The sequence below is a fragment of the Dipteris shenzhenensis genome, chromosome 13 (assembly GCF_047967505.1).
Source record: "Dipteris shenzhenensis isolate YYH24624 ecotype China chromosome 13, Dip_SZ_1.0, whole genome shotgun sequence".
Classification (NCBI taxonomy): domain Eukaryota; kingdom Viridiplantae; phylum Streptophyta; class Polypodiopsida; order Gleicheniales; family Dipteridaceae; genus Dipteris; species Dipteris shenzhenensis.
This window is the reverse complement of record NC_141608.1, coordinates 53752153-53874048: the sequence shown is the minus strand read 5'-3', so window position 1 is coordinate 53874048 and position 121896 is coordinate 53752153. Positions and strand designations below refer to the sequence as shown.

At 42.9% G+C, this 121896-nt stretch overlaps 1 protein-coding gene across 1 annotated transcript; it reads left to right on the top strand.

The window, feature by feature from the left end:
• Positions 1 to 1112: 1112 nt before the first annotated feature.
• On the top strand, positions 1113 to 91676 carry SEH1H (Transducin/WD40 repeat-like superfamily protein). The gene is made up of 8 exons (XM_087383649.1): positions 1113 to 1400; positions 1613 to 1727; positions 1826 to 1926; positions 18953 to 19030; positions 25541 to 25696; positions 56119 to 56231; positions 72176 to 72302; positions 91162 to 91676. The coding sequence occupies exons 1-8, from the start codon at positions 1248 to 1250 to the stop codon at positions 91288 to 91290; spliced, it is 972 nt and encodes a 323-aa protein (XP_087239775.1). The 5' UTR covers positions 1113 to 1247; the 3' UTR covers positions 91291 to 91676.
• Positions 91677 to 121896: the final 30220 nt, after the last annotated feature.

Below are 121896 nucleotides of genomic sequence, written 5' to 3'. Positions count from 1 at the left end.
AAGGCGATGCATTTGTGGCTCCTTGTGCATGAGAATTGTCCAAGTGGGTAGCCATGAATCAAACCTGCCCTCTCTATGATGATATCCACACTACACAAAAGAGTCCTGAAGAATCTTCACACCATTTTGTAAAAGAAGTATAGCAAGCCTCGGTGAGGAATTTAGGGTTAATGTATAGGTTTTATATTAAGTCTAGATGGAGAATGATCCTAATGGGAGAGAATTGATATATGTGTGCGACAGTTGGGCTATCTGTTTGGAGAATGATCCTGATGGGAGAGACTTTGATATATGTGTGCGGCAGTTGGGTTGTTTTTTCTTGCATCTGGAATCAAAAGATGTTTGCGATATTGGGAAGTGGTGGATCGGTGCAGTGTGAAATAGTAGTTGGAGTGTGTATGTATTTGTAGGACTTTGGCACAATGATGAGGAGTGATGATCTAGTGGGTGCACATCTGAAGGATGTGGGAACCTTCCTCTTTAGGGGTAAAACCATGCATATGTATGTAGGCCCTAGGCAGTTGCCTGCCTTTGGGCCAAGTTTTGTTAGGGTTTGTACGGGGTCCTCGACCTGCTGGTTTTGCTTAAGTTAATAAAAACTGGCATTTTTTTTTTCTCTTAATGCATTATATAAGAGCATAGATATGCATGTATGTATGCACACAGGCATGAGTCTCTTGATGTTGGTGTCACACATAGCTATGCATGACTTTGTGCAAGAATTGTGTAAGCATACATTTACATTCATTATCAAGGATCTTGTATGTGTGTACTTGTCCTCATACATCTCCATAAGTAAGGTGTATCGATGACCCAAATTTAATAGTTTGATTGGGCCACATCCACAACAGAAATTTGTTAGCTTCAGATTTACCAGAGTCAGTGTTGCAACCTATCGATTGTTCGCTCGATCCTAGGAGCAATTTCCCCCCTTGAACGTGCTCTTGCTGACCATCTTCCAGGACCTAAGGTCTTAGACGGGTTTAGATTCAATGTAAGCCATTGAGCATGTCAAGTCAAATCTAGCATTGTGTTTACCAATAATCCGCGCTGCATAACTTGCACGAGGGAATGGATGGGAGTAGGACGCATTCCCAAACGCGTTAAGGTACCTCATTTAGAAATTTGCTTCAAAGTTGAAAGCCGAAAGCCGGAGCTCTCTCATTTCAACCAACGCAAATAGCATTTCCACTTTTAGTCCAAATCAGTGCTCGACACACCACCCTGTCGTTAGAAGCTTGGTCGCCATGGAAATGGCGCAGCTCGACGGCCGCATTACACAAACCTGCTGGAACTACTCGGGAGAAAGGATGGCTGCCGCTGCTGCCGATGGAACTGTTCAAATTTGGGACACCAAGGAAACAGGCTCAGGGAATCTAAGGCTCACGACGCAATGGAAGGTCCCATCCCTCTCCTTTACCTTGTGTAGCTTTAAGCCATGGGGAGTGGTTGAATATGTTCGATTAAGGTCTTTGTACGAGATACCAGCCTTATTTCTCGAGGCCCTTGCGGTGCTGGGTGCTCTGATATCAGTGTTTGATAGGTACAACTTCGACGTCGAGCCGTAGCTTCAGCGTCGAAATGCGGTATAAACTAAGAGCTGTTTATGCAGGCTGAAGCTTGTGGAGCTCTTTTGAAAGTCGTATGGGCTCCTCCAGAATATGGAGAGGTTATCGCTTCCTGTTCGGCACGTGGTTCCATTTCTTTGTGGGAGGAAGCTGCCGAGGGTGGGTAGATTTACTGCGTATCTTTCTTTTGCTACGACTCCGAAAAAAATATAGACGTTGCTTTGGCTTAAATTTGATTTTGTGAAACAATGTTTTAGGAGAAGAACAAAACACTTGGCGACTGTGTGCTTGCTTAGAAGATATCCATGCTCCTGTGTTAGATTTGCAGTTTGGAAATCCTCCTACGGGCTTGAAATTGGTGAGTCTTTACATTCACAACCTCTCATTATACTTTTAAGGGAATGGATCAGTGACTTCTCTGTTTTGAAATAATTCAGCACATGTGCGTGCATTTGTGCACACTTACAACTGTGCACACTTACAACCCCCACGTATGTGCACATGCAATTTGAATTTACTTTTTCTCAACATGTTCTCATGACCATGAATTTAGGGGCGGGGGGTTTGAATTTGCTAATCTGACCGCCTACTAATAATGCTCTAATTTTTGACGGATCCATCAAAGAGATTTGCGCAGTAGTATCCACAAAGAGAGTGTATTGTGAAACTCCATGTGAGTGATCATTAATATCTTTACTATCGTGCCTCTTAAAAAAGCGCTGTGAAGGAGAGTACACAGTCGAGCCTTTATACAAGCGGTTACCATTAATGTTTGTAGTATTGCTAAAAAGTGTTATGAAAGAGAATAATTACTATCGCGGGCTGTTATTACCGACCTTTCAAAAATAACGTTGAACAATGATGCACACCCTCTCTTTTTAAATTTTCACGTCAAAAATCTCTAGAAAATGGATTAAAAACCCAAAAATAAAATTTCCTAACGCCATGGCTTAGTTCTACCCTAAGGGGCAGGCCAAGAAGTCTTAAGACATAAAATTTGATGCAGTTGCCATTATCATGCTCAAATTTTAATGGCATCTTCAAGATTTTTGGACAGGCCAAAGCTTGTAACCTTTGAAGGCATGTTTTACTGAATCAAGAGGAATAGGATTGACGAGCAAGCATCCTCGATATTATACAAAAATGATGGTTCTATGAAAGCTTTCAGATTTCAGATTTTGCATCTTAGATTCGCATTTAGATTTGCTTGAACCTTAATATTCTCCTTGTGCACACTACAGATGACAAGAGATTTGGACCTTGTGGGAGAAAAAATGGACATGGTAGGCCTATCCATGCAGTAGCACACATTTTTCGTTCTCAATGCCAATCGGATGATGCTGAGTGGACTGTAAGGTGGACATGATTTCTTGAACGAGCTTATTAGGATGCAATAGTGCAAGGTTCTTTGGAGAACCAACTCCTCTTATTTAGGAACTCGTTTGGGGAGTTTGTCTTAGCTCGTGCATCTCTTCGTAAAGGTCAGTTGTGTTTCAGAAGCAGAAGCCTCTTCAGCCCCTTCTCTCCCTTCCTTCTTCTCTAGTTGAGTTTCTTCTTTCAACATCCCTAACGTTGGAGAGTTCGAGAAATTGGATGGGACTAATTATCCTATTTGGAAGGTGAAGATCCAGAATCATTTAGTGGCTCGAAAAGTGTGGAAATTGACAATGGGAGCGGAGGCGAAGCCAGAGGATATGATGGACAATAAGGGGAGGATACTTATACCGGTAGATGGAGAGGAACTCAAAGCATGGGAGGATAGAGATGCCCACGCCCTGGCATTGGTCATAGGGACTATGGCGGACATACCTAGATCAATCCATGAACATTCCCAAACTCATCCTCTAAAAACACAATACAGTGCAGTTTCAATCTCACGATAGTCTCTCATAAGATTGAAAACCATGGACTCCATCACGCATAGCAGGGACTAGTTGCTATGACATCCCCACTGACGTCATTAGCGCCCAACAGTGGGTGTAGACTATAGTATAAAAATATGCTCTCACACATACAAATCCACACATCCACACATACATGAGCATCCTTTTATACAAAGTCTTCGTACGGAGTTTCTGTCGGCACTCTAGAGGTGAAGGGTAGGCTCAGCCATGACGAAGGCTAGCACTAAAGGAGAAGGCTAATCAAAAAGTATTCCAAAAACTCTTCATTCAAGCTACAACTGCTTGTGAAGTCTAAACGATTTCATTTTAGTCTCTCCCAAACGAGCATTGGACTCTGTGATCGCTCACATCTAGATGACTGACACGTCAGTAGAGGCGTGGGCCATTGTGAACGATCTGTATGAGACAGATAATACATCCCGACATTTCTAACTCCCTATGAAGCATGGACTAGCCAGAAGCCCGTGATTTCCCACATGCGGGTGTTTGGGTCATTGGCATATGCACATGTTCCACCTCAGCTGAGGTGTAAGCTAAAGGATTAGGCCATCGAATGCATTTTCATTGGCTACAGCTCATAGAGCAAAGGATATCGGTTGCATCAAACTAGCATGGGGAAGGTTTATTATCAGCAGAGATGTTTTTATTGAGAATGTTTCTGCCCCTTGGCTGGACTGCAAAAAACAGCCATCTTTTGAAGCCTCTGATGTATTTGATGTTGGAATGGTCACCTCCCCATCTGTAAGCCCCCATATGAGGAGAGCACGGGGGGGGTGAACCTAGGCAGAAAAGATAAGGGAGGGGGCTGCCACATGGGCAGCACCTCACAGGGAAAGGCCAGACATAAGGGCGCTGTCATGTGGGCAGCACAGCAGCCTGTCAGAGGCGCTTCAAGGGCTGACTGTACGGGCTGGAACAGGCCCCGAATAGAGACGGACAGGTGGTGCAACTGTACGGAGTAGGGTACGATGCTGTACGGGGCTGGATAAGCCTGTTGGAGCAGCAAAGGAGGCTGCCATGAGGCAGGGACCTGCCTTTATATAGGCTGGGCCCTTGCCTTGATTGGAGGGCCAAGGCCCTAGAAGAGTGGGTCCAAGAGGCCCCGGTTTGTGAGCCCTAATAGGGCTGGACCAGCCACAGACTGGTCGGCCAGGTTGGGGCAGGCTGGTCGGTTTTTGCAGCCCCCTGGGGGGCTGCAAAAAGGAAAGGCATTTGGCCTCATAACACATCAATTGGAGCAGCAGTTGGGGAGCAGACAGCAGCAGCAGCAGGCCCACCCTTGGACCTACACACAGGAGGAGAAGGAGGCTGACATAGGGCTGCAGACTGAGCTCAAGGTGCTGTCCACCTAGGCTGGCGTCGGGACAGCAAGGTGGAAGGGATCTAGACAGGAGAACTTTCTGGTATTGTGTCCTGTCCTATTTTGTGGATGGACGGAAATATAAAGAGTTGTCCCCTGTCATTGTCTATTTACTGGCTTGGACATCTTTGCACATAAGTTAAGAAGTCTCTGATTCCACACCCCCCACTCACACTGTGTGAGCTCCTGGGCATTACTATCAGTCTTCCGCTGTGCGTACCCTCTGTTGGGTAATTTCGAACATGGTATCAGAGCCCAAGTAGGAGGTTCGCAGGTGTGGGACCCTGAAGGCATGAACCTTGCTGAAGGATGACCTTGATTCAGAAGCTCTTGGGAATCGACTTCCACGACTAGAGGATTGTGCCCTTGCGAGAAGGAGGGTGACTCAGGTTCAGTCAGGTGCGTTTGGAGTTTTGGTCTACTGAAAATTGAGTTCGGTTGACTTTGCTGTGTGGTATAACAGCAGAGATGTCGACCGCTATAGCCTCTTCAGCCCCTACTCTCCCTTCCTCCTCCCCCAGTTTTCTCTCATTCACTATCCCTAACTTCGGAGACTTTGGGAAACTGGATGGGACTAACTACCCGATTTGGAAAGTGAAGATCCGGAGTCATTTAGTGGCTCGGAAGTTGTGGAAGCTGAGAACGGGAGTGGAGGTAAAGCTGGAGGACAGGCAAGGGAAGATACTCATGGCAGTAGACAGAGAGGAGCTCAAAGCTTGGGAAGACAGAGATGCCCATGCCCTGGCATTAATCATAGAGACTACGGTGGACTCTGTTCTTTCACATATTCAGATGGCCAAGACGTTAGTAGAGGCGTGGGTCACGACTCACTCTGAAGGATTTATATGAGACGGACAACACCTCCCGGATTTTGCTTCTTCAGCATCAACTCCACAAACTTGATATGGAAGAAAGAGATACGGTACATAGCCACTTGACGAAGGTCAAGGTGGTGAGGGATCAACTGGCGGCACTTGGTCAGAAGACGGACTCATGCCATTTAGCCTTGATGGTACTGAGGAGGCTACCTCGTAGTTTCAAGAGCTTTGTTACGACCGTGAGATAGCAAGACAGAGGACCAATCCTTTGACGTTTGAGGAGGATCCATTATTGCTATAGGAGGAAGCTCGGGAGAAGCTCTACAACGATGACAAAGACGACAAGGCGATGTTGTGGAAGGATTATGTTGGCAAAGGAAAGGGCAAGCCGAACGGTAGCAAGTCCAAGAAAGACGACTCTGATGACGAGGAGACTTCCAAGAGGAAGCAGAAGAAGAAATGCTTCTACTATGATATGCCAAGACATTTTGCAAAGGACTGTAGAAAGAAAAAGGTGGATCAAAAAAACAAAAGGAAGGAGTCTTGACTCAGATTCAGAGTAAGAGGCCAAAGCAAATGTGGTAATCGAAGAGTTGTTCCTGGTGACATCACCGAGTGTTACTGAGGTCAGATATGTTGACCAAGAAACCATAGTAAGGATCTCTGACAGAGAGATGTGGGTCGACGAGGAGTCAGGGCTGTCGAAACTGACACGAGGGTGGATTCCATGGAGGGCCCTGGGATCTCATGGAGAGATGGATGGGAGAGATGGATGCTGTACTTCAGAAGGGGACAGTACAAGATTACACAGGCTTTTGGTGGGTGCCTCGATGAGGTACAGGGTTTGCTTTCAGAGCAAACACACAGGCAGTAAAACAGTTTGGTATGTACTTTATATTTTGCATTTGAGCCTTTAGAGCATGGTGTGGAGAGACTCTGCTCTTGATTTGTCTCAGGTGATATGAGATTGGAAGGAATCAGCCTTCTTTGAAGGTAGAAGGGGAAGTATTGGTGCTTCTTCAAATCTCGGACGCAGATTGCTAGAAGGTGACGGACAAAGAGTACTGAAGTCAGAAGAGAGTACCTGCTTAAGAACCCTTGCCAAAGGAAGGACGGGTTGAAACAAACTCTAAGAGCATGGTACTTGAAAGACTCCAGGTTGTTCACTCATTATGAGGGGGATAACAAGAAGATCGTGACGGTTGGATTGCTCGAGTTCGAAGGCAGGAACGTGACAGAAGATGGTGGTGCCAGGAGGTGCTACCAAAGATGGGCTTGTGTATCAGGATGGTGTGCAGAAGCGGAACTAGACCTGGTGGAGTAGGAGCCACTGGATGAAAAGCTAGGAAAAGATTTCAACATCGAAAAGTTCTAGAGGACTACGACCAGGGAGTTACTAGAGCATCATCATCGACGTGTTGGCATTGGGCCTGGATGTGTCGGTTAGAGGGGGTGTTGGAATGGTCACCTCCCCATTTGTAAGCCCCCATATGAGGAGAGCATGGGGTGGGTGAACCTAGGCAGAAAAGATAAGGGAGAGGGCTGCCACAGGGGCAGCGCATGAGCTGTCATGTGGGCAGCACAGCAGCCTGTCAGAGGCGCTTCAAGGGCTGTCTGTACGGGCTGGAACAGGCCCGGAATAGAGGTGGACAGGTGGCACAACTGTATGGAGACAGGTACGATGCTGTACAGGGCTGGATTAGGCCTGTTGGAGCAGCAAAGGAGGATGCCATGAGGCAGGGACTTGCCTTTGGGGCCGAGGCCCTAGAAGAGTGGGCCCAAGAGGCCCCGGTTTGTGAGCCCTAATAGGGCTGGACCAGCCACAGACTGGTCGGCCAGGTTGGGGCAGGCTGGTCGGTTTTTGCCAGCTCCCTTGGGGGCCTATAAAAGGAAAGGCATTTGGCCTCATAACACATCACTTGGAGCAGCAGTTGTGGAGCAGACAGCAGCAGCAGCAGCAGCAGCAAGCCCACCCTTGGACCTACACACAGGACGAGAAGGAGGCTGACATAGGGCTGCAGACTGAGCTCAAGGTGCTGCCCACCTAGGCTGGCTTCGGGACAGCAGGGTGGAAGGGATTTAGACAGAGAGTACATTTGCTCGAGGTGGAGCACGCGGGCTCAGAGATCTAGAAGTGCTTGACATCTAGTAGGAGAACCTTTTGGTATTGTATCCTGTCCTATTTTGTGGACGGACGGAAATATAAAGAGTTGCTTCTATATTTGTTTTTGAGCATTGTCTATTTACTGGCTTGGACATCTTTGCACATAAGTTAAGAAGTCTGTGATTCCACACCCCAAACTCACACTGTGCGAGCTCCTGGGCATTACTATCAGTCTTCTGCAGTGCGTACCCTCTGTTGGGTAATTTCTAACATTTGATGCCATACTGCCCTTCACTACTTCAGATGATGCTTTGCAAAATCCAGCTCTAAATGCTTGTAGCAGCTCACAGCCTCATCCTGTTGCCCATGTTCAGCCTGATTTGCAGCCACATGATGATCATGCTATTGAACAGGCCGTTACAGAGGAAAGGGCTGTCATTAGACAACAGACACGAGTTCCAAGGTGGCTCTTGGATACTCAACAAGATAGCAACCAAGCGAAGCCCTTGGCTGAAAAAACAAATGGATACCAATTTGCTTTATGTTACTATGGTAGCTACAGCCCGCAATGAGGAATCTCTTTGTTATAAGGATGCATTTGATAGCAGAGAATGGATGGATGCCATGAAAGCTGAACTTGATTCCATTCATTCAAAGGGCACATGGGAGTTATGTAACTTGCCACTAGGCCCCTAGCTGTTGTCTACTCCTTGCACTCCATTGCTCCCCGCACCCAACACTGACATCCTGTCACTAGATGTGACCATCGATATTGGAGATCCATCACCATACTGATGGTGGATAGTACTGTATTGAAGACGGCAACAATAAACCATGTTAATGATGGTAGATCACACTGAAGGTGATGAAGTCATGCTAAATGTGATGTGTCACATTGAAGGTGGCAAAAGCTCTGATATCTGATAGAGTCACACAGAAGGTGACATGTGCTATACTGAGCATGCATGGTGATCAGCCATGAAAGAGTACTCTAAACTATGGAGTCCTGCAACCAGAACTCTAAGAGAATAGTAATAATGTTCCAAAAATGTGGCAGCAGAAAAAGAGCCATGGTTACAAGAAGAGAGGGACACAGCTATTGTATTATTATAAAGAAAAAGTATCTATACAAGACCTCTTGGGTCTAAGGATCTTCACACCCAAATACTCTGTTAAGGACTCTTTTTCCATATTTCATTTACATATGCACAAATTGATGTTGAGATTGGTGCTTAACAAAAATTGCTGCTGGTTTTGTTGGGAAGATCTTGAGCAGGTTAAATAATAAATTAAAAAGGCTCAAATTTGATATGAAGACAAATCCAAGAAGAAGCATAGAGATGTGCGATTCCAAGCGAGAAATTGGTCCCTTTCAAAGATTCATAATCCCGGAATCTAATCAGTTCAAGGCACAGTAAACGTGTAAAATTAGTACTGAGATATTATAGAGTTTTGCAAGTGGGAGCAGTCATCTAATGAATACATGTGATGAATTATCTACCAATAGTCCTGACTGACTATAACTAGGCCTATAAGGGACATACCAAGGAATAAGTGGCACCTATGGATAGCCCATAGAATGGCCTACAGATATGGGGAGCTATTTTAGCTTTTTTCATAGCTATTTTAGTGCACACGGAAGTAAACCACTATTTTATTGGATCTATCTTATACAGCAAATAGAGGAGCTAATGAGAAGTGGGAAATAGCGGATTAGTAGTGGAGAAATAGTAGTCTACATGGAGATGAGGTTCTCTTTTATCCCTATGTCTAAGTATAATCATCTAGTAATTCCTAGTCAACATGTGCCATTAAATCAATTGGCATGTCCAAAAAATCATGTGGCCTTCAATCAATTGAAGTCAAGATGGCCCTTGACGGGTCCCCTTTAGGGGCAAGGACATAGATACAAAGACATACATGTCTCAGTGGCATCGTTCACCTACCAAACCACCATTGGTGACAAGTATTTCTAGGTAACCCATTGCGATAGGAGGAATAGAATTCAACTACTCTTTTATTCATACATCCAAATAATCATGATTTTCCTTCAATCAATCTAAATAATCATGAGTTGCCTTCAATTAATCTAAATTTGAGATGAATTAATCATGCATGCTAATCATGTGTCCAATGCGTACCAGCTAGCTGGGCCACCAAATTAAGTCTTGGTGGTGGCTTATTAGCTGCTCACTCTAATTACTATGCATACAAGCCCGATGGTTCATGCAAGCCCAATGGTTGTCATCATGGCTATAGTTTGAATCATCATTACACTCATAAATTGGCACAACCCTTGCACACTCAATTTGGGGACCTTGCATCTATTGCATGCCATCTAGGTGGCTCATTCCCAATTGCTGGGCCACTAAATTAAGTCTCGATCATAGTCACAAGAAACGTTTCGTCCATTTTGTCGTTTCGACAAGTTTCGTTTCGTTTCGTTTCAACTTTTCAGACGAAACGGATAGGTTTTGAATCAATCAATAGAGAGTATATTTAATCATGAAGCAAATTCCCTTGCCCATCATTTCTATAATGAGATGCGTAGTGACCTCCTTCCTAAAAGGAAAGTATTTGACCACCTTTTCGAAAATTAGGAGCACCTAAGGTAGAGGTTCAAAAGGAATTAATTCTAATCAAAAGAAAATTCATGATTTCTAAATTTGTATTTACCTTGCTCCATCCAGTCATGCGCGCCCTTTCGATGCCTCTCCAACCTTCTCTGTGAACTCATACATGAGTCCAATAGTGCATCCTTCTCTATCAACAAGTCAAAGGATACTGAACAGGGGCTGTACAATCCCCCAAAATCTCCTCAACTGCATGCCAACATTCACGATCTAGCACAATGTCCTCACATTCATATGTCTTTGGTTTGTTGGTCTTATTCCATCTTGACCATTCCTCACTAACTACCGTGCTTTGTATGTTAGGCTTCACCTTTATCAAGCGTGACAAGACAATAAAAAGATACGCAAAACAAATCTTTGGTGTCTTTCACCGTTGCACTGCAGGTGAATGCAATCAATGGGCCCTAGTAGCCATACTGTGTGTCATTGAAGCGGCACTAAACTATGTAGGAGTTGTCATAGATACTAGGCATACACTAAAGCTATAGCATAGGAGAACTCAACCTTCAGGACTCAAGAGCTACACATTGCAGTGAGCATGGACTCAAGGTACGCATCGTTGCCACCACTATTGCTATGCGGGCTAGTCTTGGCCTGCTTGATTCCTTATCTCTACATGGCTGTGTATATGGGCATGGCGTAGGGTGAGACCGATTTAAGATGTGGTTGGCACACATTAGACCTTCAAGCCAGAATTTGTGAGGCATATGTTTGCTTTTCAGCATACATCTGTCCATCTCCATAAGAGTTTTATTTTTCCTCTCAGGTTTGCCATTTTAATGAGGGGTCAGCCTCATTGTGAGCTGATGCACAATACCCTTTCCTTTTAGAAAAGCATCAAAATTTGCAAACAAGTATTCCCCACCTCTATCTGTGCGCAATGTCTGTATCTTGAGTCCAGATTCATTTTCAACCATGGCTGAAAAGTGTTTAAACACCATGAACACTTCTGATTTGCGCTTCAGCCCAAAGACCCAAGTGAAATTGGAGTAATCATCAATAAAAGTAACAAAGTAGAGATGACCACCCAATGATGGAGTCCTCATGGGACCACAGACATCACTGTGTATAAGCTGTAATTTTCGGACAGCTTTAACTAAACCATCCTTTTTGAAGGGGAATCTGTGCATCTTGCCTAAAATGCACCCTTCACAGGCATGTGGAGCAGGTATCTCAAGGGGTGGCAATGCATCAACCATAGAGTGCTTCTGAAGTGTCATCAAGGTGTGGTAATGCATGTGGCCATATCTGACATGCCATAACTCTGCATTCTGTATGGCAGAAACTGCAAGAGCATGGGCTGCTCTTTTCTCAAAAAGATCAAGCTGAAAGAGCCCACGCAGCAGAGTACCAGATAATCTCAAGGCATAATCATTTTCTCTGTCTCGGACAGCATATTTGTCATCCTCAAAGATGACCTGAAATCCAGCCCTGTTAAGAGTGGACACTGAAAGGAGATTCTTGGTGATACCAAGCACATACAAGACATCTGAAAGTCTGAAAACTGAGCCATCAATGGCGGTAAGCTCAACTTCTCCTGTACCACGTACTGAATATGACGAGTTGTTGGCACAAGTGACTTTCTTACCAACGGGAGGTGGATGCAAGGAAGTGAAGAGACACTTCCTAGAAGTGATATGCTTGTAGGCACCGCTGTCAAAATACCAAGTATTCAGTGTTTCATTGACACTGAAAGCTGATGCATCCGTGGAAGGATCATAACTGCAAGTCAAAAAGGCATATGTATCATGATTACAAGTGGCTGTACTATCCCGAGCATCTGGAGCAGCCAGCCTAGAATCTGAAATGCAAGATAAAAAGGCATAATCTTGTCCAACAAAGTTGGCTGCAGCATCCCCACTGTCAGATGCATGAGGAGCTGAATCTGAAACAGCCATACCGGAGCTGTTTTTCTTCTCTTTTGCAAGCCTTTTCTTGCATTCTGCAATGTGATGACCTGGCTTTTTGCAGCAATGACAAAAACCCTTCTTCTTGGGCTTACTTGCATCATTCTTAGCCTTTTGTGAAGGCTGTCCTGACCCACTGGAAGGCTGATTTACTGATGTCTTTGCCTGTCCCTTTCCTTTTGACTTGAACTTTGAGAGCATAGCTTGTTCACTTGCACGTGAAGCCAAGTTTTTCCTGGTCTGCTCTTCCTGAAGCAGAAGTGCTATCAACTCATGAAAAGTGAGAGGATTTGCACCCCCCCTCAATGATAAGTTCAGCGAGGTATGAAAGCTGAGATAAGTCTCAGGAAGAGAATTCAGAGTGGTGGTAATCATCTCTGAATCAGGAATAATCTCATCAATGTTCAATAATTGCTCTCTGAGATCCTGTAGCTTTGTGAGGTGGACTGACATGGAGTCACCTTGCTCCATATGTGTATTACTTAACTCGCTTTTCAAGAAAGATACCCTTGCATCATTTCGGGTTGCATACATGCTTTCTAAGATATCCCATTCTGCCTTCGAGGTCTTACACGATCGGATATGCGGAATGATAAATCTTTTCACTGAAAGAGAGATGCATGACAAAGCTAAGGCATCCCGTGAATCCCATCTCTTTTGTTCTGGAGTGGTGGCTACAGCTGCACCCACAACCTGTCCTGGAACTGCACCCTGTGTACGACCTCTTCCACCTCCTTGCTGGGGAGGGGTATTAGGTGCTATACCTGTTGGTCGGATCTCATTTCCATTCACATAATCCCACAAATTACGAGAAATCAGAATATTGCGTACCATAAAACTCCAGAGGGAGTAGTTGGTACCATCCAACTTGTCTTCCTGTGAAAGACCACCGAACTGGAAATCATTCTGATTTTGCTGGGCCATGTCTGAGAAAGAGATTACAGCAAATACAAAACTGAATTCCCTTGCTGGGAATGGATTGCGCAAATCCCAAAAAAAATACAACCAAACACTGGCTAAAAGTGCAACTCAAATCTTTGTAACGTCATTGTCAGAAATGTGCCAGAGCATCCAATCTCTCCCAAAACCTGCCAAAAGCGCTACAAAACACTTACAGAAAGGCAGTGTGAACTGAAATCTCCAAAATTGCTCTCCTAACACAAAAGCCCTAAAATAGGCCTGAAATTGCAACAAGAAAGGGGCAAATTGATCAAAAGCCCCAAATGTTGCAAGAATTGCGCTCTGTCTGCAAAAGCCCCAAATTTCACTGCGAAATTGCAGTGGAATCACAAAATCCCAAAATTTCTGCAAGAAATTGTACTGCAAAATTGAAAGCCCCAAATTTCTGGGCTAAACCTCTGAATCTGCCTGCAATGTCTGCTTCACAAGCAACTACGAACTTGAAAATACCCAAATGACTGCAAAAGACTGTAAATGTCTGCACAAATACCACCAGATCTGCAAATGTTGCAGAAGAACTGCAAGAATGCCTACCAAGGATCAGCGGTAGATGAAGGAACTTGCACAATAAACCCTGTACAGAATCCGTACACCTGCACTACAACTGTACGGAATGCAGTATGGCGGCTGATGCAGGTGTGCAGTACGGAACTTGCATGTACGGATGTACGGACGAGCATGTACAACACAGTACGAGTGTACAAAAGGTACGACAGATCTGCAGTATGTACGTACGGATCTGCAGGTGACGAATATGTACGGCACAGTACGGATGTGCAGATCGTGGAGCTCGAGCAGATCTGTACGGTCGAAACAACGTACGGAGCGTTGGTACGGACGGTGCTTCACGGACTGTGCTCTAGAAATATTTCGAGCTGTACGAAATGTACAGCGATCGTACAGACGACTACTGCGTAGGAATTGCAGTGCGGCGCAGGTACGTACGGCGCATGTGTATGGAGTTGTACGGCTGTAGGCTGTACGGCGACGAAGCAGATGTAGTACGTGCTGTACGGAAGTCAGTGCAGGTACATCGTCAATGGAGCTCTACGGAAGTTGAACAATTGGAGCTGGAGCTTATGGGCTGGAGCTCAACGAGGCTCTGATACCAAATGTGAGGATGGGAGAGAGAGAGCAAATGAGAGACCAGAAAACGGGAGAGAGAGAGAGCTGAAAGCTTAGTTACAAATAGATGAGAGTAAGAGAGATACAACTGAAGGAGTGAGATAAGGTTTTGTCCTAGTGACAAAACCTTAGTAGTCACTAACCATAGTTAGTGGACTAACTGCGGTTAGGGGGAAAAACCTCTTAAAGAGGGAAAAGTGCCCCTAACTAGCTTATTAAATTACATTGGTCACTGCTGAATTATATCTATAATTCTAACACTATTGTCTATTCAAAGATAGCTCCGGACTGTTATCTCAATTCCTCTCTTTCCCAGATTGGAGACGCTTGGCTGTGTGTATTCATGAGCCAGTCAGACTTCGTGAGCACCTACTTTGATCACAGAGACAGGAGGAGCATACCTTGGTAGACTCTTCTCAGAGCATGACCAGGGAGTTCTTCTAGTCGGATCACACAAACTCCCACTCTACTGTCTCTAGATGCGATCGGGGTCCATCACCAGTGACCCGACAGCTTAGGCAGAGGATTGACACATAGATTCTACGTGGTGACATTCCCTCCTTGTTCAGAGTGGGAGTGCGACCTACAGGGGTCACGGTTTCCCTTGTCAGACGTAGAGCTGTGACCAGGAGACAGCACAGGACCACACCCATAAGCAGCCGGCAGCATTCTATCTCTGGTTTTACGATCTCGCTTCCCCATCCTTGATGAGGGGGATAGAGTGGATCACAATTGTTACACTGGAGCATGTTTCATTTGACGGATCATGATGATATTGATGATGGAGATGACTAATACTTTGATTTGACTATGTAGCATGTATCTTTTGTTTTTCTGCATGGGTGTTGATGCTTGATAGTAGCTCCACCCTTTCAGCTTGCTTGTATCAGGTTTTCTCACAGTCTCATAGACTCATCGGTATTCCGAAGACTTATAATAAACTTTCTTTTCTTTTCTTTCTTTCTTTCTCAGGATTTTTGAGTTTTGGATTTTGAAGTTTCTTAGCATAGCACTCAGCAAGGGCCCTAGCGAGCCCTTGCATCAGCCCATTGTGGCTCATGTAAGATAGTATATTTCAGTGCACTTTCTCTCGTGAGGTCTCCAAAAGTCTCTCTCACACACACACACACACACACACACACACACACACACACACAAGCCCCTCCTCCTCCCTCCTAGGCTGGACTGAACTGTCACGAATCCTACTCGGTTGGGCTGGCTGGTCACGGTACCAAGAACTGATCTGTGCCTACCTCCACCAAGCTCCTACTTGCTCCAAACCTTGCTCCACAGTATCGCGAGGCTGCTCCAACACAAGAACCATCTGCTCTAGCCTAAGAGCCATCTGATGTGCCTCTGCTACGGGTTTGAATCGTCCTCCATAACACCCTGAATCACCCTCCATTGCTCCATCTATTGGTGCCCTAAGAGGCGGGCTTCCCTCTCGCATAGGATGGACGAGGTGATTTGATCCTTTTGAGGAGGGGACTCCACTATTGCATGCGGCTTCTCTCTAATCGACCCCTTCTTGTGCTAGGAATGTTGAAACATGGGGGATAATAGATGCATTGTGGCCAGAGGAGTGAGAACACAAAAGATGTAGCAATGGGTGTTCTATTGATTTGAGAGGGAAGTCCCTCTTTTATAGAAATGGAGAGAGGGTGTCCTAAATCAGTGGCACCTCTTCTACATCAATGGAGGTAACTCCTAAATCATAGGAACTCCACAATCATAGGCACCACCCCACGTGGGGGCCTTTGCATTACATCATCACCTGTGCCATGGTCTATGGGACTAAGTGTGCCTCTTCTACACATGTCACACACACACACAACCATATGACTGCTAGTGGATGCACACATGCACCTAGCAAGCCCTTGATCACACATATCCCAACATTACCCCCCCTCAAGGGTTTGCCTCTTGTTATGTCAAGGATTCATCTAGTCACATGGTTTCTCATGCCATCTCATGGTGGTCAAGGATAAATCTATGGCTAGGATCTCATGCTAGCAAAGGTTCTTCATTTGTTGATGGAGTTCTTCCTTCAGCAAGATTTTCTTTGTTGTTGATGCAACTCTTCTTCACAAGATATGCTTCATTCTCTTTGAGTTATAGTAGGAGCCATTGTTGAAACCTTAGTTGATGTAGTTCTTTTCCTTGTTCTCCTTGATCTTCTTCTTGTCTTCAAGCTCTTTCTCAATGTGACTAGTCTTTCCACAAAAGCATTCTAATATTTTGTGAATAAGTATCTTCATCTTTGAGTGCTTATCTTTGGCACCAAATATCATGCCAAGTGTCTTCCATGCATCATATGAAGTGTCCTTCCCATCAATGTGATGAATATAGTCATCAATAAGACCAAAAGCAATAATTTCTAGAGCCTTTGCATCTTTTACTATCCAAGATATTTCAGCTTTTCTTGTTGAAGGTTTCTTCTTCTTTCCACAAGCAATATTCCATAGACCTTTCTTCATGAGAATGAATTTGGTCTGCCAAGTATGGAAACAATGACTATCTATCTTACTCATGTTAGCCATTAGGAAGGTCTTACCTCTTACAAGGCAGTGTCTATTCCTTCACAAAATAGCATTCAAACATATTCTTTAAAATATATCATAAATTTATCATGAGTATTTACCAAAACTGTCAAATTGTAGGATAGTGCTCCAAAGATAAGTCTGAAAAATGCCTCAGATCACTTCCAATGGTCAAACATCCAAAAGACCAAAGATAACTGAGATAATAATGAAACTTTCTAGCACTTAACCATATTCACTGGTTCATATTAGAAGCAAATATCACTATTATCCCCAAATTGAATAGTCTGAAGTTGGAGGGTGCAATTGAAGCTGAAGATAAAAGCTTTGAGAGGGCTTTCAAAGGAAAATGGAAGCTCTTATTGAGGACTACTTCCAGGGGAGAGGAATGGCGAAATTTCGTGTTGTGTCATTGTGGAGAGATGCGCCTATCCCGACTGGTTTTTTCGTGTTTTCTCCTTACTCCAGCAAGCATTTGAGCTCAAATTTCATTAGTAACAAGCTCATAGTGTCGCCCACTAGTGGCTCAGAGGAATTGATGAATGGTTGTGTCTGTAGGCAAAATTGCATGAAAGTTCGGCGAGCAGAGAACGTGTCGGCACGGGCAGACGAAGCAAAATTCCAGAGAATGCTTGGTGTCAGAGGTGCATCTTAAGTAGAGGATACTTCAGCTTAGAGGGCTTTGGGAATGGTTGCTTAATGGAGGAGAATAGAGCTAAGCAAAATCTAGGGACAAAGAGGGCAGAAATGAAGAAGAAGGTGGAGGGTGGAGAAGAAGATGATGAGGTGGCATATTGAAGCTAGAATGGGCTAAGGACTCAAGGAGGCTCTGATACCAAATGTTGGAACTTGGGGAGAGAGGAGAGCTTCATCATGGAGGTGAGTGAGAACACATCAGATATTCAAATGGGTGTTCTATTCATTGTGAGAGGGAAGTCCCTCTTTTATAGAAATGGAGAGAGGGTGTCCTAAATCAGCACTACCTCTCCTACATCAATGGATGTAACTCCTAAATCATAGGCACCACCCCATGTGGGGGCCTTTGCATTAAATCATCACCTGTGTCATGGTCTATGGCACTAAGTGTGTCTCTTCTACACACACACACACAACCATATGACTGCGAGTGGATGCACATGCACCTAGCAAGCCCTTGATCACACATCCCCCAACAAGGAATTGGTTGAGGCGGCTGACCAGACCAGATGCCGTGGCCAATTGAATTGGCCGACTAGGGCCTGGTTGAGCTCTGCACAAGTCTCCATATCCCCAGCCATATAATGGGGTCTGTTGCAGCCTATCTGTGAAAGCCTTGAGCCCCACTTGCATGGCCCATAAGCAGCCCCGTTGAAGGGCAGAACCATGGCAATGCCAAGGACCGATCAGCCTTGCATATGGGCTCTAAATAAAACCAAGGAGGAACCTGCTATGCCGACTACATGGCAGCTAATGTGCTGCTCATGTGGCAGCCTGCTCATCCCCCTTCCCCTTTTATACCTACAGGTGTCACTCCCCTTCACGCTTCTCATTTGGGGCCTACATGTGGGCCCTGGGGAACATAGCCTGCATGTAAAGGAACTCTGCATTTTTTAGGAATGGCCTTTGAAAATGGTGGTACTTTGTACACTTTACTGGATGAAGCTTTATTATGATTTCCTTTATTAAAGTTAGCTTGAATTGTAACGTGGTGACTGGTGTGTGGATCTATTTTCAGAAAGAAAGAGGGGGAGAGGTTGGCTGCATTGTCATTTGTGTGTGCACGTGAGACATAGATTTGAACACAATTTCAAATTTGTATTGGAAGTAGGCATAGGCACGCATTAGATTATGGCATCTTTGCATGCAAGCACTTAAACTGCCATGCACATAATGAACCCACACGTCTCTATCTTGCCACACGTTACCGATTGCAGGCTTAAAAGAGGCTTATAAAAAGAAGTCAACAGGATGTGTTGTTTTTGGTGGATCAATTGAACTTTCATAATCGAGAAAACAGATTGGGGTTGAAGGACTCTCTATGGCATCTTTTGCAGGTTGCTGTTTTTGCAGATGGGTATGCAAGGGTTTATGAGACTTCTGATTTAATGAACTTAAAACTTTGGCAACTTCAGGTAAACTTTATGGTATTCTATCATTCTTCTGCATATGTCATTATTTAGCTGAGCATAGAAATATGTTGTTGCAATGGAGACATCCTTTAGTATCTACTTTTGGGACACTGACGCAATTTTCTGTGAGAATACGAGGCTTTGTCAAGGGTGTTGTTGCTTGGTTGCCACCATTGCAAGTAGGATAGCATCTTGGTGTTAGAAATGACCCAACAGAGGGTATGCACAGCAGAAGACTGATAGAATCGCCCAGGAGCTCACATAGTGGGTGTGGGGTGTGGAATCACAAACTTCTTAAACTTGTGCGCGTAGGATAGATGTGCAGACTCATCGATAGACCATGAACCAGCCAGATACAGAAGACACTAAAATAATATATTTTCTGTCCAAAGCTATGGACACAATACAAAAGAGAGAGATCGAGAGTCCCACCAATGATGTGGTCCTCTGATCTTACCACAAGGTACTTCTCCTATCTGCCGGCTATCTCTAGACTCAAGCCCACGTGCTCCAGCTCAAGCTTCTGTAGACTTTCTGTCCAGATCCAAACACCTTGCTGCCCTAGAAGATAGCCAAGGTCCAGGCCTAGTCTGCAGCAACTCTGCCTCCTAGATGTAGGCCTGAGGTGTGAGTATAGCTGCTCCTGCTGCTCCTCTGATGGCTGAGCTGTTGAATGATGAATGAGGCACAGGGCCTCTCCTTTTATAGGCCCAAGGCCTGCTGCAAAAACCGACCAGTGGAGGGGCAAAATAGCCGACTCAGTCAGCAAAACCGCCCCCTTGGGACCCTTAAAACCAGGACTTTTTGCCCTTATTTCTATGCAGGGGCCCAGCCCCTTATGCAGGCCGACTTGGCCAGTCTGACCAGCCCTAACGAGCCGACCTTCTGGTCAGCCTAGTTGGCTGGCTCTCCTGCCCTATATAAGGGATTTTGTGGTCCTCTTTGCAGGCGCCTTTGCCCTGCCATGCTGCACCATGTGCCAGCTCTTTTCCCGCCTCCTGTGCGCCTTTATCAGGGGCCTGTTCCAGCCCGCACATCCACGACATGCTGCGCCTCTGCCACGCTACTGTGTGCTGCCCACATGGCTGCCCTTCTGCCTTTTTTTTCTCTGAGGTGTTGCCCATGTGGCAGCCCCCTCTCGACCATGAGTCTTGTGCCCACATGACAGCCAAGATGCTGTCCATGTGGCAGGTCATTCCACCTCTCGTCCACCCCCTTGATGCACTCCTCATTTAGGGGCTCACAGATAGGAAGGTGACCATTCTACACCCCCTCTAACCAACACATCCAGGTCCAATGACCACGTCGATGAGGATGCGCTTGTAACTCCCTTGTCGTAGTCCTTTGGAACATTTCGATGTTGAAATCTGTTCCTGGCTTTTCATCTAGTGGCTCTTGCTCCATCAAGTCTGGTTTTGGTTCTGCTTTCGCACACCATCTTGGTACACAGGTCCATCTTTGGTAGCACCTCCTGGCACTACCACCTTCAGTCACGTTCCCGCCTTCGAACTTGAGCAGTCCAGCCGCCACGATATTCCAGTTTTCTCCCTCATAATGAGTGAACAATGTGGAGTCTTTCAGGCACCATGCTCTGAGGGTCTATCTCAACTCGTCCTTACTTTGGCATGGTCTGCAGCAAATGAATATCTCCATATAACCTGGACCACGAACTCTCGCTGAGCTCTCAAACAGGTACTCTTCTTTCAGTATACCTTGTCCATCACCTTCCAACAATTTGTGCCCGAGATATGAAGAGGCACCCATACTTCCCCTTCTGCCTTCAAAGAAGGCCAATTCCTTCCAATCTTGCATTACTTGAGACAAATGAAGAGTAGAGTCTCTCCATAGCATACTATAAAGGCTCAAATGAAGAACATCAAGTACATACTAGATTGTCGTACTGCCTGTGTGCTTGCTCTGAAAGCAAACCATGCATCTCATCGAGGCACATACCAATAGCCTGCATAATCCTGTACTGTCCCCTTTTGAAGTACATCATCCATATGAACATGAAATTCTTGGATTCCACCCTCGTGTCAGTATCAATAGCCACACATCTGGAAGATACCAAGCACTCCATGCTGCCCTTCACCTTCACAAAGGTATTTGACTCCTTGTCGACCCATATCTCAATGTCAGACATCATCACTGTGGTTTCTAGGTCAGCATATCTGACCTCAGTAACACACAAGGATGTCACCAAGAACAACTCTTCGATTACCACATTTGCTTTGGCCTTTGTGTCACCCTCTGAATCTGAGTTGGCGGACTCCTTTCTTGTGTTTTTTTGATCCGCCTTCTTCTTTTTGTAGTCCTTCGCAAAATGACCTGGTGTGTCACAATAGAAGCACTTCTTCTGCTTCCTCTTGGAAGTGTCCTCGTCATCAGAGTCGTCTTTCTTGGACTTGCTACCGTTAGGCTTGCCCTTCCTTTGCCAGCGTAATCCTTTGCCAGCAGTGCCTTGTCATCTTTGTGTCGTTATGGAGCTTCTCCCTAGCTTCTTCCTGTAGTAGTAATGGACCTCTTCTTGTCGCAGTATTGGACCCAACTCCTCAAAAGTCAGAGGTTTGGTCCTCTGTCCTGTTGTCATAGTCGTAACAAAGCTTTTGAAATTCCGAGGTAGCCTCCTTGGTACCATCAAGGCCAAATGGCAGGAGTCCACCTTCTGACCAATTGATGCCAGTTGATCCCTCACCACCTTGACCTTCGTCAAGTGGCCATGTATCGAATCTCCCTCATCCATATTAAGGCTATATAGCTGATGCTGAAGAAGCAAGATCCGGGATGTGTTGTCTGTCTTGTATAGATCCTTCAGAATGATCCACGCCTTGATTGACGTCTCGGCCATCTAGATGTGAGGAAGTACAGAGTCCGTTATAGTCCCAATGATCAGTGCCAAGCCATGGGCATCTCTGTCTTCCCAAGCTTCGAGCTCTTCTCCATCTATAGGCACGAGTATCTTTCCCTCCTTGTTCACCATATCCTACGGCTTTGCCTCCACTCCTGTTGTCAATCTCCACAGCTTCGGAGCCACTAAATGACTTTGGATCTTCACCTTGCAGATTGGGTAATTTGACCCATCCAGTTTCCTAGACTCTGCAAAGTTAGAGATGGTGAAAGAAAGAGATCAGGGGGAGGAGGAAGGGAGAGTAGGGGCTGAAGAGGATGAAGAGATCGACATCTTTGCTGCTAAACTACACAACAAAGTCGAACAAACTCAACCTTCAGTAGACCAGAACTCGGAACGCACCTGATTGAACGTGAGTGACCCTTCTTCTCGCAAGGGCACTGTCCTCCATAAGTGGAAGTTGATTCCCAAGAGCTTCTGAATTAGGGTCATCCTTCAGCAAGGTCCTAGCCTTCAAGCTCTTACACCTGTGAGCCTCCTACTTGGGCTCTGATACCATGTTAGAAATGACCCAACAGAGGGTACACACAGCGGAAGACTGATAGAATAGCCTAGGAGCTCACACAGTGTGGTGTGGGGTGTGGAATCGCAAACTTTTTAAACTTACGTGCATAGGATAGATGTGCAAACTCATGAATAGACAATGAACCAGCTAGACATAGAAGACACCAAAATAATATATTTCCGTCCAAAGCTATGGACACAATAAGTGGCGGAAGATGTACTATGGGACATTCCACCTTTGGAAGACCTCCCAGGCATAATTCTGCAGCTTGATCTACTAGAACAGCAACCTGTTTTAGGTGAGCAGCAAGTTGGACAGCAAGACCAATGGGTCCGAAGGTCCACTAGACAAATGAAACCGTCAGACAGATTTGTTCCAGGAGCAGATTTTATTATGCTTACAGATTGTGGAGAACCTTCTTGTTACAAGGAAGCCGTGCAAATGCATGACAAAAGGCTATGGGAACTAGCCATGAAGTCTGAAATGGACAGTCTCCATAAAAATGGTACTTGGGAATTGGTGCAGTTGCCTAAGGGCATGAAAGTACTGCCATGCAAGTGGGTGTATAGATTGAAAGTCACACCTGGAGCTAAGCCAAGGTATAAAGCCAGGTTGGTTGCCAAGGGCTTTAAGCAGGAGTATGGTGTTGATTTTGATGAGATCTTTTCTCCAGTGGTTAAGATGACCACACTCAGGATTGTACTTGCTTTGGTTGCATGTGAGAATTTGGAATTATGCCAAATGGATGTGAAGACAGCCTTTCTTCACGGTGATCTTCATGAGGAGATCTACATGCAGCAGCCAGAAGGATTTGCAGTCAAGGGCAAGGAGTGTATGCAAGCTTAAAAAGAGCCTTTACGGGCTGAAACAGGCACCAAGGGAATGGTATAAAAAATTTGATACCTTCATGAAGTCCCAAGGCTTCAGGAGAAGTGATGACGATCACTGCTTATATACTGAAAGGGCTGCAAATGGCAGCTTAATCATTCTCATTTTATATGTGGATGACATGCTTATTGCTGGTACAGCTCGTAAGGAGCTTAATGACCTTAAGAAAAGACTGCATGAGGCCTTTGATATGAAGGACCTTGGTGATGCAAATCACATACTGGGAATGCGGATACGGAGAGACAGGGGACAGCGTTTGTTGTATCTGTCTCAGACCGAATATATTGGGAAAGTATTGCACAGGTTTCATATGGAAAGGGGGAAAACCCTTAGTTCTCCATTGCCTCCGTATGTGAAACTCAGTGCAATGGACAGCCCACACTCAGATGCTGATAGGGCTGAAATGGCCAAGATTCGGTATTCTTCAGCTTGTGGCAGTCTCATGTATGCCATGGTTGCTACCAGACCTGATATTGCGTTTGCAGTGGGAGTAGTTAGCAGGTATATGGCAAATCTAGGCAAGAAGCATTGGAATGCAGTGAAAGGTATCATGAGATACCTGAAGGGCACACAGGAGTTGTGCATATGCTTTGGCAAGCGAGATGCAAAGGTGTATGGTTATGTGGATTCAGATTTTGCTGGTCATCCCGATAACCGGAAATCTACTACCGGTTATGTTTATACATTCAGTGGAGGTGCAGTGTCATGGATGTCAAGGATGCAGCAGTGCATAGCCTTGTCTACTACGGAAGCTGAATATATTGCAGCCACAGAGGCATGCAAAGAGGCCTTATGGTTATCTCGGCTAGTAAGAGATTTGGGCATTATAGGTGATATTCCATTGTTGCATTGTGATAGTCAGAGTGCTATTCAGTTGGCACACAATCCTGTCTTTCATGCAAAGACAAAGCACATTGATGTGAAGTATCACTTCATCAGGGAAGTGATAGATGATAAGCTGATTCAGCTTGTCAAGATTCACACAGATGATAATCCAGCAGATCTATTGACAAAAGGCTTGCCTGCAGAGCGGTTTGCACATTGCCGACAGTTGATGGGTATAGGTTGAGCCTCATTTATTTTTTTACTTGAGGGCATATTGCCTTTAAGTGGGAGGTTGTTGGGGTAAAGGCTCTATGGCCACCCAAGTACAGTTAAGTACACTTAGTACTTTATTTGTTAAGTACACTAAGTACACCGTACTTAGTGTTGTAACCTTATCCCTTTATATAAAAGCTTCACTGTGTGCTAGGGGAGGTACACACATACCTTTTATCCCCACACTTCTTGTTTGCTAATCCTGCTTGTGTGTGTGTGTGTGCTCTCACACTCTCCCTTCCACATGTATTTACTGACCTAACCAGGCCTATAAGGCACATACCAAGGAATAAGTGGCACCTATGGATAGCCCATAGAATGGCCTACAGGCGTGTACAGTACGAGAGGGTGAAGTGAGGCATTTGAAAGTTGGATATCCAGTGAACGAAAGCAGAACACTGTTGTGAGGGATCAATAGTTGCAGTTTACCCTCCTAAGAGAGAATGTGGAATGCTGGGCTTGTACAAGAGAAGAAATAATAATAATACTGATATTGTTTCTATATGCGACAAGCACCCTGCTTGTGGGCACTATGTTGTGACTCTGGAATCTACTAGCATTGTCTAAGGATTGGTTTCAAAGTCATCGTTTGAATTTTGAACATTTGGAAGTGCACCATATAAAACAATTTCAAAAGTCTGTTTTTGTTGTTAGTTTTGTAGATTTCTTAAAAATCTTCAATGCCATTTTCTGCTGTATTCAAAGGCTTGTGCATTTTGCTTCTATCTGCCATCTTTATCACAGCAAGGTTGCCAATGTCAACTGTCTTTGCTTGAAAGGGCTATGTTCTTTGTATTCCTTCCTTCAAATCCATTGACTTCTCAGCAATAGTGCTGAATAGGAGTCATGAACACGTTTCTAAAAGTTTCTACTTTGAAGGCTATGTTTCCTTAATATCAAATATGGAATTTCTCTATAAGAGATTTGAATTTGGCAGGATTGCCTAGTTCTTCAAAGGTTGCTAATCATGTTCATCTTGAACTGTGGGCATAGTAGTTTAGTTTCCGCCAACAGATTTTGTGAGAGGAGTTTTATCTTTTTAAATGCACAGCTTTCTATTTTGTCATGAGGCTGACCTTTGTATTGATAAAGTTGCAGATTACTATCTTTGCAGGCTGAGTTTCAAAATGTGAAGAGCTTAGCAGACAACATCAATAGCTGTACATTTTCTGCAGCATCTGTCTGCTGGAGGGGTCCCATTTATACAACTCAACAGCCTTCCTTTGTTTTGGGGCTCAAATCAAGCTCAGCTGTATTCAGTGTTGCCAAAGTGAGTGTGTCTTCTGGACATTGAATATCTATTTACTGTTGTTTCTGCTTGCCATTGAGACCCAACCTAAGCCTTGTCTCGATGGGAATAAGTCTACAAAATTTTGCTTGCCTTGCAAAGAGTGTATGCTTGCACAATGAGGGGGTGAGGGGGGAGGGACAACAAGATGAGGAGCAAATGAAGTCTTCTTGACACCTTGGATAGGCCGAATGCTATGAGATCTTGTTTGAGATATTGAGAACCGCTAGAGAGGAGAAAGCCTATGGCATTATTGCTCTTGGCTTAGGAGATGACTATATTCATCACATTTCTGATTTGGAGTCTCCTTTTGAAGCTTGGCAGAAGCTTGATATTATTTTTGGTGCTAGCTCTCACATCTCAAAATTGTCACTTAAGATTGCTTTCTTTGAATTGAAGATGGCTAGTGGCACTCCCTTGGCTGCCCATGTCAATCACATGCGGAGTCTCATGACTCAACTTGCTTCTATCAACTCTCCAATCACTACAGATGATGCAATGGCAGTATTGCTCAAAAGTATGCCTGAAGATTATGATCATGTTGTTACCACTTTGAAAAATCTTCCTAATCTCACTCTTGAAGGTCTTATTAGTGCTCTTCAAGAAGAAGAAAGGCACATGGAACTCCGGAGAGGCAATGACACAGCCTATGCCATAAAAACTCAAAAGGGCAAGTTTTCACCTTGCAGACATTGTGGGAAGACTAATCACCTCTCAAAAGATTGCTTCAAGATCAATCCTTGCAAACATTGTGGCAAAAACAATCACCATGAAACGTATTGTAAACCCAAAAAGGAAGCAACTACAAAGCCAGAAACTGCCTATCTACTTTTAGTTGATGTGCCTCCACAAGATGAGGCCGCCTATGAAGACTATGCTCTTTAAGCACTTCGTCTTTTGAATTTTTGTTTATCATCACTTGGTCAAATTTTGAGGTTCTCTGCCTGGAGTAGTACTCCAAAAAGAATATCCTATGTTATGTCTTTTGTAAATCACCTCTGGTCACCATATGATGTAGACCATGTGATATGTGTTTTGTCTATCCCATTTCTGTGAACCTCACACCCGTGGGAATCCTTGCTAGCATGAGATCCTAGCCATAGATTTATCTTTAACCACCATGAGATGGCATGAGAAACTATGAGACTAGATGTATCCTTGACACTGCAAGAGGGAAACCCTTGAGGGAGGGTATGTTGGGATAAGTATGATCAAGGGCTTGCTCTATGGTGCATGTGTGCATCTAGGGGAGTCACATGTGTGTTTGTGTGTGCACATCAAGTGCTATGATGTGTCTAGTGTGTGACCTAAGTGATGATGTAAGCCAAAACCCCACATGGGAGGTTCCTTTGATTTAGGCCAGTCCCACTGATGTAGGGACTGATTCCCACTGATGTAGGGGCTGATTGCCACTTATGTAGGGAAGGTGCTACCTTCTCCCGCTTTCTATAAGAGAGAGTCCTCTCTCTCACAATCAATAATAGAGAACTACATTTTGGTTTCATTGTGCTCACACACCTCTTTCAAGATGACGGGATTCTACATCCTGCTGGGTCGATGAAGCCCTCCGCTGAAATCCATAGGTAATAATCTCCGTAGAAGTTGAGCTTCACAGGGAGCTTACGAGATGCCAACCAAGTCCTGAATGTGTGTAACTGTAGTAGATCCTCTCGGATGACCTAGATATGTGAGTGGGATAGAGGGGGCCTCATGGTATACTGTAAGGGAGGTAGTCTGTCTATTTGGAGACCCAGACTCTCAAAGGATCTGTAAGTACGTGCATAGCAACTCCTCTAGTCACCCTTTGCTACTAGTGTCACGGAGGAGAATAAAGCCAACCAAGGAAGCCTATGTTGCCATGTGGTGCAAGATCCATACTACCTAATGCGGAAGAGATATGTCATGATGTGGAATGTTGCATCGAGCTGTAGTGGGGATGCCTCGAACTTAGCCAAAACTTCTAATGTGGGACAGACGGCTTATTGCGAATCATGTGTAAAAGCATGAGAACTTGAAGTCTCTAAACTCGAGCCCACTTTTTCTCTGATAGATCTGGCCCCCAACAAGGGCTGCCATACATGCCTGCTGGTCGAACCAAAGAGTCGAAGAGAAGAGTAAAAGAAGAGTAGAAGAGTCTTGGTTTGAGGGTCCTGGACGTGAGAATAAAAGCAATGTTGCTCGAGTTTGGCCTGCATGGCGTACCCCTTGCTTAGTCGAGCTTGTAACATTGGTCGCATAGTAAAGATTAGGTCGGAGAATAGGACCCCTATATATATGTAGCATTCAACTACCTCCACTGGCAACCCATCCAAGCTAAAGTGCTCTTTGTGCATGGCTGCCCGCGATGTGTTGAAGATCATCACTTTGGTTTTACCAAGGTTGACTTTCAAGTCGTGTGTCTCACAGAAGGTATGAAGTGCATCTAGGTGTCGCTGGAGTCCCTGTGCTGAGGAAGATAGGAGGACCACATCATCTATGTATAGAAGAATCTGAGCAAGGATCCGGCTAGAGAGTAGTGAGTCCCTCCTAGGATCCCCACAAAACTCTCAAGCTCATCTATGTAGAGGCAAAAAAAGGTAAGTGATAATGGACGACCTTGTTTGACCCCAATGCTGCTCTTAATCTCCTCTGACCACCATGTACCAATCTGCACGCTACTCGAGATTCTCTCATAGAGTGCCATGACTGCTCAGAGGATCTCCTGATCATATCCCAAGTCTTGTACGCGTCTGATGAGTCGAGCTCTCGGCAGTATGTGAAAAGCCTTGCGGAAGTCCACAAAGCAACAATACACCCTATGTCTCCGTGCCTTGGCCTCCTCGATTATACCCTTGAGTGTAAGTATATGATCGGTCCCCCTTGATCTATTTGGAAGTCTTCCAGTCCCATGGCTTTGAATCCTCGAAGCTCTGCAACCAAGCTAACCTCTGTGTTAAGTACCGATACATAGATCTAGGAATGTCCAAGATCTATGTATCGGTACTTAACACAGAGGTTAGCTTGGTTGCAGAGCTTCGATCCTATAATTTTTTGGGCTCATAGGATCTCCTGCCTTGTGTATGGCTGTGATGGTGTAAAGGGTCCAAAAATGTGGGAAGCCTATGCAAAGTGCTTTTCTAAGATGATCTGGGCTAGGGCATCTATCCCTTATGCAATTAATTCAGTGCGTAGGCCCTCATGTTCTTTTGCTCAGGGTCGATCGGGAATAGGTAAAGGTTGCAGCAATTCAGCCGGTTTCTGTCTGTCATATTTCACCTTCTGGCAGGTAAGGCATGTCCTGACATATTTCACCTTCTGGCAGGTAAGGCATGTCTCGACATCCTTCCTCAACAATGGCCAAAAGAAATAATGCTCCATAGCTTTGATGGTGGCATCAATGCCTCTGCGTCCTGCATAGGGTGGGGCATGACTTTCAGTCAACACTTTTGGTTTCAATTGTTTCGTGACACACAATATGCCATGCATCATCAGAAAACCCTCTTTGAGAGTATAGTGCTCATGTCTCTGTCCAGTGACTAACGGATCATATATCCATGCAAAATCAGCATCATCGGCATATTGATTCCTCATGGCATCAAGCTCATCATGATATGCAGTGGTCACGGCTGAAACTTGTGGCTTAACATACACTGCATCTGGGGTGGGCTTTCGTGAGAGTGCATCTATATCCGTGTAAGCATGCATGGTAAGTGAACCCTGATCACCATAGAAGAGGGCTGAATCCTGAGCGCCTCTAAGATATCTGAAGACTCTCTTCACTGCCTGCCAATGGTGTGAACTGGGCATGTGCATGAATCTGCTGAGCTGAGATACTGCATACTGCAAGTCAAGTCTGGTGTGACATAAATAAATAAGGCATCCAACAGCCTGCTGATAAAGAGTGATATCACATGGTGCGCTTCCATCATGAGCTGAGAATTTGAAGCCAGGGTCCACTGGAGTAGAGATTGGCTTGCAATCCTCAAACTGAAAACGATCAAGGAACTGTCCAATATACTTGGACTGAGACATCATGATACCCCCCTCAACATGAGCAAACTGAATGCCCAAATAATAATGGAGCTGTCCTATGTCTGACATATCAAAAATCTGCTGCAAATCAGCCTTGAAAGCTGCAATTTGCTGAGTATCTGGGCCCGTGATGAGCATATCATCCACATATAAAATTAGCACTAAAAAATCAGATCCACCCCCACAGAAATAAAGAGTGGGTTCTGTGGGACTATTCTGAAAACCAAGGGATAGTAAGTGTGCATGAATTTTGGCATACCATGCCCTGGGTGCCTGCTTCAAACCATAAAGGGCTTTTCTAAGCCGGCATACCTTATTTTCAGAATTAACAACCTCAAAGCCAGGAGGTTGTGTAACATGGACTTCTTCCTGTAGATCCCCATGAAGAAAAGCAGTCTTGATGTCAAGTTGGTGCACTTGCCAATGATGATGGGCTGCAATGGCAATGACACATCGAATGGTAGTAATCCTGGATGTGGGAGCAAATGTCTCCTCAAAGTCAATGCCTTGTTGTTGGGCATACCCTTTTGCAACAAGACGGGCTTTGTATCGATCTATGCTGCCATCAGATTTCCTTTTTAATTTGTAGACCCACCGCGTTCCAATGGCATGCTTGCCAGGTGGGAGATCTACTAATTCCCAAGTGTCATTTTTGGCAATAGATTGTAACTCAGCTTTCATTGCATCCATCCACTCTTTGCTGTCAAAAGCATCTTTATGGCACAAAGGCTCTTCATTGCAAGCTGTAGCAAGGAGTGCAAACTCAAGAAAGTGACCATGCTGTCTATTCCCTGATCTTGTCCGGGCAGCAAAAGGCTGATCTTGTTTGCTGTCCCTCAATGTATCTAGAAGCCATCTGGGAACTTGCCTTTGCTATCTATTAACAGCTCTTTCTTCAATGACTGCATCATGAGTGATCATTTTGTGCCGGAAGAGAAACCTGCAAATCAGCATGAGGTTTAGGCTGATTATTGCTTTGTGGAGGGCATGCAGGAGGTGCATGTTGCCACCACTCTACCATCTTGCATAAGTACCCTGCCTACGCTGTTACCACATGCATATGCTTGGACAGCAAAAGGCTTGCAAAGATCAGAACAGGATCGGAGCTGAGCTTCTCTTTCAAATTCTCAAAAGCTGCAATTTCTTTGGGACTCCATCTGAAAGTGACCCCTTTCTTCTGTAAGGCATGGAGTGGTGATGCAATCTCTGCAAAATACTGAATAAACCTTCTATAGTACGAGCGCAAGCCTAGAAAGCTACGTACTTCATGTATGTTCTTCAGGTGTGGCCAATTCCTGATGGCCTCTACCTTGGCAGGGTCCATCCTAATTCTATCCTTGGAAACAATGTGCCCGAGAAAATGGATGGAAACAATGTGCCCGAGGAAATGGATCTCATGCATGAAAAATTCACTTTTCTTGGCATTGACAAGCAACTTATGCTTCCAAAGCTCCTCAAAAATAAGTGCCAGGTGCTTCTTATGTTCAGTCTCGTCCTGAGAGAACACGATCCTATCATCAAAGAAGGTGCCAACAAAGGCTTGGTGTTCTCTAAAAGTCTTGTCCATCATTCTGTTGAAGGTGGCAGGTGCATTCGTTAACCCAAATGGCATGACAAGAAACTCATACAAACCAAATGTGGTACGAAATGCTGTTTTGTGCACATCCTCAGGTTGAATTCTGATCTGGTGATAACCACTCTTCAGATCAATGTGGCTGTAACATTCCATACCTCTGTAACCTATCCAAAATATCATCTATCCTGGGTATAGGGAATCTGTTCTTAATTGTAATTTTATTGAGGGCTCGATAGTCAATGCACATGTGCCAGGATCCATCCTTCTTTTGGACTAAAAGCACGGGTGAGCAGTAGGGTGAAGAGCTTGGCTGAATCAGCCCCTTCTCCAACAGGTCCTTGACCTGGCTCATAATTTCTTCTTGCTGGACTGCACTAACCCTGTAAGGAGGTTTGTTAGGTGGGCTGCTACCAGGAATTATGTCTATTGTATGGTCTTCTGGTCTTTCAGGGGGCAACTCCTGTGGAAGTGAGTTAGAAAAACACTCCTTAAACTGAAATATAAAATCTGTCCACTGCTTTTCCAGCTTAGAAAAATGAGACTCTGCTTCTACTGATTTCTTTTTCAGATGCAAACACTAAGTATGCTGAAAGGTGCTTTTTCATTACATTGCCAATGGCGAAGGCAAATACAACAGGGATGGATTCTCCCTTCAGCTTAGCATCAAGAACGTGGGTTTTGCCCGGTGAGTGATTGTGATTGTTTTATTCTTGATATCCAAAACAGCCCCAACACGGAAGTGCCAAGGTATTCCTAGTAACACATCACAACCATTCAATGGCATAATATAGAACTCTTCCGTGTCCACGTAGCTCTAAATATGCATCCTCAGCTTGCCTATCTCTGGAGTAACTGATTGGCTGAGCTCCAGGCAAGCCATATCTGCATCACACAAAGGACCCATCTCTTCTGCCCATATTCCCAACTTTCCAGCCAACTCTGGAGAAATAAAGTTGGCCTTGGCTCCCGGATAAAAAAACATCAAAGTTGTTTGGTCTCTTATCTTGTCCCATGCCCGACATAGCTCTGTAGCATCTTTATTCTGATTAGCCCCCATCAGGTCCGGCAAAAGACCAGCAGTGGACTTGGGCTTCTTGTTCTTCTGATCAGTCCTCTTCTTCTCCTTGTGCTCACCTTGCTCAGTCGGAGGGAAATTTCGCTTCTTATGTGGGCACTCAAAAGCCCTGTGGCCCTCCTCCTTGCAAATATAACACTTATTGGCATTTGTTTTTCCTCATTTGACATACGGGTGTGAGACGGTACTCTTCGTTTCTGTCGTGCAACAAACTTTGCCTTCATGGGCTGCGAGAACTTTTTGAACTTCTTAGAAGATTCCGTCTTGCTGCCCTTTGACTTTGATGTCTCCTGTTGGCTACCTCTGAAACCAAAAGCTTTCCCTTGCATGAGTGCATAAGCGGTAGTGGCGTTCTCAATCAAGTGGGACATATTGGAGACCCTTGTCTTTGTGCAGTAGTCTTGAATCTCCTTTGGCAACCCGTAGGAATCCCAATTGCCATATTCTGATTCCTGAGATAGCAAGCTCTTGAAATTGACTTGACCATATCTCTTGTGCCATTTTGCAGATAGTGGCATCTATTGCGGTTGAGCTGACATGGCATGTAAATCTGGTACTGTAGCTAGCATTCTGTACAAGCGTCCTTTCTTCATACATTTTCCTACTGGCTGAAATCTTCTAGATTTGTCTCCGATAGTGCATTCATCTCCGTGGAAGATGTCTTGGTAGTTGTGTTCCGTCATTCAGCCTACTGACAAGAGGTTCTTGCTGAGCTTCGGAACATAGAGTACATCTTTCACCAATCCTTTCGTACTAGTGAAATTGTTCATAGGGATAATGCCTGTCCCTTGAATTGGATTTCGATGTATTATCTGCCTATAGATGGCATTCTTCTGACTTTCTAATGGTTTCATCTCTGTGAACCATTCCTGATGATTTGTCATATGAGAGGATGCACCGCTCTCGATTCATGTGTTTCTTGGTTTAGCAAGATGCATAGTACAGTTGCCACTTGTTGGGTGTTGGAAGCAATGGAAGCTAAAAAATGGAAGCACAAAGGAGAAAAACGAGATGCTGTAATAGATTGCCACAAAATTGAAGTGTGGAGGCTCAAGGGAGAGCCAACATAAGAAAACCCTAGGGCTAACTGTCCTAATTGGACTAAGTGTCCTAATTGACCTTATATGGTACATAAACTAACTGTACCAATAGTCCTGACTGACTATAACTAGGCCTACAAGGCTCATACCAAGGTATAAGTGGCGTGTCATGGTTGCACATGTTTGTCCCGTAGGGATATACTAATCTATGACTGCACAGAGTACAACAGATCAAGTTACAAAAGGTACTAAGTTTAAAGCTTGCCGAAAAGCCTCAAACTTAGGTCGAGGTAGAGTCTTCGTAAAAAGATATGCCAAGTTGTCTTTAGTGGGAACATAAGACAACTCAATATCTCTTGGTGATAATCGCTCTCTAACATATGGATAGTGAACCTCAATGTGCTTTGTGCGAGCATGGAAAACTGGATTCCGTGCAACAGCCAAAGCACTCTGACTATCACTGAAGATGACAGTAGGAGCAGTGTGACATGCACAAAGATCTACAAGTAGCTTCTAAAGCCAAATACACTCCATTGTAGCTGTAAAAGCTGTGATGTTCTTAGCTTCACAGCTAGAAGTAGCAACTGTACTCTGCTTCTTGTTGAACCAAGAAACACATGAAGTACCAAGCATAAAACAGTTGCCACTATGTGACACACGAGTGTCAGAACAACACTATCAGTGAATCCATGCATGATAAGTGAAGTATCAGCCCCATAAAGAAGGCCTAAATGCTGAGTGCCTTTAAGATATCTGAAAACACGCTTCATGGCATGCCAATGGTGCATAGATGGGTTGTGAATATATCTGCTCAACTGTAAGACAACATATTGTAGATCAGGTCTCGTATGGCATAGGTAAATGAAACAACCAACTGCTTGCTGATAGAGAGTGACATCACATGTACCGCTGCCATCCTTAGAAGAGAAGTGAAAACCAGTCTCGAATGGTGTGGATACTGGCTTGCAATCCTCAAACTGAAAACGTTGCAAAAACTGTCTAATGTACATGGATTGTGACATCAAAATGCCCCCCTCATTGCTAGCAAATTGAATGCCCAGATAGTATGCAGAAGACCAAGATCAGACATAGCAAATGTTTGCTGCAAATTAATTTTAAAATCTGCAATTTGCTGAGCATGTGTCCTAGTTACAAGCATGCCATTCACATAAAGGACTAAAATCAACAAATCTGTCCCACGCTTGAAGGAAACATAGACCTCTTCCTCCAAATGCCCATGAAGGAAAGCTGTCTTAATATCAAGCTGATGTATCTGCCAATGAAAGTGGGCAGCAAAGGCAATAACAATGGTAGTGATCCTGGAAGTGGGAGCAAAAGTCTCCTCAAAGTCAATGCCATGCTGTTGAGCATAGCCCTTGGCAATAAGACGGGCTTTGTAACGGTCCACTAAACCATCAGCTTTCCGTTTGATCTTGTAGACCCACTTAGTTCCAATGGCATTCTTGCCATGAGGCAAATCACACAACTCCCAAGTGTCATTCTGATGGATAGAATCCAATTCAACTTGCATGGCCTTCATCCAACAATCATTCTGAAAGGCATCTTGATGACATAATGGCTCTTCATTGCATGCTGTAGCAACCAAAGCATAAGCAACAAAACTTGCATGCTCTTTCCGGACAGCTGCTCTCGTACGGGCTGACAGAGGAGTGTCTTGTTTGCTGTCTTTTAATGTGTCAAGGAGCCAACGGGGTACCTTTTTAGGCTCCTGAATTTCTGCTCTTTCTTGGTCAAGAGCCCTGTGCAAATGATCTTTATCAATGATAGGCATATCAGGCTGAATTTTTGCATGCGCATGTGGCTGCAAATGACCAACAGATGGAGGAGGGACAACCTCAGATGGAACATCATCCCGAGCATCGGATGGAAATAAAGGCATCAAGCTGTCAAATATGTCTGGGGCATCAACAACGGGCTGTTTTTGACAGTCTAGCAAAGGCATAGTGGAAGATTCATCAAACACAACATTCCGATTGACAAAACACTTGCCCGTGCGGGGCTGATATAGCTTATAGCTGTTGCTCGTTGAACTATATCCAAGAAAAATGCATTTAACAGCTTTTTCATCCAACTTAGGGCATCTTTGTGAAGGCACATGAGCATAAGCTAAGCATCCAAAAGTCCTCATGTGGGAAATGTGAGGCTTACGACCCGTCCAAGCCTCATAAGGTATGATACTCTGCAATGCCTTTGTAGGACATCTATTCAAGATGTAATTTGCACACATGACCGCATCCAACCACAACTTATTAGGCAAATGTTTGCCTTTCAACATGCATCTGGCTATTTCCATCACTGATCTATTCTTCCGCTCAGGCACGGGATTCTGTTGAGGAGTATAAGGCATCGTGCATCGATGATTGATGCCATGGGAAGCCAAAAAAACAGCAAACTCCTTCGAGATGCATTCACTCTCATTAATGTGAGCAATGTGCAGCCCACTCTCATTCTCAGCCAAGGCAATAAAGTGCTTGAAGCATGAAGAAACATTAGACTTGGATTTCAATGCAAAAATCCAAGTGTACCTGGTGAAATCATCAATAAAAGTAACAAAATAATAGAACCCCCCAAGAGCTGCAACCCGCATGGGTCCACAAACATCACTATGAACCAAATAAAGCTTGCGTGAAGCACCAACTCTCCCATCCTTGGGAAATGCAGCATGGTGCATCTTTCCAAGCAAGCATGGTTCACAAACATGTTTGGTAGGCATATGCATTTTGGGAAGATCCACAACCATATCTTCCTTATATAACTTCACCAGGGCTCCAAAATTGAGGTGTCCAAACCTCTCATGCCACAAATGAGTATCTGCGATTGTAGAATTAATAACAAAGGCATGTGCATTGGCAAGTGCAGCATCATCATCTGAACATATGTCATAAGTATCAAGTGTGTAAAGACCGCTAGACAATGTGCCAGTCAAAACCAGGATAAAGGCATGTGTAACATCATAACACTGCACACCTCACACCATAAAAAATAACCTTAAAGCCACATGTAGCAATGGCTGAAATAGAAATGAGGTTCTTACGAATGCGTGGAACATAAAGCACATGCTCTAGAGTGACAATACCACTAGAGACAGAAGTAAGAGCAACTTGCCCAATACCTTTCACGATATATGATGCATTATTGGCACATGTGACACTGCCCCCCTTAGATGTAAGCTCCACTGAGCTGAATAACTTCCTACAGGAAGTGATGTGCTTGCTAGCACCACTATCAAAGAACCTGGCATCACGAACATTCGAAACTGCCATACAAGCATCATGAACATTACGATTATACTGACTTGTAACCAAGAAAGCCCAATGGTGATCTTGTGCAAAATTGGCGGACTCATGTCGATCTTCTGCACTAGAAGAACCAGATACTGCAAGACTAGACTCTTTCTTTTTCTTTTCAGATGCTATGCGCTTCTTGCATTCAGAAATATCATGTCTAGGTTTCCTGCAATAGTTACATCTCTACTTCTTTTTGTTATCCCCTGAAGAAGAGGCACCATATGAATGATCAGCATGGGAATGAGAGGGCTTTCCAGCTGAAACCTTGCCTTTACCTTTTGTTTGTGATGGGCAGCAAATGCTTGATCACTAGCCACAGTAGCATTGCGATTCACACGACTTAGCTCCTCCTGAAGAAGAAGAGCAACAAGCTGGTCAAATGAGAAATGATTGGCATCACCCGTGCAACCAACCTCAATGTAGTAGGGAAGCCTTGATATGAATGAGGCAACCCATCAAGGGTACTAGAAACCAGTTGAGAATCAGGCATAATCTCATCAATGTTGGCCAACTGCTCTTTCAAATCCTTCACATTAGTGAGATAGGCATCCATGTTACCACCCTCATCAAGCTTTAAATCTTTCAACTGCCTGCGGAGATAGGCAACCCTCGCCTCATTCTGCACTCGATACAAAGATGCAAGCTCATCCCATGCTTGCTTAGCTGTCTTGCAAGACCGAATATGAGGGATAATAACCCATTTCACGGAAAGAGCAATCAAGGCATGTGCTTTGGCATCACGACCATCCCACTGAATTTGCTCTTGTGAAGGAGGCAAAGCACTTGGAGCAAGAGGTGCAGGAGTCCTGGCTGTAGCAGTAGAATCAGCAGCCACAGCCCCGTTCTCTCTCCTGCTGCAGTCTTTCTCTCTCTACTGCAAAATTTCTCTCTCTACTATTCCAGCCCCTTCCCTTGCAGAAATTTGCCTTTCTCTGCACCTCTGGAACAGCAGCAACTCCTCTCTTACATTCCTTCCCTTGGGATCAGCATTGGCACTCTCTCTCTACAGCTATCACTCCATAAAGGCTTTCTCTCTCCAGCCTACAGGCTTTTTTTTAAGCTGTTCTCATTCCAGCCCCATTTCCACACTCTCCTCACCCAAGGTAGCTTCAGAGGCATCAAGGACTTCATCTACAAAAGGGTCAAGTCATGAAGGGAGCATGTATTGTCAAGTTTATCTCATTTGCAGCACTATTTCATGTTGTTTCTACTATCTTTCTAGAAACTAGTGCTTGCCTCTAATGTTGGATGTAAGTGGTGATTGTTGCAGGCTTCTTCCTTGTGGATTGGGGCAAGCCAAGAGTTGAAACCTGAGCTTGGAGTCCTCCTTTTTGTTGTCTACCTTGTACATATGCTCTTGAGTCTTGTATCTAGGTCCTAGGCTTTCACTGAGTTCATCGGTTTGGAAGGTGCATTGCACCTTGGTCTTGTATCTCCATTTTCAAGAATAAAGTGAGCCTGGATAAGGGGGGGGGGCGTCTTGGCCCCTCAATCATATTGCAATTTCCAATGATGTCACTTTGTGTTTAAGCTGTATAAGTCTTAATTCCAGCTTAATTGCAAACTCTTAAGTTCAAGTATATGTGTTTGGCAACTCGCAATCATTTCATTCAAACGCCTTTGCAAAATCCGTTGTCTAAATTGATAGAAAGCACCGAGTAGTTTACAATATGCCATAGATTCTGGGAAACCAAAACATGTCCCATCATGTATGACCACATGGGGTAGTTGGTGTTAGCCCAAACAAATTGTCTTTGCCACTAGACATGGTGCTGAAATACAAGGCAAATGCACCAATTGGCGAAGCAAATGAGAGAGAGGCAACCTCTCATAATCAAGTGCCAAAAATCTGCCCAAGCTTCAAAGCTTATGCCTGCAAAGGACTCTGCGGTCCCAAGGTGTACCTGTTGCAAGAAAAATCCCCAAAGGCAACAACCCGAGGCCTTCCAAGGCAACACGAGGCCTTTCCAAAATGCAAATGAAGCAGAAATTGGAAAAAGCCAATGCAACAATGGCTTACCCAATGATGTACAGCAATGACAGGCTTTTAAAAGCGAGCAAATGAGGGCTGGAAATGAGAATGACAGCAAAAGAAGTGCTCCCACGAGGAGGAGAGCACGTAGAAATGGAGAGAAAGAGATCCAATGGAGAGAAACTCGCAGCCTGAGGCAAAGGGATGCCAATGAGGAGGGAAGGGCTCAAAGAGAAGTCTCCGGATCAATTCAGCACGCTCCAAATGGCTCCAAATGTCAGCACACAGCTCGAGGCAGCAAGAGAACACTTGCATGCTTCACGAAACAGCTTCAAAGTGCTGGAAAAGCTTCGATTTGGCTGGCATGCACCCCTAGACAGTTCCGTACAGCAGGAAACAGCACCAAAATGCAGGCACAAACTTCGAGGCTGGTTGAAATAGTCTTTTGGTGCATTAAATGCAGGCACAGCAGGTCCATACAGCCTGTACGGACTGTACGGATGGCCGTACAGTCACACGTGTGAAGTAAATGAGCTGTACAAACTGGACGGATTTCGTACAGCAGGTAGCCGCCACACGTGCGAGGTACAAACTGAGAAAAAAACAGCTCCAAACGCCTCAAAAAGCAGCTCCCTTCGTGGTGGTTGCTCCAAAATTGCGGTCTTCTCGCGTCAAGATCAGGGTTTTCGTGACTGAAGTGCTTGGAGAGGCTTCAAACACTCTCGGGTGTGTAGAAACCAGCAAAATCAGCAGGAATGAGGGCTTAGCAGGTTGCCATATAGCTTGGGGAAGCTGTCAGTGGTTGAGGGAATGGATTTTCGACTTGCTCTGGTACCACTGTTGGGTGTTGGAAGCAATGGAAGCTCAAAAATGGAAGCACAAAGGAGAAAAACGAGATGCTGTAATAGATTGCTGCAAAACTGAAGTGTGGAGGCTCAAGGGAGAGCCAACATAACAAAACCCTAAGGCTAACTGCCCTAACTGGACTGAGTGTCCTAATTGAGCTAGATGGTACATAAACTAACTGTACCAATAGTTCTAACTGACTATAACTAGGCCTACAAGGCTCATACCAAGGTATAAGTGGCATCTATCGATAGCCCATGAGATAGCCTACACTAATTCTAGGTATGAAGCTCAGTACAGAGCAGCCTTTACAGCTATAATGGAGTGTGTTTGGCTTTGGAAGCTACTTGCATATCTTTATGCATGTCAGACTGCTCCTACCATCATCTTCACTGATAGTTAGAGTGCTTTGGCTGTTGCACGGAATTCTGTTTCCATGCTCACACAAAGCATATTGAGGTTCACTATCACTATATCAGAGAGCGATTATCAATAGGTGATATTCAGTTGTCTTATGTTCCAACTGAAGACAACTTGGTAGATCTATTTACGAAGGCTCTACCTCGACCTAAGTTTGAGAATTTTCGGTAAGCTTTAAACTTAGTATCTTTTGTAACTTGATCCGTTGTACTCTGTACAATCATAGGTTGCTTTATCCCTACAGGATGAACATTTGCAACCATGACATTAGATATTCAGGTATCGTGAGCCATGTCTAGGATACTTCAGCCCATACCATGGAGGGGGTTTGTAGGCCATTCTATGGGCTATCCATAGGTGCCACTTATTCCTTGGTATGTGCCTCGTAGACTAAGTTATAGTGAGTTAGGACAATTGGTACAGTTAGTACATGTACCACCTAGGTCAATTACGACACTTAGTCTAGTTAGGGCATTTAGCCCTAGGGTTTTGTCATATTGGCTCCTCCTTGAGCCTCCACTTGTTGTTGCAGCATTTTCAATACATCAGCTCGTTTTTGGTCTTCTATCACTCATTTCTGAGTTTCCATTGCCTACCATAGCCAACACTGCATGCCATTGCGGGTTTCAAACTTTATTGCTGCCCCTCCCTCCTTGTAATCTTTCAACTTGCCATTAGGGGTGAGATTATCATAAACAGGGGGCTGTAAAAAGTGCGGAGTCATCATTGCTCCTGCATTTTGAGCCATTCCACCCGTACTCATGGTGTGGTTAAGCATTCCGGGTCCCACTCCGTGCGTCTGTGGCATATTCCAAGTATTGTTCATCGTCCCAGGCAATCATGTTTGCATCTCAGGTTGCATCCCAATGTTCGAGTACATCATATTGGCATTTGCAGGGGGCATTCTACCTATCATAGGTTGCTGGAAATTCTGAATTACAGGCTGCAGGCTGCCCATAAAGCTGCCTAGCAGTCTGGGCCCTTGTGTGGGCAGTCCCACCATTGCCTGAAAAACTGATCCCCCTCCGAAGTATCTTGGATGCATCATGGTTTGAGGGAGGATTTGCTGCCCTTGGTTGACCGAAGGAAAGCTATTGGCATTACCCGCTACATGGGTGACAGTGGGCATCTCTGATGGCTGTCCTTTGAAAGATGCATGCATGTGAGTCTTCTTATGCTTCATCTATTTCTTCTGAGCTGTCTTTTTGCTTCCAAGGGAAGCAACAACAGTAGGAGAAGCTTGCATAATCTCCGTGAAAGCTTGTTGCAAGTGTGATAGGGCTCCCGCTACACTTTGCATTCACAGCTGAAAAAGGGCATTGGGATCAAGCTCCTCTGCCTCATCTACCTCATCCTGTGAGTCCTCAGTGGCATGTTTAGGAGAAATAGGCTGTGCCCCAATGTCTTGCTCCTCCTCAAAACACTTTGGTACTTTGCCTTCCTCTTGCCCCTCCTGCTCGGAGATGGTCAATGACCTCTCACGGTGTGACATGCTTGCTGAAATTAATGGTTATAGCAAAAATTGCAATCAAGGTGTTCTGCACCCACGCTACCAGGGCACACCTCTATAGGAAGATGGTGACTATCTTGGCAATGGAACCATTGTAAGTGACCTTCAACAAACTAAAGGGCAGTAATCTTCGTCTACTCAATCATAAACCTCATAAGACCCACAATGCAAGCTTTAGTCACTTCATTCACTTAACAACACTTAGAAATAAACTTCAACAACAACAAAGGTGAGGCTAGAATGCCCCTGCTCAGTGAAAACAACACATAACACGCCCACTGGCCCCAAATGCCTTTGCGCCCCTTTCGGTATTTTTTCAATGCTTCTGAATGGAAATGCTTTACACCAGGGGTTCATCCCTACACTGTTCTTCTTTGCAAATCCTCTATTTTTCTTTTGGGCATCTAATCCAAGTGCAATAGCTGGAAGAGCATGCCCTACCTGCATGCATGACACTTGGCCCTTCATTAAAGCTGTAACCCACTTGACCAAGGACAACGTTGGTTGTCCTTGGTCACAACTTTTAGACCCCTCTCTAGAGCCTTTTCCTTGCCCTTAGGACCTAGTGGTGCACCTAGATTTTCCCCCTAGGGACTTCTAGGAAGTGTGCACTTCCTCTAGCCAATCCGTCACGGTCAAACCATTATTAGACTTAACCACGGTTAGCCTCGGGTTAAATGTGGGTTGAGTTACAAAGATACTTTACATCACTTTTCACGTCCCCGTGACATCTCCTTCCAGGCTTTTGTACTTTTACTCGAATCGCCATCGACTAAGTCTACAAATCCCCTCTATGGTATGGGTGAAGTACGTTGGAAACATCTTAAAGATATATGGAACTAATGCCATGGTTGCACATGTTCCATCATAGTTACGGCATAAGCTTTACAACAAGGCACTAAAATGCATCTTCATTGGTCACAGTTCAAAAAGCAAAGGCTATTAGTTGTGAAGAACCGGCCTTCTTAAGAATGCAAATGTGTGCAATGCATGCATAATTTGAATGCCGATTGGCCCTCCAATGGGGACCGGTGCCCTTGTGAGAGTACTTGTTTCTATTTTCACCTACATGCAAGGTATGTGTGAGATGGCGGATGAATGCAAATGTGAATGAAGAATGCTACGTGAGATTCACAATGAAAGGGTGATACCCTTTCATTAATGTCCCTTGAGATCACTCAAGTTCCATCTTTCCATTTACACCTACCCTTAGCCTATGACCCATGCATCTACCATTCAATGCACCTTAATGCACCCTTCTCTTCCTATTGCCCCTAGGACCTAGACACGTGTGTGCATATCTTTATTAATAAAATAAGTATCACATGTCCAAATTCGATGCCCTCTGAAGTAGTGGCTCCAACTCGACTAGTCCTATCTACTGAGATGATCCACCGCCATAACAAATCGGTCGGTGTCCATCATAAATACAAATACATGTTACACCATTGACGTATAATATATAATAATGTTTTAATGTCTACTAATCATAGATTAGTGATTTCTCTTGTCATGACACTCCCTCCTGCTTGAATGGGTAGAAGTCCTCTTCTGGATCCTCTCTTGTCTCTTTCTCTTGCGTACGCTTCTCTTTTACTTTTGCATTTGCATCTCCTCTTCATAATTTGCAAATATTCTTCTCTTGGCAGTACACGATCTCTTCTGAATCAGAACTTAAATCCCATTTTCAAGTTCTGATTCCTCTTGATGCTGAATATTCAAAATGCAGAAGTACCTCTGCAGTATCTCTTCATGCTGAGAATCTTCTTCTGAATACTTAGTTGCTGAAATCTCTTTATAGTAACCTGCTCAATAAGCTGAAACACATTCTTAACAAACTGGTCAGTATTAAAACGATTCTCTCACCCAAATGTTTCATTGAACTAGGTAGACCTTGGCTATGGATGATTTTGCGATGGAGAGCTACTTAGTCTATAGAAACTATAGACCTTGAATCTCTTTTTCCAACTCTTCTATTTCAGTCCTATTTATCCTATCTGATGCTCTACATGGAGGAGAAAAATATTTATTCTCTGTCCATACTCTACAATGAATATGCCTACTCTCTATTTAGTTCACACATCCATACACCAGTGTGTCAGTCATGGAAGGAAATGGTATCCATCCAGGACGTGATTGGCTGTTAACATTTTGTACAATAGCTTTCTTCTTTCCTTTGTTGAAGAGTTTACGAGGATTCAATTTCCTCTCAGCAATCTCAGCCAATTTAGTGAGGTCTTTCAAGGTGGTTGGGTTAAACATTTCAACCTCGTACCTCACTTTGGGGGTTAGGGCTGCTAAATACTTCTTTCTTTTATCATCCTCACTCTTCTCAGGTAACTCTAAAGAGAGTTTCCAAAACCTAGCTGTAAATTCAGCGTTACTCTCGTTTTCGAATTGCCTGAACCTTTCCCAGTGGAAGGTCAATTCTCCTTCATGCCTCGGAGGCATGAAAGTGGCCTTAAGCTGCTCTACAAATTTGGACCATTGAAGAATAGGCTCTTTTCCTGTTTGTAATAAGGACCACCACATCAAAGCATCCTTCTATAGATGCAGTGTGGCAAGAGTAAGCTTCTCGTGGTCGGTCTTATCTTGATGGGCAAAATATAGCTCAAAATGGCGAATCCAATTGAGGATTTTATCCGCCTCTCTTGCTCCATCATACTTTGGGAATTCTATTCTCTCTCGGGGTTGGAATTTAGCTCTCTTTGAGGGGGTACTTAAATCGTTATCCCCAAAATTCAGCACTCTCTTAGTTCCTAATTTTGTCATAACGGACTATTTAATCATATGGCTAAGCTGAGAAACCAACTTATCAATGGGAGAATCCTCTCTCCCTCTTGCACTTGGATTATAATCGATGTGTATGGGATTTTGAGTTAAAGGTGTAAACTCAACGCCTTGCTTTTGGATGAACTCGTTTCTCCCTTCAGTTCTGAAGGAAAACTTCCTATCAAGAGATTCTTGAAGGAGAGATGAAGTTAATTCTATACGTGGGTTATCATACTCAATATGTGTGTAACTCTCATCTACATTATCCTCTTCAGGAGGAGGTGATGGTGTTCTCTCCCTATGTCCTTCTGCTAGTGGAGGAAAAATGACAAGTTCCTTATTAAATATCCCTCCTCCTTCCATTCTTTCCTTTTAGTAATACAAGAGAAAATGGCTTGCTGTAATTTCAGAAAAGGGGTTTATTTTACAGCAAAAGTCAAGTGTTGTAGAGTTGGTGGTATTTATTTGACTCCCGCTTCGCTTGTGTCGAAAAACTACTTCATTTGACCTCTTCTTCCTTCTCTTTAGCCTTTCTTCCTTGTTTTTATGCTGTAAACCGGTATACTCTGTTTGGGCTACTTGTTTTGAGCGGAATGGTGCTCTAGATACCATTATAGAGGGCACTTGATGGGTGGATCGCCCCCTTAAAATCTTGTTCCAATCCGACTTTCCGTTGGGGAGAATGGGGGGTCTCTTTTCCTCACGGTTTAAGGGTTTTAAGGGTCTATTCGCACGGGGGGGAGTCACCCCGTTAGGGCATCTCGTTCTCCGTCCAAAGACTACAAAAATCAAAGAAAGTCTTTACCTCAGGGCTTCCAAAGTTGAGGAATTGTGGCTTCCAGGACTGCAGCAAATGTACAGCCCTATTTCGCACGGGGTCCTTGCAGAGGTCTGTTTCGCAGACAGATTTTTCGCACGCAGATTTTTCGCACGGGTCCCTGTTAGAGACCTGTTTCATGCATGGATTTGCATGCCCTGTACCCTTCCACGTCCACGCAGGCCTCTGCTTCCCAAGCCCTTTCTTCCACCCGCAGCTCTCTGCACATGGCCTTCCTGCCGCTCTCTTGGCCTGCGCCTTGCGTGCAGCCTTCCCTGCGCGTCGCCTCCTTCTATGACCCTCTTCCATGCAACGGCTAAACTTCTAGTACGCTCGAGCTTGCTGTCCGTACCTCCGTCCCGCACACTCCATCCCGGTCGTGGATTGTCACAGCTCTGATACCAAATGTGAAGAACCAGCCTTCTCAAGAATGCAAATGTGTGCAATGCATGAATAATTTGAATGCCGATTGGCCCTCCAATGGGAAAGAGTGCTCTCGTGAGAGTACTTGTTTCTATTTTCGACCTACCTGCAAGGTGTGTGAGATGGCGGATGAATGCAAATGTGAATGAAGAATGCTACGTGAGATTCACAATGAAAGGGTGATACCCTTTCATTAATGTCCCTTGAGATCACTTTAGTTTCATCTTCCCATTTACTCCTACCCTTAGCCTATGACCCATGCATCTACCATTCAGTGCACCTTAATGCACCCTTCCCTTCCTATTGCCCCTAGGACCTAGACACATGTGTGTGCATATCCTTATTAATAAAATAAGTATCACATGTCCAAATTCGATGCCATCTGAAGCGGTGGCTCCAGCTCGACTAGTCCTATCTACTCAGATGATCCACTGCCATAACAAATCGGTCGGTGTCCATCATAAATACAAATACATGTTACACCATTGGCGTACAATATATAATAATGTTTTAATGTCTTCTAATCACGGATTAGTGATTTCTCTTGTCATGACATTAGTTATATCAGCCAAGTACTGGGAAGATTATCATCAGCGGAGAGGTTGTCTTTGCTTAAAATTCTGTCATGCCATTGTTGGACTGTCAAAACCAGCCAACAATTGCTGCTTCTGATGTCTTTGATACATTTCTACCCCGTTTTCAAGTCTGGTTCCGATGTCTTTCATACATCACTGCTCTTATTCAAGTCTGCTTCATACTTTGATGAGTCTAAGCAAGTGATCTACAGCCACAAAAATATTTTAATTGCAGCCTGAATCCCTCACATTGATCAGGCTACCACAGTTTAAGTAGACCAAAGAGAGGGCTGTCATAAGGCATTATAAAACAGTCCCTATAGACACACTAAACGACAGCAAAAAACTTGAGCCTTTGTCTGGCTCACAAGAGCAGCTTGTGGTCACATACAAAGTCAGTTAGTGGAGGTTGCATTTGATTGCTACAGCTTGCAATGAAGAGCCTTTGTATCACAAGGATGCCTTTGATAGCAAGGGTTGAATGGAAGCTATGAAACCCGAGTCAGAATTAATTTATCCCAATGGCACTTGTGAGTTGTATGATTTGCTTAAATGCAAGCATGCTATAGGGACCAAGTGGATATATAAACTCAAGAGGAAGGTTGATGGTTGTGTTGACTGCTACAAACCCTGTCTTCTTCCAAAAGGTTATGCCGAGCAGTAGGGCATTGGTTTTGAGTGGTCATTTCCACCCACGTCACACATTACTACCATCAGGTGTGTCATTGCTATTGCAACCCATCATCATTGGCTATCGCTTGCACAAAGCACTTTATGGATTGAAGTAGGCACAACAGGCTTGGTATTCCAAGATAGATACGCATCTTATCAGTCTTGGTTGTTAGAAAAAGCACTCTTATGACCACAAGCTTGACGCAAACTTGCTGATTTTACTTCTATATGTTGCTGATATGCTTTAGCTGGACCTTGCACTTAGCATATTTCAGCCTTTAAAGCTGATTTGCAAGTGTCATTGCAATGGCAGATATGGGCTAGTTATCTTGGTATTCAATTTGCTCATTTTGAGGGGGGCATTATGATGATTGAGTCCAAATACATTGACCAACTTCTACATAGATTCCAGTTTGAGGATTGCAAACAAGTTTCTACACCCATGGAGTCTGGTTTCCATTCCTCCTTGGATGATGTTGTTGAGCACTTTGGTGCCACTCCCTATCAGCAGGCTGTTTGATGCTTGATATATTTGTGTCAATACAAAGCCAAGCCTTCAATTTGTTGTTTCCATGAATACATAGCATTGACAGGCAGTGAAATGTGTCCTTCCCCTACTTGAAAGGCCCCAATTTTTGGGCCTTCTTTATGGTCACAATACTTCACTTACTTTGCATGCATTGATAGACAGTGACTGGGCAGATGTTATGACACTAGAGTGTCACATAGTGGCAATTGTTTTATGCTTGGAGCCTCATGCATTTTGTGGTTCAGCTAAAAGCAGCCTGCAGTTGCTGCTTCTAGCTATGAAGCTGAGTACAAGGTAGGTTTTACAACCATGATGGAATGTATCTGGCTATGGAAACTACTTGTAGATCTTGATGTTGGTCAAACATCTCCAAATACTATCTACATTGACAGTCAAAGTGCTTTGGCCATTGCTTGCAATCTAGTGTTTCATGCACATACTAAGCACATGGAGGTTCATCATCATTATGTTAGGGACGTAACACTGGTATCAAAAACCGGTCAGCTTCATCAAAGCTTTTCATATGAGTGAACACCTTGTCAACAAGATCGACTTGCACATAAAATCTATGAAGGCTGATACAACACGCTGTGAAGTAGCAGTCCACGTTTCTTTTAGCTCTTGTTCCTCGGCACAAATTTTCATGCAATCCAGACTTGTTTAGCCTGCATCAGATGCATTGCCTTCCTTTTGTGGGTGGAAGTCAAGAGAGTGTAGAGACATAGACAAAGAAAGCCGAGTTGGTGACGGAATAGACAATTATAGGGGCGGATGAAGCACATCAATGAGGTGAGCATTACTTTGAAGAGCTAACAATTGTAGAGAAGAGGGTGAAAGACTTATGGTGAACACAGAAGCTAAACGCTGTATCATCTGTGACCATCCCGACAGGCGATGTCCTCACGGGAATTCCATGTAGCAAGGCAGCTTTCGTCTCGGCAACTTTCTCTAGTGCAAGCAGTTTCCTTTGAGCAGCTATTGGATCGTCCATGCGACTGGCGCATAGAGAAGAACGATGTGACTGTGAAGAGTAACGAATTTGCAGATGCTCAACGTGAAGGAGAATACATAGAGATTGGTAGCCACGTCATATTAAGGTCTTTAAACCATAGAAGAAAAAAAGGACCACATCATCAAAGGTCCATAGACCTTAAGAAATAAGCCACCTCAACTCTTCGTTTCTACCCCTCTCTTCCCAGGGTTGGTCCCAAGGCTTCTCTAAGGCCTCTTTTCTTGTTAAAGATCCTCATTCTCCTCCAAGACCACTTCTTTCCAAGTTAAAGCCTTGCCATCATTAAAAGAAAGAGGGTCGAGCTCGAGATTGAGGGAAGTGCAAGAGCGGGATCCAAAGACGAGATCGTGAATTGAAGAAAGCGAGGTAATTTTAAAAATGTATCCAAAGCCTCGAACATATTCCAGGAAAGTGGTCATCATATTTTTCTCTTTGATATAAAGCTTTTTACTTTATAAATTTTAGAAAATACACATTTTAAAATGACAACTCCAAAAAGAGATGAAATGATTAGGGAGAGCGAGAAAAGGGCTTGAAGAGGAAAAGCTATAGTTGAAGATGACATACATGAGGAAACGTGTAATGAAACTCAAGAGAATAACGTGGAAATGGAGGACATATATCACGGTGATTATGGAATTTCGTATTTGAAATTCATTAAACTTGAAACTCGAACGTAAAACATAGAAATACAGTTAGGAACTATTAATGATACAATGAAGTCCCTAATTGAAGCCATAACCAAACTATCCGATTCTCAATCGGTAACTAATCACCAATTCCTCCTAGTCAAGTTGAGAGGTCCATCTCTCGACTTAAAGAAACCTCTAATTTTCTTAAGGACCTAAAACAACCAATTTTCAATGGGAAAGAACGAAAGAATGCAATGAGGACGCAATAAATACGTTCTTGTAGAAATGGCAAGCCTTCCATGGATTGAGGAATATCCCTCTTGAAAATCAAGTCGTGGAAGTAAGTCTTTCCCTTGGAAATAAGGCCTATGAATGGTGGATGAGCCTCAGAGAAAATGATAGAATTCCTAGGTATTGGGCTGAATTTGAACAAGCCTTCTTAAAAGAGTTTTTACCTGAAAATAAGTTAGAAAGAGCTTGGAGGCTTGGGACAATTGTATTATGGATAAAAATACTCTAGTTCAGCACATAGCGAACTACAGGGAGACAGTCATTAAGCTGAAAGAAATTTATGAATTCCAGAAGATAAAGGGTTTCGTGAGAGGTCTCAAAGATAAGGTTGAGGTGAGTGTTCTAAATCTGAACATGTGCTGGTTGCAGGCGTAATGAAAATCCAACCGAGGGTGTCGGAGAGACCACCCTAGGCTCAAAGACCATCGCAAGAAGTTCAGCTGCTGTGTTGAAATTGTGACTGTCCTAAACTAGCGCGATGGTTGAAACTTGTTTTTCTTCATTATATACTTTAATTAGACTATGTTTTGTCTTGTTTTAGTAGTGCATAAAGGGGGCTCAATATACTGTTGTTTCATTTAAAAGAGGGATCATTGTTTTGTTGCTTCCGCATGTTGGATCAACAGACGGAGTTGTATCTCAAGTTTATGGATCAGAATCCGGACATTTCTTGCAAAACTTTTTAAGAAGCAATTAAGTATGCCTAAATATATGACGATACGATGGGGAAATCCAAAGCTGGAACGTCGGAACAAATGGGTTTTGTTCCTAGGTTCAATATTTTTCTCAATTTGAAAAGAAAGGGGTACTTCAAGAAGGAGGTTTCTCAGGCACCACCTAACAAATTTGAAACACAAAAATATTATCTCTTGAAGAAAGAGGATTATGAAAGGGCCAAGCAAGAAAATCTTTGCTTTAAATATTTGGGCAAAGATCATGCTGCTTGGAATTGTCCTATAAACAAACAAGTGGGAGCTAAAGCCCCAATAAAACCTCTACAAAAACAAGTAAATGCTACAAAAGCAAGTAAATGCGGTTCAAGTGTTGTTGCTACATGGTACTGAAAAGTACACTGAGGTAGAGGTTTACTCATGAGGATAGCACCCATATGTGCTATCTATCGTTGGCAATGTGACAACCTACCTTTGGTCCTCATGATTTAATGAGGATGCATGGAAAAATAAAGAGGCAAAGGGTAAGAATTATGGTTGGTGACAACGCAACACATAATTTCTTAAGCTACTCACTAGTTAAGAAATTGGCCAGAGAGTCCAAGCACCCATAAATATGTGGTCTCTCTAGCAGAGGGCAGTGATAAAAAGGTTGGGACACCATGATTCATGGTGTAGAGGTGGAATTCCAAGGTTATCAGGATGCCTTGGATTTTTTAATTATGCATCTTGATTGAACAGATGTTGTGCTTGGTTGAGAGTGGTTGTATAGTCCTTGGCATAGCTTACAACGGAGTTATCTAAATAACTCCATTTATGCTTGAAAAAGATAGTCGAGTCTTCCAGATTTAGGGAGAACATATCCTGCCCAACTCTCTTCTTATTTGTTCGATGGAATTGGAACGACTCCTACAGCAACAACAATGCGAGGTAGATCTTTGTGAACTTTATTTTATTGGTTTTTTCAATTCCTAACATGTATGATTCTTTGTTTAAGGCTTTAATGGTTGAATCTAAAGATGTTTTTCCGAATGATTTGCTTGATGGTTTACTTTCTGAACGAGATGTAGATCATAAAATAGATATAGTTCTTTTTTTTGGGCAAAAAAGAGACTTCTATTAAGTAAGAAAGAAACTCGCTAGAGCAAGCTTTGTGCGGAAATACAACATGCTAAGCATGTAATAAAAAACACCTCAGAAGAATGAGGTAGAAACAAACCAAGGCTGAGGCTGAAAATGCCAACTCAACCCTTTAGAAGTCTCAGTAAGGAAGGGAGAGTCTCTTCAATCCCTGAGAAAAATAACTCTCCTGGAGGAGGCTGATCGAGAGGATCCCTGCATGGTCGTCCATATGGCCATCAGAGTGTGTACCGTATCTGTCCAAGTACTGGCCAAGGTCTGAGAAGGGTGAACCTGAGAACCCTCCATAGCCTCAGTGCATCTGGCTCTCCAAATGTGCCATGCTGCAATGCTAGCTAAAACCTCCCATGGAGACTCAATCGAGGAATGAGCAGTCCTGAAGAGAGTGGCCAGAACATCCTCTAAAGAGCACAACTCCACAATGTGTCGTCGGATGTGAAGAGCCCAAGACGAGTCACGTCTCTCAAAGAAAACATGGGGCCTTGAAAGAGTGAGCCAAGCCACTGATCCCCATGTCATATAGAAGGGGAGGCGAACAAAAGTGCTGAAAATTCTTGCAATCCCCTTCCATATGATTCTCGCCTGTCTGCAATCACAAAGGCAATACTGTACTGTCTTAGAAGCAAAAAGGCAAGTCGGGCAAGTCGGGCCAGCCCCGAACCTGAATCTCCAATGGTTCACTGCTATCCCACCATGAATTGAAAGCCAAAAGAAGAATTCTTTGCAAAAGAAGTAAAGTACTTGGGACATAATATATCCCAAGAAGGGATTCCTATGGATCTTGAAAAAGTAAGGGCTATATTGGAATGGCCACATCCTACAAATCTAGAAGGATTACACATATTCTTGCGTTTGTCTGGATGCTATAGGAGATTCATCCAAGATTATACTAAGATTGCTGTTCCGACAACAGACTAACTTAAGGGGAAGGGAAGTACCCTCATATGGGATGAACCTCAAAGAGGAGTTTTGAAAAATTAAAAGTAGCTATAGCAGCAGCTTCTGTCATAAAGGTAGTGGATCCCAATGAACCATTCGTGGTTGAGACAGATGCCAGTGATTTTATTGTTGGGGCGGTAGTGTTACAAAAGGGTTGACTAGTGGTTTTTGAAAGCAAGAAGTTAGACTGTGCCCAATGGAATTACTTGGCATAAGCGAAGGAACTGTATGCTATAGTCTATGCTTTGAAGAAATGGAAGTGCTATTTGTATGGTGCCAAATTTGAGATAATTTTTAATCAAGAGAGCATTAAGTGGATTTGCAATCAGTTAAATCTTAAAGCTAGGAAAGCAAGATGGGCTGAAATAATGCAAGAGTTCGATATCCAATTGACATATCGAAAGGGGAAGTTCAATGTGGTATAGCAGACTTCTTTAGCCGAATGCCAATTGTTAATGAATTGAGTTTTACTCAATTTCAAAATGATTTCCTATAGTCCTCAAAAGGAAAATGTGAGTTTGATCTTCACTTTGCTGAAATATGGAACGCAATTGTGAAGAGGGATACAACTAATTGAGAGGCTTCACTGAGGAATCACATGAAAATGGTGACACACCACAGGTTGGTGATAAAGGACTCAAGTGGAAGAAATATACTATTAAGGATGGCTACCTGCTCTATAAGGTTAGAGTATGTGTCCCGGATAATAATGACATTAGGCGGCAAATTCTTTTTGAGTGAAATGATAGTTTGAGTGCTGGACACCCGGGAATTCATAAGACATGCGCGCTTCTAAAGAGGCAATTCTTTTGGCCTGGAATAGGTAAGGATGTCCAGGATTATGTATTGAACTGCAAAAAATGCCAGGTCAATAAGGCTGAACGCCTTAAAGTAGGAGGTCTCCTACACCCATCGGAGATACCATCTGGTAAATGGGAAAGCATCTCTGTGGATTTTATTGTTGGTTTATCTAGGATACAGAGGAGACAACAATGGGCTTCAATGTGTCCTTTCCTTTTGCAAAACCTGCAAATAATGTTCTTATTGGTCTTCCATTTGCTTGTGGAAGCAAATGCATGATCAATAGGAGAGGCAAGAGCGGCTTCCTTATGCGATGATCCTTCTCAATGAGGAGGGCTACCATATCATCAAACGTGGTAGTGGCAAGACGAAGGATCTCAAGAGTGTGCTCAAAGCAAGAAATGCCATGCATACTCTTCATAAAGACGGCCATCTTATCTTCATCATCAGGAACACTCTTCAAACTTGAGAGTTGTTGAACAAGAGATTGAAACCGGGCTAGATGATCACTCAACTCATCACTCTCTTCCATTTTCAGATCATAAAATTTGAGCTTCAAGAAGACTTTAGAGTTGGTGGTTATATTACCAAAGAAGTTCTCAAGGCGATCCCGAATCTCCTTAGCAGTTGACTTGAAGTCCACATGATGAATGAGAGAGTCGGCCAAGCAAAGACCAATAAGAGCAATGGCCCTAGCATTCTGCTGCTTCCATAATTTGCGTTGCTGCTGATCAGTTGTCTCAAGACGCTCTTCCTCAACAACATCCCAAGCTCCTTCACGTATCAGCAATAATTGCATCTTGGTTTGCCACGTGGGAAAGCCTTCCTCCTTGAACTTCTCCACGAGTAGGGAACTTGAAGAGAAGGAAGTCATGATGGAAGAGGGCTTCCAGAAGGCTTGCAATAAGCTAAGGGGACCAGCAAGTATGGTGGCTGGCCTAAGGCTTCAAAACACAAGAGCAGGCCTCACGTGTGCAAGTCGGCTGAGGAAGTGGTTGTATAGATAGCTGCAGCAGCTGGTCAAAGCCTTGAAGCCCTTGAAAACTATACACGCAGCTCCGAACACTGCAAGGTGGCTCAGCAAGGCAGTCTGAAATGTTGCAGCCGCTTACCAAACTAAAACTTGGCTGGTATAGATGTGCTAGAGGCTGAAAAACAGCTCGGAGGGAGCTTTGTTGTAGACGGCTATGCTGCAGCAGCTCATAACACCCTGTTTTTGGTGATGGAATGCTCCAAAACAGCTCTGAAGGTCCACACGTACAAGCACCAAGATGACCTAGAGCAACTCGAGGAAAGCTCCTAGACAGTCCGGGTAGAGGTGGCAGGATATGGAGGGAAAAACAGAAGCAAATGGCTGAAAATAGAGGCAGCTGAGCAGGCAGAGGCGGCTTATGGAGAGGCTCTAAACAGCTGCAAACAGTAGGGAATGGAGGCGAAACAGGGTGAAAAACAGGCAGGAAGATATGATAACAGAGGCGGCTGCAAGAGAAGGGACAATGGAGCTGTGGTGCAGAAACCCTAGGCAGCAGCCGGTTGTAGAAGAGGCTGAAGCAGAATTAGGGTTAGAGTTAGGTCTAGGATGACGTGGCAGCTATGGAAGGTGGCTCTGATACCATGTTAGAAACATGGGGAGAGAGAGAGAGAGAGAGAGAGAGAGAGAGAGAGAGTGAGGAAATAATGCTTCAATGAAGACATCATGAAAGGCTCTCATTCATTCATCAAGTGTATCATGACAAGTGAAGTACAAGCCTTTATATAGGCTACTCACACACACTCTAGCACCTAGTGCGTATGGGATGAGTCCCATGATGACACCTGGCACTCACACAAGACTCACACGCATAAACTAGTACACATTGACACTTCACACCAACACACTCTTTGACTATGATATTTCCAACATAAAACTCTCAAACTAGCTAGGCTATTTGTGGAGCATATTTATAAATTATATGGACTACCAACCGGTATTGTTAGTGATCGGGATAACAAATTTAACAACCTTTTTTGGTGGGCTGTGTTTATGAGGTTGGAAACTTCTTTGAATATGAGCACCACAAATCATCCACACAGTGATGGTCAAATTGAAAGGGTCAATCAGGTCATTGAGGATATGCTTCCAGCATATTTGAGTAAACGGCAAACTAATCGGGAACAGTATTTGCTCATATTAGAATTTGCATATAACAGTGCTAAACATTTAGCTACAAGTTTTAGTCCATTCATGATGATGCATAGATTTCAACCTATAGCCCCAATTGCAGTGGGACTCGAAAAAGAGGAGGTTCAAGCGACCAAAGACTTTCTTGAAGATATGAATCAAATACTTAAGTTGGCTAAAGATAGCATAAGAAGAGCTTAGGATAGATCAGTTATGCAAATCCCCACCGTAGAAGGTTGGAGTTTGAAGTAAATGAGAAAGTCTACCTCAGGGTACCCGGATCTTTAGAATCCCTAAAGACAGGTAAATGTCCGAAGTTATCTCCTAGGTATTGTGAACCATTCACAATACTTAAGAGAATTGAGGAACTTGCTTACAAATTAGCCTTACTCGAGGGATGTAGGGTACATCCAGTTTTTCATGTGAGTAGGCTAAAAAGAAAGTTAGGAGATGATGATAGTCTCATTGAAAATGAAATCCTAGTTGAACTCATTGAGCCAACTACTTTACCACATAAACTAGAAGAATTTTAGATAAACAAGAAAAAAGAACATGACATACAATATGGCAAGAATGTCTAGTTAAGTGGAAAGATAGACTTGAAGAGAGTTCAACATGGGAAAGGGTAAGCAATCTCCGGAGGAGGTTTCCCAATTTTGTTTTCGAGGACGTAAACCATTCTTAAGGGGAAGGGAATGTCATGTCAGCCATAATCACGGAAGCCTGAGGCTTGGTTATGGTGAGGCGGGAGACGAAGAGGGCTTGACAGCACTTGCAGTTAATGGGTCTTCAAGGGCTTGGGTCTAGGTTTATTCCTAGGCCTAGGCTTTAATGAAGAGGAGCAAAGGGGAGCCCATGAGAGAGCTAACATGGTAAGGTATTTGGCAAGTGCTGGGTTCAGGGGAGGATTCTACAGGGAGCTCATAAAAGGAAGGCGGTTGAGATCTCACGGGAGACGGGGGAAAAGAAAAACGAAGGAGTTCCATACGAATCCGCGGCTGGGTGGATTATCATGGTAGAGCCCTCTATGTAATTGGTGGCTTAACACTACCCTTCTTTCCTCACAATGTTCTTGCATTTCTTCCTCACACTCACGCACGGGCGCGCACACACACACACAAAGAGGAGAGAGAGAGAGAGAGAGAGAGAGAGAGAGAGAGTTTTGATTTTCAAGAGTTAACTTGCTTGTCACCATTCAAATATGTTTGAAGATTTGGGAATTTGAGCAATCTCGCCAACGCTGGTTTTGTCTCGCTGAGTTGAAAGAAGCCGATGAGGGAAATGATCCAGTCAACCATGTAGCGTGGGCACCCAACACTGGAAGGTGGTTTCTTTAGCTGTTTTGCTTTGGTAGCTTGAACATTCTATCAGTTCCAAGTACAACTTGTATTTTCTCCAGCTTCAAGGAGAACTGCATATAGTTTAAAAGCAATAAAAAATGCTAGCATTCTGTATCCTCTGTGTCTTTGAGTGGTGGATGCTTGTTTTTGCATGCATAGAGCTTTGAGAGTTATAAATTAGTGTGTGTTGCTGCATATCATGCTGGCCATTTCATGCTGAATAGTGCTTAACAACATAAAGACATTGTGTTTTTTTTTTTGGTCGATCCTCCTGTTACAGTTGTCCCTGTTTTTGACAGTTGGGTACAGGGGAGGGAAGGACAGAAAGTATGGAATATGTTTGGAAATTCGGAATATATACTATCTTATGATTTCAAGATGAGACGATTGGTTCGATTTTTGGGTAATGTCAGGATGTCCTAATAACATTGTAATGTGCAAAGACTAGCCACTGGATTTTGAGAAGCTGACGGTATATCTGTTAGTGGATTTGACTTCTTGTTTATATGGATGCACTGTCCCTGAAGGGGCTCTTATTTTGAGAAGCTGATGGTATATCTGTTAGTGGATTTGACTTCCTGTTTAATATGGATGCACTATCCCGGAAAGGGGCTCTTATTTTGTTTAGACTATCCCTGTGAGTGCGGTCTCGTTGCAGAAAAGCTTCCATAAATGACACGCGTTCCTTTTCTAGTATGATGTTCTCTAAGCAGGGATGGGTGATTTATAGTTTGACCATTTCAGAACTCCCCGTGTTATCCAGTGAAACTCAGTGCCCATGTGTTATCCAATCCTGACTTGTTCAATCTCAGGTTGGGCTACTCCAGTATTATTTGCAAGTTGACAACTTGCAGGTGGAGAAGTCTCTTTTTTCTGCATAAAAAATCATATCACATGGGTGTGTTGGTAGAGATGGATGAGGAGAAGACTCTTGACATATTATTTAAAAGTACCCTTTATTTGTGCAAATGGAGATACAAATACTTGAAAAACATATCTAGGTGCCATGGTGGCTCTCCTGTGTGTTGCGAGGATATCTCGGAGTTGTCTTTCGTGTCGACTCACATAATGGCCGGGGGGGGGGGGTTTCCGATATCTCTGTATCTGGGTGCCATGTCAAGAGTGACCCCTCAGCTCAGGCACTCACCTCTGAGAAAGGCTATGATAGGCAGAACCTCCATGGTGCGCAGTCTAGCTGCTCTCTGCTCTGCCCCTTCATGCTTTCTCCTCTCACAAGCCCACTCTGCCTTCGTCTCATCTATCTCGTCTATCTCAACCCCGCTGTGCCCTGGGGCCGACTCAAAGGCATAGAAATCTGTGACCTGTCTCTGGGTTGCATCTATCTGTGGCTCAGGTAGGATCACTGGCTGCCCGATCTGTCTCAGATTGGTCTCATTATGCCGCCGCATCTCCATCAGCAGATAGAGACCGACTCAAACCTGGTCTTGGAAATGGATCAAGGGAGAAAGTGGTCCAATTCAGATTCCTCCTGGTATAACAGTGGTATCGACCTTGAATCTCATAGTATGCTGCATGCATAGAGAGTGCTCCATTGTCTCCACCTCTCCTAAGGTGCAGAGTCCGCATATCCGTTGCTCCCTTGGTATCTCGGCGGCTTTGCTTGCCTCTATTCCCAGTTGGTGGGATGAGGGTGAGATGCATCTATCCGCCAAGTATGAGAGAGAGAGAAAGAAAGAAAATCATATTAACGTGCTTGGGGGGCTTGATGGGCCTGTGGGATGAGATGAGTGTGAGATGCGTCTATCCTCCAAGTATGAGAGAGAGAGAAGGAAAGAAAATCACATTAACGTGCTCGGGGGGCCTGATGTGCAACATCTAGATAGACTAGAGAGTCGAGCAGTGCACATGGCATCTCAGCTCGAAATAGCATAACTACTACATTCCAAATAGTACCCTGAAATCGGTCTGAATAACATCAGTTTAAGACTGAGAGTCCTTGGGTTTGAAGTCTCGAATGAGTGCCCGCCCATCTCGATAAACTACCCATTTGCCCTCAACTTCCTCGATGATAATAGCTTGGGAATGCTCTGTGTATGTGGTAGATGGATTCTTGTGTAGCATTTGATAGAGGAAGTTTATGCCATACAATGTAAAGCCATGGGTATCTTAGGATGTCCTCTGGTCTCAGATTCTTGTTGGTATGCCCTCTATATCATCATCTATGTTATACAATATAACAAGTGTGTTAATTAATTAATCTTGCGGTTGTAAAATTTGCTTCAATCGGGAAACACAAAACATTGGACGCACCTTTGCAGCTGTGTGGTAATTCCAACTTATAGGCCTCCTGGTTATTTTACTTAGAATTAACCATGGCCACAATGTCTAGGTGATAGCTTAACACATTTCCCTACTTTGAAGGATTTTGTGTAAGGAGGTATTTGAAGGGCTCCTTCCTTAAACTCTCTAAGAGATCTATTCTTATCCGCATATGTTTTAGCCCTAGCCATATCATGGTGATGTTGGCTTCTATTATGCTAGCATCTCCTACCCATGGATTATATAGTATGCAGCACTAGGTACTTTGTGTGGTACTCCAATGGTAGTAGGGTTACTTGTTTGATAACCATAATCCTAAACTAGTTTACGTGAATAACATATTTGTAACTTTTGTTTTCCTTTTCTTTTTAATAGCAAAATATTGTATGGATTTTACTTGAGTTTGTTCATGTAGCTTGGCAATCATGCAATTTTGCTTGTTTACGTAGATAATTTAGAGTATCATGGTCTACATCCACGTATCACTTTGAACCATTTAGATCTTGTCTCCTTGTTTTTGAAGCGTAGATAAGAACTCAAGTGTTTATGAGTTTGTCAAATTTTTGAGAGGGAGAAAGCTTCTTGTTGCTGTTGAGGCTGTTGGTCTCTCAATTGAACATCGAGCCTATTGCATGCCAACATCCGACTTCTATGAAAATGGATTTTTAGCATCACTTGTTTTTAACATTGGTTCATCGATTGTTGTGGTCTTTATGATGTTAGGGCTTTCTTGCCGAGTCTATTCTGAGATGAAGGATACATTTTGTGATGTTAATGTAGTCATTGGTGCTAATAACTTAGATGAAGCCTTCATAATTGTTTATAACATTGTGGGTGGTGACATGGTTTGAAATTAGCCATATTAAAATTGCAGCCGCCTTTTTTGGACCCATATATGTGGCCTAGGACCTAGGTATGCTAATTTGATCGGAAACAAGTTATTTATTTATGTTTTCACATGGAGGGCAGGTTTCCTTACAACATTGAGTAGTATTTTGAGATGCTCCCTATGCTCGTATTAGAATATCATCTATAAAATTTACTACAAACTTTCGGCATAAGAATGGGTAAGCCAAAATGACATTTAAAAAACTTTTAATGACCAACCTACTTTTTAAAGCTGTTTTTTATCAGTGCTGGAAGAGGGTAAGCAAGCTATGGCAACTTTTTAAAATTGGGGTGCCTAGTCAAATGTAGAGATATCAATCTCAAGTAATAAACAATTGCTTTGAGTCAATGTTCGTGGAATTACCGTGCTAAGTATGGATGTGAAATGTGGAAAGATGGACCCAGGACGATGCAGATCTTGTCTTTATTGCCTTTTCTTGATGTCGTCACGTGGTCTTCCATGATCTAAAGGTATGTTGTCAAGGAAACAATGGGGTATCTATTCTTGCCACCTAATGTTTGTTTAATGAAAATCATATTCAGCCCTTAACAATCAATACATACACACAAGAGGTCATATTTTGTTCTTTTTAGAATTATCGGAGAGGCCGAAGTTGAATAACTGGTTTGGACGTGCCCACTTCTCAATTGCCTATGTTTCTCTTCATATGCAAAACTTAATCTATAGGATGTTTGGCTCATAGGTTATGCCCCAAGAGTTGAGCTCAATCTTGTGTTAGACATTCTGTTATATGTAATCCATATGGTAACTCATCTCTAAAATTCACAAAAATTCTGGTTTGCTAATGTAACTATTTTCCATCTTGGGTCGCCATGGAATTGATTGGTGCATCCTTAATGGTTCTACCAACGGACTTCAAACATAACAAAACTACTTGAGGCTTTTTGGATTGTGAGAAAGATTCTTTCATCTCAAAATGAGTATGATACACCATTCCATGTAAACTGGTAGATCTATTTTATGACGGGATCTTTTTAGACTGCCACGCTACCCCATGAGCTATGTTCATCTGTGGGGATGTCATAGTAGCTAGTCCTTGCTATGTATGATGGAGTTTATGGTTTTCAATCTTATAGGTGACTATCGTGAGATTGAAACTGGACTATGTTGTGTTTTTAGAGGATGAGTTTGGGAATGTTCCTAGATTCATCTAGGTATATGCTTTCGCAGTATTAGCGGACATGCAAATTTCACCTTGTGAAGTTTTCGTCCAAGTTGCGGTTTGCTGGTATTGCGATAATTCTTTCTATCTTAAATGGTGCGTTGCCCTATCAGCTAGATTTATATTTAGATGCTCGTTTGGGAGAGACTAAAATGAAATCGTTTAGACTTCACAAGCAGTTGTAGCTTGAATGAAGAGATTTGGACTACTTTTTGATTAGCCTTCTCCTTTAGTGCTAGCCTTCGTCATGGCTGAGTTTGCCCTTCACCTCGGGAGTGCCGACAGAAACTCAGCACGAAGACTTTGTATAAATGGATGCTCGAGTATGTGTGGGTGTGTGGATTTGTATGTGTGAGAGCATACTTTTATACTATGGTCTACACCCACTGCTGGGCGCTGATGATGTCAGTGGGGATGTCATAGTAGCTAGTCCCTGCTATGCGTGATGGAGTTTATGGTTTTCAATCTTATGAGTGACTATCGTGAGATTGAAACTGCACTATGTTGTGTTTTTAGAGGATGAGTTTGTGAATGTTCCTGGATTCATCTAGGTATATTTTTAATGTGAATTTCTAACTGTGTGGCCCTGTGGCCCCACAACTCCATAGAACTTTCATTTGATATCATAATTGTATAAGTATTGCTAGATGGACTAAGTTTCATTACTTCTCTCTCAAGAAAGACTAAGTGACCCATTGTTGTGGTCTATAAAAGGATGTTATAATGTCATTGTCTACCATTTTCCATGCTAATGCTCTGATTGGATTGAGCACAATGGAGCAATTAGCTTGTGCAAGCAAGTTCACTGAAGGAAGTCTCCCTTCCATCCATGTCAATACTTCTCTCCACCTTGCAAAGTGCTTCAAGGTATGCAAAACCCTAAACCTCCAAGCCTTTGATGCATCACGTTGGGGCAATGGGAAAATAAGTTGTCTTTACGACTAGTCACATGCATAAGCAAGGCAATGAAACAAAGAGACCTATCTATCCAATTGCTTGGCAAATGATGTCATGAGAGATGTTAATTTTGGAGATAGTCCCACCATTGTAGGCTTTGATCCCCCTGGCTCACGTGCAAGTGGAAGAACATTGAAGATATCTAAACATTATACATATGGTCAATACAAAAGACATCGTGATGGGCTACTTGATATTAAAGTACCTAGAGCTTTTGGAGAAACCCATCATCCCTTTATATAATCTGCAGATGTCTTGCATGGTCTTAGAAAAGTCTATAGCTCATTGGGAACGGAGTGGAGCTACTACACCATAGAAGGAAAATGTGGCCATGGCATATTCAGTGACTAAATTTCTACATTGCCAATGGTGAAGCAAGTGCATCATCATTATTGGCCAAGCATTTAATTGTATCCTCAATAAACCGAGAAACACATGGTGGTTTTTGTTGTTCTAGGAGTTTGAATTTGAGATACCGCCCCAACAGATTACATTAGGTAGTAGAGCACCTATCTCGGCTTGTTGATGTTGACAACAGAATCAAACATGCTTGATTATATCCTTCCGAGTGGTCCATGCTGAAAACGCCACGTCCGTCATTGAATGTGAGGACTTAGGGAGGATAGAGTCTGTGGTCGTGCGAATAAAGATGGAGAGGGCCTCTGCATCTCGTAGTACTCAGCTACTACTAGATCCGCTAGTGCCACTGCCCGAGCCACATTCTTTTATATCTTGTGGCCTTAGCTCCAATCGTGTAGTTATCTCCCACATCATCTGAACCACTTGGTGGCTTTGGATCTTCATCTTTCGGAGAGGGTAGTTGCTTCGGTTGAGCTTACTTGATTCTCCAAAGCTGGAATGGGCAGTCTAGCAACCATGACGACTAAATGAAGGGCTTAGGAGGAGCACACCTGTCTGAAGGTGGGTCACCCTTCTCCTCTCAAGGGTACGTGCCCTTTAGACATAGAAGTCGATTTCTACAAGCTAAACCCAAATCTCTTTCACAAGATTCTCCCCTTCGAGCTTCCATCGCTTGTGAGTCTTCCTCAGGGCTCTGATACAATGTTAGAAAATAGAAGTGGAAGTTGCTTTGCTACAACCAACGCTTCCCGCAGAGTGGAAGATAGACAAAGGCGTAGCCCAGGAATCACATAGTGCTACAGGCAAATCGAACTACTTTCCTTAGTGTGTACTAGTGTAGAGCAAGATGTGCAGACCTAAGTGCAAGGTATTTGCTTTTAACCTATAGGCGATGTGCAGACTGTACAGCACAGCTGCTGCCAGCAAAAACTTGGGAAATAAATTATGAGAGTCCCAGCCAAGAGTGAAGGTGACAATCTGAGCAGGTTGCTCACCACCCAACCTTGACATCTATGGGATGCGATCCTGAATCAGGAGATGTCCCCTCTGAGCCACGAGCTGAGCTACTGGCACGAACTCCCAACCAGATCCTAACCAGCCTAGTGTCCCATACCACTAGGTGGCGCCTAGAGGCCGGGATCTGTTGCTGGGCCTTGGGCTACCCTATGATGCAGGCGCATGTCCGCGACTCAATCAAGGATCAGACCTAGCACCTGGGAATGAGACTTGCTCCCATCGGCTCTCTGAGAACTGAACCTTTGGGCCCCTTTTATAGACTCGAGCCCAATGCGCCAAAAATAGCGAAGACCTCTAACTGGTTCGTACCCTTGCCACTCAACCCGAGAATCAAGCTTGCCTAGCCTTAAGCCTCCCTAGGCTACCTGAGCAAGTCTTGTGTACCTAAGTTAACATCAGATACCAATCCGTGCACATGCCATACTTTCCCTCCTCTAAGAACTCACTCCATAGTTCGGTTAAAAACCTGGGAATGTCCTCTAGAGGTTCGGTAATGTCTCCCATGTTGCATCCTCCTCAACACGATCCTTCCACTTGATCTTGTATTCCGTGATAGTGCAATTACAAATCTGTCTTTCACAAAATTCAAGAATACTCTTAGGTTCGTGTGGAATAAAAGTCAAATATGGAACTTCTACTATTTCTTGAGGAGAAACAAGTTGATCATCCGCACCCAGTAACTCTTTCAGTCTACTGACATGAAATACTGGATGTACTTTAACATCAGGAGGCAATTCTAGTTTATATGCAACTGGTCCAATTCTTTTAATAATCTTGAATGGACCACAATATCTAGGGGATAACTTTGGAACCAAACCAGTATTTAGGCTCTTTTCCTTGGGGATATGTAAATATACCATCGTCTCAGAGAACTCTCTGGGTGAAGGATGTCTATTAGCATAAAATCTGTCCCGATCTTGGGCACTTTTAATAGACTCCTTGGCAAACTGCAACATTTCTTGCATGTCTTGCAAGAATGTCTTTGTAGCATCATTTTGAATTCCCTTGAACCCAACCATAGCTGGTGACTTAGGTTGAAACCCCTACATAAGCATAAAAGGACTGTAACCAGTACTTGAATGCTTTTGCATTGTTATAAGCAAATTCTATCATGGGGAGATAATCTTCCCATGAAGACTATCTCTTAGAAACGTATGCCCGAAGCATATCTTCAACCAATTGGTTGACCTTCTCTGTACTGCCATCAGATTGTGCATGATCCGGGGAACTCACACTTAGAGTAGTTTCCAACTTCTCAAAAACAATTGTCAAGAATTTACTTGTAAACTTCGAGTCCCTGTCGTCACTGACTATGTCAGAAGGCAAAGCATGTCTTCTAACTATGTCAAAAGGCAAACCATATAGCTTAAACAAGTGGTCCACTAACAAGTGGTTTTCCTTCTGACTATGTCAAAAGGCAAACCATATAGCTTAAACAAGTGGTCTACAAACTCGTGAGCCAACTGAACAGCGGATATGGTCGATCTAGTAGGTAAGAATCGAGCCATTTTTGTCAGACGGTCCACTATGACCCAAATGGAGTCATGACCCTTCTGCGTTCTAGGCAAACCGGTAATAAAATCCATGGAAATACTTTTCCATTTATTACGCGGGATTTGCAATGGCTATGGGAAACCCGCGCTTCTAAGGCATTCGGCCTTAGTAACTTGACAGACCTGGCAACCTACCACAGTTTTTTCAATAAAGGCACGCATCTTAGGCCAATAAAAGGTATGTTTCACAAGAGACAAAGTCCAATGTATACTTGTATGTCGTGCACTAGGAGTATGGTGACACTCCTAGAGGATCTTGGATCAAAGATCCGAAACATTTGGCACACATATCTTTCCATTCCGGAACAGCAAGCTGTTTCTAATCATCCACTGACCTCTTGTCGCTCGTAACGTAGGTGGCACAATCCCTGAATGCTGGTCAACCATGGAGTTCCCATCTTGGATTTTCTGCCAATAAGATCTGAAATGACTATCAGTTGCGCAAAGCCCCCTCAAGGATTGAAATAGGTCTGAGGATATTTTTGTAAATGACATAGCATTTACAAACTTGACTCAACTTAAGGCATCCGCCACACTATTCATCGAGCCCTTTCAATAACGTATTACAATCTTGCATTAACTCTGCCCATCTAGCCTTTCTTTCCCTCAATTCAGAGCGTCACACACATACTTGATTGAGTGATGATTTGTCAATACAAGGAACTTCGAACCATACAAGTAGTGTCTCCAAACCTTTAGAAAGAAAGAAAGAAGAAAGAAAGTTTAATAAAGTCTTTGGAAGACTGATGGGTCTATGAGACTGTGAAAATACTGATACAATAAGTTGTGGTAGTGGAACTACTCCAGAGCAGAAGAGATGGGATTCACGGGATGCCTTAGCTTTGTCATGCATCTCTCTTTCAGTGAAAAGATTTATCATTCCTTATATCCGGTCGTGTAAGACCTCCAAGGCAGCATGGGATATTTTAGAAAGCATGTATGCAGCCCGGAATGATGCAAGGGTATCTTTCTTGAAAAGAGAGTTAAGTAATACACATATGGAAGAGGGTGACTCTATGTCAGTCCACCTCACAAAGCTACAGGATCTCAGAGAGCAATTATTGAACATTGATGAGATTATTCCTGATTTAGAGATGATTACCACCACTCTGAATTCTCTTCCTGAGTCTTATCTCAGCCTTCATACCTCGCTAAACTTATCATAGAGGGGGGGGGTGCAAATCCTGAATTGATAGGACTTCTACTTCAGGAAGAGCAGACCAGGAAAAACTTGGCTTCACGTGTAGGTGAACAAGCTATGCTCTCAAAGTTCAAGTCAAAAACAAAGGGACAGGCAAAGACATCAGTAAATCAGCCTTCCAGTGGGTCAGGACAGCCTTCACAAAAGGCTAAGAATGATGCAAGTAAGCCCAAGAAGAAGAGTTTTTGTCATTACTGCAAAAAGCCAGGTCATCACATTGCAGAATTATGCAGGAAAAGGCTTGCAAAAGAGAAGAAAAACAGCTCCGGTATGGTTGTTTCAGATTCAGCTCCTCATGCATCTGACAGTGGGGATGCTGCAGCCAACTTTGTTGGACAGGATTATGCCTTTTATCTTGCATTTCAGATTCTAGGCTGGCTGCTCTAGATGCTCGGGATAGTACAGCCACTTGTAATGATGATACATATGCCTTTTTGACTTGCAGTTATGATCCTTCCACAGATGCATCAGCTTTCAGTATCAATGAAACACTGAATAATTGGTATTTTGACAGCGAGGCCTCCAAGCATATCACTTCTAGGAAGTGTTTCTTCACTTCCTTGCATCCATCTCCCGTTGGTAAGAAAGTCACTTGTGCCAACAACTCGTCATATTCAGTACGTGGTACAGGAGAAGTTGAGCTTACCGCCATTGATGGCTCAGTTTTCAGGCTTTCAGATGTCTTGTATGTGCCTGGTATCACCAAGAATCTCCGTTCAGTGTCCACTCTTAACAGGGCTGGATTTCAGGTCATCTTTGAGGATGACAAATGTGCTGTCCAAGACAGAGAAAATGATTATGCCTTGAGATTATCTGGTACTCTGCTGCGTGGGCTCTTTCAGTTTGATCTTTTTGAGAAAAGAGCAGCCCATGCTCTTGCAGTTTCTACTTCTATTGCTGCCATGTAGAATGCAGAGTTATGGCAGGCCAGATATGGCCTCATGCATTACAACAGCTTGATGACACTTCAGAAGCACTCTATGGTTGATGAAATTCCACCTCTTGAGATACCTCCTCCACATGCCTGTGAAGGGTGCATTTTAGGCAAGATGCACAGATTCCCCTTCAAAAAGGATGGTTCAGTTAAAGCTGTTCGAAAATTATAGCTTATACACAGTGATGTCTGTGGTCCCATGAGGACTCCATCATTGGGCGGTCATCTCTACTTTGTTACTTTTATTGATGATTACTCCAATTTCACTTGGGTCTTTGGACTGAAGCGCAAATAAGAAGTGTTCATGGTGTTTAAACACTTTTCAGCCATGGTTGAAAATGAATCTGGACTCAAGATACAGACATTGCGCACAGATAGAGGTGGGGAATACCTGTCTGCAAATTTTGATGCTTCTCTAAAAGGCAAGGGTATTGTGCATCAGCTCACAGTGAGGCTGACTCCTCAGCAAAATGGCAAAGCTGAGAGGAAAAATAGAACTCTTATGGAGATGGATAGATGTATGCTGAAAAGCAAACATATGCCTCACAAATTCTGGCTTGAAGGTCTAATGTGTGCCAACTACATCTTAGATCGGTCTCCCACTAGGGCTTTGAAAACAAAAACTCCCTATTAAGTCTGGAATGGGAGAAAGCCTTCAGTGGATCATTTCCGTGTCTTTGGATGCCTTGCATATGCTCATGTACCAGTTGAATTTCGGCATAAGTTGTCAGATAAGGCAATTAAGTGCATATTTGTTGGGTACAGTGCAAAAAGCAAGGGGTACCGTCTCTACAATCTTGCTACACGCAAGATCATTGTCAGTAGAGATGTGATATTTGCAGAAAATTCAGCTCACACTCAGGCTGAATTTCATATGCCTTCTTCTTGAGAGGATGTTTTTGAGGGATTACTTCCCAATGACTTGGGTTCCCTCGCTGATATTTCTGATGCAAATCAAAATTTACAGCCACCTCCCGATGCTCCAGTTCAGCCACAGCATGTCTTGCGACCTCCACAGGCAGTGGAACAGGTGGTTCAGCAAGAAATTGCAGACATACATGCAGCAAAAACAGTCACTAAACTGGCTGTTATAGACTCTCAGGGAGAGTAAGTTTGATGCTCCATTACCTGGCACGACTCGCAATGCATTAAGGCACATGGAAAGTGCTAATTTAGTGGAATCAGCATATGCTGGTACTCTTCTTGATGAGGAGGAGCCTGCAACATTCGAAGAAGCAAAGGACAATGTGCATTGGATGAATGCCATGCACGATGAATGGCAGTCCATTAAAAAAAATCAGACTTGGGATGTCGTAGACTTGCCACCAGGTAAACATGCCATTGGTACACGATGGGTTTTCAAGGTGAAACGGAAGCCAGATGGCTCCATTGACAGATACAAGGCAAGGCTGGTTGCCAAAGGCTATGCTCAGAAAAAGGGCATAGATTATGAGGAGACTTTTGCTCCTACATCCCGGATGACCACCATGCGATCTGTTATTGCAATGGCTGCACATTTTGAGTTGAATGTTCATCAGTTGGACATTAAAACAGCCTTCCTAAACAGAGACTTTTTGGAAGAGGTTTATGTCAAACAACCTCCAGGCTTTGAAATTACAGCAAATGCACTTCAGGTATGCAAGCTAAATAAAGCTTTGTATGGGCTGAAACAGGCCCCTCGTGCATGGTATGCCAGGATTCATGCCTTTTTGACTAGCAAGGGTCTGCACAATAGTCCTACTGAGAGCACGCTCTACATCAAGAAGGATGGGGGGGAAATTTTAGTCATCATTCTTTATGTCGATGACTTACTGCTCACAGGGTCCAATGAAGATAATCTTGCAGATTTCAAAGCTGATTTGCAGACCAACTTTGACATGTCAGATTTGGGGCTGCTTCACTTTTATTTGGGGATCCAGTTTTCTCAAGAGAGACGTGGCACTGTTATGTCTCAGTCCAAGTATGTGCAAAAACTCTTGGACAGATTTAACATGCATGATTGTTAGCCCATAGCCACTCCCATGGAGTCAGGGCTGAAACTCACAATGCATGATGCAGGAGAATCAATCGATACCACCTTTTACAGTCAGGCTGTTGGATGCCTCATTTATCTCTGCAACACTAGACCTGATATTCAGTTTGCAGTATCTGAGGTGAGCAGGTATATGCACAGCCCAAAAACTATGCATCGGCAAGAAGTTAAGCGCATCTTCTGTTATTTGCAAGGCACGAAGTCTTTTGGCTTGTTATTTCCCGGGGGGGTGACTTGCAGATGCATGCATACAGTGGTTCAGATTGGGCTGGTGATTATGACACTAGGCAGTCCACGAGTGGCAGTTGTTTCTTTTTGGGTAAAGCTTGCATTTCCTGGCTGAGCAAGAAACAATCTACAGTGGCTACCTCATCATGTGAAGCTGAGTACAGGGCAGCTTTCACAGCAACAGTTGAATGTGTCTGGCTGCGTCGTCTATTTGCTGATCTTCATCTGTCATTGGAGGGTCCTTCTCCAATTCTCACTGATAGTCAGAGTGCCATTGCAGTGGCAAAGAATGCAGTGTTTCATGCTTGCACGAAACACATTGAGGTTTACTATCACTACGTCAGAGAGAAGCTACATGTAGGAGAGATAAGTATGATCTTTGTGACCACACATGACAATGTTGTAGATATTTTCACCAAAGCACTTCCACGTGAAAAGTTTGAGGCATTTCGCAGTGCCCTGAACTTATATCCGTTTGGTGATTAATCATCCTTGTACATGACATTGGCACTGCAGGGGGTGTTAGAATTATAGATATAATTCAGCAGTGACCAATGTAATTTAATAAGCTAGTTAGGGGCACTTTTCCCTCTTTAAGAGGTTTTTTCTCCTAACTGCAGTTAGTCCACTAACTATGGTTAGTGACTACTAAGGTTTTGTCACTAGGACAAAACGTTATCTCACTCTTTCAGTTGTATCACACTTACACTCTTCTATTGCAACTAAGCTCTCAAGCTTTCAGCTCTCAAGTCACTCTCTTGCTCTGTCTCTCCCCAAATCTTACATAGGAAGCAAAGTATTTTCCAGTATGGTCAAGAGGGGCATGTGATTGCCTAGTGCTTTGAGGAGAAGGAAAGTCACGAGCGGCCAAAAAAAAACTTCAGCCAAAAGAAAGAAAAGAGGGGCGAGCAGCCAGTGCTTTGCGCAGCAAGAATAAGGGCATGGATTTGCGAATAAGAGGAGGGCATGGACTCGCCAAGAAGTAAAGGCCCAAATACAAGGTTACCCAAGGGTACCTTGTCAGGTTCAAGAACTACTTGACATGAGATGCCAAGTGGGAGGATAAGAATTATTGTTCAAACTATCTTCCGAGTTTAAAGCTATATCTAGAGGCATGGTGACCAAAGGTTACCTTGCCAAGTTCAAGAGATTTTCAGCGATAGATTCCAAGAGAGAGAGAGGATGACGGCTTCCTTGAAGCATCCCCAAAGTCACCTTTGATGAGGTCAAGTAAAAGGGATCCCAAGAACAAAACGAACACAAGAATAAGTAGCACAATGCTTGCAAGATTCTCTTCAGTTGATGACAACTGATTAGAAGTGGAGAGGATGTCACAAGATGATATTTTTGATGTCCCAAGGAATAAAACAAATATTCTTGTTATTTTGGCCTTGGTCAAAGAGGATTGACCATGACTAGAGTATTTATTTGTTATTTGTTCATGTGCCACGTGGGAAAACTCATAGAGGGCCAAGATTGGGCAAGGGCACGAGTATGCAAGCATTGGCTAACAATTAACGGGTAATTGTTAGTGTATTTATTTGTTTTTACTGCAGGTCCCCTAGAGAGGGGTAAATTGCCCACGTTTTAAGGGGAAAAGCCAGGAAAGGTCTTTTGGGAGCCTTTGCATGTGGAAATCTAGCTAAAAAGATGGGGCGCTGAGTTTTTAATAAAAAGCACGGCTTTAGCCAAAAGCCAGCTAAAGCAAGCGCCAGCTTTAGGCGAAAAGCTTCTCGGTTTAGCAAGATTGTAATCAATAAATTGAAAGCCTGCCTGCCTAGTTACTCATTTGACCTTGTATTTTTGTTTGAAAGTAATAAAAGCCTACGGCAGGTTCCAGCCCTTATTTCTGAGCCCTAGTATTGCACGTGGTGGTTCTCTTTCTCTCTTCTATCCTTCTATTCCGTGATCTCATGAGAGTGGTCCTTGCTTTCAGTTTGTTTTTCTCGTGTGGATTTCTTTAATTTGCCCATATTTGTTGCGTGGAAGTCTTGGATTTTGGTGACATTGTGAGTATATCTGTGACAACCTACCGTCATTTATAAACCATGTGCTATTGTGAAAGCTACCTCTCCACCCTTGTATGCCTTTTAGACCTGCATATCGAGCATCTGCATCTTGTACAGAACAAAGACTCCTTAAGACTCTTTGTTTTGTTTTGTATGGTTGCATGGTTCAGGAGACCAAGGCCAACCTTTTTTTTGCAATATGATCTTTTCTATCTGGAACTGCCATTGTGTCTGGTACTGTCAATGTCTCATGGAATCTCCTTAAATGGTACCATACAATGCATGTCCTGTTCGCCAATTTCAGATCATTGAGGCATCTGGCGACTGTGAAAGCCTTAGGCTGTTGATAGGTTGGGCAATGCTTGCACGGCAAGTTTCATCAAAATCTATTTGGAATTTCAAGAATCAAAATGCGTGTCAAATGCTTTGCAGGCCTATACACTTAGTACAAACTGATGTATGTGCATGGATTGTGTCCCACCTTTTCCTCCACCCTATGTCCATCGATACCTCTCCATAGATAGATTTTTGAATGGGCAGAGAAGAAAATCTCTCCCCTTGTGCAAAGTAGAATCCATCACCATAAACTAGGTTCGTCATAAAATAGCTTATTAAAAAGATGCCTGATGTGTGAGGAAGCAAATGAGAGCATTGCATTCAAATAATGTGCAATTGTCAGTGTATTAACTTTTGCAACATACAGAATTGGAAGATGAACACTGTGACAAAGCAGGAGTTAGCTAGTTGGAGTTAAGGGCAGCTTTGTCATGAGAGAACATGTGAGGTGAACACGTTTACATGAGTTCTCAAGCTTGAGACGTAAATAGTGTCTGTCGCGAGTCTGCTATGATTTCTCATCAAAGTGCAAGGCCTATGAGAGCACTATTCTTCTAACTGTATTGTTGTGATAGAATTGTGATGATATCAAAATGGTTGCTTTTTGAACCATGTCATAAGTATGCTGTTTGTTTTGCTGGGTCTTATAACTGTATTGTTGGGATAGAATTGTGATGACATCAAAATGCTTGCTTTTTGAACCATATGTTAAGTATGCTGTTCTGCTGGGACTTGATATCTCCTGTTCTTATCATACGTATGCGATGTTTTGAGTCTGCTATGTTTTGCAATCAAAGTGCAAGGCCCATAGACGTCAGATAGATTCTTGAATGATGCTTGTGGACTTCTGTTGCACAGTTTATCGTTGCTGAAGAAATTGATCATGGAGATATGATTTAGCTATGTGGAGCTCATAAGTATATTTCTACTAACTTATGTTGGTAAGCAGGTCATATGAGTTAATAGCTGTCGCATCAGGAGGGGGAATATCTATCTGGCAAGTGAACTTCTTGCCACAACTGCAGGAAAGGGTTTCAGTGAAGAGGGTTGCACACTTTACAGATATTGAGAAAGAGGTATGCTGAAATTAAAAGGATAAATCTTTATCAGTCTGCGAGTATACCTAAAAACTTATATGTAGGGTTGTCTGTAATCATGAATTGCACGTAGTCTGTTTTTAAATCCTTCTTCCTGGGTCTTGCATTGTCTAAAATGATATGATGGTGTATGAATTTTTGTATCAAGAAAATGATCCAAGTCTGGGAACAATCAAGCCTATCAAGGGCATCTTTCGAGGCTTACTCTTAAAGCTATTATCAGCTCAGGAACTACTGTAGGGGTCTATAATGTTCTGTTTGTAGTGTCTGAATCAAAATTACACCTTACCTTCTGCTGATTTAGAGACATGTTTCCTTCTACCCATGTTTGATGAGCCATCGTTGTGTTCATTGTCATATATAGGTTAGGATGTCAAAGTCGATAAAAACAAGTTGTTAATTGAACGTTGTGTAAAGTGTCTGAAAAAGAACATAATGCTATTAAACAATATGATGCGAGATTTTGTTTGACACATTGTGGTGGAAGCTTGCTTTAAACTGTGTCAAAATGATGGCAATCATGTAGACAATGATGTGTAAGCGTCCACTGCATGTCGATTTAGCCTAGGGGACCAAAAAAGATACCAAAATGTAATGTATATTATAGGCTGCTGCTAGTAGTGTGTGGAGTTTCATGAGTTTTTCCAAGAAGTTGTTTTCGAGCTTGCATATATGGGCAATTTATGTGCCTGCATCCCTTTTGCAAGAGGAATTGCAGAATGGTGTGATCACATATACGTGTTTATGTGGGGTCGGGGACTTGCTGGCCACCTAGTGAAGTTAATCCATATGCGAGTTAGGGGCACTTTTCCCTCACTAGAGGGTTTTCCCCCTAACCAGAGTCAGTGGGTTAGTGTGGTTTTGTCACTTAGACAAAACCACCTCCACACTACTTTGTCTCTTATCCTATCTATTGCATCTTCTATGTTTTGGCTCTCTAGCTCTTGCTCCCAACTTGTCAGCTGAGGATCGAGGTAGGGAGAGCAAAAGTTATACCCAGAGCGCAGCGGGTCTGCACGCTGTGTACAATGGGGGCGATTGAAATAGAGGAGCATTTTCTTTGTGTTTGCCCAGCCTACTATGAGACCCGGGGGCGCTACCACTGTCTCTTGTGGGAGGGGAGTGGTTTCGGCCCTTTGTCATGTCTGATCCATTTCCATGACCAGGTCTATATTGGGCTTTATCTAATGGAGATGCATCGGCACATGGATACACTTCTGCGACAGATTAGAGAGCAGCAGGGATGGCCAGACCACCACAAGATATAGAGGATGATCGGGCACAGCAACGCGTCACAGGATTCTATACATTTGAGTCAGCCCCAAGACACAGTGGAGTGGAGGAGGAGGAGCTAGCCGACATGAGAGTAGTTTGGATGAGCAGCTAGCACAATACCACCGAGAGAGGGGCACAGAGACCGCGTGCGCAACAGAGAGTTTCAAGAGTACACTCTATTGAGGTCCGATCTATCACAGCTTTCTTCAGAGGGGACCGACAGAGACGAGGGGTCACTTTGGATATAGCGTAGAGAGTCCAGAGAGCAAGGAGATTGCGTCCCCCACCCCAACATGAGACAGCTCGAGAGACACATATATGAGACATCTTCGCAGCCCACCAGAGAGCCATCACTGTACCAAGCTTCGGTTTTTGATTCTGTTCTGAGTCCCAGTGCTAATACTGACTTGTTTTTCAGTTTGTTCCTGATACTGGATAGATTGATTTGGCCCACTATGCAGTTGCAGTTGACTATTTCTATTTATGATTATGACTTTGTTAGCATAGATTAGTAGTTAGCAAGGGTCCTAGTGTGCTCTTTGCTTTGCCCACTGAGGCTTGTATGAGTTCGCTTTTCTGTGTACTTTGTCCCATAGGCCCACGAGGCCTCCTAGATTTTAAGCTTTAATAGGCTGTAGACTTTGTTTGTGCATCTTTGACCCCAGGAAGGGATTTGACTTGTGAGATTTGCTGAATTTTTGTTTTATTTGGAAGATATGGCTCAAAACAACCGCAATGAGGTTTTTGGTGTCCTCACACAGAAGGATAAGCTGGATGGCACCAACTACTCCTTATGGAGCTTTATGGTTTGCAATATCTTAGTTGGTAAACACCTATGGGATTATGTCAACGATGATGAGAGACAAGGCTAGAGACTATGGTTGCACCTGCCACTCCTTCTTAACAAGGTGGAGGAAGGAGTAGAGGTCAAGCACAAGGTGCAGGACAAGTGTTAGGTGCAACAGCTACTGCTTTGGTGCCTCCCACACAAGAACAGAAAATGTGGGATTCACATGATGCACAAGCTCTTTTAGTTATTTCTCTTTTTGTCAAAAGGTTTATCATTTCACACATTCGGTCATACAAGACCTCGAAGGCAGCTTGGGATGTTTTAGAGAGTATGTTTGCAGCCGAAAATGATGCTCAGGTCTCTGTCCTGAAGAGAGGGCTATCTCACACACATATGGATGAGGGTGATTCCATGAATGCTCACCTCGTCAAGCTTCAAGATTTAAGGGAACAATTGCTGAATATAGATGAGATCATTCCTGATTCATGGATGATTACCTCCACTTTGAATTCTCTTCTTGAGTCGTATCTCGGTTTTCATACCTCGCTGAATTTGTCATTGAGGGGGGGTGCCAATCCTCTCTCTTTTCAGGAGTTGGCAGGACTCTTGTTGCAGGAGAAGCAAACCAGGAAGAACATGGCCACACAGGTTGGCGGGCATGCCATGCTTTCAAAATTCAAGCCTAAAGGGAAAGCACATCAAAAGTAACATGCTAATCAGCCTACACATAAGCATAAAGCTGATTCCGGACAGCCCTCTCACAAGGCTAAAGGTGATGTAGAGAAGTCAAAGAGGAAGGGTATTTGTCACTACTGCAAGAAGTCGGGTCACTATATTGGTGAATGCGAGAAGAGAATAGCAAAGGAAAAGAAGAAGGATTCGGGTATGGTTGTCTCAGATGCATCAGCCCCTGGTGCACATGAAAGAGCGGATGCTACAGCCAACTTTGTTGAAGAAGATTATGCTTTTTTGTCTTGCATTTCAGATTTTCAAGTGTCTGGTTAGGTACTACAGCCACTCTTGAGGATGACTCTTATGCCTTTTTGACTTGCAACTATGACCCTTCGAAGGATTCATGCACTTTCAGTGTCAATGAGACATTGAACACATGGTATTTTGATAGTAGTGCATCCAAGCACATCACTTCCAAGAAGAGTTTTGTTGTATCTGTGCATGCACCGCCCGCTGGAAAGAGGGTGACTTGTGCAAACAAATCTTCTTAGTGAGTGTGTGAAGTGGGTGACATTATACTTGCTTCCATGGATGGCACAGATTTCATAATTCTCATGTTCTTTATGTGCTTTGTATCAAGAAGAATTCACTTGCAGTGTCCTCACTCAATCGAGGAGGGTTTCAGGTAAGATTTGAAGATGCCAAGTGTGCAGTCAAAGACAAAGAAAATGATTATGTTTTGATGTTGTCCGGCACTTTGTATCGGGGTCTTTTTCAGTTTGATGTTTATGAGAAAAGATCCGATCTTGCACTTGCAGTAAACACTCCCATTACTGCCATGCAGAATGCGGAGTTATGGCATGCCAGATATGGACACATGAGCTATGGTAGCTTAATGACACTTCAGAAGTATGCTATGGTTGATGCATTGTCTCCTTTGGAGTCACCTCCTCCTCATGCCTGTGAAGGTGCATCCTCGATAAGATGCATAGATTTTCCTTTAAAAAGGATGGTGTAGTATGACCTGTCTGAAAATTACAGCTGATACATCATGTCTGTGGTCCCATGAGGACACCTGCTTTGGGTGGTTATCTGTATTATGTCACATCTATAGATGACTACACAAATTACACTTGGGTATATGGCTTGAAGAAAAAAACAGATGTGTTTATGTATTTCAAACACTTTGTGGCCAAGCTTGAAAATGAGACAGGACTCAAGGTGTAGACACTTCGCGCTGACAGAGGGGGGGAGTCTATGTCTCATGAATTTGAGGCATTTTTGAAAGAGAGAGGCATCACACATCAGCTTACAGTGAGGCTTACCCCTTAGCAAAATGACAAAGCTGAGTGGAAAAATAGAACTCTCATGGAGATGGATAGATGCATGCTCACTAGCAAGAAGTTGCCTCACAGAGTATGGCTCGAAGGGCTCATGTGTGCCAATTATGTTTTGAATCAGGCTCCCATAAAGGCTTTGAAGACAATCACTTCCTACGAGGCTTGGCATGGGAGAAAGCCTTCAGTGTATCATTTTTGTGTCTTTGGATGTGTTGCATATGCCCACGTGCTTGTGAAGTTTCGACATAAGTTGTCAGATAAGGCACTAAAGTGTATCTTTGTTGGGTATAGTGCAGAAAGCAAAGGCTGTCTTCTCTCAGCCTTCAGCCCTTCCCTTCTCAGCCCCAAGCCTCTCCCGTATCAACCCTAAGACTATCCCTTGACACCTCAGCCCCTATCAGTTCCAAGAGATGGGGCATCTCTCCCGTAAGCTGAAGCTTGCTTGTTGTACGTCATAGTCCAAACTTCTTGAGCCAGGTGGCACAATCGCCCCTCGCTCACGCTCACGCTCAGCCCCTTGCTCACACTCATACTCAGTCCCCTCGCTCACGCTCCCTTGCTGCCTCTACGCTCATGCTCTCCCGCTGACGCCCCGCTGCCCTCTCCCTCGCAACTCTCAGTCCCTCGCTCCCCGCTAACCCCTCACTCCCCCTCGCTCCCCGCTAGCTCGCTTCCTTGCTCCTTGCTCAGCTCCCTTGCTCTCCCGCTCCCTCGCTCCGCGCTCCCCTGCTCCCGCGCTCCCCGCTCAGCCCTGCCCCCGGCTCAGCCCCTCGCTCCCCGCTAGCCCCTCACTCAGCCACCTCCCTCCCTCCGTGTTGGTGCAGAGACGAGACACACGAGGAGAGAGCAAGCACAAACAGCTCGAATGATTGATTCAGAAGATGTGACTAAAGTCACATCATATACATGGATAAGGTTGTGCTTGCTAAGCACACCCTGCAGGTCACATGGAAGTGTGCCTGCCAAGCTCGGGGGAAAAAACCTCCACTAGTTGGAGTAAAAAGTGCCCCGGGCCTACACCTAAGGTGTCACCCTACACTTCCAACACATAGGTGCTAACAAACCCCCCTGGAGTGATGTGGTGACAGTGTACAAGGCAATTGTGATATCAATCACCAAAAGGAAGTAAGTTCAGAAGCTTGCGAAAGCCTTCGAACTTCTCACGAGACAATGCTTTGGTAAATATATCTGCCACATTGTCATGTGTAGGCACATAGATCATGCTGATTTCTGAGGCAGACAATCTCTCTCTGACATAATGATAATGAACCTCAATATGCTTTGTGCGAGCATGGAAGACGGGATTCTTCGCAACTGCCAAAGCATCTGACTGTCTGTAAAAATAGAGGTAGCAGACTCCTGTCTCATACCCAAATCAGCAAATAATCGCCTGAGCCAAACACATTCAACGGTGGTTGTGAAAGCTGCCCTGTACTCAGCTTCACAACTGGAAGTGGCCATGGAGGGTTGCTTCTTACTCAAGCAAGAGATCCATGACTGCCCAAAGTAGAAGCAAAAACCTGAAGTGGACACTCTTGTGTCAAAGCATCCTGCCCAATCGGAGTCACAGAAAGCATGCAGCTGTGGATCAGCCCCCTTGGGAAAGAATAAACCAAGGTGCATAGTTCCGTGCAAATAGCTGAACACCCGCTTAACAGCCTGCCAATGCTTGGTTCCTGGGCAATGCATGAATCTGCTCAATAAGGAGACCCCAAACTGAATATCTGGCTGTGTATTGCATAAATAAATCAAACAGCCCACAGCCTGCTGGTACAATGTCTGATCAAAAGCGTCCCCAGAATCTTCAATGCTGAATTTCATCCTAGTCTCCACAGGAGTTGCAACTGGCTTGCAATCTTGGAAAGAGAACCGCTGAAGCAACTTCTGGATGTACTTAGTTTGTATCAGAACAATACCATCATTCCGCTGTATAAACTGAATGCCCAAATAAAAATGCAAAGGGCCCAGATCACTCATCTCAAATGAGGAATGTAATTCAGCCTTGAAGGCTGCAATATTTTGCTCATTGGGGCCTGTGAGCAGCATGTCATCAACATATAAAACAATGACCAAAAAAACATCCTGAGTCCTTTTAACATAGAGGGTACTCTCAGTTGGACTGTTGCTGAATCCCTGGGCAACCAAATATGTGTGTTTTCATACCAAGCTCTAGGTGTCTGCTTAAGGCCATACAGAGCTTTGCGAAGCCTGCACACCAAGTGTTCCTGTCCATCCTGCACAAATCCACGAGGCTGTGTAACATAAACCTTTGCGAAGCCTGCACACCAAGTGTTCCTGTCCATCCTGCACAAATCCACGAGGCTGTGTAACATAAACCTCCTCATGCAAGTCTCCATGTAGGAACACTGTTTTGATGTCCAGCTGATGTACTTGCCATCCATGATGGGCTGCCATGGCGATCATGCATCTGATAGTGGTCATGCGAGAGGTAGGGGCAAAGGTTTCATGCCTGCAAAAGCCCATTCCTCATCATGGGAGGATGTATAAGTGTAATTTGCAGCCTCTTTGTTATCCGACTTGGGGACATTATCCGGCACTGCCATGCTGGCCCCTTTGCTCTTTTCCTTCTCAAGCCTCTTGCGACATTCATTAATGTAGTGTCTTGGCTTCTTGCAATAGTTGCACTTCCCCTTTTTCTTGGGTTTATCACCCTCTTTTTCATACTTGCCAGATGGCTGGCCTGCATCTTTCTTGGGCTTGCTGCCCCCCTGAAACGCAGCCTTACCTTTGCCTTTCTGGCTGGCAATAAAAGCCTGATCAGCCACACGCATCACAGTCCTATTATATCTGAACTGCTCCTCTTGCAAGAGTATAGAAACAAGCTCATCGAAGGTAATTGAATTGGGATTACCCTTCATCATAAGCTGCATAGTAGTGGACACATTCTAATATGTGTCGGGGATGGCCTGCAACAATGTAGAAACCAACGAGGCATTCGGAATAATCTCATCCACAGATGCTAATTGCTCCCGTAAATCCTTTACCTTCGTGAGATAATCATCCATGGAATCACCATCAAGCATAGGAAGAGTCTCCAATTTCCTCTTCAAGTATGCCACACGGGCTTCATTCCTGACTTGGTACAACTTTGCCAAATTTTCCCAAGCTGCCCTTGCTGTTTTGCATGACCGGATGTGAGGAATAATGCTTCTTTTAACAGATAATGCAATCAAGGCATGTGCATTGGCATCTCGGCCATCCCATCGACTCTGCTGTGGAGTAGGTGATTGTGATATCTCTGTAATCCGAGATGACTCACCCTCTGAACTAGGTGAAGGAGTATTTGTTGGTGCATGTGGACGCAACTGAGTGCCATCCACAATGCCCCAAAAACCTTTGGCCACAAGCACATGTCGCATCATGTACGACCAGAGAGGATAGTTGGTCCCATCCAATTTATCTTCTGCAGAGAGCAATCCAAAAACATCCCTTTCTGCCATTGCAATTGCACATAATTTTCCCAAATTTCTTCAAGGAATTGTACTGCAAAACTGAAAGCCCCAAATTTCGAGCTTGAAATTGCAACCAGAAAGGGGCAATAGCACAGAAAGCCCCAAAATTTGCAATTTCAACAGAAAGCCCCAAATGTTTGGACTAAATCTGCAGATCTGTTTGCAAGATTGCAAGCAGAACCAAAAAGCCCCAAATTTCTGAAGTAGATTCTGCAATTTGATTGCAATGTCTGCAACAAACAAAATGCCCCAAATGTACTCCCGAAAATTGAGCCAAACAATGGCTGTCTGCAAAATGTGCCTACCAAAGATCACCTGCAGATGAAGGAAACCCTGTACGGATCTGCAGGTACAGATGTACTAGTACGTATTTTTGCAGCTGGACTGTACGGTCGTGGACTGTACGGTCGTATGGAAATACTTGTGCAATACGGTCACTCAACACAACGCAGGTACGAATGCTGGTACGGATGCTGGTACGGGCAGCGCAGGTAAGACTGATACAGCGCTGGGCGATGACGCAGGTACGACTGTAGCGGATACGACTGCAACAGGTACAGCATGTACACGATGGTACGGACCGGGGCAGGCACGTACGTGCCTTCAGGCTGTACGGGGACGACTACTTGCGACGGCACAGGTAAGGTTGCAGGTGCGACTGTACGGCGTTGTTGTACGGTCAGGTGCAGGTACCACACGTACGGCATGTATGGAATTGTGATGACGCAATAGGTACAGCAAGTGCAAGCAGGTACAGAACATACGGCGTGAATGCAGCTACGCAGGTTTTGGAGCAGCGGGTACGTACGGACCTGTACCGAACGTACGGCACTGTACAGACAGCTTTGGATGACTTGGAGTTGTACGTACGGGATGTAGAAGCAGGAGCAGGAGTGACAGCAGGAGCAGGAGCTGGGTGCAAGAGCTCAACGAGGCTCTGATACCATTTGTTGGTGCAGAGACGAGACACACGAGGAGAGAGCAAGCACAAAAAGCTCGAATGATTGATTCAGAAGATGTGACTAAAGTCACATCATATACATGGATAAGGTTGTGCTTGCTAAGCACACCCTGCAGGTCACATGGAAGTGTGCCTGCCAAGCTGTCACCCTACACTCCCAACACAGGTGCTAACACTCCTTTTCCACTCATCCACCGCCCCCCCCCTTCTCTGCTCCCCTCGCCACCTTCGCTCCCCCCCCCCTTTTTTTTTTTGTGGAACTTCCAAAAAAAGAAAAGAAAAAGAAACCACAACCACCTTTTTATTAATAAAAAATAAAAAATAAAAAAACCCTCGCCATCCTCGTCATCTTAGCCTCTCCTTCTCCACCTCCTGGCTGCCTCTCCACTTAAGGCTTCCGCCCTACCTCTCCACCACCTCGCACTGGATGTGCCTCCCATTATGGGGGGGGAACCGGTGCTCCCTCTCCTGGCTGAACACTAACACTAAGATCTGCACCCGCATCCCAAGAGAAATGGGAAACAAAGCCAAGAAAGACGACAATAACAAAAAAAAAAAAAAGCAAACGACACAACTGAAATTGGAGGATGTGAACACATGTTACAACCGAAGTGGACTCGGGGTAGACAGCAAGGCAAAGGTAGGACCCGCCTCAGCTTCTTCAGCCTCTATCTCTACCTCAATCTCAACCTCAACCTCAACCTCAACTCCTGCTACAGTGTCAGTTTCGTTTTCAGCTCCAACCTCAGCTCCCTCTATCTCTATCTCTACTTCGACTTCAGTCCCTGCTTCAGGCGCAGCTCTAGTTCTTGTCTCAGCTCCATCTACATCTACGATCAGTGACATACTCATGCCCATGGCGCCGGTTGTTGTTCCCTTTCCCTCTTCTCCTGTTACAGCTCTCGCACAGCTTATGACCCCTACTTCGGAGGTATCATACACTGTGCCGCATTACGCTTCACTCTCCCCTCTCTCTCTCAGTCAGCCCACCCTCCCACACCCCGTTGAGACTGCCTCATCCATTCCACTGTCATCTCCGTTCCTCACTCAGTCACCGTCCAGTTTCCGGACTCAGTCCCACTCTTTCATGCCACAGTCACCACAGTTTCAGCATGGACATGGGTGGGCTGATACACCAGAGGCCCGTGAGACTTTGCTCACGGAGATACATAGTTTTCGTGAGCGTGAGATGGAGCTGGCTTGCTTCGCACGGGAGTAGGTCCGCTTCAACCAGGAGCAGAGCCGCATCATATAGGAGCAGGCTAGGGTCATTCGAGAGCAGGCGGGTCTAATTCAAGGACTTAGTGAGGATATCAAGCTCCGACAGGAGGTCACAACCATACACACTGGCCCATGGAGTAGCCCGGTGGTCGAGGCACAGATTGCGAGCATGCAATCTGCTATTGAGGAGACTTCTGGATGGGTTGACGTGGCCAAACGAGAACCCGCAAGGGTCACCGTTTCGGCTACCCTCATGGAGCAGCAGCGGAGAGCCAGTAAGGCTCTCAACATTAGAGTACGCGGGATCCCACGCACTGAGGCTACATCGATGGTAGATGCGACTACGTTCGTGACCGCTACCCTGGGTGTGGCTGAGCCCAAGATAGAAAGGGCATGGCGGGTGGGCAGAGATCCCAACCGAGAGCAACCCTTGATCATACGATTTCATGACACTCAGGCACGACTTTCAGCTCTACGACGCAGGTCAGTCCTTCGAGATCAGCCAGCAATCTCTATGGATGAGGACCTCACACCTCTACAGGTTGAGAAGAGGCGCTCTTTGCTACAACAGCAGCGGAATCAGGCTCGGAAGGAGGGGAAGTGGGCAGTGGTACGAGAGGGACGACTTCTTACAGGCCCCCGTAGGACACCTGTCCCCTCCCCTACATAGGGAAGCGGGGTCTATGAGACTCAGATATTCGAGACCTTGTCGTGCACCATTTGGAATTGTAATGGTACCTTATGGTTAGAACCAGAGAACTTTTCGGAATCCTATACAGGCCACGACATAGTCTTCTATACAGAGACACATTAGAGTCTAGAGCGCCCTCTTCCAATAGTCAGCGGATATACATGGGAGTCTGCCTACAGAGATGAGACGAGGGGTATAGGAGGAGTTCGAGGTTTAGGTGGAGTTGCAATCCTTTTCAGATGCACTCTTCGAGGGATCATTTCAGTAGAGCAAAGAGATATACATTCCAGATTTCTTAAGATCTGGATACGACACATGGACAGCCAATATCTGTTTGTCGCAGTTTGCTACTTCCCCCCGGGGACCTCCCACTTTGCCAGAGATATTTGAGGTGATGATGAGACATCCCCATTTGCTGTCCTTTATGAGTCCATTGTTGACTTTTCTAGCCGCGGAAAAGTCCTTCTAGTGGGGGGCTTCAACGCGAGGACAAGGGCCCGTCAGGTACCACTTCTTGATTTCAGGGATGATTTCACTCTACCGGCAGATATTGAGGAGGAGGTATGCTACGGGTTTCGGTTGACAGGCGAGGTCCATTCTCATCTTATGGGCAGGCCCTATTAGACCTAGGCAGGATACATGATCTCATTATCTATAATGGTCTTGACAAATGGCCCGCTTCAGGTGGTTTCACATGCTTTCCACATGGGGGGGGCTCCAGTGTTGTTGATTACATCATGGGATCCCCTATCTTCACATCTCGCATTACTGACTTCACTGTAGCACCTCTCCTGCTAGGGGCTGATCATACATAACTTTTCTTTCACATCTCCACCTCCCTTCGCACAGCACCTTCCACCCCACTCAGTGCTCACTCCACCTACCACGATATACGCTTTGATCGGGATCACTCACCTTCTTACTCTGGCCGTTTGTACATACTTCTCGCTTATATTGGCTTCATACCCCTTTTAGAAGATCGTGCTGCCCTTGTCACCTGCTCACTACACGAGATTGCCATTCACGCTTTTTCCCACACCACCCGCTCCACCCGTCCACCACCCCCTGGAACCGTACCCTGTATTAGTTGGTATGATGATGAGTGTAAGGCTTTATGCCGTCAACTCAGATTCGAAACCAAAAACAGTCTTCCGAGCGCACCCGATACGCTATGTGAATACCGTAGACTAGTACGGAAGAAGAAACTAGACTCCGTTCGTCGAAACGAGGAGGAGCTACTGAACATTTTGTTTAGTAACAAGTCTAAGGACTTTTGGCGAAGATTTCTAGAAGGACGGTCCCCTTAGGCTCCGCCACTCACTGACACCCAGATCTGGTTTGATTATGCACGCACACTTTATGACATCCCAAATCAGCCAGTCCCTAGCCTCTCACACATGCCTCGTCCCACATGCTGCACCCTCTTCACTAGAGGAGGGGTAAAGGATGCTGTAATGAAACTTCATAATGGCCGAGCGAAGGATCATGAGGGACTATGCACTGAGTTCATTGCATATGGGATTAACCTCCTAGCCCCGATCTTAGCAAAGCTTTTTAACGAAGCGGTTTGTTTGGGATTTCCACACACTTGGATCATCAATACTATCTCACCCATCCACAAGGCAGGGGATCCCATGAGCCTGGAGAACTACAGGACCATTATGATTGGACATGTCATGTCCAAGATTTATGCATCAGTACTTGACTCCGAGGTTAGCAGACTTGCAGAGTGTCGAGGACTTAGAGCAGCAGGAGAGGCCGGATTCCATGTAACCATGGACCACATTCTCATGCTCAGATGTATCATGGAGGAGACGAGGTCACGGAAGCAGAGGGCTTATTGTTGCTTTGTGGATTTTCGCAAGGCATTTGACACGGTCCCGAGAGCCCGCCTTATACGGTGCCTACAGGACTTGGGTTATGACCAGGAGATCATTTGGGCTGTGATGGCACTTTACGAGAGTTTCTGGCAGAGTTCGGGCAGGATCCGGGTGGACAGACGAGATCATGAGTACCATCGGGGTCAAACAAGGGTGTCCTTTGTCGCCTACCTTGTTTGACCTCTACATTGATGAGCTTGAGATAGTGATGCAGACACAGAGGGGTGTAGGTTGTGGCACGCTGATCCAGATTTTGCTCTATGCAGAGTACGTGGCTCTCTTGTCTTCCTCAGCAGAGGAGCCTCAGAGACACCTAGACGCACTACAGTCCTTTTGTGGGTCTCATGATTTGAAGGTCAACCTGGGTAAAACCAAGGTCATGATCTTCAATTCATCTCGAGCCATCATGCGTCAGGAGCAGTTCACATTTGCGGGGTCATCTGTTGAGATAGTTTCATCATACACTTATCTTGGGGTTATCTTCTTCGGACCGAGCTTCACTATGAGATCCATGATGCAGGCACGCTTGAGTAGAGGGTATGCCTCATTCGCCAGGCTAGAGAGGCAGTGCTTCCGCTCACACTTTCAGGATCCAAGCACCAAGGGGTTTGCTTTTTGACTCCTTGGCTCATCCAGTGGGGATGTATGGCAGTCCTTGTTAAGGGCCAGATTTGTCGGATACAGAGTGGGCCCGTGTGGAGCCGCTACAGGTTCTCATGCTATCACGGATGATTTGTGGTAAGTCATCTGTTCCTTACCAGATCGTTCAGGCCGAGTTTGGGTCACCCTCTTTACAGCTAGATGCTGCATTTCAGGGCATCACATATCTGTACCGAGTTAGGGAATATGGGGATTACACCTCGGGGCGTAGCAGGCTACCATGGATAGCTCTATCCTCTTCTATGGCACTTGCAGCAGGAGGAGATCAGAGGTGCTGGTATGCACGTACAGAGAGATGGTTTGAGCGAGTGGGGCTCCACATGGATAGACTACCTCCCTTCCAGTATAGCATGGATGCTTCGTTCTCTCCCCTCTTATCACACGAGGTCAACCAAGTTATCCGTGAGGATCTACTATAGCTACACACTTTTCGGACCTGGTTGGAAGCGAGTGAACTTTCAGTGAAGCTTAGCTTCTACAGAGATCACTTCTTACATATCACAGTGGAGGGTTTCATTGACCCACCGGGATACACACAGATTCACCTACGCCACTCGATGAGGATCTATCTTGGGAAGTTCCGGGTCTCTTCACATAGACTTCGCATCGAGAGCGGCAGAGCAGAGCGACTACCCAGGGAGCGGTGCATATGCACACTATGTGACATACAGGAGGTTGAGACAGAGGAGCATTTCATTTTCAGGTGTCCTGTGTACTATGAGATCCGAGGACGTTTCCATTGTCTCTTCAGGGATAGTTATGGGATTTTAGCTCGTTTTCTCTCCTACCTAGACCAGCAGTGTTTGGCAGGTTTCATTCATGACAGGAGCAGACTTCTTCCTCGGTTGATCCTTCTCAGAGCTCTATCACGGAGTTCTTTTAGCTAGATCACATGGACCCCAACGAGACGAGGCCTTGACATGAACGTGACCCGGAGCCTGTGACCTGACAGCTCAGACAAAGGGTCGACACACAGATCACACTTGGAGACATCTCCTCCTTGTTTAGAGTCGGAGCCCGACCGACGGGGGTCACATTAGCCCTGGTTAGACGCAGAGCTACGACCAGGAGATGTGCCAGGACCGCACCTTCGAGTGGCCGACAACACTCTATTGCCGACTTCATGTCTCCATTGCCTCATTCATCCTGATATCTTGCTGTTGCTGGGGATGATGATGATATTGATGATGATGCTGAGATTGATATATAGTCGACCATCGACATGACTATGTTGTACTTAGGACTTAGTACTGCCATTTTGCAATTTTGCATTTTGCATTGGTATGGATGCTCATTTAGTAGCTCCACTAGCACGGCTCGTTGTATCAAGATTTCAGTCTCATAGACCCATCGGTCTTCCGAAGACTTTAATAAACTTTCTTTCTTTCTACAATCCTACCACACACAAAATTTTTGTAAGTAGAGATGTAATCTTTTCAGAGACTTCAGCTCATACACATGCTGAATTCACTATTCCAGCTTCTTCAGATGATGTTTTGAGGGGTTCCTTCCTATTGCTTTTGGTTCCCTAGCTGATACTCATGTTGAAAATCAGCATTTACAACAGCCTCCTCCTGATGCACATGTCCCGATTCAGCCACCTACTGATTTTGTTTCTCCATAGGCAATGGATGATGTTGTTAGGTAAGAGATTCAAGAGATCCATGCAGCAAAAACAGTTTCAAACTAGTTACTACAGACTCTCAGGGAAAGTAGACTTGAGTAAGGGGGGCTCTTTCTGTTGAATCAGCTTATGCAGATACTCTTCTTGATGAAGAAGAACGTGATACTTTCGAAGAAGCCAAGGATAATGTGCACTGGACGAATGCCATGCACAATGCATAGCAGTTCATTGAGAAAAATTAGACTTGGGATGTTGTGGATCTACCACGAGGAAAACATGCCATTGGTACCAATTGGGTTTTCAAAGTGAAAAAGAAGCCAGATGGGTCCATTGATAGGAACAAGGTGAAGGTGGTTGCCAAAGGCTATGCTTAGAAAAATGGCGTAGATTATGAGGAGACTTTTACTCCTACATCCCGGATGGCCACTATCAGATCAATTATTGCCATGGCTGTAAATTTTGTTTGGAATGTCCATCAGTTGGACATAAAAACAGATTTCCTTAATGGGGACTTGCAAGAAGAGGTTTATGTCAAACAACCTTTTGGCTTTAAACTTTCAGGCAATGCACTTCAAATTTGCAAGCTGAATAAAGCTTTATATGGGCTGAAACAAGCGTCACGTGCATGGTATGCAAGATTGATTCCTTGTTGGCAAGGAAGGAGCTACACAATAGTCCCACTGAAAGCACTCTCTACATCAAGAAGGATGGGAGGGATATTTAAGTCATCATTCTTTATGTAGATGGCATGATGCTCTCAGGGTCAAACGAGGAAATAATTGTAGATTTCAAGACTGAAGTGAAAGCTGAATTTGACATGATAGATTTGGGCATGTTAAATTTCTATTTGGGGATCCAATTCATGCAAGACAAGCGTGGCATTGTTATGTCTCAATCCAAGTATGTGCAAAAGCTCTTGATAGATTCAACATGCAAGATTGTAAGTCTACAGCCACTCCCATGGAGCCAGAGGCTATTGGATGCCTCATTTATGTGCAGTACACGGCCAATATTCAGTATGTAGTATTTGAGGTGAGCAGGTATATGCACAGCCGAAAGACAACACATTGGCAGGGTGTAAAATGCATCTTTTGTTACTCGCAAGGCACAAAGTCTTATGGCTTGATGTTTCCAAGGAGGGGTGACTTGCAGATGCTTGCTTACAGTGACTCCGATTGGGACAGTTCACAAGTGGTAATTGTTTCTTTTTGGGCAAAGCTTGCATTTCTTGGTTGAGCAAGAACAATCTACTGTGGCTACTTCCTTATGTGAAGCTGAGTACAAGGCAACTTTCACAGCGACAGTTGAATGTGTTTGGATGCGTCGTTTGTTTGCTGATCTTTATCTCTCATTGGGGGTTCCTTCTCCGATTCTCACTGATAGTCAAAGTGCTATAGCAGTGGCAAAGAATCCTGTGTTTCATGCTCGCACGAAGCAATTGAGGTTCATTATCATTATGTCAGAGAAAAGTTGCATGTAGGGGAGATCAGTATCATCTATGTGTCAACACATGACAATGTTGCAGGCATCTTCACCAAAGCACTTCCACGTGAGAAGTTTGAGGCATTTCGCAGTGCCTTGAACTTATCTCCTTTTGGTGATTGATCACTTCCTTGTACATCATAATGTTGGCACTGCAGGGGGGTGTTAGAATTATTGCCATAACTCGAGGTAGTGGCGAATGTAATCCATAAGTGAGTTAGGGGCACTTTTCCCTGACTAGAGGTTTTTCCCCCTAACCACACTTAGTGGGTGGTTTTGTCACTTAGACAAAACCACCTCCACACTACTTTGTATCTTATCCTATTTATTGATGAGGTACCTTTCTTTTCCTACACCACACAGATTGGCAAGAGACTTCAGATGGACTTGTCGAGGTGGACTCCCTCAAGAGAAAGACACTGGGTGACCCAGAGAGTGCCCCAAGATGTTCGCTCCAGGTTTTGGACGCGGTTGTGGTCCTGCTTGTAGCTGAGGAAGATCTCATACTTCTTCTGGCTGGTAGCCCACGGAGGCTTGCCCATCGGCCCGTGGTTGGAGTAGATGCGAGTGAAGGGGCAGTGCCACTGCTGCTCAAATGGTGTCCTAGAGACTATTCCGCACTGCCTATGGAGCTGTCATAGCGCAGCGAGGATTTGAATGAGAGCCCTCAGGATCATGACACACATGCAGAGTATAGACAAAGATTACACCTAGGGGATGGTGGCTTGGTTGATAGAGGGAGGACACGCGTTTCATATTAATGAGATCTCCCCAGCCTACTGGATACAGGGTCAGAGCATTCAGAGGATTGCACTCCGCGAGGCAGTCCCCCCTAACACCCTAGTTCCTCCTCCTCCTAGGGAGGATAGCGTTTGGGAGGTGGTAGCCAGCATCACGGCTTGGAACATTTGGGTGGCTCGGTGCAGTCTTGTGATGGGAGAGCACCCAGTTCCACCCTCGGCTACCTTGGTTGCCATCTGGCAGGATATCATTTACACTCTATGGTCCACCTGGGAGCGCGGGACTCCAAGCTCCAAGGCGACTATTGAGAGGCGTGCTCGTTTCTGCAAGGCTTGGCCTGCAGGTGTTTTCTACATCTTCACTCCGCGAGGGATTCGCTGGCTATATAGCCCCCCCACTCGGCTGTTAGCCCCAATTCCAGAGATCCCCTAAGCAGTGAGTTGGGCTTCTCTAGAACTCTCTGTTTTGGCTCTTTAGTTCTTGCTTCTAGCTTGTTTGCTTCTCTCTCTCTCTTTCTCACATGACCATCAGTCAAAGTGCCTTAGTTATGGCCAAGTCTCTCCAACCGAAGTTGGCGCGCCTTGGTTAACGAGGTTAACCCCCTTGATGTGAGCCAAGTCTTGTTGACCGAAATCAACACTCTGACCAAAGTCAACGCTTTAGTTCTTTGGCTAACCGTGGTTAGCCATCTTTGTAGCCGAGTCTCTCTAACCGAGATTAGGCTTACTTAACCGAGGTTAAGTATCTTTGACCGAAGTCAAGACTTTGACCAAATGAAAGTAACTCTTTGAGCATAATTAAATAAACGAAGAACTCATTAATTATGATCAATAAATGGTCAACTTATGCTTTGATTTTGGAATATTTACAGCTTGGTGACATAATGCCTAATTAGAAGGTGACTGCTGGGCTTGGGTGTGGGAGGATAGAGCACCTAGGGGCTTCTAGGGATTGAGAATCTATCCATGTTTGCGTAGGTTGTGTGGTGGCATCTGTTTGCTACTGCAGTGAGAGTTTGCGTGAGTTTTGGTAACATAACACAGTACAATGTCAAGAGCTACTACGTTAGCATTTGTAGAAATTGCTTCCAAGAGATTCAAGAGATTGTAAGCTCAGGCTGACGTACTCAACTTGGTAGACTAAGGCATGATGGATTTTCATGATACGTAGACATTTGAGGAGGCGAAAGGGAGCTCATTGTGGGAAGAGACCATTAAGATTGAGATAGACTCTATACTCTGCAACAATACGTGGGAACAAATGCCTCGGCCTGCATGGTTGAAGGTGATAGGTACCAAATGGGTCTTCAAGGTCAAATATAAGTCGGATGGCTCACTTGACAAGGACAAGGCCATATTGGTAGCAAACTGGCTTCAAAGGCTAAGTACAAGTCTAATGGCTTTTTTGACAAGTACAATGGACAAGTACAAGGCTAGATTGTTAGCAAAACGGTATGATGGAAGGATTAAACTATCGCAAAACATTTGCTCCTACTGCAAGAATGCCAATTCTTGCACTTGCTGTGCATCACAGATGGCCAATATTTCGGATGGACATGAAGTCAGCTTTCTTGAACAAAGAACCTAGAGGGGCTTCAGGTTTCCAAGGACCAATGTGTGCTGACTAAGGAAACCTATTTGAAACCACACCTTACTAGCCTTTCTGACAAGGTTATGTGACAGCTTCAAACTATTTGATCAATAAAAAAACATGACAACTTTAATTTGGTGGGTGTGTCTATATTGGGTTGAACAAAGTGCTGTTAATGACAAGATGATGCTCTTTAATAAAGCATTAGAGTCTCTAGAGGTAAATCTGTCACCTTTTTTTGGGAGAGCTGTTAGACTGCATCATCAATATGTTTTTCAATATATTTTGTTAGGTTACTTTCTTATATGTAAAGTGGATTCTTTATATGAACATTCATGTCTTGGCCACTTCTTTAAACACAAGTGCTTCACTTTCTTTGTGTTCATGTCTTGGCCACTTCTTTAAACACCTGTACTTTCGTTTTATTTTGGTATTCAGATCTGGCAAGTAGAATGGGATATGTGTGGCATGACGTTGGCAAGCTCAGGAAGTGATGGTATTGTGAGGCTGTGGCAAGCAAATTTAAAAGGTGAATGGAAAGAACAGGCTCAGATTGAAGGTTCATAACACTGTCACAAGAGCCTCATCATTGAGACATGAACAGTATGTGACGAAAATAGGTGTGTGGGGGATAATTCTGGGCTTTATTGTGGACTCTACCAACTCGAAGGCTTCCCTACCATCATCTTTCATATTATATGTCATCGGATGTCACTAAGTATTTTTTGTTAGTATAAACTTTCCAGAATAGTGGAGGCATAAAATATATGTTCTTTCTTTGCCGACATCCATGTGAGGCTTTGTATACACAAGCTTGTCTTTCTTATAACAATGGAATGCTAAGTATGGGATCTAGTATCATCGTCCTATCTCTTTGTCTTTCTCCTGTTTCAGCGAGCAAGCAATTCTGATTTCAAGTCTTCGTTCAAGTTCCACTGAGCTGGATGCCCAAGTCCTTTTAGAATCTTTAATTGAGCAAAGATGACTGATGAAGTAATCACTGGTGTTTGTGGTGGCATGCTTGTCACGGTTGAGTGTTCTCTTTACTTTCAATAGGTTGGTAAAACTGGGCTTGCTGCCTCGTGAATGTCCTTGACTAAAGGATGATAGTTGTGTGGGGTAATGATCCACTAAAAAGGAGTTGTTATTTGGGAAGGAATGTTACAGCATATTATTCTACTACTGTGTAGGTGGACTTGGCCATAGCTATTTTCCTCCATGTATTCCAGAAAAATGTTGTGGAGTCATAATCTTAGCTTGTGGAGTTAGAATAGGCAGTATGAATGTCATAAGCTTAGCATGCCTGTTAGCTGTACCTTAAATTGATGACATGGCATACTGAATGCCACTTTTAGACCTGTCACTCACCATTCATGTCCTTGTTTCAGTCTTGTCTTGACCACTTGAGATGTCATAAAAGATATGATCCTCAATATCTAATATGACCTGGACCTAATGAGTAGCCCCTGAATAGTATGCGTCTGCAGATGACGGGGCATCCATCCTTGAACATGACTAGCAAATGGTAACAATCTAGGCCATATCAACCTAGGACATAAAATACAGCTTATAAACTGATATGACGATTCCTGCAGGAAGACCAAAGCAATCTAGTGGGAAGGCAGAATAAAATTTGAATACTCAATTATGGAGAGCATCACACTCGATCACTATAAGAGGCACTCATGCTGTGAGTAGCAGTGAAAAACTCTTGGGCCTAGCTGACAGGAATAGAAATGTGAATAGGAGATTCCTTGAAGTGCATGAGAAGGGGTAATTGAAAGAGCAACTGGCTAACATTGATGAGGTGGTGCCTGATTCTCAGCTTGTTTCTAATACCTTTGATGGGTTGCCTAACTCTTATCAGGGCTTTGCTACTACATTGAGGTTGGTTGCAGGTGGCAGTGCCAACCATTATTCCTTGAGCAGCTGGTTGCCCTCTTACTTCAGGAGGAACACAGCCGTGCAAACCACAGTGCTTCTATGGCTAGTCATTAAGCCTTTGCTTCCTAGCATAAAAACAAAGGCAAAGGCAAGGTTTCAACTAGTAAACCCCCTCATGCACGTGCTGGTCACTCTTATGATGCCTCTTCTTCAGGGGATAAAAGGAAGAAGAAGAGATGCAACTATTGCAGGAGACCTGGGCATGATATTTCTGAATGTAGAAGAGAATTGCATCTGAAAAGAAGAAGAGTCTGGTCTTGCAGTATTTGGTTCTACTAGTCCAGATGATGGACATGAGTTAGCTAACTTTGCACAAGACTAGCATTGGGCTTTTCTGTTACTATGCTTTATGTTTCAGGCATTCACAAGAACCTCATCTCTATTTCAGTCGTAGCTATTTGTGGCTATTAGGTTCTTTTTGATGGTGTTCGGTGTGGGGTTTTGATGCTACATATGTCTTTACCATGGTCTTGACTGGGACATCTACTAGAGGGCTGTATAGACTTGATGCCTATGATAGATGCTTGGGTGATGTTGGACTTGCAGATGCAGATGCCTTTGCTGTTGGTTCCTCTACCATGGCAGATACCTATTTGTGGCGTGAGGTTTGGACACCTCAACTTTGGGGTTTTGGTGAAGCTACACATGCCTTTACCATGGTCTTGACTGGGACACTGACTAGAGGGCTGTATAGACTTGATGCCTATGATAGATGCTTGGATGATGCTGGACTTGCGGATACAGATGCCTTTGCTGTTGATTACTCTACCATGGCAGATTCCCATTTGTGGCATGAGAGGTTTGGGGCTTTGGTGAAGTTATGTAAGGATGGTATGGTTGTTGATCTTCCCAAAGTGCATATGTCTTCAAAGCATGTTTGTGAACCTTGTTTGCTTGGTAAGATGCACTATTTTGCATTTCCCAAGGATGGGAGAGTTGGTGCCTCATGCAAGCTTTATTTGGTTCATAGTGATGTTTGTGGACCCATGCGGGTTGTAGCTCTTGGGGGATTCTTTTATTTCACCACACAATTTTTTGCAGATGATAACTCAAAGACCTTACAGGCCAATCCTCAGAATTCGCGCAATCTTCTTGCTATATATGAGTAGTTCTCTCTTTATAACGATCATGTGCTAGATAGTTGTTATTCACAATGAGAAGTCTCCTGTGTGACAAGCGATCAATTGGAATTTCATGAAAGGAGATCCTTAACCAAAGAGGAGCATGATCAGAATGCGTGAAGGCATGATCTACCCATAAGGAAGAATTGAGAATCTCACCATGCTTCGGATTGATTCTGTACCAATGATCCAATCGAGCGTGATACAAAGAATGAGCATTATGTTGAAAAGTAAAACCTTGCAGCAAAGGGGAACCTTCCTTCCAAAGATCTGTAGCATTAATTGTGACCAACTTATGTGTGCGACTTGATGTATTATCTCCTTGATGTATTACCACAAAGAAAGGCATGCTACTGCCAGGGATATCGCTGCATAGCATCCCAAACCATACCTTTACTGTGAGAGAATTGTGGAGCATACACCGAGGCAAATTCAAATATTTGTCCTTGTATAAGACATTACATAACCATCCATTTGCCCTGTGCATCATTGAATGCAATAGTAGGCTGAAAACCATGCTTGATTCATAATATCACTCCGAAAAAAGCATTCTATTTTGCATAGAAGATATCATAACCAACAAAATGACCATGGTGTCCAGCATACATGTGTTGATTATGCTCTTGTAAGGCAACTGTGTCAAACTGTAAATGACTGAGATACCCACCACTGTTGTGGAGCGTTTCATTATCCCATCAAAGTATATATAGCTACACCTCTTCCACTCTTTGTTGATATCGATTGGTCGAAATCTGTGTCTCATCACACTATTTACACATTCAAAGTGGGACAGAATGAGGTTATCGGGTATAACATTGGCTAAAAAATCGATGCATTACGATGACGTTGGACGATTGATGGGTGATATGCTTGATCGAAGGATGATATACTTGATTAATGAGAGTTGATAGTCTCGTTTTATAACACTACATGTTGTGATTAGATTGCAAATTGTGGCTCCTAAAAGAATTGAGGTTCTACTATGAATGTGCAAGCATACAAATCTTACTTTATACATATACTATGATTGCACTAGGTGAATTGTTTCTTATTTTTCTTGCATCCATACTTAGTTGTATGGATATTGTTGAACTTTCTAATATGCGGGTTGGTCTGTTTTCTCAAAAAAATCTCATGTGTTATAGGTCAAACGGGCAATATACTTGATCACTATGATCATATTTACAAATATTATGAGACTTGAAAATAGATTACTTTTAACATTTATATTTTATTCATTACGATGGCTTAATTTTAGTAGCATTTGGTATTTACTTTGAATACCTTAGGGTTTACTCACGGGTGATGTTTATAATTAGATTTTTTGCACAATGATGGTTTTCAACTACGATGTACTTTGTGGAAGGGGTATGATAATAAACACTACAGTTGAGGATAATGGATAACTTGTTTATATGCCTCAGGATACACCAATATTCTTCCTCACTATAGAATACATAGAGGCCGTTGACGCTAATACCAAAGTGCCTCAAGGAGTATCAATGATAAGATTGGACTTGTTTTTATTGATAACTGTTTATGATAATGTGACATCGATTAGAAGTGGAGCTATGAGTTGAAGCTTGGAGTTCCATGATAGAAGGTCTCTTGTTCTAACATTCCTTCTTTGTGGATGGATGTAGGTAATGGAGGCTCTTTTCTAACATCTACATTTTATCAGAATGTAAAAACTTGTCAAATAGATCCTTAGCTATTAGTTGGATTGCACCATCAAAGTATTCATGAATCTTGTTGTGTTTCTATTTTTAGTAGGTGCATTTGTCTATCTATATGGAAGATATCTGGAAGAAAGTAAATTGGCTATGTCGATAGTCTTGCCAAAAACATATCTCATCTAGTGCCATCCATGGCATAACCCTCATTTTTTCTTCATTGTCCTATAAGGACTACTTATGGCATGGTGAGTTGTGTTGGCATTCAAGCATTTCTGGTGATCACTATGTTATGGAAGTCCATGGATTATTACACAACTTGATTATGACTTGATATCGTACAAGCGTGATTGCCAATACTCGCTCCTTATACAACTTAGTAAGTCAAATTCGTGCTGAATTTGGGACTTGTTGCTAAAAATACTTAACAAAGCACTCTCCACACTACAAAAACTTTCAATACTTATTGGGAGAATTATAAGCGTTGATAGCTCATAGTAAAAGGAATAATAGAGGGAGTTTGAAGATGTTACGAAAACCTTCTACAGACTACACCATGTTGAAGACTCTAAAGAGGCAAAAGTGGTAAAAAATGTAGCTACCCTATTGCCCAATTTAGTACTAAGTATAGTCTTTGATCTCGTTTCAGTCATTGTCCTTGATAGACAAGGAGATTTTGATCCATGATTTTCCTATATCTGGAAACATGCCTAGTGGTGGTACGGAAGTGAATGCAAATCCTCTTATCATAAGGAGGATTCTAGCGAGAGTCATCTTGTATCAAGCTGACCATAAGCTTTGGATTTGTAGTGGTCTTAGTGTTTTAGGACCTATCACCTTTGAGATGTGGACTTTACTTGATAGCTTGACTAAAATGTTGCTACACTTCAAAAAAGTAGTGCAACTCTCACTGTTAAGGGTAAACTCACACACATGGATCATGTCATCTATTCACACGAGATACTGAGGATTCCTTCGTAACTCAAAACATGAATTTTTTGCAGACATAAATTTTTTTAACCTCCTAAGAAGGCAATTGATGTGTGGAACTACATGAGACCATATTCAAAATGTAGCTATGCTTCTACTAGTGCTTCATGCCCCTACCAATTGATGTGGTTTGACAATGCAATATGGTATATTCTAAATCATGTCAATAGTTTCATGCAAGATAGCACTTTATCATTGAAAATCTACTCATTTTTGCAATGGTTCTCCACTTTCCTCAACTACTCATAATGTAGGCTATGATTTTGGAGTGATTGTGTCTTGCTATCATCACATGGTTATTAAAGGTGTAAGCGTGACAATTAATGATCCAAATTCAGAATGTTTTCTTAGTGGAGGTGTTCATTTTTTAATCAAATCTTTAAACCCAATGAAGACACCTCGATCGGTACCCTCGCACTAACTCCAATCCTCGCTATGAGTTCCATCACCTATACTCAAGTCGCCAATTACATTAGTTATTAACAATCGATTGAACGAATCGCCAAATCAACTGATCCCAACATAACTACGCTCAAAGCACAATAATCAAGCACAACACCAATAACACTAGCGACATCAATATTAACATGGAATCACCGACAATACCGACCATCTAGCATTGCAAAACATAAGCTAGTTAGGCATCCCCAACTAACCACACAAAGTATCCACTAGGACCCCGCCGCGTCCGGTGCGTTCCTATGGAGTACTTTGCCATAGTCACACTTGACTAAAGTAATAATATCCAAAACAAGATATATCAGAAAATATGATTTCCGTAACATCCCTCTTGCTTGGATTGCAATTGACCTCATTTGTGTGTTTGATTATAGTAACTAAGGAGGTTTGGAAAAGTTCGAAAGAATTGCTCAGGCATCCATTGAGCATCATCTCTCGGATGATTCTTAAATTTGAGCAAATATTTAGTAGAGACATTTCCTTCTTGGGTCGAGATCTGTTGATGATCAATAATGCATTCAGATTCTAGAATTTCTTCTTCATCAACAATCAATGGAGCCTCTTCATAGACAGGATGAATAGGTAAAGATCCTTTGAGTGGCTTTAAGAGGCTGATATGGAAAGCATGATGTATTTTTTATTAATACTTGGCTTTCTACTAAGAGCATTAGCAACTACATTCTCTTTTCTAGGTTGATACTGAATCATGGGATGAAAACTCTGTATAAATGATGCCCATTTGATGTGCCTATTGGATATAAGTGGCTGAGTCAACAAATGCTTGATACTTTGTTTATCGGTTTTGATAAGAAACTCAGCTCCCATCAAATAGTGTTTCCACATTCGTAAAGCATGCACAACAGCAGTTAATTCTTTATCATATATACTATAATTGCATTCTGCTGGTTTTAATTTTCGACTCTCATATGCTATTGGATGTCCATCTTGCATAAGCACGGCTCCAATTCCATATCCACTAGCATCGGTTACAACTATAAAGAATGGTCTAGAGAAATCGGGTAATTGCAACACAGGAGCTTGGGTAAGAGCTTCTTTCAAAGCTGTAAGGATTTATCTTGACGCTCAGTCCATAAGAAACGCTTAGCTTTTCTAAGAAGGTCTGTCAATGGATATGCAATGTATGCAAAATTCTTGACAAACTTTCTGTAAAAGCTACACAATCCCAAGAATGGCCTTAATTCGTGTATATCTCGGGGTTTAGGCCATGTGATTATGCACTCAATCTTCTTTGGATCTACTCGAATCCCATCGGCGAATACAATGTGACCCAAATACTCTATCTTATCTTGAAAGAAACTACTCTTTTCAGGATTTATGTACAATTGATTTTCTTTCAAGAGTGAAAAGACTAGCTTCAGATGTTCTTTATGCTCCTCAACATCTTTGCTAAATACCAGAATATCATCAAAAAATACTATCACACAATCTTGGTGTTTAAGAAAGATTCGGTTCATCATTCTACTAAAAGTGGCTGGAGCATTAGTTAGCCCAAAAGGCATAACTAGGAACTTATAATGTCCCGTTTGAGTTCTAAAAACAATCTTGTATATATCCTCTTATACCATACGAACTTGATGATAGCCAGATTTGAGATCTATCTTACTGAAGATCTTGGTCCCTTTCAATTTGTCCAAAAGATCATCAATCCTAGGGATTGGATATTTGTTCTTCACTGTGATTTTGTTTAGTGCACAATAGTCTATGCACATTCGATAAGTTTCATTTTTCTTTTTGACTAATAAGATAGGTGCTCCATAGGGAGAACTGTTGGGTCTTATTAATCCTCTCTCTATCAGTTCCTCCACTTGCTTTTGAATCTCTTTTTGTTCTAGCTGATTGACTCTATAAGGAGCTTTGCAAGGTGGAGTATTGCCCAGTAAGATTTCTATACTATGATCTTCAAGTCGAAAACATGGTAGTCTAGGTGGTAAATCCTGTAAGAAACAATCAAAAAATTGAGAAAGAAACTTTTGGTGTATAGGCTTAGTGTTTGGTTGAGTAGCCGTTACCGTATTCACCAAAATTAGATATGTCTTCTCACGTTTTCTAATTACTCTTTTGGCTTGTATGAGCTTGAGTAAAGGATTGATCTCAAGTCTCATTGAGCTTTTCAGACATATTTCTTGTCTGTCCTCAATCCACATCTAATGTGAATCGCAATCTATCTTAGGATTATATTGATGCCTCCATGGCATTCCTAAGATGATGTCCACTCCCTGTAGGGGTACCACTAGAAAGTCTCGTGTGTCCTTGTAGGGTTTGATTGAGATTTCAAGATTCTTGACTTCTCTAGTGACTTTATTTTGGTAAAAGCAGCTTTGACCTTATAGTTAGATGGGAAAGACTCTAGGTTTAGCTTTGCTAAGACTCTTTCCTCGCTCTTTCCAAAATGAAATCATGTGTGCTACCATCGTCATGTAGAATAAGAACCTCTTTGCCATTAATGAAACCTTTCATCTTTAGAAGAGCATGACAATTATACTTACCTCTCCCTCTTGTTTGGCTGCTTCCTCGTCAATCATGTGCACTTTCGCTGTCAGGGTCTTCTTTCTTTTAGGACACTTAGTGGCTATGTTTCCCACCTTGTTGCACTTGAAACACCTTATTTCTTTCTTTAGAAAATTTCCACTGTTCGGCTTCGAAGAAGAATTTGTCTTCTATGGAACAAAACCATTTTTAGATTTAAAGAAGGGTTTTTTATCAAATCTCTTTTTCTTATGGAAGGGTACATGCCGTTCTGAATCTTTCCCTTCTTTTAGGATTCCATTCTTCCTTTCACAATTCATTGCAAGAGAAATTGCAGAGCTCAGTGAGCGAGGATGAAACATGTTAATCTCGGCTCTCAACTTAGACTTTAGACTTGCCACATACTTCCTGCGTTGATCTCACTCATCAACTTTCTCTAAGGATTGTAATTGGATCAACGTTTGCCAAAATCTATCAGTATATGTGGAGATCGTTTCCTTATCAAACTACCTGAAAGTATCTCACTGTTGTTTGGTTTTTGCTTTGAAATGTGAGGGAAGGAAATCTCTCTTGATGAGCTTTTGAAAAGACTTCCAAGATTTTGGTCGCCTTTTACTGTGCTTAGTGATGTTCCACCAAAGTGCAGCACTCTCTTTTTGCAGCACATTTAATCTTATCTTTTTCAGAGAATTTCTCCCCTGAAAAATAATCGTCTAGCTGACAAGACAAGACACTGTGTGCTTCTTTCTTTCCATCGAAATTTTGAAATGAGAAAGCTTTTCTACTTATCTTACTCTCCTTCCTCGAATTTTGTGCTCTCAGTGTGGCTTTGACTGTCCTGATAATAGTATCATCGTTGGATGACTCATCGTCAGATGAATGTCTCTTCCTTTTCTTACCATTGATTTTCTTTTCCAATCTCTCCCTATGCTCATGCTCATCGGCCAGCTGTGCCTGAAGTGCGTCTAATTGCTCTTGGAGTGTGGGTGGTTGTGGCTGATGTGCCATGATAATGCGATAAGTACAAATAAAGCGGAGTGGAGAAAGATAAGAATACTAAGTATATGAGAATTAAACGAATCAGAAAGTGTAATGCGAGTGTATGGTATGGAATGGATGGCGAAAGATACTAAGTGTATGAAATATAAAGCAAAAGAAATCACTTATCTCGCTCTCTTTGATCCGAGGTAAAAAGGACTAGAGTGGGAGATATGTGACCAATGATGTCGCTCGTAGTCGTCTTTGCGCTCGACTGATCTCCAATTAATTGCTCGGTGATTCATGGTTCTAATCGCCTTCTTAATTCGAGCTTCTCACATTTTGCTTTGCCTTTTTCTTGTTCTCTCTTTTTTTTTATAATGCCTTTGATGGTCGGTGAAACGGCCTCATACTTCGTGTTGCAAATCACCAAAGAGAGGAAAAATGTCTTCTTTTTGAGAACCTTAGAGCGCTCTCTCTTTTTTCTTTTTGGAAATAAAATAAATCCTTTAAAGGACCTTTGGAGGGGCTATTTTCCCAAGGGCGGCAGTGCAAAATCAGTCATTGTCTGCGTTGACAGGCCCGAGAGCCATAGGCTGCTGTTGTCGGCAACTGTAGTTGTGTAGAGGCAGTGGAGGTGGCCACTTTGCATATTCAAACTATAGGGTTGCACCGCTCATGAAGTCAGAGGCTAGAGGCTTTGGAATCCAAGAGGGTGCGCTGACCGAAATACTGCAGATGACTACAGATCCGTAGATGGGGTCGCACAACAGAAGAGAGACTACTAAGGTGTCTAAAGGGTTCTGCACTGCATGGCTGGTTCTCCCGAGGGTGGCAGCGCTATTGAAGACTGTACGACTGTGGGACTACGCGCGGGTCACAAAGGGCCGAAGGCGATGGGTGTAGTCTATCTCCCCAATGGCGGTTGTTGAAGACTAGGCTTAGCAGAAAGCTCGACCGCCAAGGCAGCTTTAGTACGGGATGATTAGTGGGCTTGGTATGTGGGGTGGTTAAAAAGAAAGTGTAAAGGGAAGATTTTACGAGGGTACATAAAATAATAATTCATAATTAGGAAAGTATTCGTGTGTGTGTGTGTGTGTGTGTGTGTTGGTGTGTGTTGGTGTGTTTGTCTATAAAGAAACAAGTGTCTTTGTGTGTGAGATACATTTACTAATCAAATTTTTTGTGTGTGTGTGTGTGTGCATTGCCCACCTGTAACCGAGAGGGTAAGACCACATGGTTGGAAGTAAGCCCACCATGTGGTACTTACTCCCCACCTACTGATAATAAGTGAATAAAAGTGGATCTATATGATAAGTGTCAAAATGAAAAAATAATGCCAATAGTACATCCGTAAACCACCTCTGCAAAATAGATATAAAAGTTAGTAAAAAATAAGGTGGATCACAACATGACTAGGGATTATCCATGCTAAAGAATTATCCAATGGATGTGAATTAATTGTATGGCACTAGCCTCACCAAAGGCTAGTTGGGAAATCAAAGTGTGTGTTTAGATTAAAAATTCCCATCAATGATTAAGCCATATAATTAATTTCATCAATTGGATAAAAAGTTAAAAAATAGAAACAATAAGGAAAACATGTTTGAGACGTCTAAGTTGAAAAACACACACACACACACACACACACCCCATATAAATTTACTATTCCTCCTCCTAAGCTTTAGCATTAGACAAACACCCCCCTTCTGCCCCCTATAATCCCCCTCGCCCCCCCAAATCCCAACCCCTAGTTCCTCCTAACCACTTCGTAACCTTATGTGTCCCCTAACCACTCTCTTACCCTCTAACCTAACTAACCCCCTGGTTACTTAGCCACTCGCTAGCCCCTTACATTCTCCCAAAGCACCACCACCTAATCCCTAACCACCATCGCCCACTCCCCTCATGCACATATTTAATCGACATATTTATGCCTTTCCTACCACTCCCTTTTTATGGTAGCAGGTAGCCTAGAGGCATGTTTTGGTTTTGAAGTCTCTCCTTGAACCACGTGTCATGGTCTTAGGCGTTAATCTTAGAAAAATCGAACGGTCTAAGTTGTGCATTATTTTTTACTGTGATGGCTTTTCTCTATTTGCTTTATTGAGGAGAAACTCACTCTTTCTCTGCTAGGGTCTCTGAAAATGAAGCTCTCAATCCTTTTTAGCCCACTTTGACATGAAATTTCCAATTTGAGTGTAATTCTTCCATTAAATCCTACTAGAATTTCCCTTCGTGTGGCTGTAGATTTTGCGATCAGACTATTGTAAGTGAGGGCCTGATCAGTGTAGCATCCATGAAGGATGGAATTATGTAGCCCTTTTGCTCAGACTTTGCCTCCTTTTGATCGCAGTTTTACTATGAGTGGTGTCGCTGTATCTTTTATATACTCATGCAGATGAAAAGAGTAAGCGCCTTCAATGTCTTCTGCAAAGTTCCATGGCTGGGAACCAAAGGACGCGATCCTTGGACAAGACCGCGATGAATTTCAATCGCTAAACATGCCATATATGTGTGGTATACAGAGGCGATCACATGGATTGGTTACCGCCGCGGTTTTTGATGCAAAAATCCATGAATCCTTCCATTCCTTGGTCTCTTTTGCTACTGCGTGGGGCATCAATGAGAACACCATGGAATCTTTTTTGTTGCAGTGCTTGGATAGTGCAAGAAGTGTAGGAATCATCAAAGCCCAATGAAAAATCAAGTTCTTGGAGCATGGCCTTTCAAGGAGGATGCATAGTGCAGCTCGATTGAAAGAGATTGTTGTTTGAATTCGCGCTGACTCACAATTCTATCGAGACGATGGATTGCGGGATAGTCAAGACTTTCTACCCTTTGATGCTTGTCCATTGTCATTGACAAGGTTATTGTAGTTTATGACTACAAATCTATCTCTTCTACCTTTGAACAGAGCAGTCTTCAATAGATCAAGTATCTCTTCTTGTTGCAGAATTATAAGTAGCTTCATCAAACAAATTAGAAGGTGGTTTGGGTCTTTGGTAAAATCGATAACAAGCAGAGGTAAGCAGGCATTACATGTCTCTACCCATTAGAAGCTATGATGTTCTAACACTTAGTTTCTCTTGGATGGTGGCACGTAAGTGGACCCTAACCTCGGAACCTAGACTACCTGAGGATTCAACATCTCTTTTCAATATTGTGTTGTTCAAATTCAATATTATTAAAAACTATTAATTTTGGTGGAAAATTTTGCAAACTCTAGTAGTTGCAATTTTCAACTTAGATGTTTCAAACATTTTTTCTTTATATGTTCCGCGTTTTTTAAAATTTTTATCCAATTGATGGAATTAATTGTATGGGACTTTGTAATCCACACACACACACACATGCACCTCTGTGCACACACATGTCCCAATTTTGAATAACAAATCACATGAAAAGATCCTTCTTATATGACCTACCTCTTATGGGGTTGATTAACAAATCACATGGAAGGATCCTTCTTATGGCCAAGACAAGAAGGGATTATATAGAAATGTATTAGAGGAGAAGACCATTAACTTACCATGCACACCTTAGGTTGTAGTGTAAGGAGGGAAATTAAGGATTTCTTTTTCTATTGAGGATATTCTCTTGTGCTCATATGTTTGTGTATGATTATGCTTGTAAGTACATGTTCACTTGTTCACATATGATCATTAGTGCATGAGTACATGTTCTCTTATGCTCATATGCGCACATGAGCATAAGAACATGTAGATATATGAGTATATGAGCATAAGAACATGTGAGCATATGAGAATAAAAACATGTGGATATATGAACACATGTTAGCATATGAGCATAATGACACATGAGCATAAGAGCATATGTGGACTGCAAGACCTTGTCCAAATCCCGCATCTCTCAGTCTCTCCATAGTTTCTTGCAGTCTCTAAAATTTTTGTTTATACACCTCCATGCTTGTCTCTCAAAGAATATCTTGAGTGGAGTCCAACCATGTGCTGTGCATGGCCACATTGAAGTTTATCCATTGCTCTTGAACATTAGACAGCAAGGTATCCACGTGATTTATCATGGGGACATGTGAAACAGGGGCTATATTCAATGAATTTTGCTAAGGGTTTGGATGCTCCATCAATCTTAAGCATAAAAACATGGAAATGGGGGTAGATAATAGAAATTCTAAAGCAATATGACCAATAGGAAAAATTCACAAATTTCAAACATGGAACTAAATTTAAGCACTTATGGAAAAGTTTAATCTAATTAAACCAAAAGTGACGACAAGGTCATTAGCAGATGCATACTAGTCTAGTAGAAACTATAGTCCCTATTCATTTGTAAACTCATTAAATTGTTCAAACTATAGGCCATCCTAATTGCTTAAACTCATCAAATCATTGTTTATATTATAGCCCATCATAATTGATTAAAACCTATCAGATACTCAAGGGTATTTCACTGTGCAAAGATATACAAATCATGGGACTTCAACAAATGAAGAACATGAATAAAAAATGTATCATCACATCCAATTGTAATTTCACTCATAAATGTAATCCCTATCATAATAAAAAATGCCAATAATCTCAAGGATGATGTAAGATGCAACCCATCTATAAGTCTTTGCCAGCAGTAGGCACTGCTTCATCAAAATGACCTACCCATGCATGATTTGGGCCAAGTATGATAACATAATTTATTTTGAGCCAAGTATGATAACATAATTTATACAAACAGTATACAAAATTCCTAGAGTTGATTGTTTTGAGGATTCAATTTCACAATAGGGCCAAAATTCTCAAACCTTCAATACATTTCCATTCCATATTACTAAACATACACTATGGCTCATTATATAATGTTGACTATGTTCTGTGTTTGAAAACATAAAGCTCATTGCAACTTTAGAGTGATATCATTGGCTTGATTTTCCCACATACTCAAACCACATATTTGAGCAAGACAATGTATAAGTTTCTATTGTATTACCTGAAAGCTATGATTTCATTGTTCTTGCATCTGAATGGGCTTAAGTCAAAACAAGCTTTTATAAACAAGATGAAAGAGTCCAACGACTCCAAATAGATGCCATGGGTGGATGCAAAGTAGAAGAGCTAGGACATGGTATAGAACACCATGGGGCCATAAACCCTAAAAAAAGATTCTTTATCACAATAAATTAGCCTAAAGAGACATGCATGAAAATCAGAAGCATAAGGAAGCACTTGCGTTTGGAATACATAGGCCTACCTTTTTTATGTGTGCTTGACAGAGCTTTGATGTGATAGAGCTTCGATGGAGACAACCCTCAAAATAAGAAGCTTTGATATTTGCACGTTTGAGGTGTGCTTCAATTAGTTCAGTGAGCTTGGGTCATAATCACTTCGTGTGCATGAGAGAGGTTGAGTTGAGCTTTGAATATAATCTCTTGGAAGTTAGGAGAGACGAAAAAAAGATGGAGCCTTCCATAAAATGGTGCCTAATGGTGAGCCTTTTCCAGGTGGCCTTGATAGAAAATCATGATTTTCTTAATCATGAGCATTGATCGCACCACTCATCTTGACCCATTTCAAAAAAATGCCACATCATATGCCATGAGGGCCATGTGACGAGTTCAAGAAATGCACATGTGCCAAGGCATTTATGCATGCGATGCTCGATAGAACTGGAGTCTTGCCACTAGAAACAGGTGTGACCCACGACACAAACACTTTTTGGGAAGGTAAGGTCAAAGGATTCTCGCAGGTGGGATTCACCTATCCACAATGTGGTGCATCTTGATACTAACAAGACACACAAGGACAAAATATTTTGAAAAAGGTATTGCAACACATGTCGATCTTAACAAGCATCGCACACTTGTTTCGTTGTGGATTGTTAGCTCACCTTATGGATTGGCATTCCTATAACTGCTTGACAAATAGAATATTAAGGATTCCTATGAATGGAAAGGCTTGGAGACAAGTAGAGAAGAAGTGAACAAAGTTTGGGCTTAAGCCTCAACATTTGCATCTTGGGCTAGATATGGATGGTGTTAATTGGGTGTTAATACCTTTGCACATTAGTCCACATCATGCTCCACATGGCTAGTAGTAGTCACACCATACAATATTCCTTCTTGGATAACCATAAAGAAGGGACATTTTATGTTGGCACTCATTGTACCAGGCAAGCACAAGGTGAAAAACATGGATGTGTATCTAGGCTCCCCTTTGGTGGACGACCTGCAAATTTCATGAAATGGCATGCAGGTTTATGACATTTCAAAGCTTTGAGTCAACATCGATTTTGAGTAAAAGACATTCTGATGTGGACCCTTGGATGATTATCTTTGATTGCATGATTGCTCAGATACAAAATTTCTATTCCTTCCATTTCTCTTATGCCACTATGTTCTTTTTTCACTTTTGCATGATGTAACTTGTGTCCTTGCATTTCAAAAATGTTTCCAAGTGTGTGGATACTTTGCGTGTCCAAATTGTGAAGATAGTTTGTGCAGTTGGTACTCAAAAGATTTACTGAAGATGGTATATGAGCAGCACAAGTGGTTTCTTCTTATGGACCAACCATATTGTGTGGAACCCTCTTTTAAGGAGCCAGTATTAGCTCATATTCCTCCAATCATGAGATCCAAAGATTGGGAGTGACTTTGGCATGATCCAAAAGTTTAAACACCTCCACTTGGAATGCAATGCATCTCCATATTTTGCACTCTTTGTCATTGGAGGCAACATAAAGTCACATATCAATTATGACTGACAAACTCTTCATAAATATCAAAGAGGAAGTTGGAGAGGGAGCACATGCTGAGTGAGACATCATGTTTTCTACTGCAACTATGTGAGATGCAGTTATGGAGCATCGATGGGTGCTGCAAGAACTTGAGCGGGGTGAAAAGTAATAATGAGTAATTGCATGCACTGTTACCTCGAACCGGACAACAGCTTGATATCAACAATGCATACACGGAGATGTGCCTAATAGCAGCTAATTATTCTCAACAAGCATGTGATGCACAAGCCGCCTTGCAACATATCGAAGAAGGAGGCATAGTCTCAACAATCAACCATGATTTTGTTAGCCTCGTCGTGCGCAAACCATCTACAATACCCGCATAGCTATGGTTCAATCTGCCAAGATCACTTTGATAGGGCCATAGGATGCTATGATTTCCCTTGTGATCATTTCTTTCATCTTGCCCGCCTCGTGGAATACTCTAAAGGTGAGAAGTGCATGTGCAGCATGCAACGTGCTCTAATCCCTTTACAATTCTTTAGAAAGAGCCATCACCATATAAATGCATATTGCAAGCAAGAAAAACTAAAAAACCAAGTTTCTTTACATATTGATAGTAGTAGTGAGGGACTTGAGTTTTGGTTGGAAGCTTTGTGACCTTCTTGTTGACAAACTTGGGCTTTTTCTTGAGAGATTCCTTTACTCTGATGTACTGAAGGTTAGATGACTCACAAGAGGTGGCCATTGGACAAGCATGTCATTAATCACAATCAAGTGAGCACCACTAAGTCATCTCCATAAATGCAAAGTACAATGACACCCATGAGTTCCATAACTGATTTGTAAAGCTCAAGAAGATTCCATATACTGAAATATTTAAGTCAAGGTCAAAAGCTCCACTTTTAGTCGCTTGGCTGAGGATTAAGATTACCAAACTGTCAAACTACAACCAAAGTAGACAAAACTTGGAGGCCAAAATTCAAACTAGTAAGAGTAGATCTAAGAGGGGTTTTAACACATAAAGGAAGCTCTATTACCAAAGATCATCCCAAACAAGAATTGAAGCAATTTGCATCAGGTCATTTGGGAGAAATGTGTCATTGTCGCTTGAATTTTTCATGATTTCTCCTCGTATGCTAGAGCATTAGTGCTCAAACTTCATCAACGTCCTCCTCATGATGTTGCCCAACTATAGTTGAGCCATTTTGTGAATGGTATCTTCTAGAGAGAGAATTGTACATTTTTTTAGCAAGCAAAGATTGTGTCAGCACAGGCAGAGGGCACAACCATTTCATAATTACTCCTAGTCAGAGGTTTGCCCCATCATGAGGATGCTTGGGCTCAAAAGGCATGGTAAATGGCACAGTGAATCAAGAGAACAAGATTAAGGAAAATCCATGGCAAGAGAGGGAAGAAATGAAGGAATTGGGGAAGAAGGTGATGATGTGGCATAGTGGGAGGAAGGCTCAAGGAGAGTGAAGTGGCCCTAATACCACATGATCGAGCAGCAACATAGGCATGGAGTGAATCAATAGTGAGGCAAAAGACTAATTTCGAGTAGAAATGCCCTTATAGGGCAATTGATACAATGCATGTGCCCAAGGGAAAGCACCTCTAGATCCACAAATTACTCCACTGATCTCTCAATTAGACCCATAAATCTCTCAATCACACCTAATAGAACCTCCTACCACCTAACTTGGTCACACTAACCGCCATGTGGTGACACAAAAACTCACACTGACCTTGTAATCATTGGTATTGACCCTAGTACATCAATTTGTCCCAACAATATACTTTGAGGACATAGGGCATTGACCTAATGGTAGCTATTCCCAATTATTTTCTCCTGAGCATGAACATGCATGCTACAATATCTCAGGGTAAAAGAATGCAAAGATCATGCTTTTGGTCTGAGACATCATAGCACACATTGTCACCTACACGTTCAATGATGACACCATACTAACATGTGGACCGAATTTGAGGCCATTGGGCATTGACCTAATGGTAGCTATTCCCAACAATTAGCTCCTGAGCATGATCATGCATACTACAATATCTCTAGCTAAAAGCTTGCTCTTTGCATCCTTTTGGACTGCGTAGTCCAAAAGCATGCAAAGAGAATGCTTTGTGTTGGATAGTGCCCAAGCCACATGGTAGTTTTGTTTGTAGACAATTTATTTACTTCCATGCCTCTCAATGTGACCTTTCCAAACTATGCTTTGGGGATGTTATTATTCGGGAAAAAGTATAGCAGGCAGCAGTGAGTACATGTGCCTGCAAAGCAGTGAGGAGTTTTCATTTTGTCTTCTTAACCATTGGATTGGTGTTTTTAATACATTCCTGCTAATGCCATAACTCTGTAGGCATCAAGTCTTAATTAACCATTCTTGTGTTAGATGATGGCTAGTTGCATTAGGGAGTTAACACCTACCTTGTCAGAGTGCACAAGTTCTAATGGTGCACCAACTTTGTTGAGCTCATTAAGGCATCCTATTCATGTTAGCCTTTAACATTTTGTAGTATAACTTTAGTCAAAATAATATTTACGTTCTTGGAAAGGTGTTCATAATGTCAAATGAATGCTCGAAGATAAACTATTTTTGATATGAAGCTTTATTAAGAGGGTAGCGTTGAGGTCTCTAACTCATGTTTAGTTCATGGTAATTTCCTTTCCTTTTTTGCTCTTTCATTGGTTTAGGTATGCTCTAATTAATCATAGTTGATAGATTTGTCTTGATTTTTTCTATACATGTTGCAACAATGCCACCAAAAGTTTCAAGAAAGAGGGTTCTAAAACTAGGACATGATCCTATTAAGGAAAGGGGGAAGCAAGTTATCATGGGCTCCAGTGCTCATCCTCCTAATGTCCTTGCAAATGAGGAGAAAGAATATCTGAGGAACATTCAGATTGGGGGGACGAGCATTTTTTGAGCGAAATCTTCCGAGCGCCCGAGCGAAGGAAAAAAAAAGCTTCCAACTATGAATAAATATGGCATAAATCGATTAGAAGAAAACATAGTTTCACTTAGAAATATGCAAAGTATTATAGCAATGCCTATTTTATATAAAAATCTTTAGGTGAATCTTTAGGAGTGGTGAGAGCATAATGGGGTGGCTTTTGAAGAAACCCACATGTAGAGTAGACTTCTCTATGAAAATTCCCTTATGATCCTTCTTACAACTTTTACTTAATAGGGGGTGACATTGAAAACCCTCTCTCAACCTATCTTCATGAAAGGGTTTCTTCAAAGAAAACTCATTGAAGCAAGCCATCCAGGTAGTTTCGCCAGCGAAACCCCTTTGAAGCAGGTCTCCCAAGGTAGTTTCGCTGGCGAAACTACCTTGGACAGCACTTTTAAAAGTGACATAACTTTCATATCCAATGTCCAAATATAGTCATTCAACCACTCAAATTGATCGGAACACCCCCTTTGAGCACATATTTTGAAATCTATGGAGTTATATTTTGAAAAATCTTGCATATATAGTATTAAATATTACATGTATTTTATGAGAGTGATATATAAGCCCAAGTGCCATATGATATAAATGTGTCAATAAGTAATTATCTATGCATAGTATTATCTTCGCAGGATCCAAATGCCCATCATAGGCATGCACTAAAGCTGCCTTGGCGGTCGAGCTTTCTGCTAAGCCTAGTCTTCAACAACCGCCATTGGGGAGATAGACTACACCCATCGCCTTCGACCCTTTGTGACCCGCGCGTAGTCCCACAGTCCTACAGTCTTCAATAGCGCCGCCACCCTCAGGAGAACCAGCCATGCAGTGCAGAACCCTTTAGACACCTTAGTAGTCTCTCTTCTGTTGTGCGGCCCCATCTACGGATCTGTAGTCGTCTGTAGTATTTCGGTCAGCGCACCCTCTTGGATTCCGAAGCCTCTAGCCTCTAACTTCATGAGCGGTGCAACCCTACAGTTTGAATATGCAAAGTGGCCACCTCCATTGCCTCTACACAACTACAGTTGCCGACAGCAGCAGCCTATGGCTCTCGGGCTTGTCAACGCAGACAATGACTGATTTTGCACTACAGCCCTTGGGAAAATAGCCCCTCCAAAGGTCCTTTAAAGGATTTATTTTATTTCCAAAAAGAAAAAAGAGAGAGCGCTCTAAGGTTCTCAAAACGAAGACATTTTTCCTCTCTTTGGTGATTTGCAACACGAAGTATGAGGCCGTTTCACCGACCATCAAAGGCATTATAAAAAAAAGAGAGAACAAGAAAAAGGCAAAGCAAAATGTGAGAAGCTCGAATCAAGAAGGCGATTAGAACCATGAATCACCGAGCAATTAATTGGAGATCAATCGAGCGCAAAGACGACTACGAGCAACATCATTGGTCACATATCTCCCACTCTAGTCCTTTTTACCTCGGATGAAAGAGCGAGATAAGTGATTTCTTTTGCTTTATATTTCATACACTTAGTATCTTTCGCCATCCATTCCATACCATACACTCGCATTACACTTTCTTATCCGTTTAATTCTCATATACTTAGTATTCTTATATTTCTCCGCTCCGCTTTATTTGTACTTATCGCATTATCATGGCACATCAGCCACAACCACCCACACTCCAAGAGCAGTTAGACGCACTTCAGGACAGTTGGCCGATGAGCATGAGCATAGGGAGAGATTGGAAAAGAAAATCAATGGTAAGAAAAGGAAGAGACATTCATCTGACACTGAGTCATCCAACGATGATACTATTATCAGGACAGTCAAAGCCACACTGAGAGCACAAAATTCGAGGAAGGAGAGTAAGATAAGTAGAAAAGCTTTCTCATTTCAAAATTTAGATGGAAAGAAAGAAGTACACAGTGTCTTGTCTTGTCAGCTAGATGATTATTTTTCAGGGGAGAAATTCTCTGACAAAGATAAGATTAAATGTGCTGCAAATCATTTAGTAGAGAGTGCTGCACTTTGGTGGAACATCACTAAGCACAGTAAAAGGCGACCAAAATCTTGGAAGTCTTTTCAAAAGCTCATCAAGAGAGATTTCTTTCCCTCACATTTCAAAGCAAAAACCAGACAACAGTGAGATACTTTCAGGCAGTTTGATAAGGAAACGATCTCCACATGTACTGATAGATTTTGGCAAACGTTGATCCAATTACAATCCTTAGAGAAAGTTGATGAGTGAGATCAATGCAGGAAGTATGTGGCAAGTCTAAAGTCTAAGTTGAGAGCTGAGATTAACATGTTTCATCCTCGCTCACTGAGCTCTGCAATTTCTCTTGCAATGAATTGTGAAAGGAAGAATGGAATCCTAAAAGAAGGGAAAGATTCAGAATGGCATGTACCCTTCCATAAGAAAAAGAGATTTGATAAAAAACCCTTCTTTAAATCTAAAAATGGTTTTGTTCCATAGAAGACAAATTCTTCTTCGAAGCCGAACAGTGGAAATTTTCTAAAGAAAGAAATAAGATGTTTCAAGTGCAACAAGGTGGGAAACATAGCCACTAAGTGTCCTAAAAGAAAGAAGACCCTGACAGCGAAAGTGCACATGATTGACAACGAAGCAACCAAACAAGAGGGAGGTAAGTATAATTGTCATGCTCTTCTAAAGATGAAAGGTTTCATTAATGGCAAAGAGGTTCTTATTCTACATGACGATGGTAGCACACATGATTTCATTTTGGAAAGAGCGAGGAAAGAGTCTTAGCAAAGCTAAACCTAGAGTCTTTCCCATCTAACTATAAGGTCAAAGCTGCTTTTACCAAAATAAAGTACAGTTGCACTAGAGAAGTCAAGAATCTTGAAATCTCAATCAAACCCTACAAGGACACACGAGACTTTCTAGTGGTACCCCTACAGGGAGTGGACATCATCTTAGGAATGCCATGGAGGCATCAATATAATCCTAAGATAGATTGCGATTCACATCAGATGTGGATTGAGGACAGACAAGAAATATGTTTGAAAAGCTCAATGAGACTTGAGATCAATCCTTTACTCAAGCTCATACAAGCCAAAAGAGTAATTAGAAAACGTGAGAAGACATATCTAATTTTGGGTGAATACGATAACGGCTACTCAGCCAAACACTAAGCCTATACACCAAAAGTTTCTTTCTCAAATTTTTGATTGTTTCTTACAGGATTTACCACCTAGACTACTATGTTCTCGACTTGAAGATCATAGTATAGAAATCTTACTGGGCAATACTCCACCTTGCAAAGCTCCTTATAGAGTCAATCAGCTAGAACCAAAAGAGATTCAAAAGCAAGTGGAGGAACTGATAGAGAGAGGATTAATAAGACCCAATAGTTCTCCCTATGGAGCACCTATCTTATTAGTCAAAAAGAAAAATGAAACTTATCGAATGTGCATAGACTATTGTGCACTAAACAAAATCACAGTGAAGAACAAATATCCAATCCCTAGGATTGATGATCTTTTGGACAAATTGAAAGGGACCAAGATCTTCAGTAAGATAGATCTCAAATCTGGCTATCATCAAGTTCGTATGGTATAAGAGGATATATACAAGATTGTTTTTAGAACTCAAACGGGACATTATAAGTTCCTAGTTATGCCTTTTGGGCTAACTAATGCTCCAGCCACTTTTAGTAGAATGATGAACCGAATCTTTCTTAAACACCAAGATTGTGTGGTAGTATTTTTTGATGATATTCTGGTATTTAGCAAAGATGTTGAGGAGCATAAAGAACATCTGAAGCTAGTCTTTTCACTCTTGAAAGAAAATCAATTGTACATAAATCCTGAAAAGAGTAGTTTCTGTCAAGATAAGATAGAGTATTTGGGTCACATTGTATTCGCCGAAGGGATTCGAGTAGATCCAAAGAAGATTGAGTGCATAATCACATGGCCTAAACCCCCAGATATACACGAATTAAGGTCATTCTTGGGATTGTGTAGCTTTTATAGAAAGTTTGTCAAGAATTTTGCATACATTGCACATCCATTGACAGACCTTCTTAGAAAAGCTAAGCGTTTCTTATGGACTGAGCGTCAAGATAAATCCTTTACAGCTTTGAAAGAAGCTCTTACCCAAGCTCTTGTGTTGCAATTACCCGATTTCTCTAGACCATTCTTTATAGTTGTAACCGATGCTAGTGGATATGGAATTGGAGCCGTGCTTATGCAAGATGGACATCCAATAGCATATGAGAGTCGAAAATTAAAACCAGCAGAATGCAATTATAGTATATATGATAAAGAATTAACCGCTGTTGTGCATGCTTTACGAATGTGGAAACACTATTTGATGGGAGCTGAGTTTCTTATCAAAACCGATAAACAAAGTATCAAGCATTTGTTGACTCAGCCACTTATATCCAATAGGCACATCAAATGGGCATCATTTATACAGAGTTTTCATCCCATGATTCAGTATCAACCTAGAAAAGAGAATGTAGTTGCTAATGCTCTTAGTAGAAAGCCAAGTATTAATCAAAAATACATCATGCTTTCCATATCAGCCTCTTAAAGCCATTCAAAGGACCTTTACCTATTCATCCTATCTATGAAGAGGCTCCATTGATTGTTGATGAAGAAGAAATTCTAGAACCTGAATGCATTATTGATCATCAACAGATCTCGACCCGAGAAGGAAATGTCTCTACTAAATATTTGCTCAAATTTAAGAATCATCCGAGAGATGATGCTCAATGGATGCCTGAGCAATTCTTTCGAACTTTTCCAAACCTCCTTAGTTACTATAATCAAACACGCAAATGAGGTCAATTGCAATCCAAGCAAGAGGGATGTTACGGAAATCATATTTTCTGATATATCTTGTTTTGGATATTATTACTTTAGTCAAGTGTGACTATGGCAAAGTACTCCATAGGAACGCACCGGATGCGGCGGGGTCCTAGTGGATACTTTGTGTGGTTAGTTGGGGATGCCTAACTAGCTTATGTTTTGCAATGCTAGATGGTCGGTATTGTTGGTGATTCCATGTTAATATTGATGTCGCTAGTGTTATTGGTGTTGTGCTTGATTATTGTGCTTTGAGCGTAGTTATGTTGGGATCAGTTGATTCAACGATTCGTTCAATCGATTGTTAATAACTAATGTAATTGGCGGCTTGAATATAGGTGATGGAACTCATGGCGAGGATTGGAGTTAGTGCGAGGGTACCGATCGAGGTGTCACACAGCGCATTATATATGGCCATGGGCCAAATTTTTGTATTTGTTTTATTATTGCAAGTTTGAGCAATATATTTTGTAGTGGACATAATTCATTTTGGACCCTAAGATGGCTATGTAAAGCAAATCCCTCATTTTTGGATGAGAGGGATAATTTTGGCTCCTTGGTGCTTTTATGAAATATCATAAATACTCTAGATGAGAAAGCGTGAGCCACTCATCTAGGGGGGGGGGAGATTGTACCCAGTCTGCTGTTGTTCTCGTGGTGTGATTGTGTTCTTTTTCTCCAATTGATTAAGTGGTGAATTTGTGTGTTGAAAAGAATTACCTTTTGGTTTCACAACTATGCACCCAATTTGTGTGTTGAAAAGCCATTAGTGTTTACTTCTACCTCAAAAAACTTTAAGGGGGAGATAGAAAGCTACCCAACTCTAAAAAAGACCATCAAATTTGGAACATTGATCAAGAAAATGTCATCGAGGTATCAATTCGGGTTTGAAACGATCTTTAAACATCCCATTTATGTTGTTTGGGCATTCTAACACCTATTAAAAAATAAAGAGGTATAAATCACACCATATCAAGAACATGATAATCCCATAGGTATCCCTCTATCTTCATGCACAATTTTCAAATTATATAATCATGTTGAAGATGAGCCATGAATTGATTCCAATGACATCATACATGTCAAAACTTAGAGACTTACCATGCTTTTTAGCCCATTTTCCATGGCAAGGAGATACCGATAACCTTTTAAAACAAAAGAATTTTTTTTTAGTTGTTTTCACTACCCACTCCATTACATGAATAAGGCCATTTTCCCTTTCAAATGAAATACATTACTAATAATGTGGGATATTAGTTGAGAACATGAAAAACCATTTTTAGGAAGATATATCATGAGACAAAGAGCAAACTTCTTCTTTTATTCCTCCACACATGTTCTAAGTAAACGTGTGTTGAGAGGGGAAGCTCTAAACGCTTCCAATGGCACTGGTAAGCTTTTTACGTGCCTTATAGACTTTTTCTGTGCATTTGTTTTCAATCATTATTTCAACCATAGAAATGCTATCATTGAACGTTTGGCACTCTTTCTTCATTGGTCCTAGCCTTCATTGGGATTAAGAATTTGATTAAAAAATGAACACCTCCACTAAGAAAACATTCTGAATTTGGATCATTAATTGTCACGCTTACACCTTTAATAACCATGTGATGATAGCAAGACACAATCACTCCAAAATCATAGCCTACATTATGAGTAGTTGAGGAAAGTGAAGAACCATTGCAAAAATGAGTAGATTTTCAATGATAAAGTGCTATCTTGCATGAAACTATTGACATGATTTAGAATATACCATATTGCATTGTCAAACCACATCAATTGGTAGGGGCATGAAGCACTAGTAGAAGCATAGCTACATTTTGAATATGGTCTCATGTAGTTCCACACATCAATTGCCTTCTTAGGAGGTTAAAAAAATTTATGTCTGCAAAAAATTCATGTTTTGAGTTACGAAGGAATCCTCAGTATCTCCAAGTGTGAATAGATGACATGATCCATGTGTGTGAGTTTACCCTTAACAGTGAGAGTTGCACTACTTTTTTGAAGTGTAGCAACATTTTAGTCAAGCTATCGAGTAAAGTCCACATCTCAAAGGTGATAGGTGCTAAAACACTAAGACCACTACAAATCCAAAGCTTATGGTCAGCTTGATACAAGATGACTCTCGCTAGAATCCTCCTTATGATAAGAGGATTTGCATTCACTTCCGTACCACCACTAGGCATGTTTCCAGATATAGGAAAATCATGGATCAAAATCTCCTTGTCTATCAAGGACAATGACTGAAACAAGATCAAAGACTATACTTAGTACTAAATTGGGCAATAGGGTAGCTACATTTTTTACCACTTTTGCCTCTTTAGAGTCTTCAACATGGCGTAGTCTGTAGAAGGTTTTCGTAACATCTTCAAACTCCCTCTATTATTCCTTTTACTATGAGCTATCAACGCTTATAATTCTCCCAATAAGTATTGAAAGTTTTTGTAGTGTGGAGAGTGCTTTGTTAAGTATTTTTAGCAACAAGTCCCAAATTCAGCACGAATTTGACTTACTAAGTTGTATAAGGAGCGAGTATTGGCAATCACGCTTGTACGATATCAAGTCATAATCAAGTTGTGTAATAATCCATGGACTTCCATAACATAGTGATCACCAGAAATGCTTGAATGCCAACACAAGTCACCATGCCATAAGTAGTCCTTATAGGACAATGAAGAAAAAACGAGGGTTATGCCATGGATGGCACTAGATGAGATATGTTTTTGGCAAGACTATCAACATAGCCAATTTACTTTCTTCCAGATATCTTCCATATAGATAGACAAATGCACCTACTAAAAATAGAAACACAACAAGATTCATGAATACTTTGATGGTGCAATCCAACTAATAGCTAAGGATCTATTTGACAAGTTTTTACATTCTGATAAAATGTAGATGTTAGAAAAGAGCCTCCATTACCTGCATCCATCCACAAAGAAGGAATGTTAGAACAAGAAACCTTCTATCATGGAACTGCAAGCTTCAACTCATAGCTCCACTTCTAATCGATGTCACATTATCATAAACAGTTATCAATAAAAACAAGTCAAATCTTATCATTGATACTCCTTGAGGCACTTTGGTATTAGCGTCAACGGCCTCTATGTATTCTATAGTGAGGAAGAATATCGGTGTATCCTGAGGCATATAAACAAGTTATCCATTATCCTCAATTGTAGTGTTTATTATCATACCCCTTCCACAAAGTACATCGTAGTTGAAAACCATCATTGTGCAAAAAATCTAATTATAAACATCGCCCGTGAGTAAGCCCTAAGGTATTCAAAGTAAATACCAAATGCTACTAAAATTAAGCCATAGTAATGAATAAAATATAAATGTTAAAAGTAATCTACTTTCAAGTCTCATAATATTTGTAAATATGATCATAGTGATCAAGTATATTGCCCGTTTGACCTATAACACGTGAGATTTTTTTGAGAAAACAGACCAACCCGCATATTAAAAAGTTCAACAATATCCATACAACTAAGTATGGATGCAAGAAAAATAAGAAACAATTCACCTAGTGCAATCATAGTATATGTATAAAGTAAGATTTGTATGCTTGCACATTCATAGTAGAACCTAAATTCTTTTAGGAGCCACAATTTGCAATCTAATCAAAACATGTAGTGTTATAAAACGAGACTATCAACTCTCATTAATCAAGTATATCATCCTTCGATCAAGCATATCACCCATCAATCGTCCAACGTCATCGTAATGCATCGATTTTTTAGTCAATGTTATACCCGATAACCTCATTCCATCCCACTTTGAATGTGTAAATAGTGTGATGAGACACAGATTTCGACCAATCGATATCAACAAAGAGTGGGAGAGGTGTAGCTATATATACTTTAATGGGATAATGAAACGCTCCACAACAGTGGTGGGTATCTCAGTCATTTACAGTCTGACACAGTTGCCTTACAAGAGCATAATCAATACATGTATGCTGGACACCATGGTCATTTTGTTGGTTATGATATCTTCTTTGCAAAATAGAATGCTTTTTTCGGAGTGATATTTTGAATCAAGCATGGTTTTCAGCCTACTATTGCATTCAATGATGCACAGGGCAAATGGATGGTTATGTAATGTCTTATACAAGGACAAATATTTGAATTTGCCTCGGTGTATGCTCCACAATTCTCTCACAGTAAAGGTATGGTTTGGGATGCTATGCAGCGATATCCCTGGCAGTAGCATGCCTTTCTTTGTGGTAATACATCAAGGAGATAATACATCAAGTTGCACACATAAGTTGGTCACAATTAATGCTACAGATCTTTGGAAGGAAGGTTCCCCTCTGCTGCGAGGTTTTACTTTTCAACATAATGCTCAGTCTTTGTATCAGGCTCGATTGGATCATTGGTACAGAATCAATCCAAAGCATGGTGACATTCTCAATTGTTCCTTATGGCTAGATCATGCCTTCACGCATTCTGATCATGCTCCTCTTTGCTTAAGGATCTCCTTTCATGAAATTCCAATTGATCGCTTGTCACACAGGAGACTTCTCATTGTGAATAACAACTATCTAGCACATGATCGTTATAAAGAGAGAACTACTCATATATAGCAAGAAGATTGCGCGAATTCTGAGGATTGGCCTGTAAGGTCTTTGAGTTATCATCTGCAAAAAATTGTGTGGTGAAATAAAAGAATCCCCCAAGAGCTACAACCCGCATGGGTCCACAAACATCACTATGAACCAAATAAAGCTTGCATGAGGCACCAACTCTCCCATCCTTGGGAAATGCAGAATAGTGCATCTTACCAAGCAAACAAGGTTCACAAACATGCTTTGAAGACATATGCACTTTGGGAAGATCAACAACCATACCATCCTTACATAACTTCACCAAAGCCCCAAACCTCTCATGCCACAAATGGGAATCTGCCATGGTAGAGGAATCAACAGCAAAGGCATCTGTATCCGCAAGTCCAACATCATCCAAGCATCTATCATAGGCATCAAGTCTATACAGCCCTCTAGTCAGTGTCCCAGTCAAGACCATGGTAAAGGCATGTGTAGCTTCACCAAAACCCCAAAGTTGAGGTGTCCAAACCTCACGCCACAAATAGGTATCTGCCATGGTAGAGGAACCAACAGCAAAGGCATCTGCATCTGCAAGTCCAACATCACCCAAGCATCTATCATAGGCATCAAGTCTATACAGCCCTCTAGTCGATGTCCCAGTCAAGACCAGTCAAGAGGAACCTGCCTTGGGGTGTGTGCAAGGAATCGTACGGTCAGCCGTAGAACTTGGAAAACTGCACGTACATTAATCAATGCACCCCGTACAGCAGCAATTAAGACCTCCGGAGTCGTGCAACAGCCTGTACACTTGCATCCAGCCTCGATCTACGTGCAAAGCAGTCGAAAAAGCCTGTACAACTAATCTTGGGAGGCGTCACTGTAGCAAAAGACAACCGTACAAATGCACAAAGGGCCCACCAGCAGCCTGTGCAACGGTACAGCTGCTTCAAATCACCAACAGCAGGTCCATACAGCCATACGGTGACCTCGAGGAGCGTGCAATAGCCGTACAACCTGCAACATGCATAGGACTCCGTACAGCCAATGATCAAAGCGCCTTGGGAGTCATGCCAAAAATGTGAGCAAAGGAGTAGCCTCAAAAATCATGCAACAACAAGTAACGTGGGGAAAAGGCGATCTCCAAAAATGCGTGAGAAATGAATCACCCCATAGAAAACGTACGTTGGCCTTGGAGGAGAGGAAGAGGGTAGGTATGCATGAGCGAATGCCACGTGGCCCCCTCATTAAAGCTCTAACCCTTGCAAACCAATGGAACATTTGTTTGCCCCTCACATTAAAATCCTAACCCCTTCTAACCAATGAAACATTGGTTTCCTTGGACCTAACTTTAAGACCCCTCTAAACCTTGCCTTGCCCCTAGCAAGTAGGCCTAGTGCACCTAGGGACTTGTGGGAAGTGTCGCTTCCCCTCGGCTAGCCCCCTAAGCCAAAGTTAGTCACGGTTCATAACTTCATGTCCCCGTGACATACCCTCCTCTTGAAACAGCAAACTATCAAATTTGCTGCTATAAACATAAACCACTAGCAATGATGATATGGTATAGGAGAGCACGCGAGTCCATCCATATCTCAATGCATCATTCATGTGGAGTGACTAGCACACTCATCATAGAAGTCCCGTAGCGGATGTATTGTCAGCAAACAATACCTCAGGTGAGACATACAGTGTCACCAAGTGACTTCTAGATACCGTGAGCTTGTCTGTTGACAAGGGGGTGGAGGAACTACCCCCCTCTTTAGCATCAGGCAATGCTCCACACCTACGCTCTAACTGAGCCTGAAGGAGCTACAACCGAAGTCAGCTCAAAGCACAACAATTGAGTGGACTACACCACTCTGAGTGAAATCTGCTAGTTCACTCACCTCCAAAAACTTGAACCACACACACATGGCAATAATGGATCCTAGGAACATAGATCCCGGTACTCAATATCCTTGCAAACTTGCATCACCGCAAGCTGAATCGGTTCAGCCAATCTATGCTAGACTTGGATCCTTGCCTCATGGTTCAAATCAAAAACCAACAGCCATGTACTAAATAGATTTACTGCTCAAGCTATGCCGGGCAACAAGAGCAACCAAAACAGGCATGTGATACATGGATGTGTTGCTCTAGCCATGCCGGGCAACAAGAGCAATCCAACAGTAGCAAGGAATATTTATTCTGCAATTTACCATTCAGCCTAGAAGAGTAGACTCTCCATCTTCTGACTAGCAGGGAAGAACCATCCTGCAAATTACCATGCAAAACTAGCAGGGAATAAACATCCTGCAAATAACAAAGCAGCCTAGAAAGAGGAGACTCTCCAATTTCTGGCTGTTACAATTATTCATACCAATATTACTGCTTTTACCAAAGGAAAACAAATCTCCTAGCGCGTGTGGCTGTCCTTTTTTGCTTCTTGTGCTCCCATAGGTTGTTTCCGTATACCATTGGGACAATCTTTGGCCTGATGGCCCTCTTCTTTGTAAAGGAAACACTTTCCAGCTTC

Coding starts and splice junctions, on each gene's coding strand:
- SEH1H (XM_087383649.1), top strand. CDS start 1,248: ATGGAAATGGCGCAGCTCGACGGCCGCATTACACAAACCTGCTGGAAC. Junction 19,031..25,540: donor TAAAACTTTGGCAACTTCAG/GTAAACTTTATG, acceptor CTATCTTTGCAG/GCTGAGTTTCAAAATGTGAA. Junction 25,697..56,118: donor CTGTATTCAGTGTTGCCAAA/GTGAGTGTGTCT, acceptor ATATGTTTGAAG/ATTTGGGAATTTGAGCAATC.